The sequence below is a fragment of the Glycine soja genome, chromosome 11 (assembly GCF_004193775.1).
Source record: "Glycine soja cultivar W05 chromosome 11, ASM419377v2, whole genome shotgun sequence".
NCBI lineage: Eukaryota > Viridiplantae > Streptophyta > Magnoliopsida > Fabales > Fabaceae > Glycine > Glycine soja.
The window spans coordinates 10,748,080-10,891,165 of NC_041012.1; the positions used below are offsets into that span (position 1 = coordinate 10,748,080).

General features: G+C 31.4%; 16 protein-coding genes and 1 pseudogene across 26 annotated transcripts in view; 8 read left to right on the top strand and 9 right to left on the bottom strand.

Moving 5' to 3' along the window:
• The window catches only part of LOC114376702 (heat shock cognate 70 kDa protein 2-like), a 2,804-nt gene extending 355 nt beyond the window's left edge, over positions 1 to 2,449 (bottom strand). The window contains exons 1-2 of the mRNA XM_028334940.1: positions 2,117 to 2,449; positions 1 to 1,543 (exon numbers count right to left, since the gene is read on the bottom strand). The exon at positions 1 to 1,543 is cut by the window's left edge and continues 355 nt beyond it. Coding sequence (XP_028190741.1) covers positions 1 to 1,543; positions 2,117 to 2,330 — 1,757 coding nt within the window. The 5' untranslated portion in view covers positions 2,331 to 2,449. The remainder of the gene's footprint in view (positions 1,544 to 2,116) is intronic.
• A 3,615-nt stretch (positions 2,450 to 6,064) lies between these two features.
• Positions 6,065 to 11,362, top strand: LOC114376623 (inner membrane protein PPF-1, chloroplastic-like). Its single transcript, XM_028334827.1, has 11 exons — positions 6,065 to 6,496; positions 7,057 to 7,167; positions 7,455 to 7,529; positions 7,652 to 7,712; positions 8,072 to 8,145; positions 8,251 to 8,355; positions 8,611 to 8,718; positions 8,796 to 8,896; positions 9,352 to 9,501; positions 9,569 to 9,695; positions 10,999 to 11,362. Exons 1-11 carry the CDS (start codon positions 6,164 to 6,166, stop codon positions 11,104 to 11,106), a joined length of 1,353 nt encoding a protein of 450 aa, XP_028190628.1. The 5' UTR covers positions 6,065 to 6,163; the 3' UTR covers positions 11,107 to 11,362.
• A 987-nt stretch (positions 11,363 to 12,349) lies between these two features.
• On the bottom strand, positions 12,350 to 13,122 carry LOC114373647 (CLAVATA3/ESR (CLE)-related protein 46). The gene is made up of 3 exons (XM_028331155.1): positions 12,952 to 13,122; positions 12,743 to 12,810; positions 12,350 to 12,647 (listed from the first exon to the last, which is right to left on the bottom strand). Exons 1-3 carry the CDS (start codon positions 13,058 to 13,060, stop codon positions 12,570 to 12,572), a joined length of 255 nt encoding a protein of 84 aa, XP_028186956.1. The 5' UTR covers positions 13,061 to 13,122; the 3' UTR covers positions 12,350 to 12,569.
• Positions 13,123 to 23,248: 10,126 nt separating this feature from the next.
• LOC114374569 (osmotin-like protein) lies at positions 23,249 to 24,400 on the top strand. The gene has a single exon (XM_028332229.1). It carries the CDS (start codon positions 23,327 to 23,329, stop codon positions 24,071 to 24,073), a length of 747 nt encoding a protein of 248 aa, XP_028188030.1. The 5' UTR covers positions 23,249 to 23,326; the 3' UTR covers positions 24,074 to 24,400.
• A 9,649-nt stretch (positions 24,401 to 34,049) lies between these two features.
• LOC114375825 (ubiquitin-conjugating enzyme E2 7-like) lies at positions 34,050 to 40,232 on the top strand. Its single transcript, XM_028333687.1, has 6 exons — positions 34,050 to 34,283; positions 34,418 to 34,520; positions 35,013 to 35,110; positions 35,199 to 35,299; positions 38,249 to 38,326; positions 39,848 to 40,232. Exons 1-6 carry the CDS (start codon positions 34,241 to 34,243, stop codon positions 39,923 to 39,925), a joined length of 501 nt encoding a protein of 166 aa, XP_028189488.1. The 5' UTR covers positions 34,050 to 34,240; the 3' UTR covers positions 39,926 to 40,232.
• Positions 40,233 to 40,738: 506 nt separating this feature from the next.
• Positions 40,739 to 41,478, bottom strand: LOC114377151 (annotated as a pseudogene).
• A 4,300-nt stretch (positions 41,479 to 45,778) lies between these two features.
• LOC114376764 lies at positions 45,779 to 51,160 on the top strand. 2 transcript variants are annotated; one of them, XM_028335027.1, is made up of 7 exons: positions 45,779 to 46,138; positions 46,654 to 47,036; positions 47,587 to 47,735; positions 48,883 to 48,978; positions 49,767 to 50,023; positions 50,126 to 50,346; positions 50,546 to 51,160. In XM_028335027.1, exons 2-7 carry the CDS (start codon positions 46,659 to 46,661, stop codon positions 50,915 to 50,917), a joined length of 1,473 nt encoding a protein of 490 aa, XP_028190828.1. In that variant the 5' UTR covers positions 45,779 to 46,138; positions 46,654 to 46,658; the 3' UTR covers positions 50,918 to 51,160. The 2 variants fall into 2 exon arrangements, with proteins under 2 accessions (XP_028190828.1, XP_028190827.1); XM_028335026.1 differs by having other exon boundaries at positions 45,780 to 46,138; positions 46,649 to 47,036.
• Positions 51,161 to 53,718: 2,558 nt separating this feature from the next.
• On the top strand, positions 53,719 to 65,462 carry LOC114376112 (UDP-glucuronic acid decarboxylase 6-like). 6 transcript variants are annotated; one of them, XM_028334034.1, is made up of 13 exons: positions 53,719 to 53,870; positions 54,353 to 54,464; positions 55,289 to 55,375; positions 55,483 to 55,570; positions 55,791 to 55,882; positions 56,170 to 56,234; positions 56,319 to 56,407; positions 56,747 to 56,824; positions 56,965 to 57,058; positions 57,345 to 57,411; positions 57,505 to 57,568; positions 57,642 to 57,682; positions 57,977 to 58,611. In XM_028334034.1, the coding sequence occupies exons 2-13, from the start codon at positions 54,387 to 54,389 to the stop codon at positions 58,160 to 58,162; spliced, it is 1,029 nt and encodes a 342-aa protein (XP_028189835.1). In that variant the 5' UTR covers positions 53,719 to 53,870; positions 54,353 to 54,386; the 3' UTR covers positions 58,163 to 58,611. The 6 variants fall into 6 exon arrangements, with proteins under 6 accessions (XP_028189835.1, XP_028189838.1, XP_028189837.1 ...); XM_028334037.1 differs by lacking the exon at positions 53,719 to 53,870 and adding an exon at positions 53,895 to 53,984; XM_028334036.1 differs by lacking the exon at positions 53,719 to 53,870 and adding an exon at positions 54,145 to 54,207.
• Positions 65,463 to 66,720: 1,258 nt separating this feature from the next.
• On the top strand, positions 66,721 to 72,595 carry LOC114377647. 2 transcript variants are annotated; one of them, XM_028336261.1, is made up of 12 exons: positions 66,739 to 66,961; positions 67,045 to 67,213; positions 67,301 to 67,385; positions 68,111 to 68,307; positions 69,628 to 69,710; positions 70,797 to 70,842; positions 70,966 to 71,022; positions 71,111 to 71,165; positions 71,246 to 71,346; positions 71,459 to 71,522; positions 71,616 to 71,749; positions 72,154 to 72,595. In XM_028336261.1, the coding sequence occupies exons 2-12, from the start codon at positions 67,133 to 67,135 to the stop codon at positions 72,325 to 72,327; spliced, it is 1,077 nt and encodes a 358-aa protein (XP_028192062.1). In that variant the 5' UTR covers positions 66,739 to 66,961; positions 67,045 to 67,132; the 3' UTR covers positions 72,328 to 72,595. The 2 variants fall into 2 exon arrangements, with proteins under 2 accessions (XP_028192063.1, XP_028192062.1); XM_028336262.1 differs by lacking the exon at positions 72,154 to 72,595 and adding an exon at positions 71,867 to 72,130 and having other exon boundaries at positions 66,721 to 67,213.
• A 551-nt stretch (positions 72,596 to 73,146) lies between these two features.
• On the bottom strand, positions 73,147 to 78,008 carry LOC114377648 (THO complex subunit 4A-like). 2 transcript variants are annotated; one of them, XR_003659126.1, is made up of 6 exons: positions 77,652 to 78,008; positions 77,391 to 77,546; positions 75,329 to 75,397; positions 75,064 to 75,245; positions 73,768 to 74,374; positions 73,147 to 73,562 (listed from the first exon to the last, which is right to left on the bottom strand). XR_003659126.1 is itself a non-coding variant. In XM_028336263.1 (5 exons), exons 1-5 carry the CDS (start codon positions 77,811 to 77,813, stop codon positions 74,200 to 74,202), a joined length of 744 nt encoding a protein of 247 aa, XP_028192064.1. In that variant the 5' UTR covers positions 77,814 to 78,008; the 3' UTR covers positions 73,754 to 74,199. The 2 variants fall into 2 exon arrangements, 1 of the variants encoding a protein (XP_028192064.1); XM_028336263.1 differs by lacking the exon at positions 73,147 to 73,562 and having other exon boundaries at positions 73,754 to 74,374.
• A 7,820-nt stretch (positions 78,009 to 85,828) lies between these two features.
• LOC114373649 (probable histone H2B.1) lies at positions 85,829 to 106,892 on the bottom strand. Of its 2 annotated transcripts, none has more exons than XM_028331157.1 (2): positions 106,818 to 106,892; positions 85,829 to 86,447 (listed from the first exon to the last, which is right to left on the bottom strand). In XM_028331157.1, the coding sequence occupies exons 1-2, from the start codon at positions 106,827 to 106,829 to the stop codon at positions 86,013 to 86,015; spliced, it is 447 nt and encodes a 148-aa protein (XP_028186958.1). In that variant the 5' UTR covers positions 106,830 to 106,892; the 3' UTR covers positions 85,829 to 86,012. The 2 variants fall into 2 exon arrangements, with proteins under 2 accessions (XP_028186958.1, XP_028186959.1); XM_028331158.1 differs by lacking the exon at positions 106,818 to 106,892 and adding an exon at positions 90,271 to 90,784 and having other exon boundaries at positions 85,829 to 86,445.
• LOC114373650 (probable histone H2B.1) lies at positions 95,815 to 96,747 on the top strand. The gene has a single exon (XM_028331159.1). The coding sequence runs from the start codon at positions 96,080 to 96,082 to the stop codon at positions 96,509 to 96,511; it is 432 nt and encodes a 143-aa protein (XP_028186960.1). The 5' UTR covers positions 95,815 to 96,079; the 3' UTR covers positions 96,512 to 96,747.
• On the bottom strand, positions 106,151 to 106,908 carry LOC114373648 (probable histone H2B.1). Its single transcript, XM_028331156.1, has one exon. It carries the CDS (start codon positions 106,827 to 106,829, stop codon positions 106,383 to 106,385), a length of 447 nt encoding a protein of 148 aa, XP_028186957.1. The 5' UTR covers positions 106,830 to 106,908; the 3' UTR covers positions 106,151 to 106,382.
• A 19,353-nt stretch (positions 106,909 to 126,261) lies between these two features.
• LOC114377185 (ras-related protein RABE1c) lies at positions 126,262 to 130,414 on the top strand. Of its 2 annotated transcripts, XM_028335597.1 has the most exons (8): positions 126,262 to 126,643; positions 127,466 to 127,538; positions 127,637 to 127,737; positions 128,772 to 128,837; positions 128,956 to 129,053; positions 129,464 to 129,526; positions 129,603 to 129,695; positions 129,984 to 130,414. In XM_028335597.1, exons 1-8 carry the CDS (start codon positions 126,571 to 126,573, stop codon positions 130,059 to 130,061), a joined length of 645 nt encoding a protein of 214 aa, XP_028191398.1. In that variant the 5' UTR covers positions 126,262 to 126,570; the 3' UTR covers positions 130,062 to 130,414. The 2 variants fall into 2 exon arrangements, with proteins under 2 accessions (XP_028191398.1, XP_028191399.1); XM_028335598.1 differs by lacking the exon at positions 128,772 to 128,837 and having other exon boundaries at positions 126,276 to 126,643.
• A 1,011-nt stretch (positions 130,415 to 131,425) lies between these two features.
• On the bottom strand, positions 131,426 to 134,963 carry LOC114377133. The gene is made up of 6 exons (XM_028335539.1): positions 134,760 to 134,963; positions 134,364 to 134,462; positions 132,341 to 133,399; positions 132,190 to 132,255; positions 131,890 to 132,088; positions 131,426 to 131,791 (listed from the first exon to the last, which is right to left on the bottom strand). Exons 2-6 carry the CDS (start codon positions 134,364 to 134,366, stop codon positions 131,727 to 131,729), a joined length of 1,392 nt encoding a protein of 463 aa, XP_028191340.1. The 5' UTR covers positions 134,367 to 134,462; positions 134,760 to 134,963; the 3' UTR covers positions 131,426 to 131,726.
• Positions 134,964 to 136,065: 1,102 nt separating this feature from the next.
• On the bottom strand, positions 136,066 to 137,995 carry LOC114377157 (zinc finger protein ZAT8-like). Its single transcript, XM_028335563.1, has 2 exons — positions 137,969 to 137,995; positions 136,066 to 136,933 (listed from the first exon to the last, which is right to left on the bottom strand). The coding sequence occupies exons 1-2, from the start codon at positions 137,993 to 137,995 to the stop codon at positions 136,415 to 136,417; spliced, it is 546 nt and encodes a 181-aa protein (XP_028191364.1). The 3' UTR covers positions 136,066 to 136,414.
• Positions 137,996 to 142,980: 4,985 nt separating this feature from the next.
• LOC114374185 (protein UPSTREAM OF FLC-like) overlaps positions 142,981 to 143,086 on the bottom strand; it is a 3,824-nt gene continuing 3,718 nt past the window's right edge. The window contains exon 3 of the mRNA XM_028331797.1: positions 142,981 to 143,086. This exon is cut by the window's right edge and continues 492 nt beyond it. The gene's annotated coding sequence lies outside the window, so the exon portion shown is untranslated.

A 143,086-nucleotide genomic window follows, 5' to 3' on the forward strand; every position in this document is an offset into this window, starting at 1 on the left:
CATTGGATAGCCTGCTCAATCGCATCTTCAATTTTCTTCTTATCATCAGAAGACAGTTTGGAAGCAATCTTGTCATCCTTGATTGTGTTCCTCATGTTATAGGCATAATTTTCCAATGCATTTTTGGCCTCCACTTTCTTCTTATGCTCCTCGTCCTCAGACTTGTATTTCTCAGCTTCCTGCACCATCTTCTCAATCTCCTCCTTAGAAAGCCTGCCCTTGTCGTTGGTAATTGTAATCTTGTTCTTCTGTCCAGTGGTTTTGTCCTCCGCAGACACGTTCAATATACCGTTGGCATCAATGTCGAAGCAAACAGTGATCTGAGGAACACCTCTGGGAGCAGGAGGAATTCCAGATAACTCAAATTTGCCAAGCAAATTGTTGTCACGAGTCCTCGTTCGTTCACCTTCATAGACCTGAATCAACACACCGGGCTGGTTGTCAGAGTAGGTTGAGAACACCTGCTCCTTCTTGGTGGGAATGGTTGTGTTTCTGGGAATCAACACAGTCATGACTCCTCCTGCAGTCTCCAAACCAGTGGATAGAGGAGTAACATCCAACAAAAGAAGATCCTGCACTTTCTCATTACCCTCGCCACTGAGAATAGCAGCCTGCACTGCAGCACCATAAGCAACAGCTTCATCTGGGTTAATACTCTTGCAAAGTTCCTTTCCGTTGAAGAAGTCCTGCAACAACTGTTGAACCTTGGGAATCCTAGTAGAACCACCAACAAGAACAACATCATGGACGGTACTCTTATCCATCTTGGCATCCCGCAAACACTTCTCCACGGGCTCCATGCACTTCCTGAATAAATCCATGTTTAGCTCTTCAAAACGGGCACGGGTAATGGTTGTGTAGAAGTCAATACCCTCGTACAAGGAATCAATCTCTATGGTGGTTTGAGCAGTGGAAGAGAGAGTCCTCTTTGCCCGCTCACATGCTGTTCTCAACCTCCTCAGAGCTCTGGCATTTCCACTGATATCCTTCTTGTTCTTCCTCTTGAATTCCTGAACAAAATGGTTCACCATTCTGTTATCAAAATCTTCACCTCCCAAGTGAGTATCACCAGCAGTGGCCTTCACCTCGAAAATACCCTCCTCGATGGTGAGAAGAGAGACATCAAAAGTCCCACCACCGAGATCAAAAATGAGAACATTCTTCTCCCCAGAGCTAGTGGCCTTTTTGTCGAGCCCATAAGCAATGGCAGCCGCGGTAGGCTCGTTGATAATTCGCATCACGTTGAGCCCAGAAATGACACCAGCGTCCTTGGTGGCTTGACGTTGTGAGTCGTTGAAGTAAGCAGGCACAGTGACAACCGCATTCTTTATGGTGGATCCTAGATACGCCTCCGCAATCTCCTTCATCTTCATAAGAACCATGGAAGATATCTCTTCCGCGGAAAACTGTTTCTCCTCCCCCTTGTAGTTCACCACAATCATAGGTTTCTCAGCAGGGCCAGGAATCACCTTGAACGGCCACAATTTCATGTCACCTTGTACTGATGCATCGGAAAAACGCCTTCCAATCAAACGCTTAGCATCTGCATGCGCCAAATCAAACAAATACAATCACCAAACGATTCAATATACAATCGCATAATCAAGGAAGCTTTCGCACAGATTATTTGAGCAAGTATCCATTCAATAAATTTATCATCCAAAACATAAAACAATTCAATCAAGTATACACAGCCTACCAATCAAATGTTTAGCAACTGCATGCACCAAAAAGGATTCGCAATCTAACCGCATAACCAAGGATTCTTTTGCACAGAAAATTCAATTAAGTAAACATTTAATAAAATCCATAGACAATTGAACTAATGATAGAACTCGAGTTACAAAGAATTGAAAAGAAAATCACAGCCTAATTAACAAACGTCTACAATCCACACAAAAGCATTCACGACTCTGTTTTGATTTTTTTTTTTTTCCTGTAAATAAACACGAAAGAATCGTTACAGAATATTACTAGCTAGGGTTAGATTACAGATAATTGGAATTTTCTACAAGTGCTGATATAAATCACGTCGTGTAGAGTTATAAATTCACTGGAACAATGAAAAATTGCAGAGAATCAAGGATTTACAGTATGAGTTGAAAGTAGTACTTACCAAAAACGGTGTTGGTTGGGTTCATAGCGACCTGGTTCTTCGCCGCATCGCCGATCAACCGTTCTGTGTCGGTGAAAGCCACGTAGGATGGGGTAGTTCTGTTACCCTGATCGTTGGCTATGATTTCAACACGATCGTGTTGCCACACGCCGACGCAAGAGTACGTCGTTCCCAAATCGATTCCGATAGCAGGACCCTCGCCTTTTCCAGCCATACTCACACACACACAAACAATCTCTTTCCCCTAACGAAATTAGAATTTCGAATTTTAGAGAATTTAGGAATCAAAAAGTTACAACAATTCCTTCAACTGAATTGAGGAGAAGAGTGTGGGAAGGGGTGTGCTTTAAAGAACGTGTTTGAATTCTGGAAGGTTCGATTCATGCGCTGTGAACCGTTGGATCAGTAATTTTGGACGGTAGATATTTTTGTTCCTAATGGAATTGGACTTGGGGAAAAAGCGAAGTGTTGTGTGGGGTTTCTCCAACGTTCTCTAGGTGATTCGAGAATTTTCCGATTACGAAACCGTGCTGGCGTGGCACGCGCTTAAACTAAAGATTTTTAACCGTTGACGTGAACTGGTCGCTTTTTTTTTTTTTGGTATTGGATAGATTGTATCTGTGATTCTCCCGCGCCATTGGTTGAATTAATGACGTCGTCCGTGTGCTTTAGATAACTGGCCAATTGGATTTCACTAACTCCGTGTAAAGCGCGTTAGTTAAGTTTTATTTTTGGTGTGTTTCTTGCCCGTTCAAAAAGCATGATTTTATTATCTTTTCAAAATTCACTCATTGCAGTAAATCAGTAATCACCCTGGTTTTTACTTTTACCATTTTTTTTTTCAATTCAATCGTTCTCTAAATTATATCTTGAGCATATAAGATAGTAGCTTTAAATTTAACCTTAAAAAATAATAATAATAACAATATTTTAATTTAATATTTTAAAAGTGTAAAAACTACTAAATAAAAAATAATCTACTCTTATCTTATCAGATATATGTTCAAGATATTTTAAAAATCAATGATAAATTAATATTTTTATTTAATCTTTTAAAAGATAAAAAATATTAAATAAAAAATAATATAGTCTTATCTTATCTTACAAAATACGCAACTAAAAAAATCATCAGTTCATATTTTCAAAATTTACTCGTTACTAATCAAATTCTTTTTTTACAGTTTTTTATCCTCCTCCGATATGTTTTTTTTTCTTTAAAATATATTTAACATAAAAAATAGTAATTAAATATTTTAAAAGAAAATACTGAATAAATATCACTTGTATAAATTATAAAACTTTTTATGAAGGACTATAAATTTAAATACTTATTTACCTTATTCTCTTCATTTTCTCACATTTGATTTGCTTAAATTTTTTCTCACAAATAAAGATAAAATTCTTATTTTAATTATTTTTGCTAATTCTTTCATGTTTTTCTTGATTTAAACTAATGTGTTTCTCTCCTCTCCAATTTCGCAAAGATTTTCTTGAATTTCTACATGATTAAATGAAATTACAAATCTGATGCAGTTTTCGACATTTAAAGTATATCGTAATATCTCTCTTTGCAACTTGTTTAAATGGAATTACACATATAATCAAAGTGCATTGCAAAACATATATAGTGTGTTATGTGGTTTAAAGAAACGAGAGGGCGAGGGGAGAGAGAGAGCCCCACAATGGTGTTGAGAGAATAACAAATAACACATAGAAGGAATAACAACTAGGCTCTTTGATGTCCCATGAAAGGGCACTTGGGTCTCTCATAAATGCAAGCTTCCTATACGCCCTCTTTATTTGCTCATTTGATGCACTCTTCAACACTTTAAGTATACTTTAATAACTCTTTTTGCAACAGGTTTAAAGTTATCTTCAAAATTACTTAAAAAATTAATTAAAAGTTAAAAAATTAACTGATAACTAATAATTAGAGGTTAAGAATTAGTTTATTAAATTATAAGTATTTAATAAAAAAAATAATTATGATTTACTTAATGAAGTAATAAGAAAAATAAATAAACATATTGAGGATGAATGTGTAAGAAAAAATAATAAATTAGAAATTAGTATTTTAAAAAATATTACTTAAGTGGTATTTTGAATATGCTAGTAACTAATGAAAAATTATTAAAAAGATTATTTATCGGTTAAATAAATTTTTCAACGAGTAAAAAAAATTAATTAACTTACCCAACATAACCTAAATGGAAATACACATGAGGAGAAGTACACTAATGTAAAACATATCTAGTGTGACTAGTGGTATAAAGAAGTGAGCCAAAGAGAGAATACCCAACAATGATGTTGAAAGAATGACAAATAACATAAAAGGAACAACAACTTGATTCTTTGATGTGCCATGAAGAAATTTGGATCTATTAGAAGAAGAAAAAAAACTTTATTTTTAGGGCTCTTCTATGCTCATTGGAATCTCGTTGGAATTGGAATAAAAAATGACGATTAGGGTTTGGGATGAGAAATTAAATGTGTGTTGTGTGTTTAAGGATTATTGAATTGTTTCTTATATTATGTGTGGTGCTTACAAAGTGGATGACCTAAAAATGGTTTCGCCAAGAGTTGACCATGGAGTTAACATTACGTTTTTGCTTTGCAATGTGTTTGTTTCGAAACTAGGAAATCAGTGAGCCTTTTTAAAGCAGGGCAATCATAGGTTATGAGTGTGGGTGTGGGGGAGGGGGACGGGGGAGTCAAGGGTGAATTGGTAATTGGCTCTAGGTGGTGGAGATGAGGGACACAATGTGATGGCCTGGTGCAGAGGAACAATGGGTGAAATATTCATCTTGGTTCAAATTTTTTGAAAAGATGCACCCCCACGATTCAACAAATGGGATTGATTATCGTTGGTATGGCTTAATTGGATTATAGGGATTTCAATTCACATTTTTATTATTTCTTTTCTTTATATTTTTTAAACAATTTTAAGCTATATTTAAAGATCAAATAAATAATTAATGTCGTATTGCCGAATGAATTAAATCATATTTTTAAAATTTGAGTAACTAAAAAAATATTTTAATTTGAGGAACTAAAAAAGGCAAATCCTATATTTAAATAATTAAACACATATTTAAACCTAATATAATAAATCACAATAAAATTTTTAAAAAATATGAAGAGTTTACCAATATTTTTATGGATAAAATTTAATTTAAATTAATTCGGTATAATTGAGGACCAAATACCGCAAGAAAAAATATGTTGAACAACTAGCAGCTGCATACCTGCACTGTGACCAATCAAACTAGGGGCCTCCATTTTGACCCCCATCTTGGCATCGTCTAACTCTGTAAGATCACTAGCATATGGTAAAAATTATTTTAAAATATTTTTTAAATCTAAAATAAGGTAATAGGTGGTGCATTTGTAAAGCAGCATATCATGACATTAGATATAATTATATAATATGCAGAAAAAAAGAAGATATAATTATATAATAATGAAGTGGTGTTTCCATGAGACCACTAGGGTTTGGAATTTTCCAGTGATGAAACTAAAGTCATATTTGTTGGCTCTTTCAATAAATAAGGGGAAATCCAAATACTTATGTACCCATCCAATATTGTGGACAAAAGAGATTATGTATTTATTTATTTTTCATCCATTTTGATCTTTTGATGATTTTGTATAGCATTACCAAGTGTATTTATTTATTTATTTATCTTAGTTATGTAATTTCTTTATCATATTTCATATTAAAAAAATCAACGAAATAGGTAAAATGATATTGTGACACTAATATATCCATGTTGTGCTACATTGGAGAAAATTGCCCCTTCCCATCCCATTTGCTGAAATTAATAAATCTGCAATGACCATAGAACCCCTAATCTTGTGACGTGTCACTCTGTCGATGGCTGAAAACCGAGAGGAAAATCTGGCTCTAGTCATCGTGGCACCTTGTCCTCGCCTCGCAAAAAAAAAAAAAATGGGGATAATTCGTAAAATATTCATTCCCTCATCTCTAATCCGTTATGAGAAGCTGAACCTTCCTCTGCACAATCTCCTTCAAAAAGCTTCTCATCCATGGCGAAAACGCTCATTTCGTCTCAATCGTTCATCGGCACGCCGCTCCCCTCACTCCCTCGCCACCACCTCCCCCACCGCACCAGGCTCGTCGCCACCAAAGTCCTCGTCAGCCTCCACGAAATTCCCCCAATCCACTCCATAAGCCACAACATTGACTTCGCCGGAATCGTGACTAGAGCCGAAGGCCTTCTCTACACGCTCGCCGATGCTGCGGTTGCGGCGGACCCTGCGGTTGCTGCGGACTCTGCGGCTTCCACCACCGATGCTGCCGTACAGAAGAGCGGAGGCTGGTTCGGCTTCATCTCCGAAGCCATGGAGTTCGTTCTCAAGGTAAACTTCATACTCCTGCTTCGTAGTTGCTAACTTCCTATATATAAGTATTCTGTTGAATTTGCTAAGACTGAGCGAGTTGTGTGACGCGTCACGTGTGAGCACGAGCCTCGAAATTCATCGAACTTGTTTTCCCGAGATCGTGTAACTTGCTTTAGATTTTCTTATTAAGAAGAAAATAGGACATGAATTAAGCTTCTTCCAGAAGTGAAATTTAATTTATACATAAGCTAAAATCAGCTTTTGGAGAAACTAAACGAGTGAGTTTCTAAAATTGAACTTATGCATAAGCTTGATTTTAATTGAAGAAGCTTAGTTCATTTTACCTTATTCTTCTCGTTTAAGTGTTTATTGAAATAGGACAGAAGTTTACTAAACGCTGTTTGGATAAACTTCTATTATAGGAGAAGAAAATAGGAGCACACTTATTCCTTTTTTTTATAATAAATTTTTGAGGACTTAACATTTTCCTTAACATTTTCTAATACGAAATGTTTGCTTGATTTTATTCAGGTACATGTATTTTTTATGTTATGTTATTGTTATTGTTTTGTTTTCAGGTGTTGAAGGATGGCCTTTCTGCCGTGCATGTCCCTTATGCATATGGATTTGCTATCATATTGCTCACTGTTATAGTTAAGGCCGCAACGCTTCCCTTGACAAAGCAACAGGTTGGTACAAATTATAGCAATTTCTAGAGCCAAAGAAAGCGTGACAAATTTGCAAATTTACTGAAACCGTTAAATTATGTAATTCATTTTGTTTGTAACAGTTTTTTTCCTTCACACTGGAGTAATTGGAATATTTGTTCTTCAAAGCCTGACATTTCATACACCATCAAATCATTTTGAACTTTTGAACTTGCAATTATTTTATATATGAATTTGAGCTCTCAATTAACATAGATGCTTCACTTGATTACACAAAATGCTGATTGTAATATAATGTATGAATACAGGTTGAATCTACACTAGCTATGCAAAATCTTCAACCAAAAATTAAGGCCATTCAAGATAGATATGCTGGCAATCAGGTGAGGGATGTTGTTGGTTATTAGGCATCCAGTTTGATCTCGAGTAAATATTGATTTTGTTGTATGTTAAAACAAAAGCATTGTTCTTTCTAAACTATTCATTTTGTTGCCCTCTTTTTAAGGAAAGAATACAACTTGAGACGTCAAGGCTATATCGGCAGGCTGGAGTTAACCCATTGGCAGGTACTTTTTGTCTTTATTTTGTTGGTTTTCCAATTCTTAATCAACGGTTCTGTATAATAATACCCTGAGACATGAAGCTAATAAACACCGGTCCTGTGTAATAATTGTGAAGTTAATAGAACTTGTATGATCATTCATGATAATAACTCGATTGTGCTTGTGTACAATGACAAAAAAAATGGTTTTGAAGTAGAATTTCTCATAGCAATGGTATTTATTTAATTTTATTTTGTCCATCCATATCTCCCCGACATTTCTTTTAATTATTAGCAATATCATATTAGTTTGGATTGTACATATTCTGTTCATGTACTGACATATAGTCTCAACTTCAACTGTGCTGTCATCAATTTGTATAGGTTGTTTACCAACTCTGGCTACAATTCCAGTCTGGATTGGTCTCTACCAAGCTTTATCAAATGTGGCAAATGAGGTAATTAATGATATAAACTTTTATTATTTGAGCAGAGATTTCGATGGACAAATTACACACAGAAAATATGATTTTTGCTAATTATGTTAAATCTTTAATTTGAAGGGACTGCTAACCGAAGGTTTCCTTTGGATCCCCTCTTTGGGTGGTCCTACTACCATTGCTGCTAGACAAAGTGGAGCGGGAATTTCTTGGCTTTTTCCATTTGTGGTAAGAAAGATATCTTTTGCTTCATAGTTGAAATAATAAGTTGTAGTTGGGCTTTTTCCCCCTAATCCTGTGAGTCATTATGATCTTTCGAAGCAGTCTATTTACTCTGTACACTTTGTTGGAATGAAGTTATACATGGAATGTTCACAGTTCACTTGTTGCAGTCATGTTCCAAGAGGAAATAAATGGAAAACTTTGTAAATTGATTTTGTACTCTAAATCATTATACAGTCATAACAAACATCGGTCATGCAGGACGGGCATCCACCTTTGGGTTGGCAAGATACTGCAGCATATCTTGTTTTACCTATTCTTCTTGTCGTTTCTCAATACGTTTCAATGGAAATCATGAAACCACCTCAGGTAAACACATCAGTTCTCTTCTGTTTCTGTTTCTTTTTTGTGTTTACAAGGCTGGCCTAAATGACTTCTTTTGACAGACAGATCCTTCTCAAAAGAATCAACTTCTTATTTTAAAGTTTCTTCCACTCATGATTGGCTACTTCTCACTATCTGTCCCATCAGGACTAACAATTTACTGGTTAGTTTTTCAGAAACTATATTAATACCATCCTTTCTAGTCAATAAATTCTTATTTTTCATGATTTTGCCATAACTTGAAACATTCTTTGCTTTATTATGGGTTGCAAATCTGAAATATATTTATCTCTACACCATCTAGGCAAGTCCAATTTGGTCCGAAAACTCCAGTAATGGTATCTATACAACTCTTCTTTATTTCAGAAACCATTTCCTTGATATGCCTGCCTAATGCATGCAACAAAAACATACAAAGAACAAATGCACAAGAGCTAAAATTCTTCATTCTAATGGAAACAATAACATGTTCATCAAGTGAATGCTTTCTCCTGATTAATGTTTTAGATTTGGGAGATGGTTTTGACTTTTGACAACATTGATTGATTGTGTGCTTGGGCCTAGGGGAAATAAAAGAAACAATTTCATTGCTGCTTGATTTTCTATTTCTTTTACTAGGTTTATAAACAATGTCCTGAGCACAGCTCAACAAGTATGGTTGCGCAAATTGGGAGGTGCAAAGCCTGTTGTGAATGAAAATGCTGGTGGGATTATTACTGCTGGACGCGCTAAAAGATCAGATTTGCAGCCAGTAAGGAATGGTGAAAGGTCAGTTTCTTCTAGTACAAGTTGCAGAGTTTCAACTCCTTTTGGATAACAAATTGGTGATCTACAGGTTTAAGCAGTTAAAAGAAGAGGACAAGAAGAAAAAGGTAAGCAAGGCACTGCCAGTGGAAGAAGTTCAGCCCCTGGCTTCTGTGTCTGCTTCTGATGATGGCTCGGATACAGAAAGTGACAATAAGGTAAGTATTAACTTGTGGAGTTTCTTGCTTAAAATTTATGTGATATGGCTGTCTTTTTGAGAGGAAAGAAGAATTAAGGAAAAACAAAAATCTCCACATTAACATTATTTGATATTGCACAGAAATTTTTTTTTATAAATTCAATGTATACATTTCAAAGAACAATGCCTGACTATCCTTAATTTCCAATCACTTCTAAGATGAAACATCAAGTTAATTTGCCTGCTTGCATGAAAAAATAGTTGTCCAGCCATAGATTGAAAGTTCAAAATTTTCTTTCCCTATTGTAATTTTGTGTTACACATGATCATTGTTTAGCCTCATCACATACTGATTCTTGAGAATGTATATATAATAATAAAGTGACAACCAATGACGTTAACTTCAGAAAGTAAAGTTAGTTATTTGATGGGCCTTCACCCAACTTTCTATCAGGTAAAGGTTAGTTAAGGGTCTTGGGCTAATTTGAAATGGGCAAGGATCAAAACAAATTTAGATGCAATTGTAGGATGAGAATGTGGAAGTTCAGCAACATATAAGTGTCAAACACTCATATACCTAATGCTAATGCCCTTGAGCTTTTGGGTTTTACATGGTGTTTAGTCTGCTTAAATGATTCTTAGCCCATTGTCAAAGATCTTCCCAGGGTTTTTCAGCTCCCCTCACTATCAGCACCGTATCCCTTGCTCCATATTATAGCCTTGCTACCATGACATAATGTGAGTGGAGATTAAATCATAAATGAATTCAAACCTAGAGAAATGCTAGCAAGTAGCAACACACTATTTAGATCTCACCCTCTAATGTTGATTACAATTTATTGAAAATCACAAATTTTCGTGGGTATCACTTGTTATTTAATTACTCTCCTAAGTTGGCAGTTTTCAATAAATTTTAACCAATATTAGAATTATGTGTTAGAAAGTATATTGCTAGCATTTTTCTTTAAACCAAATATTTTAACCGCTGAAAACCGATTGCGTGGATAGATATGTCTGCCTTTTAAAGAGAAGCTCGACCTTCAAATTATATTTCCTATAGCTCACAAGTTGAAAGGAGGTATCTTTTTGTCTTGTTTTACTGCTAACAAAGTGGAAGGAAACTAGTGCAGAACTATTTGAAGCAATGCTCTCTCTGTTATTTGAACCCTTCTCTTCTAACCACCTGTCCGATCCCCTTCCTTATTTCCGTCCCATACAGCAAAAGAAAATTGCTGTGACTTTGTTATATTTTATTGTTTTAAGATCTTTGGGATTTTCATTCTTGTAGATAAAATTCCTAATGCTAAGTTACCTTGTTACAGGGACAGGAAGATGCAGAAGAAGCATATGCTTCTAAAGTTGGCGAAGAGGTTCAAAATTATTCTAGGGAAAGAAGAAGCAAGCGTTCGAAGCGGAAGCGTGCTGTATAAAGGACCGCATACAATTAGTTTATAGTGAGTTTTGTATATCTCAAGAGATTATAGCATTTTTGGGTTGGCTATTAATTAAATATATGTAATTTAATTCACTAAAATATCTTTGTTACGTTTAATTTCCACATGTTAGCTAAAGCAATTTGTCTTGTGACGTGTTTAATTTTATTAAGATTTATCCCCCCTTGAAACTAGGAGTATAAAAAACTTATACTCCTTCTGATCCAAAATAATACAGTAAGTAGTTCTTTTAGCTTCTTTTTTTCACTATAATAATAGTCTCTTTTTTTTATACCTTTTTTAAGTTATTTTTCTAACTATCTCTAGACATGATTAAGAAGATAAATTAATAAATCCATTGAAAAGATACACAAGTCATAAAAATAAGTTGGTGGATAGTAGGATAATTTATGATAAGATTAGTTATAAAATTAAGGGTATTTTTTTTTCTAAATTTACAGCAATGATTATTTTTAATCAATGTGACTTAACCTTAAAGGTCTATTATTTTGGAAAGGAGGGAATATTAGACAGACACAACAGGTTCCTAACAGCACAGTACTATGAAAATGACATTGAATGGAATTTGAATTCGCTGGTAATAGTTGTCTTTAATGTTGAAATTTGGCTTGATGTTAAAATTTGGACTGGGTCGATTCACATTGGGGTTCATGGCATTTTGTTATTTGAACTAATCAATTTTAATCGGTTTAGATTGAATTCTTCCTAGCTTGGTCTTTGTGAAGGATGAAAAATATTAAATTGACTGGGATAAAGTCGTAAATTCTAAAGGTTAATCAAATATAAGAAAACATAAAAAGATTATGGTATCGGGTGTGTCCCCAAAATGAAATTCGAGACTCATACCGAGCGAGACTCATACCGGAACCAATATGAAGTTTCCGGTTTGAATTGGTTCAGATTCATTGGATTATCGAATTGATCTGTGGTTATTCCTAGTTAAAACCCAGTTGAGGGGCGATGGTGTTTCATTATTATAAAATAGACTAAATTAATATCAAACTGATCATATAAAATTAGAGCCACTAGATAAATGAGTGCTCCAAAATCAGAGCTTAGCTGCAAAATTAGGGAAAATATTTTAGTTGAAGCCGAAGGCAAGGCCTAATGTGTTCTTTACACGGCCTGTTTGTCAACATGTATTGCTTAGTTTAATTGAGGAAGTATTAAACAAACTTTTTTTTTAGGGAAGTTTTCAACAAACTTAACAAGCTGATCCTTTGAAGAAAAAAAACTAACAAGCTGATTAGTTAATAAATCGAGAATTGCTTGACTTTAGACGACGTCAATGCATGTAAAGTACGAATATTCAATTAAATACCATTTTGTACAAACACAATGCTCCTAAAAGCGGAATTGAGAGTCTACACCAATCCACTGATATCCAACAGCTATTGATTTCTCTAATGAAAGCTGATGCCGAATGAGTGTTTCCACCTCTATGGTTTAGATGGTGGGTGTTGATTCCCTATTGGATTAGGCCCTGATGGGCTTTTACGATTCTTCTTTTCTTCAACCTGTGATTTCGTTGTTCGAATCAGAATATTGTCATGTAAATTAAGTAAAATGATTGAAAATAGAAATAAGAAAAATTATTAATGTATTTACTAACCCAAGAAGGTATGACATGTCCATTTTGCTGCTTTGGGTTAGCCTCTAAGGTTCTGAGCTTGAAATGAACTGAGTGCAGAATATAGAGTTAACATAAGATACAATTAGTTGCAATAACCATTGCAGAGTCATCAGCTTGTGCTTTTTAAATAGACAGTAGGAAGTAGTTTCAGTTTCAGAGCAATTTGCAGGAGAAAGTGATCGAAGTACCTGACTGCATAGCCTGAACACTAGCAGTGACGTGATTGAGTGCAGAAGCTGCAAGCAGAAGCCATGCAAAGAGAAGATACACGAAAATTTGTCTTCTCATATGTGCCATACTTCTACCCTTCTAGTGAATGGGGTATGTCACAAGCATTTTTGCAGTTTTTATATGCTATGTCTTTTGGTATTATATAATCATGACGAAACTTGAAATTTTATGTGAGAATGTTTGTTAAAAGATGCCCGGGAATCCTATGCCATTACACTCTGTCTCTAAAAGATCGAGAATCTGTTGTTATCCTCATTATGGATTGACTTCTTACCCGTTATCATTTCTCTGTTATCATTGCTTCCATGTTAATTTCACAAGTACTTGCTATTATTTTTGTTTTGAGTGCTTCGCCGTTATGTCGGCATCCTTTTTAAATGGATTAGTTTGATAAAATTTGAGCGGTATTATAGTGTATCGAATCTACAAATAGAAGAAACTTTAGTTGGTTGAATAGGGTGTGTGAATTGTTATAAACTTTTTTATATCTATTTTTGTGAATAAAAATAATCTACAAGTCTTAAAATTCATTTTTGTTGAATTAGAGTTGAACATCTTGTTCCATAATACAAATGCTTGATGGTTTGAATTATTTCTTCTACATCTAGATCATGTATGTGTTGGTGTAAATAAGAAGTCTCACATTATAGATAAAAGTGAATATGTGAACAACATATAAGTAACAAAGACTTATAAGCTTAAAGTGTTAAGCTGGATTAATATAAGGATAAAATTTAAGTTTTAAGTTTGTTGATAAAAAAATTATTTATTATTAGCTTTTAAATAAATAAAAAGTCATGCTTAACTAAAAGATCTCACATATTATTTTTTTATTTAAGGTTAAAAAAATCCTCTCAATTTTTTATTTTAATCTTTTTTTTTGTTGGATTGATCGTAGTCTTACTTTATATTTGGATAAAGAATTTTAAAATGACAGATATTTTAAATGTCAAATAACTCAATTAAGAGTAATTAAATTTCAATCAATTATAAAATTATTTGTTTGGATTATAAAATTTTATAAATATATTCACTGAAATTCAAAATAAATTTTGTTTTTTGATTTTTTTTCTCTCTCCTCATGTCTCTCAACCCACATAGCAACATCAATCTTTGCATCTCCGATTCTCATGATGAAAACTCATGTGATAGAGAACTATCCAAAGAGAAAGAGTTTGACTTAGTAGGCTCAACAATCACTTAAGCAATAACAGATTTGAATTTGAGAAGAGACTAAATTTTCTCATGAAAGAAAAAGAGAAGAAATGAAGTTTATTTATTTTTATTTTTAATTATATTTTCGGGTCTATTTTTGGACTTGTAATGGGTTGTTATCTTTTTATTGTTACTTTTAAGTCTTTTAATTATTAGATTATTCATTGGACCCTAGGCCTAATTTATAATTATTAGTAAGAGGTCTAAATAAACTCTTTAAACAATTGGTTGTTTGTATGAAATTTAAAATTATACACAATTAAGTTAGTGTCTCTCTTAGTTCTTGTGTGAAACCTTAAGTTCTTATCAAAGAATTTTGTTATTTATGATGAATTATCCTTAACTTATCAATCTCCCAAGATTGTGTGGGCGTTGTTATCTCTATCTTCTCCTCTAATCCCTTTTTTTCCTTCTATTTTTCCCAATTTCATATACCCCAAATTGGTTCCCCTTGTTGTTATTCTGCAAATCAAGGATTCATCATCATGTCCTTGAAAATCTTCAACGATTTGAAAAGGGTTTTTTGGAGTGCTAGCGATGATGGTGGACAGGACCCTTATAGAGTATAGACACAATAGTGAATTTCATTCTCCCTCAAATGCAAACTCGTTTCTCAATCGTAGTTGTCGCTACTATCTCCACCTTGTCAGTAAAAAAAAATGATATTACAGATAAAGATGAAACGTGTCGTGTACGATAAACATAGAATAAGACATTTTTAAAATCTCAATTGTTTTGGTGGAATTTTAAATTCCTAATTTTAATGAAAATAACTCTTCAAATTCTCAAGTTAAATGTCCAAAGGAAGCAATCTAATGAATAACAATTCAAATACCCTCAAAAGATGCATTACCCTCTTTAAATACTTCAACCAAAGGCTGGAAACGTTCTTGATCGGACATGATGTTAAATACTTAAATTCATCCCTGTTGTTTGGTTGTGGCTCATTAATGGAGTTTCCTATTATCTTTTACTCTCTTCGTATTTCCAGTAAGTGATATTATTTCTCCCAGTATTTTACCCCTTATTTCCAACCGTGTGTGTGTATTCGGTTTGCAAATATACCTTTCTTGTTCACTGAACTTGACCTAAATTAAATTGACTTATGCTGATGCGCTGCTCACTTATTCCATTTGTACGTTTGTTTAAAGAAGTTGACTAGGCGCTATAGCTAGCGTGATAGACAGCCTGACTTATGTGAGACATGACGAAAATCTTTAGTTACAAAGTCAAGTGTTGTTATGATTGCTTCAATTAGAATTTAATCAAATCAATCACCGAACCACACTAATGCAAAATGTGACAAAAATGTTGTGGCAGCGACCTAAACGAACAAATGTGTTGCCCGTAAAATTAGGACGACGATCTGCTTAAGTTAAACCCACTCATTGATCTGGTTTGTCGGATAATTCAATAGAAAATATATATATTTGCACGAACTTAAGGACTTAAGTTAGTAATATTATACCAACAAATTTTGATAAATAATTAACCACGTAATCAATTATGTCTCACTAATTTGCTGTTTAATAAATTATGTAAGATTTTTCCTAATCATTTGGCTATCCATAAACCATCTTATGCCTGTAGACAGAGGTGGGGGCTGATTAATAATTATGACTCGCTTTGACCGAGCATGGTGATCGGGGATTGGTAACGCTGAAACGGTGGGGATGGAGCCATGGAGGTCATTGTTACTCTCTTTCCTTTTGTTAAAATGAGTCCATGTTTTGTTTCACATTAAAATATTAACTTTGAGTGCATAATTTATTTTATTTTATTCTATAAAAAAATATTCTAGTTAAATTTTGTCAAATTTTTGGATGTTTAATTTTATGTTAAAAAAATTAATTATAGAATCAAAATTAATTTTAAATTTTTTTATTCATAGAAATTGAACATAATAACAAAATTTATAACAGGAGCACATTCTACTTAAACAACTAAGCTAATCCTTGGTAAATTGATTTAGAGTTGAATAAATTTGTATTTTCTCAATCCTTAATTATAAGATTTTTTTTCAATTAATTTAAATATTTTAAGAAAAGTAATTATCACAATAAATTTATCAATTATTTATACTATCATTTTAAAATTATTTTTTTATTCTCTTTATATTCACTTACTTATTTCTGTTTAATGTCTGGAGAGAAAATAATTAAGTAAATCTGAGAAAAAATAATTAATACATATAGAAATTAAAAAATGATTTCATAAAAAGAAAGAGACAAATAATTTTTTTAAAATAATTTTATAATTAGGGACTAAGAAAGAGTAATTTTTGTATTGAATAAAAAATGTTATACTGAAATTTTTTTAAAGCCAAATCAAATTTAATTAAAGACAGTATTAATGGAGGAAGTACAAGTGTAGCCCTTGGCACTCTAGCACAAAAAACAATATCATGCACATCCCCCCAACCCTATACCAGAAATCAAAACATTGAGGCAGCATCATGAATTCCAAACTCGAGCATGAGAAAAACATGCGGTGAAGCCACCTCCTAATCCCAACAATTAGCACCACCAGACCCACAATATATAACCCACTCGACCAAGTTCTTGTTAAAACCCACCTAAACATTGTATCGGGTTCAATTTCGATGACCCTTATGATCATAGAGGATAAACAAAACCCTCTTCCTCCCCTTAAGTCACCACTTCCAAATCAACTCTTATCTTAAAATCAATTCCACATAATAAATTAATTCAAAATTAATTTTACCAATGATCCAAACACACTTAATCATTCGTCCCAATGCAAAAACAAAATAATACTGTAATTAATAACTTGGTCTTCAAAGTTAAACAGCTTATGAGAAGTCCAGGCAAGTCACGGTCTATGTAGAGTTTTGCTATTTACACTCCATCTTCTGCATTTTTATATTTGTATTTCCAAAAGATTCTTTAAATCTTATTTTTAAAACCCCTTATATTTGTTATTATTTAAATTCTTATTTTCACCATATATTTAGGGTTCTTCAAACCTTAATCTTTAACCTCGTCTTCACCCCTCATATTCATACAATATTATCTTTTTCATCAAAATTATACATGATACTATGTGTTTTCCTCCACTTGGAATTGCATTTGGTATGATATTGACCACTTTAATGGAGATATGTTTATGCTTATAAACCCATGTTCCATCCCTTGTTTATCTAGGACTTTGGTTATATACCCCAACAATCCTCCCACAAACAAAGGACCATGGTTAATCCTCCCCTTCAACATAAATCCTTTTTTTTTTTTTATTCATGACTCATGAGAATTCAATATTGGCTCTTAGAGCTTAATAGACACCATGGTTAACCGCTCCACCATTTCACAACCACAAGATACGAAACCTGACCTTCATATTACCAAGAAGACTTTCAATCTATGTATATGATTTCGCTCCTAAGGAGACTTTCAATAGAAAGATCTCATGCCTAACCCAAGGGTGTAACAATTTTAAAAAAGTAATAAATTTGTATGGAAAATAATGTTAAATGATTTTTTTTACCTCTTGTGTACATTTATATTATACAACACAGAACCATGTATTGCATGGGAGATTTTGTATTCAACAAAACTTGTATGTAAATTTTAAAGTATTTTTAACGTTATTTTAAAATTAGAATTTTATTTTTGATAATTTATATTAACTTCTAGAATAAAAAATTATTAATGAAATAAAATTTTAATTATAATTGAATAACAATGTCAAAAGCATAATTGCATCTATATTTTATCCTTAAGTGATGTTTAAGAATAGATATATACCCTTTAAGATAAGGTACACTGGTACAATACATGCATAATCGTTAATCATTGGACTTGGAGGTGAATAAAATAAAAATTTAAATATGTTTTTAATCTTTCAAATTTAAGTAAATTTAAATTTAAGAAAACAAAAACTAAAATAATCCAAATTTAAGAGACAAATATATTTTATTCCTAAAATAAATAACATTTATTAATTTTATTTTTGAAATTCAATGGTAATACTTGAATTCCTAAAAAAACATGGGCAACACTTAAAGGATCCATGATACAATCTAGACGAATTATTGTCCCTATTTGGAAAGCCGGAGAAAAGTGAGAATGATTTTCTTATTCAAGGCTATTATCGTTAAGAGTAATCTAATGATATATTCGGATCAAATGGAAAAGAAAAATAATAATGAAATTTTATTAAAGAAAAATAATAAAAATAGAGAAAAAAATTATTTCTAAAAAATAAATTATTTTTTCTTTTTATTTTCATTTAATTCGGATTTCAAACTTTTAACATCGTATTGTGTTTTGCAGTAATTCGGCCCAAAATAATAAGTAACAACATGTTTGACAACCCAAAAAAAACCCTTTTAACAACCACAATGTGATAACTGACCAAAAGGAAAAAATGAAAAAGAAAAAAAAAACCTTAAATAAAGCATTGTGATAAGTATTAGATGATTCTTGACCGAAAAGATCAGAAGTTCTACAAAAAGACAATACTGTTAATAGAATCCTAAAATAAATTTATTAAAAAATAATAATTAAGTTTTTAGCACATTAACTTTTTCATATTCTAATTTTTAATCCATCAAAATTTGTATAAAAACTTTTAGTTTTCCATTAATTTTTTATAAATATTTTTAGTCCCTTAATTTTTTTTCTATTTTTAATCGTTTATTTATTTTTATTATTCAAAATATATAACAAATGAGGGATTAAAAATAAATAAAGGAATGAAAATTGAGGGACTAAAATGTTGATGAAAAAATGAGACTAAAATTTGTTAAAAAAAACTTTTAAAAGACTAAAAATTAGAATCCAAAAAAGTTGAAGAAGTAAAAATTTAATTAAAAAAAAGTATATCATTATAGAGAGGTTCATTTCACAGCCCCAAATTCCTTTTAAATCTATGGGCGATAATGCATTTAATGAATAAAATTCAAATAATAAAAGGGTAAATATTTACATACCCTACATAAGATATTTGATTGCACGTTTAGGGTAAATAAAATTTTGTTTTTCAATCTAATTGTTTTGGAAAATTTAAATCGAGTTATAAATTTATAATTTTTTTGTATAAGTTAAAATTTATAATTAACTATGATGGCCGGATGTTATAAAGTTATAATAAATTCAATAAAATAAATCACAAAAACTTATAAAAGTTATATATTTATTTCCTATAATTTTTTTCAAATGTTTGGTTAATCTCAAATTATGATCTATGTATCAAAAAAATATTAAAATATAGCAATGAGTGAATTAAAACCCAGTAAAGCGAGGTAATTAAGGAAAATAGAACTAGTTAAGAAAAAGAGACTAAGGGAGGAAAATAGGGCTAAGTGAAGACTAATTGAGGACAACATGATTAATTAAGGAAAAAATAATAATTAAGAAAAGTAAAGACAGATTTAATTCAAGAAACTCGTTAATATGCACCTATACAAGAAAGAAGAGAGAAGAAAGAAAAAGATACAATTCCTTATCAAAGACAAAGGCCAAAAGAAGGAGAAGCAAACATTAGGAATCATTTCTTCCTTCTATTTCCTTTTCCTTATTTTACTAAATATTTTCCTCTTCCAGTTGCAAAGTCTTTATGACAATGAGAGGCTAAACCTCTTTTGTTGGGAACTTGACAACCAACTACTTTTGATGTAATTTTTCTTCCTATCTATTTAATAATATTACTTTTGCATTATCATTTCTTGTGCTTAATATTATTATTTATGATTTGATCACTCATTTACATGGTAAGTTGTAGGGGTAACATTTTCTAATAGAAATAAATTCATCACTAGGGATAAGTTGATATTTGTTTAGTCTATTATATATCTCTATTCCTTGATGTAATTCACTATTTAGCTATGCAATGACATTTGAAGAGAAAATAGATAAATTAAACTTTTTCATCCGAAGGAACAAAGTTAGAGTATATTAGTAAATACAGTTATAAATTTAAAATAGAGAAAAATCTTTAACATTACATCAAAAAGTAACTCTAATAGGTTAAGTTTTCAACATTCTCATATTCTGAATTTACTTCTATAATATTAATGGGTCTCTAATATTTTTGTCTTTTAATTTAAATTTTTTGTTTAATTTAATTTAATTTTTTGTCAATTTAAATTATTATTTTTCTACAACCTTTCTAAATTTTTTTCTTAATCAAATATTCATGTACAAACAAAATTCATATGGACACGATATTCAAATTTCTATTGAATGGATAATAATAAAAAAGAAATTGCTTATTTGGTAAAAAAAAGCATGACAAATATGGTTTTCGAACCTTATTTATGTTCCATTTCCTACTTCCATATATTTCTTAGTAGTATTTTATCCCATAAAATGTGACCAAGCCAAACCAATTCGTCCCCAGTTCGTGCAACGTTTCTTGGTAACAAATTTTAGAACCGTGTTATTTATTTATTTTGCGATCAAACATTGGGTTAAATTTGTTGAGATAAGAAAAGGAATGCACATGGAACTGGTCGTAATTTGGTGAGTTGGTCACTACAAAAACGTTTGTGCAAGATTGCAAGAGGATAAGAAGCTCTGTTTACGATGTCCTTGCCGGTCAACTTTTTTCTCAAAGGTAATCATAATCACAATTTTAAAAAACTACAATATTTATGATTTTCTTTTTACCAAAATAAGCTTATGGCATTTCGTTATAATCATATCAGCCAATACAATTAGTAACTTGATAAAAAATATTGGATACAAGCTAAAGATGGTACTGCGCTAACTAAAGCATGAGCTACACCATGTTTTATCTCCTTAAAAAAACCTAGATGGTAGGTTTCATTCCTAAGCAGCAAACGTTTGTATCGTTTGATTATAGTACAATATTTATGTTAAATACTACAATTCCATTTTATTTTATAAGAAAAAAAATATTTTTTGTGAATGAATAATAATTTATTCACTAGGAGAACGTAACCATACAATACAAGCAAAAATATTATTCGGCCAAGTGATTTAAGAGACACCCTTGTTCTCATGTGACTTAAGACTTAAAAAAAAACTTTACTGTAGTAATTGATGATATGGAGCTGTGTGACTTAAGACTTAAAAAAAAAAAATACTTTCACTATATTAATTGATGGTATGGAGCTATATAATGATTAGTCAGAAAAAAAAACTATATAATTGATTATACTAAAATAATGAAAAAGAACGACTACTATATATTTAGAGGGTAAAATAGTATTTTTCTAGTAATAATTCGTTTTTTAAATTCTTTTTAAACCAAACAATCTCATAATTTCATGTTTATTTTTTATTAAATAAAAATCATCTACAATTTCACTTCAAATCTTATCTATTTTTCAGTCCCAGTTATTCTATTTCCTTCTCTGTCAAACAGGGCGTAGGGAAAAGTATCCATAGTCAAAAGCTTTGTCATATTAACATTAGGGATGAGGCCGCTGGCCGGAGACCCGTGCAGAGTAGAGTAGATCCGTTCAAAAACTCCACTTGAGTGTAATATTAGTTCATACGTTCAACCAAATTAATTTTTTATTGTTAATGTTTTTATACAGAATAAAAAAAATATAAAACCAACATGAGATTCTTTTTGAGCTTCTATATGTCTCCTTGTGCACAACCACAACCTCACTTTAAGAATCCTTCACTTCAAGCGGAATTTAAATTAAAATAGTATTTTTTTTCTCAAAAAAATAAACTCTTTTTTTAACTACAAAATAACTAGGTTATTCTATTTTCTCTCTTCTTTATTATTATTTTTATTTTCAAGCGGAGGCTCGAGCCCTTTGTTTAACAAGCGGAGGTTTCTAGTTTCAGCAGAAATCTTGTCCGTGGTTTCAGACCATCTTTTCAGAATTTGTTGAAACGACTAAAAGTCACAGAAAAAGCAAACCTTCCCCCCTACTATGTATCAATTTTGCCCCTTACACCATAACAAATTCACATTTCAAAACGCCACTTAAATGCACATAGAAAAGGACAATTCCGTCCTACTCAAAGGCAAGTGGTAAAAAATAAAATAAAATTCTGTGTGTACGATTTGGTAGAGCTGAAATGAAGGATAAGTTCGGTTGTGAAAAGAAAGAGCATGAGTGAAAGAGAAAAGAATAAAAATAGAAGTCATTTAGTTGAAGATAAATAAATAAAAAATAATTAAATTAAACTTGTTATGTAAGTAAAAAAAATAAAAAAAATTATTTATTATTATTATTTTTATGTACGTGACATTATTTAAAGAGATAAAATATATTTTTTCATAAGACATGAGTACATGCAATAAGAAGGGAGAGAAGGAAAGAGAGATCCATGATTTTGGTTGAGCATGAGAGAGAATTTTTTTAAATCTCCGCAAATTTTCAACCCATATGACGAGAATCGTGTAAAATTTGATATTTTATCTCGTTGTCTTTGTTTTCTCTTACATTAATTATGAAAAAAATATATACTAATCTTGAAAGAATAAAAGACTATTTTCATAAATCCTATCATTTTATTTATTTTTATTTTTTAATCAAATCACTTATATTTTCATCTTATTTCTTATTTATTTCTTTTTTCACATTTTTTTCTATTATTTCGTTTCCTCTTCCTACAACCAAAGGTAACCTAAAGAACAGGTTGCACATCTCTTACCAACCAAATCACCACTTCATGAACATTCCTCCTCTCTCTTTTATATTTATTTTTTCTCTCCTTAATTTGATTCCAATCAAATCATCCTAAATTTTTTTAAATTAGTGAGTAACTGAGTATCACACCTAACATTCATATATTACTTTAATTTAAACATTTTTTAATTTCATTTCATTTTTCTTCGCTCTACTAAACATTCCCTAACATTTTTGTAGTATTGGCTTAATTGAAAATAATAAATTTTAGTAAAATTTACCATTTTATTTAACGACTCTTCCTAGATTTAAAAATAAAATTCTTCAAAAATTATAATTTGTAATAAATTTTACATAAAATAAAAAAAATATTTAAAAAAAAATGTTGATGGCATCCCTTGAAAATATAAAACAGTCAGTAGTAATATAACAGGCCTTTCTCACTTTCGCAACTTCGTTCTTCTCACATAAATACTGCCTATAAATAAAACCCTCTCTGCAACAACATAGTTTCATTTCATTATTTCTTTCCCCCAGCCATGGCTCGCTCATTGTTCCTATGCTCACTCCTCATCTTCGCTGTCACCACCTTTTCCTCACCCACCGGTGCTCTTATCCTAACCCTCGTCAACAACTGCAACTACACCGTGTGGCCCGCCATCCAGCCAAACGCCGGCCATCCCGTCCTCGCCGGCGGCGGCCTCACCCTCCGCACCCTCACCCACCATTCCATCCCCGTCCCGGACGCCCACTGGTCCGGCCGCGTCTGGGCCCGCACCGGATGCGCCTACTCCGGCACCGCCTTTTCCTGCGCCAGCGGAGACTGCGGCGGCCGCCTCCAGTGCAACGGCGCCGGCGGCGCCCCCCCGGCTACCCTCGCCCAGTTCGAAGTCCACCACGGAAGCAACGACTACGCCTCCTACGGCGTCAGCCTCGTCGACGGTTTTAACATCCCCATGACTGTGACCCCGCACGAGGGCAAAGGCGTGTGCCCTGTCGTGGGTTGCCGCGACGATCTTCTTGCCACGTGTCCACACGTGCTGCAGCACCGTGTGCCTGCGGTTCATGGACCCGTTGTTGCTTGCAAGAGTGGGTGCGAGGCTTTTCACACGGACGAGCTCTGCTGTAGGAACCACTTCAACAACCCTAGCACGTGCAAGGGGTCTATCTACTCCTCCTTCTTCAAGCATGCGTGCCCTGCCACGTTCACTTTTGCTCATGACACCCCCTCGCTCATGCACCAGTGTTCCTCCCCGCGCGAGCTTAAGGTTATCTTTTGCCATTAATTAATAGAAGGGACCAACTACAAAGCTTTTGTGTTAAGGTTTGGGTCATTGTTTAGTGACTCGACTCTCTTGTCTTTCTAATAAGATCCTGCGTCGAGACTAAAAAGAAAGGAAAGTTGGTGAAAAGAAAAAAAGAAAAGTAGTCGTGTGTCTTTGTTGGAATGTCTTTGTAATTTCTTATTTTCTTTGGTTAAGATGCTTGTGTTTTGTGATTAGTAGCTTGAAAAAGAACAAAAAGTGTAATTTTTACTTGTGTTTAAGGACAAAGCTTCGGCTTCTTATCTTATGGAAAAAATAACAGCAAAATTAATAATGCTTGTTTTAGGAGATATTACTCAATGATTGGAGAAGAAATGATAGTTTGTGGATTGACATTTAGGAAACTGATATTTCTAATCAAACTAATATTTTTTGAAAAAAAAAATCTGCTTCTGCTTGCCCTTGCTACTAGTAGTAGCGACTGGTAGGGGAAGACTATGATGATTATCCAGTGTGAAAAGAAAGGGACCAATACACCTCAATGTTGGCTCCTATCTCGAGAATTTGATTCTTTTTATTTTGATAACCGAGTGCAGTAACCGATAAATCCAACTACTTTTTTTTACCTAGGTTTAAGGGGTTGAAAATATAAAAATAGAAAAGGTTACAAAAATAGATTTTACCGAGATTAATTTTATCGCATTGTTGCTTTACTAGTTAATGAGAAGAGGGTTGATCACTTGAACGTTTTATTAGATCATAAAGAAAGCTGGCATTTGTGTTCTTTGGACTTTGGAGTTTGAAGAGAGGTAGGGGGCATCATTAGCAGTCAGCAATCTGGTCAATGTTTTCCATGCTCGTATAATGAGCTAGTAATTAGCAACTAGGAATCGTCTAGGGCATGCTGTTGGTGCCTGCTTACGTGTTTTCAATAAAATAAATTTAATCTTGACTTACGGGGCTAATTTTAAACTGACAAATTTAATTAAAATGAGTTTAAATTGATTTTAGTCACAATTTATATCCAAGTAGAGTTAATTATAAAGTGCTGGATTTAATTGGACCATAAGATATCACCACAAGCTTATTCTCTGAGGACCGACTTAGATTCTTTCTATGTGCGCTATCAAATGGGATAAGTTACAAATTATATATTTGACTATTTTTGAAATATTGAATTTAATTGGTAATGTTTCCTATTTGGGGAAACTTGTAGCTAGGCTAACTGGCTACTTAAACTTATCCAAATAAAGATGTGGACACTGGACAGAATTGATAATGATATATTTAGGAACTTTTTTAATGCAGCTTAGCAACTTTACCGAAAGCAAAAATTGAATTCATCGCCCACGTATTTATTTATAATATTAAGTTTGGCAAGAAGTAGTAGTATTATAGAACTTTATCCATGTTTTTTTTTTTAGTACGAAGAAAAGACATAAGTGAGGAAAAAAAAAGTAAATAAAAATTTGTGAGAAATATAGCGAGAATATAAGGATATTTTTTATCCATATCAATTAAAAACACTATCAGTCAATAGATTTATAATAATTTACGTTTGTTGCGATTTGCAATTCGCATCGAGGTTTGCGGTGGAGTTCGCAGTGGGTTTCACATTGAACAATCTCAGTCCCGAGGAAAGAATTTGAAGCTTTTTCATTTTTCGGTTACGATTCATATCTGTCTTCAAGACTTGTTTTGTGCCTTTTCATTTTTAATTTTTGTACGAGTTTCTCAGATCTAAGGAAATTTTTGTATAATTTTTTTAGAAAATTGCATTTTTTGTCCTCTTAATGGTCTCCGATATTGATTTTGATCCTTGACGCATTTAATCTCTAATGTTCAATATCATAAATGTGAACTGTAAGTCTAAATCTAGACGTTGCTAAAAAAATATTAACTATTAAATATCACATCTTAATCGGACGATGATTATAACATATTACGATCTGATTAGATGCTAACTTGTTGACTAGGTAACACAAATGTAATTTTAGCTAATTTTTCTTGAGATGACGATGTTTTCGTTTGGTGGCGGTTGTAAGAGTTGAAGTTTATATTTGTATTCTAATTTTATTTTAAAAAATGCTATCGATTTTCGATTTGATGATATTTGTTTGGTGGTGGTTGTATTTTTGTATCAATGGATAAAGAAAATAAAACAAAGACAGTTAAATGTCTTAAATTACAAATGCGTCACTGTTATTTTTTAATTTTCTAAATTTATTCTAGTCCAGTATCTCCACGGTACTCCACACTCATATGTAGCCGTTAATAAAAAGAGACTCATATCTTACGCTTAATATTTCTTTTGCACCTTGGAAGACCTATTGAGGTCCCCCACCCTAGACGCGAGTAAAAAAATTATTACTATACGTAAAAAAGCGTTTTCATATAATTTTCAATATACGTAAATTAAAAATTATTAGCAAGACCTTATTAAAATACACCATATGGAAATTTCATAATTAATTATGACATGAAAACAAATTGCTTCAGGTGTAAAAATAATTGATAATTACTCGTTATGTTAGTGGTAGGAATTTGGATATTGCTTAAATACTTAAATTCGATTTTCATTATCCACATTAGGGGAAGAGAATGCCCATGCCACTCTAAATAATTTAAATAATAAAAAATAGAAATTAAATATAGTTATTAAAAAATGATAGAATAAAAAATAATATAAAAATAATGAAAAGTTAAGATAGGTTAAAAGAAATTTTTTGAAATTTAATAAGTAATTTAAGAATAAAATTATCTAATAAAATACGAGCATTAAATGAAATAATTCTTAATTAATAGTTATAGATTAAAATATCACAACCCCAACTCGCTTGGAATATTTCAGCATGCAAGAGCCCATCCATCATAAGATGAAATAGGATATAGGAGAAAGAAGACATAAATATTTTTAAAAATATATTAATTAAACCATTGTTTTATCTCTAAAATAAAATATATTGTATTTTTTTTCTTAAAATTTTGATGTAAGTTGTCAAGATATTTAAACTAAAAAAGATGGTTAAGTAATCAAATGATTGACACATAACTGATTCATGTAATAAAATTAAGATGGAATCAATAAAATATGAGAATTAAAATTAAAAAAAAAAAAGAGAAAGTATGTTAATAATCCCTTCCTCCACCCAAAAAACACATACATATTAATGATATTATCAACATATGTTTAGTCTCCATCAATTCACACAATTTGCATAAACAAGTCTTAGAGTATGTAATGTGAGAGACCTAACTCAATCCCAAAAGTTAGCTTAAGAAGTGAGGGTTGCCCCTCACTTGTATATTCTAATGTGGGATTACTTTTAGCCAATGTGGGACTTGAATTATTTTCAACACACCCCCTCACGCCAAACACTCCTTGAGCTTGATGCACAAAGCGAGGGCTAGCGGAAGCGTGGTCCGAGGATCAGAACTAACTCTGGTACCACCTTAGAGTATGTAATATGAGAGGCCTAACTCAACCCCAAAAGCTAGCTCAAGGGGTGAGGATTGTCCCTCACTTGTATATTCTAATGTAGATTACTTTTAGCAGTAGGACTTGAATTATTTTCAACAACAAGTAAGTTAGATTCTTTATTATATGTGTACAATAATATAATAGTATCCTTTAATTTTTTTAAAAATCGTTTAATGTTCTCTTAAACAATAACTCATGTATGATTTTCAATAAACTGAATTAGTGTTTACGGTGTCGTATCTAAGTAAAAGTTATAAATTATTATTTTTTTGTCTTTAATTATTGCATTTGGAAAATATTTTATTTATCTATTATTTTAAAAGATTAAGATAAAACTATTTACTATTGATTATATAATTTGAAAAAATTATATAAATCACTATTTTCTTTAATTAACAAAACTTAGTCATGAAAAATAATTAAAATAAATTAAGGATGTATTGAAAATTTTAAAAAGAATTTTAATATATTAATTAAATATTTTAATTTGTGCTTAAAATCTCAAATACTCCGTAACGGATAAAAATAGAACCAGAGGTAAAAATAGATACTCCGCACATAGAGTCGCTAGAATGGGTTCCGGCCCGTGGGCCAACCCGGTCCACTGTGTGCTAGAGGTGGGTCGGGTTCAATTTTAAAATAAAAAAATTGGTACCGGCAACTTTTCATCCAGGCCCACTTAGCTTGTAGGTTAGGTGGGCTCAACCCGTGGGTTGTGGGCCAGTCCGTCAACCCACTAAATTTAAATAATATATTATTTTATTTTATTATTATTATAAATTTATAATTGTTAATAAGCTCTTTGATGAATATGTGAGTGTAAAGTCAAGTTCATCTACTACGTCAAGTTCTCAACATCCTACTGTTGAAGAAGATTTCAGTATATAAGAAAATCAAGAGATGGATGATCCATATAATATAATGTTAGTCTTTTCTTTTGTTTAATTATTTAGTTGTTTTATGATTCAATTTATTTAATTTAATTTTTCTCTTATATTGTCATAAGAATATATCAATTATGTGAGCCAAAATGTTAATGTCAATGGCAAGTTTGAATTAGATCTCTATTTGGCTAGACACCGCTTAAGTCAAAGTTTTTTCCTAAGTTGGATATTTTGAGTTATTGGAAGGATCGCCAAGAACGTTATCCAAATCTTTGTAGATTGACATTTGAGGTGTTAAGCATTCTTATAACAACTGTTGCTAATGAATCGGCATTTAACATTGGTGCTCGTGTGCTAAACAAGTACCGCGCTAGTCTTCTTCCTTCCAATGTTTAAGCATTAATTTTAACCCAAAATTGGATAAATGGTTTTGAAGATATTGGTAATTTACATTTCTTTTTTCATAATTTTTAGTTTGTTATTGGTGTGATGTTTTATTTATTTGACTTATTAATGATATTGTTTATTATTTTTTTTTCTTTGTAGATGAAATTAATGGTGATGTTGAGAAAGAAGAGGAAGTTGTTATGGATTTCACAGTCCATGATTCTAATATTTAATTTCAATAGTTTAAAAGTTTATTTTTGATGACATTTAAATTTCAATTATCTTAATGTTAAATGTTTATTTTGAAGACTTCAATCACTTTAATATTGAATGTTTGAATTTGATTTAGTTTGGTTTCTATATTGGATTTTATTTTAAGTTGTTTGGAATAATTTTTTTTTACAAAAAAAAACAGAAAAGTGGGTCAGCCCGCATAATCCACCAACCCGTGGTGGGGCGAGCTGGGTTGGCATTTGTTAGCCCACACAAAAGTAGGCCGAGTTGGGCTAGCTCACTTTTAGCTCAACCCGTTGCGGGCCAGCTCACATGGGCCGGGCTGACCCGTTTTGACAGTTCTATCCGCACACCGCAATTTTATCGTATCATAATTAATATTTCCATATTTTAAATCGTCCATTCGATCTCTGGTTCGCACATGTTAAAAAAATATGTGTTGAAAGGCCAATCTCTTAAATAAAAAATATATAAATCAACTCAATTCAATAAAAAAATCAAATAAATCAATTTTTTTATTGAATTGGATGATATTTTGAATTTAATTTTGAAAGGGGATTCAATCTAATCCAAACCAAATTTATCCATATGTATGTATTTTTATTTATAAATTATTATTATCATTCATGTTTATATCTGTATTTCTTATATATCTGTTAAATCATCACATAACGTATATTTATTTATAAAAAAATATTTAATTAAAGATAAATTTTTACTAACTATTTGTATTAAGAATTAAAATGCACAAATATAATTGTCAAGTTGTATAGATTTATTTTGATATAGTATGTATTTAAAGAAATTATAGTATTACTTGTTATACAATAATATATAAATAAAATATTTGATATTTTAATTTATTTTTATTATAATTATATATCTTATCATGTATTTAATATTTTTTTAAAAGAAAAATAAAAGTAAGATTAAAATCAAAAACTAGTCCTTATCAAATTGTTTTAAATTATATTGGATCCAATCAAATTAATTTTTGAACATGATTAGATAATATTTTTTTTTTTAGCTAATCCAATTCAGCAACACCCACAACCACTAATGAGAAAATGATAAATAAAATATTGACTAAAAAAATACAATAGTAATTAAATTAAAATCAAATTTAAAATATTTTACTAAACGTAATCATAAACATCACAAGCATATATTAAAAAAAAACATCACAAGCATAAAATCCTATTCAAATTTCTTTTTTTTTATAAAACATATATATCTTTCATTTGAGACCATTTTTTTTAGTCGAATAAAACTCGTATGAATGTTAAAACTTTCTATACGAGTATTTAAATATAAGCAGGACTCAAACTCGAAAACTTTAGTTAAACTAAAACAATCCCTCGGTTGATTTATGTACTCGATAGTCAATTTAAATGTGTTTTACAAAAAATAAAAGTGATAATCATAAAACACAGTCACTCGATCTATCTTTAGGCAAATAAAGATCATGATCTATGTTTATAAGAAATGTAATTTTAAAAAAGTTAACATGATCTATCTTTTAGTAAATAAAGAACATGATATGTTTTTATGTTTGGTGGATTAAAAAACATAATTTTTCTCTTAGGTATTATTATTATCAATTGCCATCTTGAGTGTCGAATCAAGAAAATTTTTCAAGGGAGAGTAAATAATAATAATTCATAACTCTTATAAAAAAAGTAAAGAAAAAACAATTACTTCAAACTATAGTGGATCTGCCACTAGTTATTCTTACATAGAGTTAATTGACTCGAGTTTTTATTAAATGAGTTGGGTCAAGTTAATTATGTTCCTAATGGTGAATTATCTTTTTTTGTAAGTGTGTACAATGATGAATTAAAACTATACAAGATTTTAGCAATATATATGAAGTCTTATATTCAAGTTACATAAGATCATTCGGAAAGGATAATTTTCTTATTCTTAATAACGAAAAGATAAAAATGATTTCTTATTATTTTTATCCTTTCTTTAACATCAAGAGGATTTAAAGAAAGTAAAAATAATTATTATAATTTTCAAAATATATAAACTGAATTATTTTTCAATCTTTTATCTTCTTCATATTTATTTACAAAGATATAATAAATATTATCTATATATAAATTTCTGATCTTGCTTACTAGCCAAACAAAAAAAATACTACTTCACTTTGTCATTTTATCATTGTACTTTTGCTGATGCACAAAAAGTGAAGTAGCAAATAAAAATTGCCTCTTTAACGTTAACAAAGAAGTAAAAATTATTATTTACTACTTCATTGTACTTTTTTCTGACGCCCAGGAAGTGAAGTAGCATATAAAAATTGTTACTTTAACGTTAACAAAAAAATAACAATTCTTATTTATTATTTTATTTTAAATGTTAATATATATATATATATATATATATATATATATATATATATATATTATGTGTCTGCATAATTACATGTATATTTAACATATTTATTTTAGTCATTTTATTCTATGTTTTAAAAGTTTTGTGTGTTAGTTTTTTTTTAATAAACACATTACCCAAAATTATTTGCTTCAACTTCAATCACTTTACTTCATCTCATATGTTCTTAGTATTTTACTATTTTCCCCTTAAACTAACGGTCTCTATTGTTATTATTTCTTGTCATGGTAATTAATTTATGTGTTATTTAATTTGGTGTAAATATAAAAGTTGATGTTTTTTATGTCTCTATTTAGCATTTTTTTAAAATTCAACTTATATTTATTAAAATATTTTTGCCAAATTGAAATATACATATTTATATTTATAGTAAATGAATTAGCAAATAAGAAGTGCTATGATAACAAATAAGTAACAATTCTTATTTGCTACTTTTTTTATTATTGTCTAGGTAATAATATTTATTTGCTATTTCACTTTGTGAGCATTATAAAAAGTCACCGAAATATAAAATAAAAATTGTTACTTCTTTGTTAACATTAAAATAATAATTCTTATTTATTATTTCAATTTCAATGCATAACAAAAAATATAATGATAAGATAATAATATGAAACTGTTATTCTTAACAGTAATTTGGATGGGATATTTAAATAAGGCAAATAATTTTTTTAGTGAATTTGAAATATCTTTATCGTAATTCAGTTGTTTGAATATAAGATTTAAAAGAATTTAAATTTATGTCAATTTTAAAAGAATTTTAATTTACTAAAATTGTAGGAATTGAAATTTCACTTAATTAGTAAGAATTTCAAATTCTCTCCTATCACACAGTAGGTCCTTCATTCTCTCTCACACCCAATCTTCGATTATGAAAATCACGAGAGCGAGGCTTGACAGTGTCATCAGATACACTTTTGTGCGTGGAGGTGTTTGCGTGAACGAGGATTTGAATCCACGGTGACGAAGTGAATGTTGCGGCGACATGTATTTTAATTACGACGACAAGCACACAACATTTTGGATTGCGGCCTAACCATTTAGCTTCTGGAGGAAGACTCCGCATAGTTTGTCTTTGGGGTGTAAAAACGCATCGACGGGTTTTTTCGCGTTTGGGAATGGGTGTGAGGAAAAGGTGGGAGTGTTGGTCGACGAGGTGTTTGTCTGCGCATGGAGGTGAGAGGGTAGTGGGGTTTGGCGAGGTGCGTGAGAAATCGGGAAGAAGATCAGAACGTCATTGGTGGTGGGTGATAGGCGAGGATCACTGTGAGCATCGGAAGGTGCACCAAGGTTACTTTTTTTTTAGATGGAAACTGTTGTAACAATAGTTTATGGCAAATCGAAAAAATTACTGGCTGAGTCACGGACAATGTCGCTTTCTTTAAGACATTTCGTGGCACTGTCAAAAATTGTGCAAGCAGACTATCAACCACGACGTCCCCAAGATAAAACAGCCCAGATCACTGTATAAGATTCCCACTGCACTGAGGGAACCTTTTCTAGAATTACACCCTTTTGTATGACTTGAAAAGTCACTCTAATAACCAACCGAAAAATGTGACTTAAAAAGTCACTCTTAAAACCAACCGAAAAATATGACCTACAAAGTCACTCTTAAAGGCAACCGAAAAATATGACTTACAAAGTCACTCTTAAAGGTAACCGAAAAATATGACTTACAAAGTCACTCTTAAAGGCAACAAATATTTTAGAGCGACAGAAAGAAAGAGGGAGGAGACATTCACCGGAAATGCATCGGCTGGAATATGGGAGGGAGAAAGAAAAGTTGAAGAAATGCTTGCAAGGAAAAAAAAGAAGAAATGAACTCTCTATATATAGGGAGTGAAACACTATTCAAGTGTTTATCCTGAGCGATGTGGGACTTGAAGCTTTTTTTTTCTTTTTTTTTTTTTCAAACTTCCATTTGTTCATATAAAAAATACATATTCATATTATGCATTTTAATTTATAACTTATGATATAGAATAAATATATTAAATAATATATACACACTCATAATATGATATATTTTTTTGAGTAAATTATACTAACCTTGTCTTCTTTCCCTTTTTTTATACAAACTTTGCCTTATATTTAAGGAAATTATATATGTTTTTATTTTTATTTTTACAACATATCTAGCTTAAATATTATTATTGTTATATGAAGTTGGTTAGATAATTTTATGTGTTGAAGCATTGATGGAGATAATTTTTAAATAAATATTTAAAAATGAAAATTTGAATTTTAATAAAATTGAATTACTTTATCATAACAAAAAAATTAAAATACAAAAAATTGAATTGCTTCATTCAAATAAAATATTTACAAAATGAAAGAAATTTAAATCAAGACAATTAAAATGTTATATATTTAAATTTCTTAAAAATTTTAAAATCTTCGTCCAAACACAAGACTCAAATCAGATTCATGTCACTAATATTTTATAAAACAGACCAATTTTGAAAAAAGCATTTTAAAAGTGACCACAATGGTTAATCAGCCCAAAAAGATATATAGTATTATCTTTCACTTTTCCCCAAAGAAATTTCTTAACCTTACCCTTTTTATATATCTATTGTAACTGTGGAAAGTATTTGGGCCGGGTTGGGTTAAACAAAGGACAGAAAGAAGGGTGGTGTTTGCTACTGGTGATCTCATCTCATCTCATCAGTGCAATCAATCCGTAGCATATATTCATATTCATAGTTATAAATAATCCTCCCGAATCGAGGTGTCGGTTTTGAAAAGAGTTAACAATCTCTTCTCTTCGCTCCTGCACTTGTTGTTTCTTTGCCCTTCATGGCATCTCAGGCTAGCCTTCTCCTTCAAAAGCAGCTCAAAGGTACGCATACACGCACGCCGCCTCTCTCTCTTTCTCTTATTCTTCTGATTTGTTTTCTCGCAAAATAAAAATAAAAATTAAGGCCCTGTTTGGCGTGGATTCTCCGCGATGTTCTGATTGGCCTTTCCTCGCAGATCTTTGCAAAAACCCCGTCGACGGCTTCTCTGCCGGTTTGGTCGATGAAACCAACATTTTTGAATGGAGTGTCACCATAATTGGGCCGCCCGATACTCTCTAGTAAGCCCCCTTTTGATTAATATATCATGCTTTTGCTTTTGCCACCCTCTGACGAATTTTTTCTGTGATTCTCGATTCAAAGTTTGGATTTTTGGGTTTTGATTGATTCTGTATTTCTCTTGGGGTTGGGGTATGGGCAGGGATTCTTCTTCACTTCCTGAAGATCGTGTTTTTAATTGCTTTTTTTGGGTACTTGGACAGTTTTACTAGATTTAATTAATGAGTTTGTTCCTTGCCTACCCTAATCACGATAATTCATTGCGGTTGTTGTTGTTCTTTAATATTTAGTTGTTGTGATTCCTCTCTCAAAGCTGATGCTTTTCAAAATTACTTTTTATGCTTTTTACTATTGGGATTGATCTAGCTTGAGTTTGTTTGATTGCACCGGACGCTGTTCTATATTGTTATCGCTTTGCTTTCCTTTGGTTGGTATTAGAATTTTACTGACATCTCTCTGCTGTTTTGTTTGTCAATTGGTTGGGTTTCTCATAGCGAGGGGGGATTTTTCAATGCTATTATGAGTTTCCCATCCAATTACCCAAATAGTCCACCTTCAGTGAAGTTCACCTCAGAGATATGGCACCCCAATGGTTAGTTTTTTTTTTTTTAATTTGTGATTTTGCTTTGATAGGAACAACATGAAAGTGATCAGTGATGTTTCCTGTTCAATTTTTGCAGTATATCCTGATGGCCGGGTTTGCATATCAATTCTTCATCCTCCTGGTGAGGATCCAAATGGTTATGAGCTTGCAAGTGAGCGCTGGACACCTGTTCATACGGTACGTGAACATATAAAATTATAAATTACTCTTTACTATGGTTTGGCTTGGCTGTTGGTGACTAAGAATCAACTTAGTGGTGGAAATTTGAGATGAGTTTATCTTCAATACATCCAAATCGAGCATGCTCTTGTTTAATAATCAAGTTGAAATTTCAAACATTACAACTAAAGTGCCTAAATACTTTCCAGATGCTGGTATGATGCAAGTGCTGTACTGTTTTTTCTCCTTGTGTTTTGGCCATGTGCATGCTATGCCTATTCCTGGAGAGTTTACATATCAGTGTTCTACGGCATCATTGGTATTGCATTTAAAGACTGTTTAAGTAGTTGTAGTAAAATGGAGCTCTGCATAATATGCATCTTCCCTTCCCACTCTTCATCCTCCTACACCATTTTGAAGAAAAGAGGGAGACAAAATTAAAATCAATTTTCAAATAAAGTGCAACTTGAAGATGCTATAAGAAAGTACAGTAAGGATAATTTTTCTAAGATTTCATTCCATAAATGGAGAATCTAATGTTAAAAATTCCAATATTATACTCTTAATGTTGGAGATTAGTGTGTATAAGAATAATGGAGATACTAGGAGTATTGTGTTAGTAAACCACCCATTAAGAATGTTCATAGCAGGAAGAGGAAGAGTGGTAACAGAATATCAGAGTCATAAGGATTTATTAATAGCAGTAACTATTAGTGGGTAACTAATTGTAAGGGAATAAATGGGGGAAGAGTGAGAGTTGTATCTGTCCTGTAGACAATAATTTCTAATCAGGAGAAGGCTGGAATAAATTGGATAATCCAGGGATCCTTTTTGGTTCATGGTGCAGAGTGAGTGGAGGGACAATTGGAGTTGAATCATGGAGGCCTAGAGCAGTTCAAGAAGCCAGGCTCAAGAAGATCAAGGAGTTGTTAGAGATCCTCAGTCACTCTAATGGTTGGGATATACTATGGATGGAGCATCCTCAAGGACATTAGAAAATGAGGACCACGGGAGAAGGTCAATGGGGAGATCGTCAATTGAGCATCAAGGAGGGAGCATTGGAGATTCCTTTATTCTATGAGAATGATGCCAATAGGTGGGTGAATTGGTTGGAAGGATATTTTCAAATTAAAGGGTAACAAAGGAGAAGAATTTACATGCAACAATGGTGGCCATGGAAGCAAAATCCTTGAGTTGGTGGGAGTATTACACACCAAAGCCATCGTGGGAGAGGTTCAGAACTGTTGTCACTAGAAGGTTCCAACTTTCAATGATGCAATATCCCTCTGCGTTGCTTTGGGTTTCAACTTTCAATGAGCAGTAACTATTAGTGGAAGAATTTTGGGAGAAATTTGAGTTGTATGTGGGACCATTGAGGGGTACTGATCCAGTGTACCTCAAGGGCATTTTCTTAAATGGGTTAAGGGAGGAAGTGAAGGCAGAATTTAAAGTTGCACCTAGTAAGGACATTAGGAACAATGATTGATAAGAAACCTACAAGAAAAGGACTGAATCCAGCAACCAGAAGTGGAAATACTTACAGAAATATTCCATCCTCTAGAACAGTATTGGTGGAATTGTGATCTAAGGCGAGTTCATAAAGAGTTTCAGTCACAGGATCTACAATTGACAAAAACAGTAGCCCTAATGGATCTTTCAAAATAGGGGTGGTGGGTTTAGAAGGTTTTCAAAGGCTGAATTACAATAGAATGTGAGAAAGGGTGTGTGTTTTTGATGTGATGAAAATATGGGTGTGGACATATGTAAAAACAAATCAGGTGATGTTGGAGACAGAAGAAGATCCCAACATGACAGAATTTGAATGTGTTGATGAATATTTGGAAGGAAATAAATCCTTGCTAAGATCCTTGCGTAGTATGGTGGGTATTATCTCTAAAAGATCTTTGAAGTTATGGGGAATGGTGAAAGAAAGGAAGGTGATTGTGGAGCCTGGTGTCAGGCATAGAATCCGTTTGTAAAGGGTTGCTTCTGGAAGTACAAGGCCTACAAATTCAAAAAGATTTTTTCTTGTTTGCCTTGGGAGAAGAGTACTTGGGCTTGATTGGTAAGTGAGCTTTGGGGAGATTAGTGCTGATTTTGAAGATAATATTGAAGATTGACATTTACTGGTACATTAATGGTTTTGAAGCAGGAACCAACACCTTGTAAGTCTTCAACATCTTTCAAATTAATAATAAGGCCCTTTGAGATAAGGATCGGGGGTTCTCAGTAGAAGTATTGGAAGATTTTCCAGATAAGGACAACACCCCAAGACTCATGAGAGACGGTTTGAAGGAATTTGAGGAGATTTTCAAGGGGCCCATAAGGCTTGCCACAATACCACCCCATCAAAAGCAAGATCATGCTATATGACTCAAGGAGGGGCTGTTACAAGCTGGAATATTAGGCCACGTATCAGCCCCATAATTCTAGTTAAAATTAAGGATTGGGCTTAAATAAAATTTTGCTTTTTCTTGTTATTTCTGATCCAGTTCTATCATATTGATCCCATACACTTCCATAGAAAAGAAAATATTACCAAGCTACTAGATATTACAAGTTTAATCTGTTAAGCAGTAAGCATGAGTTCATTATTATGCTTATCATTAGTCTCTGCTGAATGTAGGTAGAGTAAAAGACTCATTAGTTGTTTGAGTTTCTCAAGTTTGGGATGGCTTGAAGAACTATGAAGTGAAAGACTAAGGTTGAGTGAAGAGCTTTTCAGCTTAACATATCAAACAGAAATAACATAAAATGTTTGTGAAGACTTCAACGTTTAATGTCATGACTAATTTGGACTGTTAAAAATTTCAAGGTTGGTTTGCCATTAATAACTTTGTTGGATGTCCTTTAGAAATGATATTGCATTTTGTCCATCACTAGCAAATTTATATACTTGTCATTTGTGAAGTTAAAAGTTTTTACATCATATGTATTAATATATTAATACGTTATGTTATCTTGCAGGTAGAGAGTATAGTATTGAGTATCATATCAATGCTTTCCAGCCCTAATGATGAATCTCCTGCAAATGTTGAAGCTGCAGTAAGTTTGATCATTTCTTATTTACAACCTACTTGTCTTTTCTACTTATTTGTATCCTAGAGAAGACAATGCAAGCATGACTGCTATTAGATGCCGCAGAACTGTCATTAACTTGATAGTATAATGGATTGTCTATTATAGTTATTTTTATCTTATGCCCTGTAAACCAGTTTCCCTTAGTTTGCTTTTGATCCTGTATATGCTCTAATTATTTTAGTAAGTATTCAACATTTAGTCAAGTTTTAATGTATGTTCTCTTAGTTTGAGCTTGATTGCTAGTTGGTGTAACTGTAAGTTAGTGAGATACTGGGTCAAAATGTTGAATATATTATGGGCTTGTATAGTACTTCTCCAATTACTAAGCAGAACAGAGCATAAGATAGAGTTTCCTTCTCCAAGTATGAATGACTTCAAAGTTCCCTGAGTTACTAAAGTTAATAACAACAACAACAACAACACAACCAAGCCTTTTCTAACTATCTCTGCCTACCTCTAGCAATAAGGTTAACTTCCATATGATCAACTCTCCTAATTGGGGCTTCTATCTGTCTTCAACACACATGTTCAAACTGCCTAAGGTGAGATTCTTCCATATTTTGTACAATAGGTGCTATTCCAATTTTTTTCTCGTAATGCCTTGATTCCTATTTTTTGTGTAGTATGTCCATTTATCCAAAGCAACATTCTTGTCTTTGTTACATTGAGTTATTCTCTTGTTGACTTTTTACCACCCAACTCTTAATTTCTTACAACATTGAAAGGCTTTCCTTAGACTGATGCGGTGCTTTTTTCGTCAAATATAACACTTAAGTTGTTTATTCATTTCATCCACCCTGCATGAAATCTTTTGTTTGCATCCCGTTTTGTTTCTCCATTCTGTTGTATAATGGACCCAAGAATCCAATTTATTTAAACTATGTAACTTGTGACAAGCATGGTCTCCAATTTCCACAAGTTACAAGTACAGTGGCCTTGTCTGAGCAACATCCTGATTTTTACACTTGCTCCATTGTTTTGTATGATGGAGCCAAGATATTTAAACTATGTAAATTGTGACGACAAGGCAAGGTCTCCAAATTTCCCAAGTTATTAACTACAGTGACTAAATATATTAAGATTTAATAAGGTACTCATGACTTATGAAGCACAGAAGCTAAAAAGCTGAGAATGTTTCTCATAGTTTAGTATGTAATTGTTATGTTTTCCACATTAATAATTATTAGTACCTGTAGGAAGATTTTTTTATGGGACATCAACTTCAAGCAATTTTTAAACTTGGTTTTGTATTTATCCATCAGGCTTTCTTGATATCCTTTCTGACTCTACAGAAACTAGCATGTATTTGTATGTTTTTCTGTAATTTTTTTTGTTCTGTGGATTTCACATTGCCATTGCTAATATTGTTGAAATGCTTTGTTTGGGGCCTACAAGAGCCTTTTTGACATTTTTGTATGTCATCCTTGATACCTAGTCTGAAAGTTCTTTTGATTTGTTCTGACCTGTATGATCTTGGTATTGCAGAAGGAGTGGAGAGATAGGAGGGATGATTTCAAGAAAAAGGTTAGCCGATGCGTAAGGAAGTCACAAGAAATGTTGTGATTCGTCGCCTATGCCTCATACTGCTGCTGCTTTTTGTGAACTGGAGGACATATAAATGTGTAATGGATTGGTTCACCTGTTACTGTTGATCCGTATAAGAATCGCATTGGAAGTGTCCACATTCTTCCTTTCTTCAGTTCCATCATGTTCTCTGCATGGCCATTTGTCATAACTTGGAAAACAAACTGTATTCTAAGTGTTTTGGCCGGTCTTTTGACTACTTTATTGGAAAATTTACTTTGTTCATTCGCATAAGTTTATATTGGATTTCTTATCTAAAAAAAGGTTTATTATTTTAGTTTTGGTACTTGTTTGCTCTTATTGCGATGGCTCGGCTGATTTTGCACTATATAGCCAGTTGTAGCTCTCAAGTTGAGTGCGGATTGAGTTATTTTTCACAACAGATAAACGTTAAATTTGTTTGAAAATTCTCCCATCTCTTGAAAAGTTTTTCCTTTTTCCTAGGGTTACCGTAGGCTGTTAGTTAACACTGATTTAATCTCATACTAGGAATTCATAGGTTTATAACTTTAGTTTCATCTAGACAGACAATTGCGACAAAGTACTTCCGTCTGTAGACTTGAAAACTCTGATTCATGAGTACCAAATAGCAACATTGCAGCATGAATCAACTAATCACTACCTAGTTAGCTAAATACTTGTGTTCAAACGTTGTGAATTGCTAAATCTTAAGGATCAAAATCTAATAGTATGATAGTAAATGAAGTAGCTGTCGGATGTAACTAAGCCTCTGAGCATAGACGTTAAGAAACAATATAAAGCATTATTTTTTACCAATGTTACCCATTGACATATCAGAAGATAAATGTTATTAAAAAATCCATGATTCCATCGCATCTACATCATATATAAAATCTCAGTTAAACTAGTTACGAGAAAGTGCCTGGCAAAAGTTGATTTATTGTAGAGTAAATACACATCTCACAGTGGTTCTTGTTTATTCCTAAACATAAGCATAAACGTAAAAGCATAATTTCCCAGTTACTGCGATGTCCACCTAAACGTATGCTTATCTGGGTGGGTTCACATGACTTCCCATTCTCACAACATTGCCGTCAATATCTCTGACATACCCAACCTTCTGCTCCCATTCCTTCAGCTCAGGCTCGCTCACCGCCACAGCTCCATTCTCCACCGCACACTGATTCATTCAATCCCATAATTAATCCATCAACACAACCAACACATGTGATATTAAAATGAACCAATAAGTCAATTAAACTAACAACATGCATAATTACCTTATAAGCAGCATCAACGTCAGAGTAAACAAAACCACCCATTCTCGACAAGATCGAGGGTTATGAACCGCACCGGTCAGATCATCGGTCTCGTACTGGTGAATGGAGTGAAAGCGATCGTTGTGTTCCCCATTTCCATCTCTCCCCATCTAAGCTCATCAAATCAAACAAACAACGCTACCTTAAATTTGTAATTTAATTTGGACATGATATGAAGATAATAAATGGAATGTTATGTTATATGTATAACCTGTGAGACTCGTCTAAGCGACGAACAGAATAGCCGAAGTGTTACGAATAAGAGCAGAAAACAGCAGGACACAGAGCAAGAACCAGAACCAAAGAAGGAAGAAAGGCCAAGGAGGGATTTCATGCATGTTGCATCTCTTTAATCCTCTCTGAAGGAAAGCACCACAAATACTCGTTGTAACATTATTATATTTATATTTGTGTATATAAAATCTTAGCCTGATCGTAAATCTCAAAAAAAATCTTAATAAAGAAACTCCTGATCTCCACTAATGTTATAAACACGAATCTTGAAAATGGACAGACGCGGAAGAAAAGGCCACTGATACTGTATCATTTTGGATTTAATATAATTTAAATTTTTTCAAAAAAAAAAAATGAACGGGCATGAAGGATTTTGTCAAATGAGAGAAGTTTATGATGGATCTAGTATTTTTATGAGTGTCACTCAACTGATTTTCTAGTTGAACTTATGACTTAGTTAAATTGGTATGAATGAATTGATGAGCTGTCAAGTTTCTGAATGAACCGGTGTTTTGTAATTGAATACTACACGAAATGGGAGAAAAAAACATGCAAGATGGAGCAGTGACAGTGATATGATGTCAATTTGAAAAAAAGTTTTTAAATAAGAGAAAAAGTGATCAATTATAATTAAATAATAATATAAAATTATTTTACACTATGTTATTATTAAACTTTTTAAATTCAATATAAAAGATAAAAAATAATTTTTTATTCACTAACACAGAATTTTTTAAAAATATTTATAATTGAATTTTTCAATGATTTACTTTAGATATTCACGCGTTTCATAATTGAATTTTTATGTAAGCTTTTTTTTTTAAAAAAAAAATCACATTATTTATATGTTTTAATTTTGATTATATATGAAAAAAATAGAGTTAAATATTCATTCCTTTTAATTTTATATGAAAAAACAATTCTCTCACTATATTACATTATGTGTGTGTGATAGTTATAAAAATATAAATTTAAGAATGATTTAAAAATTAAAAATTGTGAAATGTTCGAGTGCAATATTAAATTAATCTATATATGCTATTATATATATAATAAATAATTTTAAACAATACAAATATTTACTTGTATACTTTTTATTAATAAATAAATAAAATGTCTACTTACATTTAATGTAAATATTTATTTTAGATATTGATATTAAGACTAAGGGAGTATATCAAATTAATAAGAATTGTTCTTATTATAAAAAAACTACAAATATTTAAAGTTGTTAACTAGATTTTTGTGTTATTTAACTACACTTACACATAATTAACTATTTTTTTGTATTGATTGGCAAACTTAGAGTTCATTTAGTTTCAGATAAAAAATAATTTCACATATCATAATAATGTTTTAATATAAAAATTATAATTTTGTAAGGAAATATAAAAAATGATAATTAAAATTATTGAAATACACATTTTAATCACATTTAATGATATACAAATCTTTTAAAAAAATCTAAAACAAACAAGAAATGATATGTTTTTATTGTTTGCCTTTTCACATAAAAAGGAATTTTTTGTAATAATAAAAACATAATTGATATTGATTATTCAATAATAAAATCGATTTACTTTTGTAAAAAAAAAAAAGGTATATATCGATGAACTTTTGTTTAACTTGGTAAAGAAAAGGATATCAAAACTACTCATTGCACGAATATTTTGAACTTTCACTTCATAGTACCGAAAAGGTAAGTGGTCGGCTTTAGATCTTTATAATAGTTTTCCCATAAGGTCATTTAAAATATGAGTTGTCATCTATGATACCCAACTAAATTTATATTATTACTAGTTTAAGTTTATTGTGAGATTTTAAAAGACTGGAATATCTATATATATATATATATATAAAAGAATAGGCTGTTAAATTTATAAAATTGGACCAATTAAAAATTGATACGTTTGATATTGGATGTTTTTTTGCCATTTTGCTTTCTTTCTCATTTTTTTCTGTTTCTCATTTTCTTTTTTTTCACTTTCTGATTTTTTTATAAAAAAAACGTGCATAAGCACGGGAACAACCTATTCTTTTATATATGCACGGGAACAGCCTATTCTTTTGATATATTTTTTAATTCCTTTGAAAATAATTTATTTTTATTAGTCCTTTAAATTTTTAAAAAGTTATTTTAAGTTTTTCTAATTCTTTATGCTGGTATCACAATTTATTTGAAATAATTTCTCATTATTATAAATACTTTTTTATAATTTAATCTATATATTATATATATAAAAAAGTAATATATATATATATATATATATATATATATATATATATATATATATAATTATATAAAAGAGTAGGTTAGTAAAAACACCTGTGTTTAATAGAGTATATAAGTACAGTTTGCTAAGACTTTCTAATATCAAGAGATGATTTTCTTATCCAAACCAAAAAACAAAATATAATAATATATACAACAGTTTTAATAGTATAATTTTTTTATATGAAATTTAATTCAAAATTTTGATTTATTTAAATTTTTTTATCATCAATCAATCATAATTTTTTTCAATATAACTTATAAAATAATTATTATAAAAAATAATAAATTTATCATACATGATAATTTTTTGATTAAATTATAATATAATTTGTGTACATATTATTCATTTATTAAATTATAGATGGTGAAGATAAAATTATTAAAGTTTATAAGTCGTTTTCATTCATTTTAAAAGAGTATATAAATGTATAAAAAGATATAATTTGCTAAGACCTTCTAATACCACATGACCTTCTAATATTATAGGATGATCTTCTTATCCAAAATGAAATATAATAATAGATACAACCGTTTTAGTAGTTTAAGAAATTTATATGAAAGTAAATTAAAAAATTTGATTTCTGTAAATTTTTTTTATCATTAATCAATCATAAACTTCTTTCAATATAACTCATTAAATAATTATTATAAAATAATAAATTTATCATATATAATAATTTTGTGATTAAATAACAATATAATTTATGCACATATTATTCATTTATTAAACTATAGTTGGAGAAGGTAAATTTTTTTAAGTTTATAAGTCATTTTCATTCATTTTTAAAAATAAATAAATTGTTGACACAATTATATGACTCTAGTTATCCTAGATTGTTGACACGTCGCTCAAACATATGGCAAAATGAGAATTTTGGAAACTGGAAAAGAAAGAGGATAAATACATGGTACAGGAGTACTCGGTACGCATAGTAGTCACATGTTATGTGAAGAAAAGTAGAACGAGAGATGTTCATTTTTTTAGTAAGAGAGAGAATCCAACTCCTTTTATTGATCAAAAAATAGTTTGAAAAACAATTCAAATGACTTTGTATATTTTTTCTTACAATTTCTATACTTTTAATCTTAGTACAATTTCAATACTAAAACAAAAAAAGAATAGTGGAGCAATCCGTGCATATGCACGAGAAACTAACTAGTGCTTATATTCAAAATAAACTTTTAGGATGTAAATATGTCACAAAAATTCTTATCCCACATAATTTATCATTATACATTACATATTGTTTAACTTTAGAGAACACCAAAAAGAGAAGTAGAGGACTCCAGCTTAAAGTTATCATCAATGTCTCTCCTTAATCTTATTTAACCATGAACATGAGGTGAGTCATTCAGCTCACCTCTATTTATACACAACATCCTTCGACAATACCATCCATGCGTTGTATTTTTATTGGTTTCTTTTTATCACATCATTGTACAACTTGAGTTTTGTCCCCTTTGTACATAGTATCGGGCACATGGTTATGTGCATTTGACATGTTGAGTCCGAGTGTTTCTTTGATCTTATCATTACATTTTTAGGGTGCGACTCTTTATCAACAATATACTAGTTTTGATCGTTTCATCTTCTTAGCTGTAGAGTGACTCAACTATCATTTTTACTACCCAATGTCAATGAGAGAAGTCGGTCAACTGAGTATTACCAATATGTTCATCTGAGATGGTGTATAACCCTCCAAGTATTGAATTTAATGACATAAATACTCAAGATTAAGTTATTCTTTCCCGGGAGTAGGTATCCTCGAAATGTCCATCCCAAGCGATATACATATATTAAATTATTTTTTTTTATTTGTACTAAAAAATTTATAACAATTCATATATCTTAGGTTACAAAATAAAGTAATTTCATATTGTTTTTGGTACATAACAAAACTCCTTAATTTATATATATATATATATATATTTAAAATATTGAAAAGTTTATTATAAATTTAAGCTCATGTTGAATTAAGTGGATTAAATCCCATTATCCTCTCTTTATACTTTATTCTAATTAATTCGATTTAAATGCATCATATCGTCAATCACGAGAGTCTGGCGTTTTGCGTGTCTGCTGTCTAAAGATGGAGTTAGACTGTTGAATAACAGATGGAGGGACAATGACGTCTGAATCAACGCATCTCCACCGTCCACGTCTCAGAATCAGGTTCAGTTCCGGTCCCTCTTGCAAACCAACGATCTGCCACTGTGATGTAACTCGGAAAGTTAACGAAGAACCATTCGGTGGAAATCGGCGACGAACGAAGATCATCATCAACAACCTCACACCCTCATCAATTCAATTCAATTCTTCGCCCTATAAAATCAAAATCCGTTACATCACTTTTCACATCCATTCCTAACCTCCCCAACCTGACACTTACACGTTTCTTTCAGGTCAACTTTTGAACCTCAACGTTTTAAACATCTCGGATCGAATTTGACAGTTATACATGCTACAATTGCTTCTGCTCTATACCTTGTTTGGATTATCGTCACCGTAGTTATATATTCACACATCGCGTTGTTTCTTATTTTAATTTCATACTCTAGTGTTTTTTGACTTTACAAATTACAATGCTAATCCGTATTATTTCAATTTAGTTTATTGGTTTTGTTCTTTAAGACATGTATGTTTCACATTTTCTTATTTAAATATTTTGTTTTTTGGTGATAAGCTTGACATTTTAATTTTAACAAGTTTTGCGGTGTTTTTTAGTGTATTGGATTTATGCAGATGTAGATGTAGGCTATGCTGCTTGTAATAAAACCGTGCAATAATTTCTTGTGATGAGGACATGTTATAGTGTGGCAGATGGATTTCACTCTGAAGACTTTTTGTTTCATATTAGTGGTTGCATCTGAAATGAAACTGAAAGTACTTTTTTTTTTTTGGCTATTTGCTAGAGAAGCTGACATGCCTTCAGTTTACATGGGAGATAGGATGGATAATTCTAACTCGAGCTTGAGTTCTAATTCTAAAGAAAGCAGTGTTGTTGTTAATGGGAAAGAAACGTACAAAAAACTTCTGGTTGCATCACGGCCTAAAGGCTTTGCACAGAGAAATTATGAACACCTTGTGTCATTAACCCATGGTGACTTTGGAAGCAGTGCTGTGGGACGTGTCACGTTTTTTCTACTAAAACTTGCTGCATTAGAAACCGTGAGGAGATTCTCCAGGAGTAAATGTCCGTGTGTATGGCGAGGCCTACAGGGTCTCCAAATCCTTGTCTATCCACCATTCAAATGGATTCAGAGGTGGGCACCCTTCAGGGGTTTGGTGAAAAGCATGCAGGTTTGTGATTCTTGATTTCTGAAGGATTCATTAAAATTATATTTGAATATCATTTTAAAGCAGCAGAATATGATAGCCCCGGGAAATCATTAACTATAAATGTGAATTATCTTGGAATTTGGAAAATTATTTTGAAGTTTTAGAAATCATTCACATCATCTGTATCTGTGTGCTTCTGGGAGATCATTGTTTGGGATTTGAGAGGGCTTTTTATGGGTGGCTTCTATGTATCATGTACGTTTTGGAAAGTTTCTCAAATATTAATTCTTCTTCCCCATTTTTAAAAGATTAGTATTGCCTTTGTAAAGACCATGGATACTGATTTTTTTAAAGCTATTCATGCTTTTAGTATTTTGTCATCATTAGCAATCATAAGATGTACTGTTTCATATTTCCCCAGTCCCTCTTACTATTGAGGTTAAGGAGGACCAAAATCAAATTAAGGAATTCTCTCTTTTCTGTTTGTTTTTCCCCCCATACCCCTTTTTCTCATATCCCTTGTTTAGCTATATTTGTGAAGTAGATAGCTAATAAATTGCTCTATTACCAGGTACTATCAAGACCTCTATTAGTCCTTTCTATTGCAACCGTCTTTACTGATCAACCACAATGTAGTGATGGAACCTCAGATTGTGTTGCTTCGCATGATTCTGAAGCATCCGCCGAACTATCTCCAGCAGAGGCTAATTTGAATACAAGGTATATGATTTGAAGCTTCATGCTAAGGCCTAAGGTTTATCTGTGGTATTTAACCCTGTTATTCTCTGACTATATATACTAGCCTTTATTAACTAAGAATGACAACATCTATGTTCTTAAGAACTGTGATGTTTATTGAGTTATCATTAACCTTCCGCCCATAATTGCCAAAGGGTTATTTTTTCTAATGTAGGGTACTAGAAAAAAGCTTAGCAGCTTAGTGCTTTGTTTCAAACTTGGTGCATTTTGCAGGATTAAGAATCTAACTGAGCCTGCTTGTTCCATATATCATATGGAAAACTAAATTGCCAAAATCTTGCAAACTTTCTCCTACCTAGATTTTTCTGATAACTTAAAAACCATGCAGTCTGATGTAGTTGTGGCTTTCATCTGCACAACTCTGGTTAGATAAAATTGCGAGAACACACACAAACTGAAAGGCCTTATAAAATAAGATTATTTTTCTTGTTATTTACATATGATGTTTGGTGCCACCCTTTCTTAGAGGTGTTTCCTAAACTTGGTTGCATAAAATTATTGTGTCTTGTATTACTCTTGTTTCAACATGAATGATTTTCAAAGTGCACTGACTGTGGTTCTAGTAATATGTAGGGGAAGTGTCTAGTCAGAGAACTATTTTTATGTGAGATTGAGGAGTGGAAGCATTAACCTTACAACCATGCATGGATGGTTAAGATAAAAGGTTACTTAAATTCACATAGGCACTTAAATAATGTTACATGACTTTTGTATTTTAATCTTTACCTTTTCATGATAAGATCTAATAACCAATCCTTTCACTAATAAAAATATGCTTCTCATTTGATACTTCTTTGTGGCTTTTTATGTTCAATGATCTCTGATATAAATCTCAAAAAGTAATGTAGCATATTGATGAATCTTCGAAGCAATGTGAAGGACTGATCCCAAATCAACTTTAATCTTTCAATGTTTTAATGTCATACATATGATGAATCTCCAAAGCAACAACTTCATTCAGTAACTAAGTTTTCTGGTGAATAAAGTGCTATTTATATTCTACATGTTTTGCAGGATAAATTTGAAATTATTGTTTGGAGCTTTTCATATCTGGAATTTTCTTATGCAAGCTTCTTTAGTCTTACAAATATTTTCTTGTCTTTTGCAGTCATTGTGAGATAGATCCTGAAGTTTTAGAATATGAAAACTGGTTGACTCTACTCAATCAAGAGCTGGAAAATCAAGGGATTAGTTTGCCAGAAAGGTATTAGACAGTTTCTGTTATGTGCATAAATGCACCATTCTGAAAAAATATGATTCTCTCAGAATTTCATTGCAAAACTAGGCTATTTGATATTCCTACAATTACAGTTGTTCTGTAATTTACATTGATATCTACCCCTTTCTCCTGTATAATTCAGTTGTTGAAAAAAAAAGAAGGGGCATAAGAAATAATTTATTTATCAGCAATTCCACAATTGTGTTTGGTCTCTTTTCCCAGAGTTGAACACATTAAGAGGAATGCTAGCAGCACACTCTTTACTATTGATTAAAATTTCTTGAAACTGCAAAACCATAAGAGGTACATTATAAGATGTGAGACCCACAATTTTTGTGATTTAAATAATTTTCAATCAATAAGATAGAATGTGTTCAAAAGAGTGTATTCCTAGTATTTGTCATTAAATAATCCCTATTAAGTGAATAACATTCACTAAATAATTAATGGTATAGTAATAGATATCAATGTAAATTTTATAATTATGCAATAGTTATGGAATAGATATCGATGTAAATTCCACACCAACTTCTGAATTTTATATTGTTATGCAATAGTTAACAGTATAGTAAATTGATAATCCAGCTACTAATAATGATTGCTAAATTAATGCCAATAGTTTATCTATTCTCATTTTGAACTTGGATTATCGCATTTCTTAGGGAAAGTTTTGAAATCCTGGCCAGAGCAGCTTTATTAGATAGCAATAGCATATTGCATATTTCTTGGTTTCTCCTGTTGCAGCGGACCATGATTTAGTAGTGTTTATGCAGAATCAATGATGATGAGCTCCACAGATTTTACACAGCTTCTAATAATGACTCTTCATGCTTCCTTACCTCAATCAAGAAGACAATAAGTTGGCGGGACAGTTACAGATTTCTTTCAGGGGAAGAGCTGGAAACGTGGTCAAATATGGTTTTTTGGCATGGATCTGATTTTTCGCACAGACCTTGCCTCATTGTAAGGCTTGGGATAGCCTGTCGCTCTTTGGCATCTGAAGATAGACTTCAATTTGCTCAGGCAGTTAGTATGTTTTTTCTTTTTCTTGCCATCAGTTCATAATTAACCAGTTTCTTAGCTTATGGGTTTCTTGCTTTAGTTTAATGGTAATCAATGGTCTATACTTCAGTATCACAGGTAGAATACGGAGTCTTGCACTTGGTTGATGCAAGCAACCCTCAAATTACAGTATTGGTGGATTGTGAAGGGTTATCTCCATTGAGAATTCCTATGAAAATGTTGAGATCTTGTTCCTCCCTTCTGCTAGAACACTTTCCTAATCGTCTTGGTTGTTTGTTTATCATCCGACTTCCAGCAATTGTTCGTGTTATTGCCCAGACTTTTATTCAGGTAAATTTTCCCTTCCATTTATTTAGCATAAAATAACAAAGAGTTGTTCGATTAAATGCAATTTCACATATCCTTAGAGTGCCTCTAATCCAGATACAGTTTCTTGGCCTAAAATGAAGTTTTTCTTATTTCTCAAACCAATATCACTGTAAAATTTTTGCCTTTTCTTAATGAACTAATCCAAGACTTTGAATCATAGGTTTTAAAGCCATCTACTAGGAAGAAGTTGAAGTTAGGAGGAGAGGTATATCGGAAGGTACTTTATGACAATTTTCCGACCCTACCATCATATCTTGGAGGCAGCTGCTCTTGCATGAGATGTTCTAAAATTGGCAACTGGGATATTCTGCAACCTCATGCAACTGGGACCAGCCGGATTGATAGAGAGGAGGATATCAGTGACAATAGGGGTTTGCCATCACTGCATCAATCTAATGAATTAGATGGCCACCAAACCAGCAATTCTGACCAGCTGTTGAGAAAGGCTGTCATAAGTATTCTCGTATTTTGGGTTTTCATAGCTCTTGGTGCTGGAATTTACGATCCTAGTAGTCTTCATTTACCCCCATAACCTAAGATTGGGAAAATTAGTTTTGTTTCCCTAGTTGAATAAATTTTTAGAGGACACCTCTAGTTTGAGTTGTGTTTTTGAATTAGGAGCTAGTGTGGTGTTATCCAAAGTTCAGAACAGTAAAGGTGCACTGTTTCAGATTCTTTAAATATATAGATCTCCGGTTATGGCTTGAACAAATGCATTGTAAAATCGTTTTTGGTTTTATAAATTATATCAAATATTCCATTTTACCGCAGAAAATTGCTTCTACTGTATTGTTTGATCCTCCAAATTGAATGTTACAATGAAGAATGCAGCCCTGCTGGTGTGACCTTGCATTGACAGCACTCACATCAAAATATAACCAAGTTTGCTAAGTAAAATGTAGCATAAGAATTAAGTTATTCTTTCGAGGATACAATTAATTGAGTTTTTAGTGTGTGTTTGCTAAATATAATTTTTATTTTTAGTGTGTGTTTGATTGAGTTTAAATTGAGAAAAAAGATGAAGAAATTTTCAAAAATAAGGTGGATCTTACAAACACAGTTGCCCTTTCATTCTAAGCAACATCACAAACTGCATGTGCAAATATGGATTACAATGACTAAGTGAATGTTTGGTGGAATGAGAAAAAAAGAAATGGAAGTGAATAAAGATAGAAATGTTGAATTAAAGTAGAGAATAAAAATTGTGAGTGGCATAAAATTTTACTATGTATTTCATTCATTTTTTATTATTATCTTATTTTGCATCTATCAAATGGAGCATAAAACGTAGTAGTATCATTTTTAATGACATCTTTATTACTATTTGATTTTTACATCCTTGCTATAAATAACATTAACTAGAAGTATCATTTTAATTATTACATCTTTATTACTATTATTTAAATAATCACATATTTATTACATTCTTGTTATAAATAAGTGAGAAATATACTTTTTACATGGGACTTTTATCAGAAGGGTGTAAAAAAAATTTGATTTTTTCATTTGGACATCGATTTTAAATTATTATTAAAGATGGAGTAAATCATAATAAATGACACGACTTTTGAGTGAGAAGTCATAACACCTTTATTTCTTTAATTGAAGTTGTAAAATTTATGACTTCAGTTTAATTTTTTTTTATTTACAATTTCAAAGTCGTATATGTTTTTAGTTTTTGTTTTTTTAACTTTCAAAATTGAAGTTCTAAGTTTAGTTTTTTCTCACTTTGAAGTTGTATTTTTTATCTTTAAAGTTTTTTTGTTTTAGGATTTTTTTACTTGTATTTTCTTTTCTGTTTTGTTTTTAATTTTTCTAAAAAATTGTAAATAATTTTATTTATTTAATTATTAAATAAATATTTTAATTTTACTTGTTACTGGTTTTATTTAATATCTTGTATATATTTTTTTATATGATTTTATTTGGTATCTTATATATTTCTTAATATTATTTTATTTAAAATATTGTTTTATTTAATATATTTTATATATTTAAAATTTATATCATTTTTTAATAATGCTATTGAATTTGATTTGTTTTGTAAATGAAATAAAAAAACTAACATAATGATATTTAATATTTTTTGAATATTTGTTCTATTTTAAATACTTAAATATTAAAAAATTAAAATTTTAAAACAAATATTAAAATATTTTGTTACTAATATTAACTTATAACTTATGAAATAATATTATTTATTTTGTATAAAATAATTTACTATTAACAACATCTAATAATTTAATAATAAAAATAATTGTTAAACTAAAAATAACATAATACACTAATATAAAGTGAACAATACAAATTAAAGATAAGCATAAAAAGTAAAAATTATATTAACTGTTTACTTGTTTGGATGAATCGTTAGTACAATTATGTTAAATATATAAAATTATCTAAATTTTAAATTTACAAAATATTTTAGATAAAACATTATTAAAAAATTATATAAAATATTTAAAATAAAACAATATTAAAAAAATATAACATATTAAATAAAATCATATAAAAAATATATACAAGATATTAAATAAAACTAATAATTAGTAAAATTAAATTTTTTTATTTAATAATTAAATAAATAAAATTATTTATAATTTTAAAACAGTTGAAAACAAAATAAAAAAGAAAATACAAGCAAATAAAAAATCCTAAAATAAAAACTTTAATCATAAAAAATTTAAAGAAATGAAAAATTGTAAAAAAAAAACTAAACTTAGAAAAAGTCTTTAAGTAAAAAAAATGTACAAATTTTAAATCATAAATAAACTAAAGTCGTAAAAATTTTAATACTATAAAATATTATAACTTTTAACTCAGACACACCTATCGTTAGAAAAATTAAAAATTTTTTATACCCTTTTTGATAAAAGTTTCTTTCTATTTATAATACTTAAGTTTGAAATGATATTTATTCTTTTTTTAAAACATAATTTATAATATTTCTTATATTAATTATTTTTAAAATAGAAATAATTCTCATTAAGAATAGAAAAAAATTTATGACCAAATAGAAAAAAATAATATTAATAACAAGAATAATTTAAAAGAAATTTATAAATTTAAGAAAAAGTTATTATTATTAATTAAGTTAATCACTTGTTTTAATACTAATAAGTTAGATAATTAAATCTTATATATATAATAAAACAATAAGAAATGCCATAATATAAATTAAAAACAAATAAATATATTCATTTATTAATTTTTTTTAATGCGTTACGCCACGTCATCTCTGACCGTGTGTAAAAAACTTATGACTTGTGACTTTCTTATCCGATAGTTCTGACAACTCCAGAAACAGTAACATAATAACGAGACACAGACAGAGCTCATTAATTTATGTCTTAAAAACACAATTAATCAACCTCAGCCACTGCATTTACGTTTTCTCATTAATCCTTTCACTTTGCTTGCTACTACTCTAATATCTATATCCCTGTATACAATTTTTCCCCCCTCTCTCTCTGTCTAACAAACAGGTATTTAACTATTCAGTAGAAATTTGATTTTTTCAAAGTTTGGTATGATGCCACCCTTTTGTTTTGGTGTCGTCGCCGTTGCTTAAGACCTTTCATTATGCTCTTCAACTTTCCGTGAGTTTGAAGGATCCCAAAATTCATTTTTTTTTTATTATTAAAATTATTGGTTCTTTTTGGTATGGAATTAAGTAATTTAAAAAATAAAATTTAATTTAGCGTTTGGTGGGGAATTTCAAAGTACTGGATCCTCTTTCTTCTATAAATTGTTTTCTGATCGTAGGTCGTTTGGATCAGATCCGTGATTTGTGGTTTTAGATTTGTGTGTCTTTGCGATAAGGTCCACTATTATTTCTCACACTCTCTCTTTCTCTTCTGAATGTTATTGAAGTGTCTGATATTTATTACTTGATTTGATTTTATGAAATTTTGTAACTAGCCTAATGTATGTGTAAGAAATTTTGACCCTTTGAGAATTGGTTCAGGATTTGAGCTTCAGTGGGTTTTTTTTTTTTTACAATGGCAACGAATTCTTCTAATGGAGCAACAAAGCAACCTCCCATGCCATCTCCCTTGCGTTTTTCCAAGTTCTTTCAGGTGAACTCTCTCGCGTAGCATTCTCATGCTTTTCTTTCATTCTAATTGTTGCTTGGATCCTGGTATGCGGGTTTCATTTTAGTTCACTTTTGTTGTTGTCATGTTTCTCACTTTTGTTATAAGTTGATTTCTATTGATAACGGCATAATGTCATTTGATTATGACATGTTAAAGTATACAACTGAGTTTATTTGCTGATGAGTGACTTACCTGTGCTTGTCAGATTCCCCTTTTGCTTTTATGAATGGATCTTTATTTTAATGTGCCTGAGTTGATGGTGATATTTTATTTATATGGCCAATTGTGGTCTAGAAACAATTTATGAAATCAATATACCTTTTTTGTAGGTGTAAAATGTTATAGGAATTCAGTAAATTTAATGTTTGCAGGGAACATGAGTAGTACCGAAATTCAGATCTCTCTAAATTTCAACTTGTGTGCTGGTTAGATCTTGAAGCTGTTAGCATTTTAGTTTTTATTCAATGCTCACTCTTGTCAAAATATATGTTATGGTTGCATTCTTATGTTTTGCTTTTCAGCTCTTGTTTCCAGTTGGTCAATAAAAAAAAAATTCCCTTTTCACTGCTTCATTTCACTTTATATATTCTCTTGCACAACATAGTTCAGGTCATATGGGATTATGTGCATAAAACATGCTGACAAAAAAAAGGTTCATAAAACATCATATTACATCTCATTATCGTGAGAACACTGATTATCTGAACAATGCTCTTGTCAGGATGTCTTACTTTACATGATCATTTTTTTCCCTTTCCTTACGTGAATTCTTGGTTTTACAATGTTCCTTTCATCTCTGACAAAAGTCCAATATGAGAATTCTGGTTACTGGAGGAGCTGGATTTATTGGCTCTCACCTAGTTGACAAATTGATGGAAAATGAAAAAAATGAGGTTAGCTTGGTTGATATCTTTTTGTTCTTAGTTTTGAAATTTATTAGTTATTCAACAAGTACGATATAACTTTGGAACAATATGTGATAGTATGCTGGTCTAATCAGGTCATTGTTGCTGACAACTACTTCACTGGATCTAAAGACAACCTTAAAAGATGGATTGGCCATCCAAGATTTGAGCTAATTCGTCATGGTATAATTTTACTATTCTCTTCATTGCAATCATTCACAGTTTGGGATTAATTTGATGGTTTATTCTCAATTGTTCTAAATCAGTTACCAATGTAGAGCAGCCAGCTGCATCATGCTGTTCAACATAACATGAATGATTCTATCAGGTGCAGAGTTTCTCTGCGTTTTTAGATGTGTTTTAATTTAATTAAAATGCATGTACTTTTCTTTTCCCTGAACAGATGTCACAGAGCAATTGTTGATTGAGGTTGATCAAATCTATCATCTTGCATGCCCTGCTTCTCCAATCTTCTACAAATACAACCCTGTAAAGGTGGGGGTTCTTAGATTCTACTTTTATATTTCTGTCATTTACCATGATCCTGTCAGCTGTCTACATGATTTATTTCTTGCACAGGAGTAGTTTTAGTTCCTCCCACTGCCCCCCCTCCCCCTTCTATTGTAGATTTAAAAATTGAATTTCATATATATTGTTATGATGTTTCCAATTGTTAGTATGTCCAGTAATTCAGATTGTGTTTATGACCTACTCATTGGTCGATTCTCTCTATCTAGTGAATTTCGAGAAATTATCTAACAGTTAAAGTAAAACCTTTACAGACAATAAAGACAAATGTGATTGGAACACTGAACATGCTTGGGCTTGCTAAGCGTGTGGGAGCAAGGTTATCTCTTTTTCTAAATACAAAAGTGGATGATCTACATCATTGCCATCCGTGTATTTTACAAGTAGTAATTTTGATTGACAGGATTTTGCTTACATCTACTTCAGAAGTATATGGGGACCCTCTTGTGCATCCACAACCAGAAAGCTATTGGGGCAATGTAAACCCCATTGGTACATACACATCTCATTCTCAATCCAAACTTGTGTATCAATGGCATCATAATGGGGACAATGCTAATTTAGCTGAGCTCATCATAATGTTTACCTCAATGTTTAATTTTCACACTTCAAAGTGATTTGTCATTTTGATCATGCATTTGTTAAAGAACATAATCTGAAAGCTGCAAAGATATGATCTTTTTGAATTATATTTTGATAAGATCCATGGCGATCATATATTTCCAAACCTATAGGAATTTGGAATGACCATCGACTTTAATATATACCATATCATTATCTCTTGGAATGTTGCTTTATCAATAGCCTAAACATAAAAATATGTATGAACAGGAGTTCGGAGTTGTTATGATGAGGGCAAGCGTGTTGCAGAAACTTTGATGTTTGATTATCATAGGCAGCATGGAATCGGTAATTCCTTATCTTTATTTTTTCCTTTTCTCCTTGGCAACATCTCATTGATTGAGGGCACAAACAGTACACGTTTTGCACTGCTGTTAACTAATAAGCAATAACTCAATGTGATGCTTATTTTCATATTTTTCTCTCAGAAATACGCATTGCGAGAATCTTCAACACATATGGACCACGCATGAATATTGATGATGGGCGTGTTGTCAGTAACTTCATTGCTCAAGCAATTCGGTAAATCCTTTAACTTAATAATGTTATAGGCAAGATGGATATGCTGATAAATAGTTTTTTAAGACTTTATATTATCTCAACTCTCAAGAAACATTGATGCACACCAAACAAATAACTGTTTGAGTGCAGTACTGCAGTAATAAGTAATTATGTGCTTGTTGAGCCTGCTGCTTATTTGCTAGGTTGATTCAAATACCTTGATTTAGTTGACCACTCATAATTTATTTTTTTACCATTTCAAGTTGCACTCTCTATCTGTTGCTTCTCATATAATTTTTTGTTATAGTGGTGAACCCTTGACTGTCCAAGTTCCAGGAACTCAAACTCGCAGTTTCTGCTATGTCTCTGACATGGTATATATGATACATGTTTCTTATTTGTGATTTATTATCTTGATTCAAGTACTAGGCGTGATTGACTAAGATTATACATTTGAAATCTATTAGGTTGATGGACTTATACGTCTAATGGAAGGGGAAAACACTGGTCCAATCAACATTGGGAACCCAGGTTATATTACAATACATTTGAGTGCTGACTTTTCTGCCAAATATTAATATGTGTTGATACTTCATTCTTCCAGGTGAATTTACAATGATTGAACTTGCCGAGAATGTGAAAGAGGTTAGTTGTAACTTGCAAACCATTTCAATTCTTGGAGAATCCCCACTTCTCTCTTCTGTGTTAGTCTGGTTATATTTTAACTATAAGCTTTGACCAACAAGTTTGAAAAAAGGAACTCTTTGATAGTGAATTGTGGACATGTTTCCATGAGAGGGATTGTGTATGTGCTTTGCAACATGCAATTAACAAAGTGATGTGGGGAAAAAATGTTTTTTTGTTTACCTTGTGGTTTAATGATGGAGCTTTTCGTGAAAAACTTTGAAGTTAGCTAATGCTTTATGTATGGTTGTGCAGCTTATCAATCCAAAAGTGCAGATAAATATGGTTGAGAACACTCCTGACGATCCTCGTCAGAGAAAACCAGACATTACAAAAGCAAAGGAATTGCTGAGATGGGAACCAAAGGTCAAGTTGTATGATGGCCTTCCTCTCATGGAAGAGGATTTCCGTCAGAGGCTTGGAGTTCCCAAGAGCAACTAAGCTCCTTTTACTCCTTCATTTCTTATCATATAATCATAATGAATATTTTGATAGTAACGGGGATGTGGATGAACCTGTTAAGTGTTAAGAGATGTTTTATATTGAAAATTATGGAGAGGAAGGTTAAACTTGCAGCCGGCAAAGCCAACTTGAACTTGCTCTTCAAATTGATACAATAAGATTGCTTCTCCACCCAACTTCTATTGGAAATGCTGTTGTTGAGATGAGTTGAAATTATTTTTTATTGAAATTTAGGTGTTACAAGTTCTCTTTCGACTTTCTTTACCCATTGTATGTCAGGGTAGGTGTGTCTTAATGTGTTCTCTGTACCGAAATACAATTCAGATTGTGTTTGGTGGGTTCATATTTGGATTTGAGGAGGTTTGAATCTCCTTAAGAAATAAAGTTACGATGTTCTGATATGAATGTGAAATAGGTTCTACTTGAAATGTTTCTCAATTCTTATTTGTTGAGATCTACTCTTCCAGTCGTTATATTCTACTAGGGAAACGGAGATCCGTGTCTCTTTAAATTTTTTGAATAATAAAAAAATAAAAGTTAAATAAAAAAAATGATAGAATAAAAACAAACTAATAATATAAAAGCAGTTAATGTAAGTTAAAAAAAATTAAAATTTAAGAAATAGTTTAAAAAAGATTAACTATTGTTACTACTTTAAGGAATATCCTTAAGAATAAGGATAAAATGGTTTAAAAAATGTAGAGACAAAAATACTGATATAAAGTTGTATCTTCTTTGTATATTGGTATAGATGATTCACCTTGTGATCTCCATGTTTGTTTACGTGTACATAATTTACGTGATAATAAATCAAATTAAAGATAAATTGAAATTAAAGGTTATTTAATTTTATTTGCTTCTAATTTAAATTTGTCTTAAAATTTTAATTCTAACATGTAATATTAATAGAGATGGTGTGCATTAATTCACATAATTTCTATCTCAAAGAAGAAAATATATTTTGGTCCCTTTAAAATTTTAAAAGTTCATTTTTAGTTCTTCTAGATTTTTTGTCTTTTAGTATCTTTATTTTTAAAATGTCTGTTTTTTATCCCTCTAAATTTAAAATATGCTCTAAATAGAACTTAAAAAGATAAACGACCTCTTGACCAAGATAGTTTAAAAGCGAAAACTAAGGTTGGGTTTGTTATACAATATGATATAGGACAAAGAGAGCAACGCAAGATAAATACTTGAATTATAGGATAAATTTTTATCATGTGTATTATTGGATTAACAATGGACAACACAAGCATATCAATATAAAATTTACTAAAATATATTTTTTAATATTAATTATCTTAAAATAATTTGCATTAATATTATTATATTGTATGAGGATTCAAAATACATAATACATAAACTAATTAGTAGATCATGTAAATCTGAACTACATTATAAGATAAGGTTGTTGTAACTAGTAAATAATGTGAATTTTAAATATATGACATAATAAGAGTTGTTGCAACTAACAGAGCATATGAATTCAAAATACATTATATGATAAGATTGTTGCAACTGATAGATAATGAGTGAGAGATAAGAGAGGTGAGGATAAGTGCTTTTTGAATAATTTTTACCTAAAGCAACTAAAAAGAAATTGAGTTTTGGATTTGTCCTCGAATAATTAATTTGTTTTGTCCTATGAACTTACTACGTGACTATGTGATAGGATTTAACTTATGTTAAAATAAAAATGTGATATAAATCTAGTCATTAAATATGTATTTAGCTCTGCATGAAGGGGTAAGTATAAGATATCATTCAAAGTGACACTTCCTATGTCATATGTGACAAGAATCACCCATTCTAATAATTTTTTTTTTTTATCAAATTATTCATGTAATTAGTTTTCATGTTTAACCCATTTTATTAAAAAATTCAAGAAAAACAAACGTTTCAAAACTAAAGAGATTAAAAATGAATAAATTGTTTTAGAGGGAATACAAATAAACCTTTTAAATTTTAAAAAATTTAAAAACATATTTATCCTTTTTAAATATATAAATTATATTTTTTACATTTATAATGAATAACTTAAATTACACTATGATTTAGTTCAGTAGAGCATTGTTCCCTCTTAAAATAAAATGATTTGTTTATGTCTAAAATAAATTGTCAATTCTAAAAAAATATCAATTAGATTTAAAGGGTAAAAGATTAGATTAAAGTAGTGGAGATAATGAAGTCATCTAAATCAATTTGCAGGTATTCTTTAAGGATAGAATTAATCCAAACTCGTCCACAACAGAAATTGAGTGAGAGCAACAAACTGATAATATTAAATATCTTTGATGAAGCGAAAAACAAACAACTTCCATGATTTGATTTAGTTAGCAACTTCCATGATTTGATTTAGTTAGATGTCTTTGTCTTTGTCTTTGTCCAACAAAAACTCCACGTGAGCCCATGCAAACAAGCAGACGTGTGAATCACATCACATTTATTTATTATAATTTTAAGAAACAATTCCAAAACATTATGCTATAAATAATAGTGCATTACACATTTACACTCCCCTTGCTTATTAATTACTCATTCCCAGTCTCCGATTTTGCTTAACGTTCAATTCTCCAACCGTACGTATTTGCTTCCGTAGATATACGCTTTGGTTTCCCTTTGCATGTTCTGTTTGGTGTGATTTTGATTTCGATCGCTCTTGTCGTTGCATAGGTGCTTTCATTTTACGTTCTTCAACATTCCGTGAGTTTTAAGACTTCTTTTTTGTTTTTCTGATACATGTTTTCATTTTTTTTCATTTTTCTAAATTTGGCATTTGATTGAAGAATCTTCTGTTTTTGGATCTATATAATTTGGTTTATGATCATGGTGTATTTGAATCAGAAGAGTGGATAGGTTTTTGGTTTGGAATTTGGATTGGGTTGGTTTTGTTCTCATTCTCTGTCTCTCCCCAATTGGCCCTTTTATTTGATAGATTTGATGGCACTTGATCTGGTTTATGAAAATTTTGTTATGCTGTTCCGAACCGTGCTGAGAGCAAATTGGTTAACCTCTTCGAAATTGGTGCAGGAATTGAACTTCAGAGGTCCTTGCAATGGCAACGAATTCTTCTGATGTACTGTCGCCGAAGCAACCTCCCTTGCCATCTCCCTTGCGTTTCTCCAAATTCTATCAGGTGTACTATCACTTTATTATCATTATTATTATTAACAATCTTCTTGCCACATTGTTGTTCTCGTCTGTTATTTGGATCGCACAATTAAAATTTATTGTTAATTGGCTTGATATTGTTTATACAATGGAGATCTTTTCGATTTTTCTATCCTGTGTACCAGATGCATAGGACAAGAATATGGATTATATATGTTTTACACCATATTAAATATGATCAAAATAGATATGATGGATGAACTTTGTTGTTGTGCTTAAGTTTGTTCTTAAGCTCTGCAAATCAGTATCATTTACTATTTACACAGATTGCAATCACAAATCAAACTGTGAGAGCTTACTCTGCAAAATATGACCAACAGGCCAGAGTTATATCCAGGGAGGGAGGGGAGTGATAACAGAAAAAAGGGTTCAAAGTTATCCCTCTTTCTTTCTTTTTTTTTAATGGGGGGTATACTAATACTGATCAGTGAAACTAAGTTTTTTTTTTTTCTTTCATTTATCTATTATTCTATTTTCTTGTATACCTATGGTTCAGAAGTATGTGTATGAAAACATGCATCCTACAACTGTTGATTGAAATTTGTTGTGTGATTATAAACAGGGATTTTGTCTGAAAGAATCCCTTAGTCTGCATAACTTAATTTTTCTTGATGCCTTGTTTAACCAACATTTCTTTCATTCTTGACCATAGTCTAACATGAGAATCTTGATTACGGGAGGAGCTGGATTCATTGGTTCTCACCTAGTTGATAGATTGATGGAAAATGAAAAAAATGAGGTCAGCTAATTAGTTTATTGTGTTTTTGAGTAGTTTTGTTTTTCTTTTCAGCGATTCTATTCTGCTTACAAAACATAACTTCTAATCAGGTCATTGTTGCTGACAACTACTTCACTGGATCAAAGGACAACCTCAAAAAATGGATTGGTCATCCAAGATTTGAGCTTATCCGTCATGGTATACTCCATTTTGTTTACTATTCAACTTCTCAACCATCTAAAAATTAAATTATTGTGCATATGATAGACTGAAGATTAGATTATATTTTGTCTCATTTGGTAGCATGTGTGAACACTAGTGTCTAAGGTTGGAAACTGATTTATGTTAAAAGTTAAAAGACTGCAAAAGATCATTCTATCAGCAGAAGCTTTACAGTTGTTACACCACAAATTTAAGTATTTGATATTTCAGGTTCAGTTGTTTCTTAATCAACTGCAATGTTGATCAACTGGTTGTATGATATTCTCTGGAATCATGAACAGTGATACCTTAGTGTATATAGTTTATCATGTTCAGAATGTCTTTAAATGTCTAAAAGTTAATGATACGGATACACATTATCATTATGATCCCTTTGTAGATGTCACTGAACCTTTGACGATTGAGGTTGATCAGATCTACCATCTTGCATGCCCCGCATCTCCTATTTTCTACAAATATAATCCTGTGAAGGTATAGTTTTGAGTCTTGTTTTGTCTATATTTCATTATCTTTTGATTAGCATGCAAACATATTTTTCTCAGCTGATAAAGGTTTTGCTTTTAACATTCATTGCATAGTCATTGTCCAATTTATATTGCAGTATATAGAATTCATGCATTCTGTGGCTTTCAGCAATCTGCAGTATATTAATTCTACTTCTGTCATGTGTTATTGCTTGAAAGTTCTGTTTTTCAGCTGATCCTTGAGACACTATCTAATATGTTAGGAAAATAATTTTTACAGACAATAAAGACAAATGTGATTGGCACACTGAACATGCTTGGGCTTGCAAAACGAGTTGGGGCAAGGTTGGAAAATTGTCTTTGGAAAATGATAATTTCAGCTTCTATCATCATTTGGTCTTTATTCTTTTTCTTTTTGGTAGAGTCTTAGTTCTTATTTTATTGGCAGGATTTTACTCACATCAACATCTGAGGTATATGGGGATCCTCTTGTGCATCCCCAACCTGAAGGCTATTGGGGCAATGTGAACCCTATTGGTACATGCTTTTCTCTTTGTCTCAATCTGTATCTTTCTTAAATTAAATTATATCTTCTGCTATGATTGTGAAAAATATCTGTGCAGTATAAACCATAGAGACCTACTTTCTTATTTAATTTTTGTATTATAAGGTAGCTTATTGTTTGAATTTCTTTTTCATGACAAACTATAATTGGTTATGAACTTAAGAAGCTAAAAGCATTGAAGTAAGCATGTGTGTGAGAGACCTTTCTTTTGCCACATAAGTATTAGCTCCTTAATGCAAGGTTAACTTTTTTGAAGCAAAGAATTTTTTCAATACAATATTTATGTAGATGTATTATGGTCTAAGCACTTGATTATATATCTTTAACAGGAGTTCGTAGTTGCTATGATGAGGGGAAACGTGTGGCTGAAACTTTGATGTTTGATTATCATAGGCAGCATGGAATAGGTAATTTCTGCTCTTCTTTTCTTCATAGTTGTTGTTGATTGTTGTTGTTTTCTTCATAGTTGTCTTTTGTTCCTTGTTATAGCTGGTAGAAAATTTTCTTTTGTAAGTTAACTGAGTTTTTTATATTTCTTTCAACATAGAAATACGTGTTGCAAGAATCTTTAACACATATGGGCCACGCATGAATATTGATGATGGACGTGTTGTCAGCAACTTCATTGCTCAAGCGATTCGGTAATTAAAACATTTTTCAGTTTGTAGTTTATATGTTGTACTCTAGTGTTATTTCTATGTGCCTTGTTTGATCTGTTAATGATGGTTTTTGATTGCTGCATTCAGGTCTTTAGTTGAATGCGTGATGCATGCAATGGGGCATGCTTTTCACTTGCATCAATTATTGATTTAATTATTTCAGTACCTTGATTTGGTTGACTAACTGTGACTTCTTTTTCTGTCTTCTCCCCATTTCTAAATTGATGTTTTATTGCTTTATCTGTTATCCGTCATTTCGCTCAATCTTTGGTGTGTTTCAGTGGTGAACCCTTGACAGTCCAGTCTCCAGGAACACAAACTCGCAGTTTCTGCTATGTCTCTGATCTGGTATATATCTCATTTGCATCTTTGTTTCATTGAGTTACTGTTAGTATTTGGTAAGCTGATTATGTTTTATTGTGATAGGTTGATGGACTTATCCGTCTCATGGAAGGATCCGACACTGGGCCAATCAACCTTGGAAATCCAGGTTAGATTTATATTGCAAGGCCTGCTTTTGAGTATCTTAACTTTTTTCCAATTGTGAAAACATCTTTAATTTCTTTGCCTTTATCAGGTGAATTTACAATGCTTGAACTTGCTGAGACAGTGAAGGAGGTTAGTTCAAGCTTTTATCCTTTTCAATAGCTTTCACTTCTCAAGTTTGGTTCATACTTAATTAAGCTTGTGAGTTGTAAAGTGTGATTTGAAACTTAGCTACCAATCCGGGAGGGAGCTATTTTTATAGGGAAGACTGCATGTGTGCACAACACAGGCGTCTATATGATTTAATTACAACACATTTTAACTCATTTTAATTCCTATGCATATATTCTTTTAACTTATTTTAATCCCTACACGTGAAATTTTTAATTCGTTTTAGTTCCTACAATTTTGTTAAGAAATGTATGTGTAGAGACTAAAGTGAGTAGTTTTTAGGTGTAAAAATTAAACGTAAAGATTATGAAGGTATAGAAATTAAATGAATAATTAAACTCGCCTATATTAATGAATTTCTCGGAAAATAGTTTCTAATTCATACTCTTGTGGTCGATTTGCAGCTAATTAATCCAGATGTGGAGATAAAGGTAGTGGAGAACACTCCTGATGATCCGCGACAGAGAAAACCAATTATAACAAAAGCAATGGAATTGCTTGGCTGGGAACCAAAGGTTAAGCTGCGAGATGGCCTTCCTCTTATGGAAGAGGATTTCCGTTTGAGGCTTGACAAAAACAATTAACTTATTTTTCTTCCTTGTATATCTAGTCAAAATATTTCGATAATAAGTGGTATTGGATTATTCTATAAGTTTTCATATTTATGATACTTAGGAAGTAGGGATACCTGTAATTTCGTTTCCTCGATCGTACTCTTGTTTCACAAAAAAACACTGCAGCAATCATGTCTGTGCAAATTTTGCCAGTGAAATTATTATTGAGTTAAAATTTTCTTATAGTAAAAAGAAAAGTCCCTCCTTTATGGTTCTCTTTTCAAACATACGTGAATGCATTCTTTAATATTCGTGATTTGATAATCAAGATTCTGTTACACTAAATCATTAGTTCTTTACTTCTTCTTTTTTTCAACTGCACTTGTCAGTCGTAATTGATTAAAAATTAAAAATCAAACTGGGTTGTTATACGTCGGCGGTATTAAGTTTAGACTTTTGATGTTATTAATTAATAATCATGCTTACTATTTCGGTATTATTAAACATGTTATTTGTAGGCGGTGATCATGGACGGAAAAATAAAAGAGTATTCATACAACTTAAATATTAAGGTTTGACCAGCGTTTAATTAATGGACCACGGTGAAAAGAGAAAGTTGGACGGGGGCTTCTAATGAGACTTGAACAAACATTTTCATATTAACAAAGTCCAACCAACACTTGTTAAAAGTGCAAAACCTTCTGATAAATTTTATCATATTGATAATTAGCGCTGTATTTTCATGCCATAATAAATTTGCTAATTTCCTCTGTATCATATTATAATACATATAGAATCTTTTTTATACTCTAGCATTGTCAATAGTTTCTCTCAATCATATTGAATTATTCTCGTTTTATCATTATATACTTTATCTTCTTAATTGATTATCTTACAATCTCTCTAATTAAAATTTTAAACTGTCAATAATTAATTATCTCTATAAACCCAAAATATAATTTTTATATTTATAGATATTTCTTAGCTTAACTTATACGTATTAGCTTGTATTTTTCTTTTTATGTGTAAAATATTCACCAATTTTATTGTTGATGACTAATAAAATCTCTTTTAGTGAATATTTTTCATGACTCAAATTTAAAATTTAATGGAATCGAATTTAGTTTGACACCAACTAACAACACATTAGTTATATATTTTTTTTTCTTTGTTCTTTTCACTCCTCTAAAATAAAAACAAAATGTTAGTCTAATTTAATTAAATTGAGTTGGGTCTTACTATTAATGTTCTTTGAGCATTAGATACGGTATAAAAAAACAGATATTTTGTATTGAAATATACATCTTTTCGTTATTATGGAAATTTACATTAGTTATAGTAATAACAGTGTATTAATTACATTTTTTTATTCAGAAAAAAGTGGTCTAAGGACGCTTATTTAACATTTGTGAATTGAGATTTATTTCAATCTAGCGATTTAATTATATTTAAAGGAAAGAAAAGAGAGAGATTGGTCGTGGTGAATCCACGCGGCTCGAGCAGAAACAAAAGCGGTAATGTGGTGTATGGCGGTGCTAATGTCCACGAGTCCCATTCACCATGTCACTAATTCCACGCCACCTCAGATTGTTTCATTATCCGAACCGCACCGCGCCCCCGCATCCACCATTCCTTTTCCAAACACATTTTTGTTTCTGCCGCAAAGTGTTTGCGTGTGACTCTATCCAACGGCCACGCTTCCATCATTTCTTTCAACCCGCTTGTTTTCCACGCTCTTCATTTTCAAAACAAAGATCGAAGAAAAGCGGTTTATTAACACTCCTAAACCAACCTCTCTCCGTTAAATTTAAATCTTAGTTTAATTTGATTTATTTTCCCTTGCGTTGCTAGATAAATGCCGATGCCGCGTCTGGATCGGGATTAGGGCCCTAGGGTTTTTGTTCGCTCCATCCGGTTCTGCTTCGGATTTCGATCGGAAATGTCCGAACCTCATTCACCGCCCCGTACCTCCGCGTATCTCGACGCGCTCTCTCAGGCGATCCACAAGAAACTTCAGCGGGTTCGTTTTTTCTTCCATTTTTTTCTTAGCAACGAGTGGAACGAGCTATTGATTTAGTTCTTGTTGCGTGTGATGAATGCGGTGCAGGCATTGGCTAATTCCTCGCAGAGGCGCAATTTGTTGCAGGAGCTGTTTGCGGACATAGCTTTAGAAGTCGATGAGCGAGCCAAAGGTGAGTGAGTTTGCAATTAAAATCATTGCGTTATTCAATCTGATTATTTTCGCCGTGATGCTACTTTGAGTCTTGTGATTTATTATAGAGTACGGCGATTCACATGGCAACTTGTGCTTTTAGCATGTTATTGGAGTTAAAATGTTTGTGGTCACGATCTATATATATAGAATAAAACTTAGAAACAGTTTAGTATGCGCTTTTGGTAGTTCTTCAGCACGAATTGGAGTTTCATCTCGGTAATTTGCGTAATAATGGTTTGCATTAAAGATCAACATATATTACTGAAGTAAAACTCTAATTCTGATAGAAGTTTAGCATCACAAGCACCGATGGAACTGTATCTAAATCTTGTCTTTATATATACTTCTTTTGGTATGAAGTGAAGTTTTAATCCGAGGTTAAAGTAGCATATATGTGGCTAAGAAAGTAGGATTATTATGTGTTGCTAACATAATTAGCTGCTCTGTTATGTTATGGTGATCTCTGAATGCTGGATATGCTTGATCACGTGTGATCGGGAACTTTATTGAACAAATGAGTGTGATACAGGAGGATGGAATTCACAAGAATCACAACTAAAATGTGGATATTTGAATTGAATCTAATAACGTATCAGGAACTTCTTTTTTTGTTTCCTAGAAGGGGGAGGATGTATGTGTATTATCCTTTATTTGTTAAACAAGAGTTATAAAGTGCATGTTTTCTATTTTTTACAATAACAGATGTAATTGTCAACAAGGAAGAAGATGGCATTTCTCCCGCAGAGGATATTAATGATGGTCCGTTATGCTTCTATGATGTGCTTGCTGATTATTTTGTGCGAGTGTCTGAGAGTGGAAAACCTATCCTTGACTTGATTGTTCAACTTTGGAGCCAATCATTTGCTTCACATATTTTTGCCCTACTGTTTCACAAATGGGTATGTGAGCTTGTGTCTACATTTGTCTTGTTGCTTTCTTGATGACGTTTTTCATGTGTGATTGTATGGTCTTTAGTCACTGGTTTTGAATTTTAACATTCACAATTTAAAAAGAACGATTTACTCAAGTTGCTTTACCAGTTTGGATTCTATTAAAAAGGTAAGTATTTGAAGTGCATAGATATCATTGTTTCTTTCACGATCACCATGCCCTTAATAATTAATGCAAATGGAAGCCAAGTCAGACATTCTTTTAAACTGGTTTCGCAATGATTTTTGGTTCTCATGGTCATCTAAAGTAGAGATTTGTCCATACATGAAGCACAAAGCCTGCTTCTTCTCGAATTGTCAAATACACTTCCCACAATGACGCTGACATTGCTCACCAGGTGTCCAATTGGAAATTATTTTTTATTGGCTTAGACACATGCCAAACATGGTGTGCACGCTCAACCAACACTCCAATATGACTTGACACTTTAAGGATATGTCTCGTATAAAAAAAAAGTGAAAATTATTGTCTTAAAAATTTAAAACATGAAGAATATTAAGAAATTTATCCGTCACACTTCCTTTGGGAACATTGCTTTCTCTATTCACATTGTTCTTCATTATTCATCCCCATTCCTTGTTCCTCCCTTTCTCTTTCCTGTTTGTCTATTCTCTTCTCCTAGACACTTCCTTGTTTTTCGCTCCTTTCTATTCATCTTTTGGTTCCAGAACCGATAATGCTTTCTATGTTGACAGCCCAAGGTTCCAGAACATTGCACATAGTGTTCCAGTTCAAGAACACCTCTGCAGTAGCCCTAGGTTCTTCACTCCTAACATCAACAGTTCCACAACCTCCGAGGTTTTTCCCTTTCTCCAATTTTCATTCCATGTTGTTTGTGGGCTGCTAGCAATTTTCCATAAAAGAAGAAACATCCCAGTCACCCCAAAATCAATGAGAATTTTTTTTACAGAGAGGAACTAAAAAGAACATTTTTGAAATTAAGGGACTAATAAAAGCAAATTTAAATTTCGGGATCAAAACAAAATTGACCCAAATTTGAGGAACAAAAAAACATATTTAAGCTTATTTAATTTCATTTCTGTTATTTCTCTTCTGCTTTTTAATGATTACGGAGGGTTTCCTCTGTTGTAAAGAGTCAATCTCCGTATTTCCTAAGCAAGCCTAGGTTCCTCTAAATTTCTAATGAGTTTGATGAATTACTTGCATATATCTTCCATGGATCGTAATTGTGGTATATAGTTTGTCAGTAAAACATTTTCCATGTAGCTTCCTACTGTGTTTCACAATAACTTCATAACTTTTTGCAGTTATTTGAAGTTCATCTTGATAATCCAGAAGTGCTTCTCCGGTATTCATCTGCTCTGGTTCAAGGTGCCACAAATGTTTTCTGGTATGAATACAGGCTGTTGAAAAGAAAACTTTACTTAATTGTCCATAATTAGCAAAAGCCAAGCTTGGATTTGGATTGACTGGTGTTTACTAGTTACCTGTGAAGCTCAGACACAGTGGTTAAAGGAGGTGTCGGGGTCGGGGTGTCCAACACATTTCCAACACTGACGCGCAGTGGACATGTGGCAAATTTTGTGGTGTCCAATTTTTTTTTAAGCTTGGACACAGCGGCAACACGGCCCAGACACATCTTTTTCTTTATCAAAAATTTAAAATAAAAATCAACCTAAAGATTAAATTATAACAATAATCAAATTTCCTTTTTAAAAGTTAACCTATTGTGGTAAACCTTTCACTTAAAAACTTTCTGCCTTCTGTTTTCTTAGATTTTTTTTTTTTTTTTTTTTTTTTTTTTTTGCCGACCCCACCTAGTGGGATAAGGCGTTGTTGTTGTTGTTGTTTTCTTAGATTTTTTTTGTGAAGAGATGAAGTTCTTGAATTTTGGAATATGATGACTTAGTACCTTTTTTGTGAGGCTTATTTTCATATGAAAATTATAAAGCTTAACAACTTATTGTAAGATCAATATATAAATCTTAATTAGCAATTTAAACTTTTGTCATCTTGATTATATATATATATATATAATGTGTTCCTGTGTCTTATGTTTTTTACTTTAGTTGTTCCAAGTGTTTGTGTCGGAGTTCGTGCTTCATAGCTAGTTACAATTATATTGACTTTCATTACCAATTTACCATGACTGGACAAAATATATGAACTTCCTTTCATGCTCTATTCTTCTTCTCATTGGAAAGAAGAATAGTTGTGGGTTCTCTTCATTATTTTTCTTTTAAAATTATTTTATTAATATTTTTCGCTTTACCTGATTTTTAATATGCCAATTCCATAGCAATCCATTCAGGCCTATCCCCTCCATAAAAAAAGCATAACAGAAAGTAATGGCAAATGTTATTAAGATTGTCTCCATGGGCTAGAACATCTGCTATAGTACAGTGGACATGGTACCATACTCATAAATTCAATCTGGGATGATATTGCAATAATATTTTTTTGATACCATGTACAGGATTGACATTCAAACAAATACAAGGCGATTCCAGTCTCTATTCCGTGTAAGAGTCCTAGAAGGAATCTAATGTTTATTTGCACTGATATGGATAATCTAACTAATGTAGTGATTATTGCTTCCTTCTCCCAATTATTTTCCATATTCGTTGTGTTTCCCTCAAGTTCAGTACCTTTTGGAAGATGTTGGATTAGACCACACTCGATTGAATAAAATTCCTTTCCAGGTCAGATTAACCCTATAAGTTATAGTTTTTGGTATTATGGTTTCTGGTAATGTCATTCTAAAATTATTTACCTTCATGGTATTATCAGGCTCAGCGGGATATGTATCTTTTGCTCTCAAGGTTCATTCTATTTTACAACAAAGGTAGACAGACTATTGGGGGAGTGGACTAAGCCATGAATGATGATGATCTAGCATTTTAAAATATTATATTTTCTTTGCAGCTGACAAAATAGATAGCTTCCTGAAGCAATGTCCCGCTTTCCCAACTGCTTTCTTAATTGGCGGTCCAGCAGATATATTTGTTACCGAACTCACTGATCAGGTACATTTGAATTACCTCTTCATAATTAAGAGCCGTATCCTCTTTTTCTATGAAGAGTTGAAGATGTAAACCCTTAATGTATGGTTTTGAATTTTTTGTTGTCACGTATCAGCTTCAAAAGCTAAAGGTTGAACCAGTGCTGCTTCATTACCTTTCAGAAATTAAGATCCTTCAGGGTATTATATCAACCATACAGGTGCAATATTTGGACAGGGACTATTCGTATCTCATCCTGACTTAGCTATGTCATTCTTTTGTTTATGGCACAGGTATGGAATTGAGAATGACTACTAGTACGAGACTGAAAACTTGTTTGTATAGCTTTACTTCACCTGGTGGTCCAATGTATCCCACTAGAGCCGTTCGTCATGCAGCTTGGGAAGCATTAGATTTACTTTTTCCGGTTAGTGTTTTTTTCTTCTTATTATTATTATTATTTCGTACTTGAGCCACAAACAAGAAAGTGCCCCTCGTTAACTAAAGTATTTCAACTTAAAAGCTTACAAGGATTGTTGAATAGGTAGCAATATATGATTAAAGTATGGTGGAAAATTGCTGAAGCTATCAATAGATCGAGAAAAATGCAGTTCTTTAATAAAGGGATTTAGTGGAATCGGCACACGGATGCTGCTATTTTTTTCTGCTTCTTTTGGTTATTCAACTGATTTCCTAAAGGGCAAATTGTTCACGTTTATGCCACACAATTCGTCTTTTATTTCGAGTCATTCAGAGCGAGCTACATGCATACACAAGCAATGTTCCTCTATTTTATATAAGTGATGATGTTATTGTTATACCATGATACAGGTGGGACGTTATCCTCGGCATCTTATTAGTTTGTTCTTCAGGTTGCTTTATCCGTGGTATTGGCCTTCCTCTTGTTGGAACTTTGTGATTTCTTGCATTCAGGCAGTTTTTTACTCCGTGCTGGGGTTTATATTTTCTACGTGGGATAAGATTGCCAAGCCAAAATCACAATAGATTCTTATATCTGTACAGAACTTGCATCATATCTTCCCAGCCGTCGTGAATTCTTAGCGCCTCGTCCTTTTTATTTTTCCTTTTTTTTTCAATAGTGAATATTTGTGTACAAACAAGCTTGCTTGCTAAGGCTTTGTATATTTTTTGACTATGGCAACAGTAAGTTTATTTAGAAGCACTCGTTTTGTTCGAGTATGAGCTATAGCAGACTGCAACATATTATAAGTTGAGCAAGATGAAAGAAATGAAAATATTAATATTACGAGTACTTTTGTGTACAAACAAAACTTAATTATAATTCCTACAAATAAGGTTTTCTGTTGTCTATTAATCCAAATGTGATGACTGATCGTTTTTTATTTTCTTCTCAAATTTCAAAAATGAGATCAAGGGGAAACGATGTATTAAAAACTGAACTGAACCTATTTGTAGAAACTAACTAAGCATGTAAACCAGTCTTTTTTTATCTCGATATCTTCAATTTTACACTACCATCTAATTTTGTACTTGCCTCTTTATTAGGACAGCAGCAGCACTTACCAGCAGAAGACGTAGATTTATTGAATCATTCATTTGCCACAGAACAGTTTCTAAAAGTTTAAAACACGCAAGGGTCATCACAATCCAAACACTAGTCAGTTATAGGTCAGCTGTCGAACCACCATTCAATCCAGTTATACTTCAACCTACGTTAAACAGAACAAGCTGAGCATATTGTATTACGTGATGGATTAATGCCCAGTTGCCCCAGTGACATAATATTCTTAGGCTCTCGGACTGCTACCCTAAAAAACTCATACTGAAGGAAAAAAACGTTGCTAGATTCAAAGGAAGTTAACAATACCATTTTCTTTCCCACAGCTAGGGAGGCATGTGTATCATGTTTCACCAACGCCTGTTAACTAGAACAGACACTGACTTATAGCAAGCACTTCTATCAGCTGTCCCTCTTGGTTCCAACAAGTAAAAATATGGCATCAAAGAATGGACCAGCTTTAACCCGCAAGGACATTTCTCACAGATTCAGTACAAGGAAAACTGGGTTACAGCGGGTGTAAAATACACGACACAGCACAGACAACTGGACCTGAATGAGCATGACCAGCAAATGTAAAATAAATACTAACTCCTATAGCATCCTTAGCCAGGAGTGCAATCTTCATCTGTAGACGTGTATCTTGACCAGTGCAATCGGCCGCTGAAGTCAAATAGAACAGATGATAGATTCCATCTCACTAGATAATAAGCCAAAATTACCAGAAAGTCAGGAAGATGTTCACACCCAAAACAAGTACCAACATCTCATGATAACAAAACCTTAATAGACTATATCAAACAAGTATAGCACAGGGCAAGGTCATATAATATAATAAAAACAAAAGAGATCACATGACTCTTTTCTGGGGATGAGGGTGTTAAAAGAAGAGGCAGGGAATCTACCTTTATTTGAAGATTCCACTGTGTTGGGTATATGGTTTAACCAAAACAACAAAGCAGCTGTGGGTGAATTCTGTAGCCTCCCACATTTGGCAGCCAAACATTTCTTTGTACATTGATAGATGAAATCATGGTTCCCACTTCCATAATCCACTCGTTAAAACAAATTAATGCCAGTGAAGGCAAGCTTGACTGCATATTACATGCTGACTTCTGTTTCGTAATCCATATTTCATACCCAAGGAAAATCAAAAATAGACAACAGAAGCCCAAACTCCATATGGCAAGTCTAAATGTTTTCACTCAGGAAATCCATTCTCTTTCCCTAAAAAGTAGGCCAGCGTGAAAGATACATAAACACATGGTGTTCCAGCACCAAGTCCCTAATAAACATCATAGATGTAATAGCAAGAAAATAAAATATGGCCAATTCCTTCAGTTCAATTGCATTGCCTCTGCATGATACTTCTCCAAATCCGCATCAAGATCATCAGCAGATACCTTTTCACCGCGACCTGCTCCGCCACGACCTCTTCCCCGTCCCCGATCCCTTCGAACGCCCTGCCCTCTTCCTCCTGGCCTTCTTAATGCCCCACCTCTTCCTTGTCCACTGAGCCAGATCAACAACACACAGTCATCTTTAATGCACAAAAAGACAGCCAACTAAACCATCACAACCAAATAAATATTTCTGATAAAACAATAAACGCCATCTCACGACATAGTTATTGATTCAAATTAAAATGCCAAACAAAAAATCCAAAAGTGAAAATAGAACAAACATCTTGCATAGGAAAAAAGAAATGCAGCCTTCTTGCATCCATAAAGAATCATAGTGATTAAAATTAACACTAGCATAGCAATTCACTCATTCGGGGTCACTTTTACAAAAGTAAAATGAAAGGACATACAGTTATCTCAACAGCGAGCATATGGTAGGGCATCAATCAGTTAAGATACCTCCAATATGTAAAAGGATCAATAAGTAATTGACTCAAAATTCAAAGTATCCAAAAGCTTTCAGCAATTTTAAAGAATGAAAATTGCTAGCAACAGGGACACTAGTAACAGTCATAAACTAATTGCAAACACCATAAAGCAAGACTTGTAAGTTTTCTAGCGAGAGTTAAAATGAATTCAATTTCAAATCATAGAGCAATATATATGCATCCAAAATCACCAGTCAAATCTAGGGGGGGAAAATCTAAACCATAGAATGTAACAAAGGTTCACAACTCCAAAAACCAAATTAAATAAGAACAGATGATCAAAGAACAGAGCCAATAAGCAAGTGCATACCTTCGAGGAACTCCATCAAAATTTCCAATAGCCCCGTTACGAGCAGGAGCCACACCAGGTGTGGAAATGTTGGTTCCCACAATCTCAATCTTCATTGGTTTCCCATCCAACTGAACATTGTTGTATCTCTTTACAGCAGCTACAGCATCAGCTCGTCGTGAAAATACTACTTCTGCTGTACCCTATGAAAAAAAGTTTTTCTGAACTACTGCAGGACAGAACAAATTGACCAGAAAGAACAGATTATGCCAACAGGATAAGATACCTTTGATCTGCCACTCCTGTCATAATGAACCGCATGCCGTTTCAGGTCACCAACTTCAGCAAACAATTCCTGCATAGTAAGAAAATTGGATATCAAACTTTGACCGTAAAACTATAAGTATAACACATTTTTTCTTATTTTGGAATAATATATTATTGCAATTAAACATTTGCTTTCTTTCTCAATAAAACACTGAACCAGGAAAATTAGATTTTGGGGTAGAATATAGGCAGACCAAGGTAGCCAAAGGCACCAAAAGGCACACCTAAGGGACTGTTAGTTAGTATTGCAAGGACAGGGAAGGGAGGACATTTTTTTTTATTTTTAAACTTAAGAGAGTTATATAACTAAATAAAAGATTAGGACTTCAAATTTATATTAATCTATCATTTTGAAAAATTATCAAACAAGAGAATATTTATTAGAAATAAAATATTTTTCCTAATTGAGATGTTTGGAAACAAATGTTTGTTTTGGAAAAATAAACTGAAGCTCTCTAGGAAATTGGCAAATAAGCAATTATTTTTTAAAAAAATAAGTTGAACAAAACAAATGGTAGATATGTGCTTAATTAAATTGTTTACTCGAACACATCAAAGAACATAATTATTGACTTCTTTTCCAAACTGAGTAACAATTGTTGTGTCTTCATGAAGCCCCGAGCAAAGGAAAAGTAATAAGAAGCATAAAGAGCAACCATTTTGAAGATGCAGGCTAAGGTGGGAGAGTGGATTAGGTTTTCCACCATGAGAAAGTTATTGAACACTGTTCGATATATCAGGATTTTTTCTTTTTATTCTTTTAGCTTATTCTCTTTCCAGCCTAATTTCAGAGGCTGCTGGGGTAAAGAGAAAGGTTGTATAGTTGGAGCTGCGGTGCTGCAATTTGCAGCAGTCACTGTGTCATTGATCGTAACAAGAGTGGAAGAGATGCAGCCAGAGGGTGGTCTCCTGTGGTGCTCGGAACGTATGCAAGAGGGAATGTTTGTAGAGGCACTGCAGCAACAATCTGGCCAGAGAGGAGCATAGGGAAAAAGGAAGGAGGAAAGAAGGAAATAGGAAAAAACAACGGGTGGCACCGCTGCCAAAAATCGCTCCCAATGGCGGACGGCAAATCGCTGCAGTGAAAGAGGAGAGTTGATCCTTATATTCTTGCAAATTTTACTGGTCTCCGTTTCATTCTATCTTTTCTTGATTGATTATTCTCCATACGTTGGTCCTGATATTCACTGGTTATGGAAACATGGTTGCTTGCGAGCGGCTTGGAGTGAAGGGGGCACACCTGACCAAATTGTGCCTCACTCAAGCACTTTTATGGTTCTGTTTTTTATTTCATCTCTGTTTGTTACCGTGATGTACAAATGAAAATAATGTTGCTGGTTTGAGATTGTCTATCCTGTGTTGTGCCTGTGTGAAAATAGGGGGAACAAGATGGAGGAAGAAGTAGTTGACGGGGGAGCATCACGGCAGCATGATGATGAGAAGCAGGACAAAAATCGGGAAAGAGAGGGGTAGAACAGGAGAAAGAAAAAAATGGAAAAGGAAAAAATCCTGGTCAATGATTTAAAATTAATACATCTAGCGGTGTTAAATAACTTTCCCGTGGTGGGAGTCCTAATCCCCTCTCCCACCGTAGCCTGCGTCCCAGTTTGAAATTGATACGGGAACAACACTAAACGTGTGTTTGTTTTCATTTGAAAACGCTAATATGGTGAGCTACAAGGAGTAGCTTCTGAAAGACACAGTGAAAATCTGCAGAACCAAACATACACTAAATCACAAAGACATTAGCACAAACATACACTTCACTGTTCACATAACAGTAAACCGTACGCATCCCTCACCTAATTTGTTCAAGTACCTTCTTCCTTTATAAATTTTTTTTTTAAAGGGGCCTCTCCCAAACTTCGCAAACACTAGCAACAAACAACACAGAACAAGGATTCCTTACAAACTCCCAAATATCACGGCCATGTCTCACTAAAATTCAACGCGAAAATTCAAGGTCATGCCAAATAAAAAATATAGGCAAAGTACAAGAAAAACAAAGAGATAATCATTACCTTAATATCGTCACTGGAAACACCATAATCCAAGTTTGAAATGTAAAGCTTAGTCCCAGTTTCTATGGAAGCCGCACGACCACCTTGAGCAGGGTACCCCGCCGCAGCCACTTGCTGATCTGCATATAAATCGTGCTGCCACGTCGCCTCCGGCGCCTAAAACCGATAATTAACCAAATCCAACGCAAAATTAGGGTTTCAAATCGAATACCGAACGCAGCGAAATTAAAAACTAAAATAATCGAAGAAAGTAAAAGGTACCTTAGCGGTGGCATAAGGAGCGGCGCGGTTGGCGGCACGGTTGGGGAACCGGCGAGAAGGTCCGGAACCGGAGGGTCGGATCCGGCCACGGGAACTTCCGGATCCAGATTTTTTGTTGTTCTTGATTATGTCGTCGAGCGACATATCCATAGCTGCAGACATGTTTGCAGATTCAAAATTAGGGTTTCGCGCAACCACGAAAGGATCTGATGAGATTGAAAGGGGAAGCTTAGGGTTTCGTCGAGAGAGTGAGGGATGGGAGAAGGGTGGGTGGAGGTATGATAATTAAATATGCAGTGTTTAGAGTTTGAGGTATTGAGATTGGGTCTTTAGAATTTTTAAACTTTCTCTCCATCTGATCTTGAGGCAGATAAGGTAAAGGTAATATCAAACTAACCAGATAAGGTCATTTTTCCTTATTTACACTATTTCTTTCTAAATAATTATCCATATATATTAGTTTTTAATTTAATTCTTTAACTATATTATCCTTTAAGAAGTCATGTTTTCAGATCCGACTTTTCATTTTTGTTTTTTTAATGTTATTTTATTATATTCAAAAATGTTATAATTAAATTAAATGAAAATAATTAATAGTCTTAAAATAAATAAAAAAAAAGGGATTAAAAAATAGATTCATTAAAAATACACTGGGTATATAATTACCACAACTCAGTTATATTAAATGAAAAAAATTAAAACACTCAGATAACAAAAAATACTATCAATTAGATAAACAAATATAATAGAACATAATAAAACGAAAATAACAGAACGTACTAGTAACAACAATTGAAACACAAAAATGATGAAACTAATCATAGTTTGAAAGATGTTGTGTAGCAAATATGTCTTTTTTCATTTAAAACATTCTAGCGAGTTGTTCATCATGCGCAACATCTACATCAGATATTGCAACATGTTGATCGATTATTGGAGCTGGTTGGGTTGCTAGTTTGCTAAAAATAACTAAAATTTTTATTAAACAAAAATGTTTTCAGTAGTTGAATTATGCTAACATCTTTAACATGTCTTCATCATTTTTTCAATTCTGTTATTTTATATTAAATTAATTTTTCTAAATATTTTGTATGACCTGACTGTCGAAAGAACAATTGTCTGACCACATGTAACTCGTGAATTTCATAAGAGAGAACCCTTAGATGTGCAACTTGCTTGATGATATCTTTGAGTGTTTTGATGTTGCATCCCGAAGGAATTTTAAATCTTATTAGGTTTGTTCCGGTGAAAGAGTAACCTAAAAAATCGTCTTGTTGTGGTATCTTCCACTTGCCGTTGTAATACAACATTGTATCATCATAAGTATGAGTGATGGTGAATCGAAGTAGGTTAAGTATACCATCAAATGTTCTATTGATGGTACATACTAATTCTATAGGACCAGCAAACAGGTATTGTTCATTGCACATTGACATTGTGCAAACATCATCATCAATTTTCAATTGCAGAGAATGAAAAAAAGATTGTTGACATGTATCTATGGATGACTATCGGTAATAGATTTCATACACAAATTGGTCATTGGTTAGCCAAAAGGTGTTGTGCATTCTATTCTTTAGTGTCTCAAAAGAACACTCACTAGGAACTCGCATTGGTATTGGAGTAGGACATTGAAAATAAACATCAATTTGGTTGTGTTTGATTGATCCATCTGAAAAAATGAATGCTCATTTCGAGTTAGCAATGATTTGAGTGTTTGTTTCTTTCAATAATGTCATAATATTGAGATTGAATTTCGTTTGTGAAGGTATGTTGTGTGGAAGTGTGTGGTTATATTAAGGGTATTTGGTATTATTTATAGTTGTTTGAATATTTGCCCCATTAATATGTATTGGATTCTCATAAGGTTAGAATTGTCTTTTTGATAGAGGTTTGTCTCTAATCCAATGTTGATTGAGACATGTCATTATTCCAATTTCACTTTTATCAATATAGTGCATAGTATTATCAATTTTTACTGTGATTTTATCCTGCTACCTAGTGTACTAATGCATTATTATTTTCAGACTTTAAATTTAAATTTTGATTTATCAATTCAATGTTAGTTTTTTCAATGAAACATCTATTATTTTTTTCAAAGACTTGGGTAAATTATAAAGTGTTGTCAATTTTGAATGTTATTTTACTTTGTTACATGGTGCACCAGACATCCAGTATTACTTTCAAACTTTAAATTTAAATTGTGAATTGTCAATTTTCTGTAAATAATAAACTTGATTAATTTGCACAGACTTATTAATTTCAAGTGTTTGCGTTTTAGGGAGTTGTATAAACTGAAACAAATGATTTTTTTCATTGCGTAAAGTAAGTGTTACAAACAACAATGAAACGAAATAGGCAATGCAAACTCATAATGACATAATGTTAAAGCACTGAATATCCACATAACACACCAAGGGAAAATCTCAAAGTAGAAAAAACTAACACGCGGATCATCCCCAGATTACCAATCTCATTTGATTCTTGGTTCGTGGGAATTAGACATGTTACATCCTTTCGGCCCAAAAAAGGAGTCATTATCACTACCATGGTCTTTGACCCAGCAATCTACACTGCACTCGTATTCATCTATTGGGTTTTCAAGATTGGGGTTTGAATCATGTTGGTTGTTTGGTGGGTTATTGTTGTTACAAATTGTGGCAAATAACTCCACAAATGGTAGTGTTGGGTTATTGTAAAAAATGTTGAACATTTGTCCAACATCATGATCATGTCCCAGAATAAAACATGTGTACATATGTGATTGTCCTGGCTCAAATATGGGGCATCGAAAGTGGAGATGTTGGTGTGGTTCAATGTTTATTTTTTGTTGAAAAAGTTCAACCAATTGTGTAAGGGTTATGAACTTGTTGACCATGAAAGTTTTTGCATTGTTACTAATGAAAGTGGTGCCTTCATTAATGTTGCAGATTTGGTTGTTGCAATAAACACAAACGTATGTAGTTGGGTGAGACATAATGGTAGGGGTTAAGATGAATATTTGAAAGTTATTCGAATGTCTTTGGCTAGTAATGGTATTTATAGAATTTGTCAGTTGCGTGCAAGTGTTCACTGTGCAGTCACATGCAATGGTAAATGGCCTCGAGATGCGATAAAGGTTAGTGCGGTAAGCAGAAATAATAAAAAAAAACAACTTTAATCGTTTGCACATGTTTTTGTATGTTGCGTGTAAGTGTTTACTGTGCGGTCACATGCACTGGCAATTGGCATGCAAGCCTGACTAGCACAAGGCCTCAAGATGGGATAAGGATCAATATGGTAACAAAAGATTTTTAAATTCAAAATTATTGGAATTGTTCATAAATTATAAATACGAGGTTTTAAGGGTCGAAAACATAATTGTTTGGATGTTTAGGTAATAATTTGATGTCCTTCGAGAAAATTATGAAATAAATTTGACACATATATTTTTAATGTATTGGAAATAAATTTGATAAATTGCATAACATGATCACTTAAATATAGTTTTAAGGGTCACAAATATTATTTTTTATTTTTTACTATTAATTTGAGGTCTTTCTTGATGAAAGTGTTATACGATATATTTTTTGACGTGAAAACTATGAAATAAATTTACCACAGATATTTTTAATGTAATAGAGATCAATTTCATAAATTGCATAACATGGTCACTTAAACATATTTTTAAGGGTTGAAACATAGTTTTTTTTTATTTTATACTATTAATTTGAGGTTTTTCTTGATGAAACTATTACACGATATTTTTTTATTCTTTGACGTGGAAATTATGAAATAAATTTGTCACAGATATCTTTAATGTATTAGAAATAAATTTTATATATGACATAACATGACCACTAAAACATATTTTTAAAGGTTGAAAACATAATTTGTTTTTATTTGTTACTATTAATTTGAGGTTCTTCTTAATGAAACTATTACACGATATTTTTTTCATTCTTTGATGTGAAAACTATGAAATAATTTTGTCACAGATATTTTTAATGTATTGGGGATAAATTTTATAAATTACATAACATGACCACTTAAACATATTTTTAAGGGTAAAAAACATGGTTTTTTTAATTATTTTTAACTATTAATTTGAGATCTTTTTTTATGAAATTGTTACACGATATATATATTTTTGGATTCTTTGACTTGAAAATATGAAATAAATTTGTCACAAATATTTTTAATGTATAAATAAATTTTATAAATTGCATTACATGGTCACTTAAACATGGCACGACTACTTTAACGTAATTTTGAAAACTACACCAGAAGGATACTTAAACATAATTGATCTCATCATCACAATATTTTATACTTTAATGACCAAGACAATGATCAGTCCCACACAGGGTGGTGGACGACGATTACCTCGCGAATTTCTTCTCTCTTGTATCACTGGTTCTCCCTCATGATGATGATGTTGTTGTTCTGTCTCAAGATTTTGCTACAACTAAAGAACTGTGTCCTTGTTCTCCAAATGAATATGATGCATCAAATTGTTGTAAAAAAGCTAAATTTGATGTCACATAATTTGGTGTAATTAAATCAACACCAAATAAATTGGTCATCCATTTAGGGTTAGTTGTCTTAACTGACTCGCGAGTCTGACCAAAAGTTTGATGAACAAGTGATGGAGTACAGAACGTTGACTCAGGACATGGAACTGGGAAATGTATTTCTTTAACAGTTGTCCTTACAACATGAGGGGTAATTGTTGTGCGAGGATCATTTAGTTGTTGTACAACAGACAAGAACAAAATAGTATTTTGCCTATATCATTACATATACTCTGGTGTATATGTCACTAGTTCTTCAACCCATTGTCCAGTTAAAACATCAATGTGTTTGTTTTTTTAGATATTAATCCACCCTGCATGATATTTCGTCCAAATCACTGTAATGATTTCCTCGAATGTCAATTTGGTGAAGTCGATTAAGATTCAAGGGATCAATAGGGATGTCTTGATGTAGTCTAAATTGTAGCTTGACCCAGTTTGTTTGATTTCATTCCATGATGGGAAAACAAATAATTACAATACATGCATACCAAATGTCCTTGTCTCTGTATGCATGCCTTGGTAGGTGTTCTTTAAATCCTTTATATGGGACCCAAGAAAACAGAAATATATGTTAATAATGTAACATTAGTAAATGTTAATATGTACATATTGATGATGTAGTTGATGATAGTAATATACATGATGGCTCTCCATATGATCTATACCTGACCAATTCACCATGAAGTGTGCCCCTAAGTTCTAATCTACCTTCACTCCATCTAAAATGTAAATGAAACAAAATCACTACTCATTATAATGTTATAATGCGCATCATTGAAATTAAAAATTGTGATTTCATTATTTGTAATAACCTTTTAGCGAGCGGATAAGTTGTTTCGGGTCGTGAGACTCTTGGTGCAATAAAAGACATGCAATACCAAGCTCACGACTGCAATAGTAAGGCACAACCACCCATAACTCTATAACCTCCAATAATGTTGGACACAATTCTATGTATAGGTTTGCTAAACAAGCAGAACCTCAACTATATTTTTTATGTTGTAAGAATCACGTAATAGGTTCAAATACATTACATGAACTTTATTTCCAGATTTATCAAGTATTAAAGCACCACCAATCATGTACATTATGTAAGCTCTACACATGTATTGTAGTTGGTGTATTGTTGGTTCTTTAGGTAATAATGCGCACAAGATGTTAAGCAACCATGTCAGCTTCAATGTGGTTTCCTTACATGCGTTATCTGAAAGGACTTCGCCTTGTAACTCATCGTATAACTCATCTCAATGTAGGAAGTTAGGTCCTGTCACAGCACGACCATCAATCCTAATGCCTAGATGTAGTGCAACATCTTCAAGTGTGATGGTGCACTCACCCCATGGCTGGTGAAAAGAGTGTATTTCAGGCCTCTATCGTTCAACCAATGTAGTGATTACTGTAGAATCAATTATGCACTGTTTGATTAGGACAATATCTTGAAACCCACTAGACAATAATAATGATATAATTTATGGTTATCGTTCAAGTATTGTATAGTAATACGAAGTGATTAAGTCATTATTTGTGGTACATGAATGGTGAACATGTTGATGATGCAATAAAAGTATATGAGGCATCAATTTAAAGTTGGATATTGGTGTTGTTTAGTACAATAGAAGGTTTATTTTACTTCTAATTGAGTTATAGTTGACTTTCTATATATGTGTTACCTTGAACCTAATGATAATGTCATTTCATTTTTGAATTCAGAATGAACCATTATATTCCTATTTGTTGATGAAGTACCATGTGCGGACAACAGTTATTGTTTGTGCTACATTAAAATCACTTATTTAATTTCTACTTGCAAAAATCTAATGTCTATGATCTTGAAACTTCTATTTATCACTAATTATCTATTGTTTTATGTTCATTTCTTTCACTATATATTTAAAACAGAGTACTTATCTTTCAAGAAGAAAAAAACAGAGTACTTATTTATTTTTCATGTTTAGTTGAATTATTTACTTTCTATTTTGGCGCAAGCTAGCATGGTCAAAATGGCGTGAAGTGGTTTATGGTGGACAAACTTACAATATCCTGTAGATTTAACTTCTATTTACTTAAACAAACTTATTCCATTTCCTTAAATAGTTGTTCACTAATACAAGTTGAATTGATTCAAAATTATAAGTACTACCGTAAGAAGCAGATACTTTTGTTAAGGAATAACCAACGAAGTTTTCTTGTCTCTTGACAAGTAGTTAAGGTTAATAGCTATTATTACTAGAACCATCCAATTGTGCTTTGCACAGACAATCACAGTAAAAAGTAAAAAATAAGAAAAAGAGAGGGCTCTTGCACCATAATGGTGTGATTTTTAAAAAAATTATGAAAATGAGTAAATTGTACTTTAAAATATAATTTATTATAAAAAATGGTGATTTAAAGTACGATTTTGTGTTTGAGAAAATTGTTACATTGAATCTGAAATCGTATATGCATATATCATTTCAGTTGTTTAATTTGTTTTTTATTATTAAAAGTTGAAATTGTATCTTAAAATATGATTTCAACATGTGTTTAATTATTTTAGAAATCATAATTTAACATACAATTTCATTAGAAAAAAACTAAAATTATATTTTAACATATGATTTCAATTCTTAGAGAAAAAAATATCTTAAATAAATAAAAAGCAAAATTGTGTTTTAATATACAATTTTTTATTGTGAAATCATATATTAAAGTATGATTTACCTATTTTTGTATTATTTTAAAAAATATACAAATTACGGTAATGATTTAAAAATTCTACTCATTTTCGTGATTAACCCAAAAGACAGCAAGGTGAGAGACTGCATGTGAAGTAAAATAATAATAATAATAATAATTTACATTCCATGAATGAAGGCCGGACATATTTGATATATATAGAAATTAGAGCAAAATACACTCATAAATCTGGAATTGTTTTAAATTGTATATAATACCATTTTTTTTCTATTTCTACACTACTCCCCTTGAGCTCTTCCGGTTTTTAAATTTCTTGGCTCTTCTCGTCACATTATTTCAAATTTATATTGCACCTAAAAGTATGGAATCATATGAAATTTTTTTATCTATAAGAATTAAAGATAAATATCAATAAGTCTACGACAATTTATATATTTTATTCCATCAATCAACTATAAAAAAAATTATTACTTTTTTATATATATTTTCAAAACTTTACATAGGAAAACCGAAAATTTCAATTTAACTATTTATAAAATACACAACTAAAAGCACGTTACATACTTTTGAAATACATAACAACAAGAATGCAACATATAGCACAGATTTCTCATTAAAAAAAAATGGTATTTTAAATTAAAAAGTTTATGTGCTTCTTTCAGCAGTATCTTGACCATAGTGAGTGATTGAACCAACCTTGCGTTCAATTGAACTTAAATACTTCGAAAGTAGAATTCAGTTGAGCGTGCAAAGCAGGTTTCAGGTCATACAAACACAAACACAAAGTCATTAACATTTGCCTAAGTAAACGACAAGAGACACTGGCTCCTACGGCTACCATGACTTTCGCAAGGTTAATCACACGCGTTTCTTTAATTTTTTTCTTCAGTAATAAAATAAATAAAAACTGGAAAAGAAAGAAGAAAAATTATTACTCAAGCAACATATGATAGGGATAATATACGTCTCTGTATTAGCAACTAATTCCATACAAAGAAGGATCAACAAATCCCATATTCTTCACTTACAAATTGCTTTCACCAAAAAGAAAAAATAAACCAACACTTCAACATAAAACATATTCCTAACAGAGACACCTAGATCGAAGCGAAGGGGCATAATAGTCAGTTCAAGAGCTAGTGAACTTGGTGACAGCCTTGGTACCCTCAGAGACGGCGTGCTTGGCCAATTCACCGGGCAGCACAAGCCTGACCGCGGTCTGAATTTCCCTTGAAGTGATGGTGGGCTTCTTGTTGTAACGGGCAAGTCTAGAAGATTCCTGGGCAAGCTTCTCGAAGATGTCGTTGATGAAGCTGTTCATGATTCCCATGGCCTTGCTTGAGATACCAATGTCAGGGTGGACCTGCTTCAGAACCTTGAAGATGTAGATCTTGTATGTCTCCACGCTCTTCTTGTTTCTCTTCTTCTTCTTCCCTTCTCCGCCGGCGCCTCCCTCCTTCGGAAGCTTCTTTCCGGCCTTTGGCTTCTTCTCCGCCGGAGCCTTGTCTCCCACCGTCGACTTCTTCTCCTCCGCGGGCTTCTTCTCCGCTGGCTTCTTCTCTGCCTTTGGTGCCATCACGATCACTCAATTTGGTTCTTTGAAAGGAATAAGGGTTTCGAATTGGGAATTGGGAATTGGAATTTGCTAAAGCCAAGAGCTGTGATTGAGAAGTGGTTGCACCCGATGATTGATATATAAAAGGGTTTTCGCCTTCTCATTCGCTGGGGGAGTTTCGCGCGGATCGATGACGTGGGTCTCTTTTGTATGTTGAATTACGTTTCTCAAAATAAGACGGGAATAGACAGCCCAGATTTATCATTGACACAAAGGGTTGCGGATTGATGAGTTGGCTCTTTAAGGACCCTACAGATAGACGGCTGAGATGCTTCATGCTTATTCTCTTTTTTCTCAAAACTGAATTTCTCCCGGTGGAATTTAATTGCTTTTCACTTTGGTTTTCACTGCGCGCCTAATTGCTCTTTTTTCTTTTTCTTTTTTTTTTTATCTCGCGCGGGTTTTAGTTTTTCTTTTTGCCCACCCTTTTTTACCAGAACGATGGGTTTTATTTTTTAATAAACTTTTGTCGAAACCTTGAGGTAAACATTCTCAATACAAGTTATTCCCCGCACAACGATGACTTTCAAAACAAGTGTAAAATTACTCATTTTTATAAAATCTTAATGATCGGAGACTAAAAATGAATTTTATTTACAGTAAAAAGGTTTTATCAATGGCTTAAGTGTGTAATATATATAATAAATTTATTTACAGTACAAAGGTTTTATCGGAGTACTTTTATTGTAAAAATACAAAAAGGAGAAGAAGTTACTTATAATATGTGGTTTAGAATTTATTCAGAAAAAAAAGGTGGTTTATAATTTAAATTAATTAACTGTTGGAGCTAAACTATTCAATTTTAATTTTTAGTGAAGGATTAGTCTCATAACTAATTTAAAGAATAAAAAATTGTAAAAATACCTAAAATTCTATCCAAAATCAAAAGTTCTAATTACATAGTTATAAAAAATATTGAATTTTACTCAAAATTTGTAGTTCCTCCTTTTCACTCTGTATCTAGAGAGCATGTCGTTTCGCCTATCCTTGTAGGAGACTGGGAATGGGATGGCTTAGAAGAAATGTATGTGAAAACGGCTTGTGTTTCTCCCCTAGCCTGCAGAAGACACTTAATTGTCAGATATCAATTTAAAGTTGATAGTTATGCGAATAATCAGTGCATTAGCGAATGGCGGCAAAAATATCAAATTGGGTTCTTTTTATAAATTTTTTTTATCAAAATGAGTCTGTTTTGTAATTATTTACTTTATGAGTCACTTTTTTTACTATAATGCGTCTATCCAAAGAACGTTCCACTATAAGCTGACACGTGACATGACGTGACGAGGTGACAGAGGAGGTGGGATAGGGGGAGGAAATGGTGGTCTGCCAGGCACGATCACTAGTGGTGGCGAGCCGGACACTTCCTTCTTCCCTATAAGATCTCTCTTCCTCCGTTTTATTTGCGCTACGAAATCATTAAAATGAATTAACATCAACAAATTACTCAAAATAAATTAAATTACTGTCATAACAAATTATTACTTCACACACTCATGATGCAAAATAATCCGCATTTATTTTTAACGTCTATGTAATTTTTGCCTATTAAAAAAATATACCAACAACATCAATAATTATGAGCTTAACTAATAATAATAATAATGTGGTGGACATAAAAACTACTACAATAAATAATTGTTGTCATCAACAAACAAATATAACATATATAAACATAACATAACTTTAACCAAAAATTAAATTATTAAGTTACAAAAAATTACTATTTATCACAAAAAAATATAAACAAAATTAGTATTTCATTTTATAGTCCGTGTCAATTTGTTTATACACCTACAAAATATAATCATTATTATCATCAATAGAATAAATATTAAATAATGCTATAATATATCAAACATAAAAAATATTTACTAGTTTTGAGTAAAATTTCTGACAGTAATTTAATTTATTTTGAGTAATTTGTTGATGTTAATTTATTTTAACGATTTTGTAGCGCGAATGAAACGGAGGACAAGGGGTTTCATAGGAAAAAAGAAAGTGTCAGGCTGACCAACACTAGTGGCCCCGCTTGACAACTAGTGGTCGTGCCTGGCAGACCACCACTTCCTCCCCCTGTCCCACCTTCCCTGTCATCTAGTCACGTCATGTCACGTGTCAGCTTCTCATGGAACGCGCTCCTCGAATAGATGTGTTGTAGTAAAAAAAAGACTCAAAGAATAAATAATTACAAAACAGACCTATTTTGATATAAAAAAAATTGTAAAAAAAACCCAATTTGAAATTTTTGCGACGAATGGCCGTGCTTTTTGTTTTCACTCGCCTAGATTTCTGTGTGCGTCATCATTCATTAACTAAGTTGTTTGTTGCGGGTCTTCTTCAGCTTCTTTCATTTCTCCTTTTTTTTTAATATCAATAATAATTGCACTTTGCAGCTTTTGAGTTTTGATAATTCACCTTAAATGTTCAATTTTAACTGTTAGTTTTTTCATTTTGTTTTGCAATGCAGGCCTTTCCTATGATACCAATGAACCGGTTCTCAGAGATGCCTCTGAACAACATGGTGAAATCATTGAAGGTAAAATCAAAGATCTTTTTTCTCTTATTTTGGGTCCCAAATTGATTATATATCACTGATTTAAAAATATACGGATTTATTGGCTAAAAACCTTGCTTCTATAATTCTATTTCACCCAACATCATTATATGTGGACCTTCTTCCTTGTCATCTCACAGATACTCAATGACATACCCATTCAGACGGTGGGTTATGCACTTAAATTAATAAAATTGATTCATTTGTTTTTTTATAATTTATTATAATAATTTAAATCATAATTATTTTTTATAAACTAATTTTTTCCGTAAGTTTTACTATAACTAAATTTATTATAACCAGCTTTATTACAATCAAATTTATTAAAAATAAATAAACAAAATATAATTTATTAATATTATAAATATTACTAAATAAATAAATATAAAATAATGAAACAAATAACAATATATGTAAAAATAATAATAATTTTAACACTTATTATTCCAACAGTTAAAATTTCAATACTAATAACATTTAAAGTAAAATCAAATTACTCTTTTCAATTCAATTGATTTTAATCAAATTTATAAATTTACACCCGTGATCAAACTTAAATATAAATATTTTTAATCAATTCAATTCAATTTTAATTTAAATATATAAATAATTCAACTCAAATTATTTGAATTCATTTAAATTAATTATGATTTTCATGTCATAAACCCAAGTACTTGATAAAACCTGAACACCAAATTCCCTAGAAAACGGACCTAGCTAATTATACCATTGAATCACATCATAATTATATATACTCAACATTTATCTTCATAACAATTACAATATCACATTAGGCAACCATACTTAAAATTGTTTTGATTTAATATTTAGCCAATTTACAGAATAATTAACGGTTTACATCCAAATTAAAAAACGGGGGAAAATCTTTTAAAGGTCATCGTCGTATACTGAACATTGAACACAAAGAAGATGGGCATACAAATAAACATTTTTAAAAAGGAATATCGACCTCGAACGAAGTTAGAGAGACAATCACGAGTACATAAAATAGTCAAAACAGCCATTCCATGTATCAAATTACCCCTATACGATCGATTCTACCATTTCCATACACAGAGGATGAACCTAATCCCAATACTTCAATTACAAATAATAATAAAAAAGTTAACTGTTCAAATCTAAGCATAGGTCGCTAGATCTAACAGAAACACATGAAGAAAAACAAGAGCCAGGCAAAGATATTTTGTTCAAGAGCTAGTGAACTTGGTGACGGCCTTGGTACCCTCAGAAACGGCGTGCTTGGCCAATTCACCGGGCAGCACAAGCCTGACCGCGGTCTGAATTTCCCTTGAAGTGATGGTGGGCTTCTTGTTGTAGCGGGCAAGTCTAGAAGATTCCTGGGCAAGCTTCTCGAAGATGTCGTTGATGAAGCTGTTCATGATTCCCATGGCCTTGCTTGAGATACCAATGTCAGGGTGAACCTGCTTCAGAACCTTGAAGATGTAGATCTTGTATGTCTCCACGCTCTTCTTGTTTCTCTTCTTCTTCTTCCCTTCGCCGCCGGCGCCTCCCTCCTTCGGAAGCTTCTTTCCGGCCTTTGGCTTCTTCTCCGCCGGAGCCTTGTCTCCCACCGTGGACTTCTTCTCCTCTGCGGGCTTCTTCTCCGCTGGCTTCTTCTCTGCCTTTGGTGCCATCAGGATTTGGTGCTTCTAACGGAGTGAGAGTTTTGAATTGGGAGAATAAAGAGTGGGTGAAATTGTGAAAGACAGATGGATGCAACGATGATTAATATAGGAAAAGGTTTTCGTGTTCTTATTGGCTAAGGGGTTCTCGCGCGGATCCTTGACGTGGGTCTAGCATTGAGTAGACTGAGATGCGGATTGATCTGGCGCTTGATGGACGGCTGAGATGCTTTTTCCTCAAGACTGGAATTTGGAGCCTCTCTTCTTTTCACTTTTCAATGCGCGCCCAAATGGATATCTCCCTCGGCTTCCTCAGGCGCGGTTCAGTCAATGCTATGCAAATTTTGTTTTTATAAGTTTTTTTTTTTTCTTACTTTCTCTTCAACAAAACAAACAAAAATAGATTATCAATAGGTTTTTTTTTTTCATTTCCATCCTTTCCAAACGGACCGTAATGTTGCAATCTTTCTTGTTTTAAGTATATAACATTAATGCAATGCAATAATTCATTCATTCTTATTAATTTATTGGATTTTATCCACTAAATTAATAAGAATAAATGAATACAAATGTCATTTAAATTCATGAAAATGTAATATGTGTCACTTTAATTTCGTCATAAAAACCTTTGATTAAAGTTAATGTTCATTTTTTGTGAAATTATCTATGTATGTGATAATTGATGATATACATGACACTATGATGCATATGTAACAGCTAACGGCATGCAAGTAATAGTCCATTTGGAGATCAAAATGGCATAATTGAACTATTGTTTGTCATCCACATGTGTGTGATTAATTATTACGTGTTTTAAATTATCATGTGTAATTCATGTATGTACTTTCAACTCACACATAAGTGGATAACATGTCACGTAGTAATCAATATTAGCTTTAACAAAAAAAAAAATTAACCGTAAGACTAAAATAACAAATAAAAATACATTTTGAATGACTTCAATGACATTTTTGTACTTTTAAAAACTTAAGTGTAAGTGAATTACACTTATTAATGGGACTAAAGTGAGAAATCACCCTTAATTTATTTTATTGCATTTGTCACTTGTGTTTTGGTAGATACTAGTTGAGTGACCGTAAGATACACGAACTAATTGTATGTAAAATTGTCAATTGCAGATCGAGGTTCAGCAAAATGAAATAAAACACAAAGGGCTCCTAAATTAAAATTGCAAAATAAATCATTTATAACTATATAAAAATAAAAATGTCAAATGTTTCAAAATTTAAGATTAAATTAACTAATTAAATAAAATTTGTTCTAGTGCACATTATCTTAACAAAATAACTGACCAAGAGATCAAATGTAGCATTTCAATAATATAAATTAATGACAAATAAATAATAAATAAGAAACAAATAATAATTTCCTTACAAATTGATTTTAGACATCAATTTCATTCATATAAAAATATTTTTATTTAAATTATTATTATTATTATTATAAATTATTAAAAAATCACCATATTAGTTGAATCACTGCAAAATCAATCAATATCTAAGTGATTCCTGCTGGTTTGTTTGATCTCTAAATGAGATAGCTTTAATTACTTTGATAATCCTTTTCTAAGATATATAAGAATTGTTATATATTTTCTTTAAATCATGTAACATGCTCTGATTTTTAAAAAGATGCAAGCTTTCATTTTCTCTTAATTCCTGGTCGTTTGTTAGAACTCCGAATGAGATAGCTTCAACTACTTTGATAAAAAAAAATCTAAGATATATAAGAATATTGCTATATATTTTTTTCTAAATTATGTAAAGTGATGGGGATTAGGAAAATTTTTGACAAAATCGTTGTAATTTTTCTTGTTTAAGATGAATTAGTTGAGTAGATTTACTATCATCACTTTTTTTAGACACTTCAATTAAGACCTTAACCAATTAAACATATTTACTATTAAAATTAGGGGTGGACATGGATTATATTTTTTAAAATTTAATCCAAGTTCAAACTGTATCCATTTAAATGGATATGGATCTTAATATATGATTTGGATTTATTTTAAATTGATTTGGAACCGGTTTTAAACCATAAAAATCAGTTTAGTTTTAAAACCAAATTTTAAATTTGATTTATGGTTTACAACTAGTTTTAGAATCGAATCTGAACCCAAAAACAAAAACAAAAATTGGTGAATAGCCCAAAAAAACCTTTAAAACCAGTTTATGGTTTGAATTTGAAATAATAGTGCGTCTAAAATTGTTATAAAGTTAATTTTTTCATAATTTTTTTTCACTTTGCAATGTTGGGTGGGAACGAATTGAATTATCAAAAAAGGCTTAGGGTCCATTTGATACACAGTGAGACAAATTTGAGCTCCAAGACAAATTTGTATATTCTTCTTTCTTTGATGAACATTGGACATCACAATAAAAATAAAGTAAAATTTACAAGAATATCATTTTTAAAATTAATTATCTAAAGCCTAAAATTCCTCATCTTCTTACTTCCTTCACCCATCTCAAATTGTTTCAGTGAAGTTTTTTTTTTTTGTGGTACATTCAAAAATTTTAAGCAAAGAAACAAAAACTTTACTTTTCTTGCATCAAGAAGCCGAAAAAATTAGCAACATATTACTTCTGACACAACAAGAAGCCAAAAAAATCCCAATTCTTTATTAAAATCGACTTCAAACCATAAATCAATTCCAAACCACAAATAAAGTTTTTTCACATCAACCTCTGCGTAAGTAGTAGTTTTACCTTGGCCTTGACAACAACATCTTCAAATCAACATCGGCTAGAGCTTTTGCAACTTGGTCTCAATTAGACTATCTTCAGTCATATTTAGTATATGCATCATCAACTTGACCTCAGTTAGAGTATCTTTGATTTAGGCTCAACCAAGAACGTTCGTTTTAAATATTTTTCCATGTCAATTTGTTGAGATGAGCATGGACTGAATTTTTAAAAATCTAATCAAAATATCCAATTCATATCTAATTAAATGCACTGGATTTAAAATCACAGAAAATGAATTTAAAGTGACTTGGATTGGTGTGGTTTGTTGATAAGAATAAAAAAAGAGGGGTTGAATTGATTCTTTGAAAGATTATTTCTCAATTGATAATATTTGATAAGAGTATATTAAAAATTAATGGAACATTCATTAACCAACTTAAAAGAGTTATAGTGATTTATGCAATCCATATTTGATCCAAGTCACAAGTATTAAATGGAAAATATGGGCAACCAATATACAACACAATTATATATAGGTCTAAGACTTCACCAAAAACAAAAATACATAGTTAAAGAGATCAAGGCACAAATGTTTTATACAAAGGTTTATCATGTACATAGTTTGATGGACAATGGACAATATAAAAAAACAATACTATTAAATTTACTAAAATATCATTTTTAAATATTAATTATTTTAAAATAATTTATATTATTATTATATTAAAGCATTAAAAAACTTACACCATTTTCATAACCCTTCACCCATTTACTGCACTATATTTTGAAATGGGTGAATTCTAAAATATCACAAGTGTGTCTCTCCATGCATGGTTGGGAGTGGTAGTTCAAAGGAAGAGAACCTTTTTTTTTTGGAAGTGTGTAGACCTTTCTTACATTGTAAATTGGTATGTTAACTCCAAAAAACAACAAATCTCTCCGGCACAACAACGAACATCACAAATAACTCTTCCACGCATACAAGATGCTTTGTTTTCTTATTATTTATTAGCAAATGTAAATCTTTATTGTGGGGAGGATTCAAAAGAAATTAACCATGTAAAGGAGGAAACCACCGTAGAAGTGTGAGAAGGAAGACAACTACAAAGATGCTATAGAGAACAAATGGGAGAACATGTGAAAGAGAGATAAATATAAAAAATAATTTTGACTTTTCATTATTTTATTGTGCAATGGACACAAAATTATTGTTAACTAAATGGTCTGAATAACTTAAGAAAGAGGTGGATTTAGTTACTATGAAAATTGTTTATACCCAACCGTGAATCCTAAAGGAATGTATGTGTGTATATTGGTGTAACTTTGATAACTATTACACTATTTTATAACTTTTAACTTGATAATATTTTCTTCAAATTCATCTTTGGATTGAAAGTTCATTTCACATATATCACATATATAAAAATTTATATTAATTTAAATTTATTTGTTACCTCTTTCATATAAATTAAAATCGACGTAATATAAATCTTTCAAAAGATACTGAAATATGAATCATTTGATTGCCTTTTTATTATTGTTTAATTTTGACACAAATAATCTTAGTAATAGGTAGATATACTTTGAGTTAAGAAGAAAGACAATACTTATTACTATAGTAGAGTTGTTCTAGTATTATAGTAGCATTATCCTAACCCTACGTTCATCGCATACAACATATTGAATCTACTTAAAGCTATTTGTTCTAGGAAACATTTATTTTATATTCATCTCTAAGATTTTCTTCATAGACAAAATAAGCTCACGTTTTCTTAGAAGTAGATAGATTTTGCCCAAAAAAACTTTTCATTTTAGTTTAGCTCTGTAAATTTTAGAACTCGTGTTAATCTCTTATTTTACAAAGTTATTCATTTGAATCCTTTATATTTTTCATGATCATTTTGCATAAATAAATCAAATGAATGGTTTGTAAAATTAAGAACTAATTCAAGATTTTTAAAATCTTGACAAATAATTTTATTTGTTCATACAATTTAATGGACTAATCACTAATGGGAAACATTAAGAACATCGTGCCACAGAGCTTGAGTTATCGACTAAAGTTGTAGGAATTCTTACATTTGTTAATAACGTGACATCTACAACTCAAACTTCACAAATGCACAATTATTCATGAATATCAGTTAGATATTTACTAAAAAAATATAAAAATAGATTAAAAATACTTTAACTGTCATTTTTATTGATTCACTATAGTAATATATTTTTAACATTCTTCATTAAAGGAATTATTAATATTGTCTTAATTTAAATTACTAAACATATTTTAAAGTTTCGTTTGATTTCGAAGGTAAGCCGCGCATGTAAGTCACTAATGAATGGGAGGGAGATACTCATTTGGGCGCGCAACCAAAACTGAGAAGTGAAAAAGGGAGATTCCAGTTTTGAGGAAAAAGACAAAAATATCTCAGCCGTTCATCTACATGGTCCTTAGATCGCCACTCATCAATCCGCATCTCAGTCTACAAAAATGCAAGATCCACGTCACCGATCCGCGCGAAACGCCCCTAGCCAATAAGAACACGTAAACCTTTTCTATATTAATCACCGCTGCAGCCACTTCTCATTCACAACTTCGCCCACTCTTCATTCTATCAATTCCAATCACCAATTCAAAACCCTTCTTCCCTTGGAACAAATTGAGAGATCGTGATGGCACCAAAGGCGGAGAAGAAGCCCGCAGAGGAGAAGAAGTCCACGGTGGGAGACAAGGCTCCGGCGGAGAAGAAGCCAAAGGCCGGAAAGAAGCTTCCGAAGGAGGGAGGCGCCGGCGGAGAAGGGAAGAAGAAGAAGAGGAACAAGAAGAGCGTGGAGACATACAAGATCTACATCTTCAAGGTTCTGAAGCAGGTTCACCCTGACATTGGTATCTCAAGCAAGGCCATGGGAATCATGAACAGCTTCATCAACGACATCTTCGAGAAGCTTGCCCAGGAATCTTCTAGACTTGCCCGCTACAACAAGAAACCCACCATCACTTCGAGGGAAATTCAGACCGCGGTCAGGCTTGTGCTGCCCGGTGAATTGGCTAAGCACGCCGTCTCTGAGGGTACCAAGGCCGTCACCAAGTTTACTAGCTCTTAAACTGTTGTTTATGGGCTTGTTGCACGCCCAAGTCTGTTCTATGTATCTGGACACCTATGTTCAGATTTTAATCAATTGTAGGGGTGGTGATATAGTATAGTGTAGCATATTGTTGGTACGGTACATTGAATTGCTGTTGAGAATTAATACATTTGAGATTCTCTAACTTATTCGCTTATGCAATTTTTATAGATGTTGATTACTTGAGTTATGATAATCTATCAACTTGTTTTTCATTGTAGTCTTAGTATGTTCCGTTAAAAAAAAATACTTGAGTTCTGCTATCTGGTACAAAAATAACATGCTGGCTTTTTGATGATTCACTAGCCGGTAACCAATGTAGACGCACTGGTTGCATTTGTTGACGATTTACATTTATAATTATTTCTCTTAAATAAATAAGATAGCATATTAGATAACATGAATGATGGGTATCTAAATTAAATTAAAAGATAAAATAATAATTAAAACTTAAATATGTATATCATACAATTATTTTCCTTTTATTATATGTTATTGAATTTTGGCATTTGTTTCATATAACAAAGTAAATGTCATGCTTGACCGCTAACAACCCATGCACCAAGCAACAAATGAATAAGGTATTTCTAGTAGCAAAATTGCGCGAGCAAATCGAGTTCATTTGTTGTCTTTGTTGTTTAATTAATAATATTGATCCATATTTAATTAATAAATAAATACTTTAGGAGTCTGACTGCCACAATTTGCTATGTAACACATCCTTTTTGTTTACATCGTATAGATTTATTTTGAATCATATTCATTGGAATATCAAGAGGAAAGAAGACTTATTTTAATGGTAATTGTGATAATAATATAACGTGTGAGTTGAGGATCTCTCAAAAAGATTTTTTTTTTCCCTGAAATTTGTTGAGGACAAACATAGATAGCGAGTTAGGAAGCATTCAATCGTGACCCAGAATAGTTAGAGTAGCTGGAAACATCAAAAAAGGGGGAAAGGAAGAAATTTTTTTAAAACAAGATCTCCCAAAATCAACGCCTAAGGGAAGAAGATTTGAACTTGCCATATCTAAATAACAGCTCCGTGTGTGCCCCCGGCCTCCTTGCATGTAGAAGTTTGAAATCTGAAACGTTGCTTGAAACACTACAACAACCATGAGATTACGAGAGGGGAGGTGCTAGAGCTCATGAGTGTGGATGAGGAAGATGAAAGGGAGTTATTAAAAAAAATTAATTTAAGAGAAAAGAACAAATGTTTTTTTTACAGGTGGGATTAGGTTTTGAATTTTGAAAGAGAAGAGTGAGGGACCTCATCTTTTTGCCAACCTCTCCTTTCTTCTTCGGGGATCAGATTTAGGATGAGGACAAAAGATTCAAATAATATAGATTTATCTCAAAAATTGTATACGTCAAAATTTGAAAAGGTGTTAGAGGAATCATGCTTATCAAATAATTTGGGTTTTAGTGTTGATGAATTATGTATTAAGGGTTGAGGGATTAAATAATTTGGTTTAAGGTTTAACATAATAATCTACTTAGGTCAATAATTTAATATTCACATACTACAAAAACGAAAATAAATAAAAAGCTTATCAAATAATACTAAATAATAGACATTGTTCAATCATATTGCATATATAATTCATATAAAACTTAAAAAAATGTAACAATCTTCATACATTCGGCGTGCACTGCTTTCGTCTCGATCGAACATATACATTCCTTTGCATAGTCACACCCCTGATGATCCTAAGGCACTCCTCGATCACAGTGTATGCTTCAGTTCCTTCAGTAACTACCCTCAGGTTGATCAAGTGTTCCAACCTTTCTACTATTGCTTGAGAAGCCTCCTACGACATTGATAACAAGATAAAAAGTAAACATTTGATGCATGACACATAAAATGACTAACATTGAGAACTCAAAATATATTATCCCAGTGCATGTCGAGGCATGTCTACATCAGTAGGTGTAGAAGGAGGTGGTTCTGCCATAGTCAATGCGTCGACCGGCTACTGAGGAGGAACTGGTTCAATAAGTGTATCATTGTGCACCACAGGTGGATGTCTAGGAGGATCCCCAACCTATGTCGGACACATGAAAGGATGAGATATCATATAGAACCACTCCATGTAGTCTGCTGCACATTGTCTAGGAGCAACACAACTCTGACCTACCGGTGCAAGGTATTCAAAGAAGTACATCTATCTATCATCAATCTCCTCTATAGATAAAAATGGGACAGTAGAGGTTGGAGGAATGGTTTGCACATAACCAAACTGTTGCACAACCCTTTCTAGTCAATGTATGACAATAGATATACCCCATCAGATTTGTCCACAAAATAATGAGATCAACTCAAATTCTTTGAATATACGGTGGTCACTATAAGGGATCCAACACACAACATCGGACATCAATCTATTCAACTGCTTACAATACGTCGACATTGGTAATCCCTTCCCAGACTTCCAATAGCAAGTACGTGGTTTCCTCTCATGATAATCTTTAGTAGCAATACAAAAAGCAATAGTAGGAAAATATTCGTAGATCGAACACTGCACATATTTGAAAAACAAAAAAATCGAAACAATACTCAATATAAACTACAAAACTAAAAATTAAATTTAAAATAAATTATAAATATCTATAAAAGTGTGATATATCCTGCAAGTTGTCTGGCGCTACTCTTTGACGCATCATTCAAATTGTCACATATATACACCAATGCAGCAGCTCCCTATGCATAGCTTCCATTCTGCGTCAAGTGACAAAATGCGTCCAAGAATACCACATGCATGCGTGTGGTACTCTTGTTATCAAAAAGTGTGCAACCTAGTAGATGAATATGCTCAAGCTGCCACAGTTCACTGTGCTGCGTCACATTTGCTGTGATATATGTCTCGCAGCCAGGATAGCCGAACATATGCCTCAAGGCATTGAAATGTCTCATGTCTTGCTTCTTGTGAACTGACTTTAAGCAACTTCACTAACAAGTCCACGACTTGGTCTACATGAAGAGCATCAAAGGTATGGAAGACACCTGTAATGGGCAGATGTAGCAACGATGCCACATCATTGACGGTGATAGTGACCTCTCCTACTGGAAGATGGAAACTACTAGTTTCCTTATGTCACATCTCCGCCAAAATAGATATAAGTCCCTTGTCATTAGTGTCTAAAGAACATGCTATCTGAAAACTTAATCTTGTGGCAGCCACTATGTCTTCAGTCTCTAGAGCAGACCTTCCAAATTTCTCTACCTTCCTTCCATGGGAGGACAACTTCAACTTAGGACGTTCCTGAAAATAAATATTTAAACCATTTCAACTTAAATAAAAAATAGTTATGAAAATGTTATATACTTAAAAAAATACATCTATATTCCAAATTGTGACCGTCACATGATGAACATAGTTCGTCAAAATTGATGTATCGTGAGACCCACTTGGAAAATCCTAGGCATCAACAACTACATCATCAGTAATTGACTCCTAAGGCTGCTCATGGATCTCTTCAACTGCATGATTCACATGCTCAACATCCTCAGCAACAGGTGCATCTACCTATGGTCTACATGCATATGTTGTTGTCCTTAACTGTTGAAGGGCTTCATCCGCATTACCACTAACTTCTATCACTAAGACTCCTCCTATAACCTTGTTTAAAGCCCGACGCAATCATCTGGTTCTAACCTTAATATGCACATTTAAACAGTAATAACAATTAATGTCATTGTTCAAATAATGATTCAATAAATTACTATCTAATAATTCATAAATAAAAACTTTATTATTTTTTAAATAACTTTTTTATTATTTTTATATATTCATAAATGAATACAAATCTTTTTTCAAATTTATACACTTCACATCACTAATTCCAGTAAACTTAAATTAATGACCAAAATCTAATTACAATTTTTTTTATTAAATAACTATTTCATTTTTTTACAAATTAGTATTTCAATATCTTTAAATATTTTTAAACAAATGAAGAAATTTTAAATTTATACTTCCAAACAATATTTATATAAATATTTAATATATGGGTTAACAATATATATATATATATATATATATATAACTATATCAATAAAAAAATTGTAATTTAAAAATTTATACATTTTTTTGTTAAACTAAATTGTCATATATATACTAATAAAAATTTGAAATTTATGATATTTAACAAATTTATAAAAAAACTTTTTTAAATAGCAAATATAATTAAATTACTTATATTTTAATAATAAATAAATAACAATACTATTTATAATTTCATATTACATAAAAAATTCTTAAATTATTTATTAAAAGCCAACTTAAAAGTAAATATAATTAATTAAATAAGAACACATAAAAAATATACAACAATATTTATTTATTAAAAAATTATTTTTACAACAAAAATATTAATTTATTTTTAATCAAAAAAATGATTCATTTATTATTTTATAAAATATTAAATTAAAAAATAAAAAATTATACCTAAAATATTATACAATTGTAAATCCATATTAATTATACAAATTTTCAATCCACTGTCAAATGCGAAACAACAAGAGGGGCGGAGACGAACGACTTACGGTGGAGACGATGACGAAGTTGACGTCGACGGCAAGGGCACTCACTGGCGGTGTGGCACGAACGGAGGGACGAACAGCGGCCTCTTGACAGTGCGAGGAAGCAAAACGCTGAAGTGCAGAAGAAGAAAAGAAACAGTAGCGGAACACGTGAGGAAGAGGGAGAGCGAGAGAGACAGTTTTTAAAATTTTAAGTAAAGAACATTTTGGTTACTTCACTTAAAGTTAGGTGTATCATTAATTTTAGTGGACGCACAAAGAAAAACCCAAAGTATGGAACAAATCTAAAGATACCAATTTCAACCCATAACAAAATATCCCAAACTATCTATCAACCATCTTCACTGCGTCACCGGATCGACCTCAATTCGACGCGTCCAAGTCGGTTTGGCATTCCAGCTCTCTCCTTTGACGCCCTACGTTTAGGTCCCTCTCTCCTAACATCCAATTTTGTTATTGCAATCTAATTGTTGATTTGGTTTCGAGGAAAAGTTGGTTAGATATTATTTCGCATTGCAATTTTCCTTTGAGCTTTTCATTTCACTTGTAGCTGAAAGCGTATTCTTGGCCTGAAATAGTGTTTGTTCCTATGTTTAAGGAGTGTGTGTGTGTGCGTGTACCATTACAATACATTGAACTTTGGCATTAACTATATACTTTATTTCCTCTTGGTGCAGACGTTGGGAATAAGACATGCGTTTCCTGCCTTTAATCTTTGACAACAATTGTTTTCATTTCATCCTTCTAACCATTTTGACCACATTGGTTCATTTTACTGCTCTATTGAATACTGAATAGAGTTGGCTTCTTTAGTCTTGGGCTTCAAATAGGAGCATTAGTTTACAAGAGTCTGAACCTCAAGCTGAAAATACTGAAGTCCTAAAGATGAACTGATTCATTGCATTTACTATCATTTGAATTCAGTCATGAAAAACTTGATGAATTAACCATACTTACAAACTGTGAAATTTGATTTTTTGACCGATAAATTTATTTTGGCTGCTGGAATACACTTGCAGATCAGATTAGAAGTAACTTAACCCATTGTACGACCAACAAACTACTCCAAGTCCAAGAAGGAAATTAAATGTCCTCTGTTTCACTCTTAAGTTGTCACTGATGGGGAGTGGGATGGCTCAGAAGAATTGTATGTGAAAATGGTTTGTCCTTCTAATTCTCCACTACCCTAGTGTGTGGAAAACACTTTATTGTGTTTCGGGTATGAATTGAAAGTTCACAGTTATGCGTATCATCAGTGCATTAGTGTGTCGCAGCACTCTTCTTTTCCCTTTACCTCAATTTCTATGCACACGCCACCATTCAACAATTAAGTTGTTTGTTGCAGGTGTTCTCCAACTTCTTTAATTTTTTTAATTACTAACTATAATTGCAGTTTTTGAGTTTTGTTATTTAATCTAGCTATTTTCCATTTTAACTGTTTCGTTTTTGGAATAAAGGGCTTTCCTATGACGCCAATGAACTGATTCTCATAGATGCCTTTAGGCAACACAGTGAAATCATTGAAGGTGAAATCAAAGATCTTTTTCTTGTATTTTGGCTTTCCTAATTTGTTATATATATAAGTATGTTGCAACCATGGTTGTCAAACTCTAGAGTTAACTCATAAACTCTTACGAGTTTAAGAATCTACTTGGTCCACGCAGGCTAACTCGCATTCAAACTCATTTTTTAGCAGACTCAGACTAGACTCGATAGACTTGGACTAAACTCGTGCTAACTCGCGAGTCTAGACCGAGTCAAACGAGTTTGCTTGGAAAAAAGATTAACATGAAACTACGTCGTTTGGTGCATTTTTCTTAGGTCAATTTGGGTGTTTAGGGTTGTCATTTTTTCTTTGTTTGCGTGACCCTGAAACGAACCCACCTTGATCCTTTTTGCTTCATCTGTTCTCTCTCTATCTCCCAATCTCTCCCAATTCACGATTTGGTTCTTCAATTATTCAGGAAGTCACAATTTCTTTCAGACCCAGAACATCACGACTCGCTAATCTTCTCTCATATCGTGATTTGTTTGAAGGTGAAGGTAATGTTTGCTTCACTTCAAGGCACGGCTTGCTTGCTTCACTTTACTCCCAATTGTGATTTGCTTCCAAGTGAAGGCTCGAGCGCGCATCTGTTGGAACCATGTAAGCTTCTTTAGTCTCTGACTTGGTGTAGTTTGTTTTATTATGCATTTATGTGCTTTAAAATATTGTTAAAATGTTGAATTGGTATGATATTTATAGGTAATTTACTACTATTTTTGTTTGAAGTAGACTCTTACAAGTCTACAGAGCTTCCATGAGTCTACGTAGATTCTCGGTTTTGACAACCATGGTTGCAACCAATTCTTTATTTTTCCTTTTGCAGCTAAAGTAATGTGATCACGTGACTGGGAAATCAAGAGGGTATGGATTTGTTCGCTTCATTTCTGAAACTACTGCCACCACAACTCAAAGAAATGAATGGCCAGATTTTTATTTTTTATTTTCCCAATTTTTTTAATATGACCTCACTTGTATATCATTGTCTTAAAATTATGTGGGTTTTTTGGCTGAAAATTTTGCTTTTATTTCATCTAACATTGTTATATTTGCATCTTGTTCCTTATTGTTTCAGATACTGGACGGCAGACGCATTCAAGTGAGTTATGCACACAAAGGGTAGCCACCAAGTGTGGCAACAATTCATAAGAGTTCACATTTGCAATATATTAAATTTCTAACCTTGATTCTAGAAGTCCATATTCTTAGTTTTTAGTCGTTCAACAAATTTTCTACTTAGTGGCCTTCTAGATATTCTCATTTTGTGGATAGTTCAAATTGATGTTCCTTGTCCTTGAAAGACTAAAATACGATCATTGACCATTCATCTTTAATTTGGGGCTCAGCTATTTCCCTGTTTGTTTCTTGTGATTTTTTGCCGTTAATTGTTACTGGCAGCAGAATGATGATGGCTGTAGCAGTTTGAAACTTGTGCATTGTCTCCCATTCTATTTTCAGGCTGTGTTTTGATTGGTTGATTTATGTGGAATGGAAGGGAGTGAAATGTAGTGAGATTAAATTTCATTGTTTGGATATGGGTAAAAAAATGATGGAACATACATATATCATCAATTACCATTGTTTTTTCTCAATTTTCTTCCCTTCCACATTGGGTAGAATGAGATGGAACAAAGAGTCTGAAATTTTATAAAATTATTTGTCTGTGCTTACCCTCTAATTACTCTCATTCAATGCCTCTCATGACATAAAATGAAGCAGCCACTTGACTTAGAGAGCTGAGAGCTCCAATGCTCCATCACTATTTCAATGTTTGTGATCCGCTGCACCTCCCAAGGTAATTTTCCCCCTTCCTCTTATTCTTTGTAATTCACGAGCATTGTTGCCTGCTGTCACTTGTTCAGCCATATTTTCTTTATCCTCTAATTAGAACGAAAGAAAGAGTAAGACTTTAGGATATCGCTGGGTTTGACAATTCTTCATTTGATGCTACCTTATATGTGCCACAATGTGGGCATTCCTCAAATGTAAGCAAAATTTAATTGGACAGCATTTTATGTTTGGCAAATTCACACTTTGAAAGTATTTGGTGTAGTTACCGATCTTTGGACATATACAAGTCGAGCTTGATATTTAGGGCAGACAACAACCCTTTTTTAATGAGATTTTCTTAGAGACACATTATGTTCATGTTACAAGCATTTTCTGGTTTTCTGCAACTAACGTTTCTGATTTGGATTTTTTGTATATACAACAGTAGATCAAGTTTTGAACATCTTAGGTTATACTTTGTGCCTTTATATAGTTCTGATCAAAGGGATTAAAAGGAAATTCTTACAATGATTAAATCCGATTTGTGGTATGAATGCGGGAGAAAGTGAAGTGTGCTGTTAAATGTTGTTACCTTTTGTTAGTTTGATTGGTACTGTTAGATGTTTTAAGTGACTGTGTTCTTTCTAAAAATGGATTGGCGCTTGTGTATGTTTTAATGCAATTACACCCTCTAATGCAGCACTAATCGGTCCAAATCTCTTCACATTACACCCTTTAATGCAGAGATTCCTTGGCAATGCCCTCTCAAACTGACTTGCAACCTATTAGCAGGCGTATCTAGCTGTGAAAAAAGGGGTAGACTACGTGTACATACTGATTTAGACTAAATTTTAGTCTATAGTGACTAGTCTCTGTAAAATTAAAATCTTTTGGTAAATCTCTGTTTTACAAAAGTCATTCATTTTAATCCTTACATTTTCACTGTCATTTTGCATCCAAAAGAAATAAAGTGAATGCTGGTTTGTAAAGTTAAGAACTAATGAAAGATTTTTAAAATCTGAAGAATTAAAATGTCTCGTTCATACAATTTCAAGGACTAATGGAATCCATTAAAAATACCATGCCAAAAATTAAAAGCTTGAGGCGTCAATAAAAGTAGTTGTATTAATTCACATCGATTAATAAAGTAAAGGTTGTTTATTTGAGTCCAAATTGAGAGATGAGACCCAATAGTTCATGAATAAATTATTATAGTGACTCCAGAATCCAGATATAATTTTGAAATCTGAACCTGTCAAAGCTTGAAAGAGTAGAATGGGCTACGTGCTCAAAATTCTGTGAAAAACAAATATAATTACTTGAATGTTACCATCAACAAACAAGATACAATATTTCAGGCCTTGATTACACAGCCATCGAAAATTCCTACTAAAAATTGCTTTTTGTTTTCTAAATTCTCTTGGAAAGATTTTATAAAATAGTAAAACAATTTATTGCAATCAACAAACCTATCAATCGCCTATTAAAAAAATCAACCTATCCATCAAATGTAAGAAAACAAGAAAATACACGGAATATCCGGTTCAGTTTTCAAAACGATCGATCAAGAGGTCTCCTAGAATCAACAAATCTTGGCAATATAGCATGCAACACTGCGCCTTCATTGTTAGACACACGCCTTCAACAAACATCAACTATAGTTAATCGATTAGGGAAAATGATTCCTATACGATAAATGTTACAGTTTTCAAAAGATTTGCACACTATTAATAACTAACTGGAAAGTACAAGCAAACAAATATCCGAAAAAACAATTATTAACGAATGGCCGATTGGAGATTCTTGAAAGTATAATACTAAACAATACTGCGTTCCTATATAATCAATACATCTTGCCACTTCAATACACAAAAGGATCAACCCAAGACCATTCTTTCAATTACAAATCCTATCAAACAAAAAAAAGTCTACTACTGATTAAAATCTCAAATTGGGACAGAAAAGAGTCTTAGAAAAGCGATAAGATAGCTAATTCAAGAGCTAGTGAACTTGGTGACAGCCTTGGTACCCTCAGAAACGGCGTGCTTGGCCAATTCACCGGGCAGCACAAGCCTGACCGCGGTCTGAATTTCCCTTGAAGTGATGGTGGGCTTCTTGTTGTAGCGGGCAAGTCTAGAAGATTCCTGGGCAAGCTTCTCGAAGATGTCGTTGATGAAGCTGTTCATGATTCCCATGGCCTTGCTTGAGATACCAATGTCAGGGTGAACCTGCTTCAGAACCTTGAAGATGTAGATCTTGTATGTCTCCACGCTCTTCTTGGTTCTCTTCTTCTTCTTACCTTCTCCGCCGGCGCCTCCCTCCTTCGGAAGCTTCTTTCCGGCCTTTGGCTTCTTCTCCGCCGGAGCCTTGTCTCCCACCGTCGATTTCTTCTCCTCCACAGGCTTCTTCTCTGCTGGCTTCTTCTCTGCCTTTGGTGCCATCACGATTTGGTGCTTCGAACGGAGTTAGGGTTTTGAATTGGAAAATGGAATTTGGTAAAGCAAAAGAGGGATTGAAGTTGTGAATGAGAAGGGCTTGCAGCAATGGTTAATATAGAGAAAGGTTTTCGTGTTCTTATTGGCTAGGGGGGGTTTGGCGCGGATCGATGACGTGGGTCTTCTTTATCTGTCAAATTTGATTTTTGGAAGTAAATGAAAATAGACGGTTACGATCTATTACGATTGAGTTGAGTGAGGTGCGGATTGATGAGCTGGCGATCAAGGACCCTGTAGATGGACGGTTGAGATGGTTTTTGTCTTTTTCCTCAAAATTGGAATCCCTCTCCTTTTGCTTTTGAGATTTCATTGCGCGCCCAAATAGACATCACTCCCTCCCTCCGCTTTCATCAAGCGGTTTACCTTTGGCTAAAATCTTTAGATATTTCGCAAAATAATGTTCTTAAATATTATACCATAGTTGTAAAATTCAAGATTCGGTGGTTGGACCGATTTTATTATTGGATGAGTTAAGTAATTGATCACTTTTATGATGTCGTTTTGATGTCTCATTATTATTAATTGTTATTTTAAATTTTTTTAGTATAAATAAATTTTTCTTACAAAAATAATATTAGTTATATACTTATAATATATATATATATATATATATATAATTTTGAATTTTTAATATATATTGGATCAAATCAGACCAATTACTCACTCATCGGTTAGATCATTAACCCATTACCTCGATCAAGTTAATGATTAGCCTAGATTTCACAACTATGATCTATAGTACTAATTTGATTGATTGAAATAAAAAGAAAAAATATAATTATTGTTACTATTTAGATGTGTTTGAAAATTGGGATTAAGAAAATATTAATAATTTTTAAAATTTTGCATAAAAAAATTCAAAGTAAAGAGGATTTTATGAGGAAAAAAAAATTGTCAACAGTATTTTTTTTTTAACAGCAATATCTTCTTTTTGTGATATCTAATAAAATATTTTATTGATTGATTGATTGATTAACAAGATACAATTTTTTAGATCCAATTTGGATTATAATCAAAAGTATTAGTTTTTTGTTTATAAAGATTTTCTTATTAATTTGGTAAAACATTTTTGGTGATTTTCAACAATAACTCTAATAGACAATAGTCTGATTTACCTAATGATTTACCTAATAGATTTGTATGTGTAATTTGATTTCAAATTAATTAAATAATTTGTAGTAACTAAACCTCTCAAAATGAATTAGACAAATTTAGGAGGCTATCCCCCCCCCCCTTCCAAATTGTATTTTTTTATTATTTCTTAAATGATTTTCTCGCACTTTCTAATGAGATTAAGAGGGAGATAAAACAACAGCAAAATTATATTTTATTTTTACAAGGATCAAATTAATACAAAAAAAATTATGAGAACAAAATTAATATTTTTCAAATTTTATAGGAACTTCAAACATATTTTACCCTTTTTTTGTTATTTTATATAAAATAATTTTAAACAATTTGTTCTAGTGTTGATTTTTTCTAGGATTTGAGATGGTCTGACCAGAACATTCAAGTGTGTTTTGTCTATTTGCCAAGTCAATTAAATCTTTTATCCTCTACTTTGGCCACTAATTAGGAGTGGAGATAGGTCAGGCTATTCAGCAAAGGTCTATGGCCTATCCTAAAATAGATTCAGGTTAGACCAATCATTTTAAAAAAATAGGTTATGTCAAGACTTCTAGTTAAACATAGACATGCTCCAAAACATTCAAAAAGTCTTTTAGGTCTAATAGGGTGATCTATTTAAAAAATCACAAATAATTATTCATAGTTAGTATTAATAATATATTAAATTTATTAAAATCTCACATTTTTTATCTTTTAAAGTGTTAATCATGTTGATCTACGTAAAAAATCAAGTTAAAGTTTATAATTAAGTTTATTGAAAAATAAATTTGTTTTATTCAAATGTCTTGTTGTAAAATATATTTTAAAATAAGATCATGAATGTTATATTAAAACTAAAAAACATGTATATATCATATAAATAAGTTAGATTTGATTCTTATAAAGCCTCATATCCATATTTTTAGTTAAATTATCACAAATTTGGAGATTATATAGCTTGGTGTTATCAATCTCTAACATGTGACATAAATAATCCAGTGTAGTGAATTTCATATTTACTTGTTGGAAAAATTACATTTATCTACATTTATTTATTTCATTTTACTTGGGAGATAAAACCATTTATTCTTTGTTTTTCCTTAATGTAATGTTGCTAAATCTTGTTCTTTATTAGTTTATATGTTGAATTGTGACCGAGAAGTTCTTTTATATTATTACAATTGTTGATTTTTAAAATTATTTTAACAATGGTATGTATTTGTTGTTAATAACTTTTAACTTCTAGGTTTTCTTTTTTATCTTGAGATTGATGAGTTCTCCGGAGTCAATACATACATTTATGGAATCAGTTCAAAATCATATTTTACTTGCTCTAAAATAACTATCCCAAAAGCTAATTTGTGTTATGGATTGGTCATTTCATAATTACATTTAGCACTTTTCTGGAAAGACTATTTCAGATACAATTCCCATTATTTTCCTTTCGGAAAGGGTGGTCCATAAATCAAAATGCTTCACAAAAAAGGGGAGAAAGCCACTTACCTCACCGGAGTTGTGTAGTTGTGTCCCTTGTGGAAGAGAACTGCAGCATACGACAAATAGATAAATGGAGAGGAAGCTCTTGAAGTTTCAATGCGAGGAAGCTCGTGGTAGTCCAACAACCCTAGTCCCAATTTATGGTTCAATGACCCTGATGACTAAGTAGGTTTTAGTAACCCTAAACACAAAAACATAAATAATTGTATAACATTTGAAATTTAAGTAAAATATATAATTATATGAACGTCGAGTGAAACATGAGTGACAAACACCTACAATACAATCGATACAAGTTTAGTCTTTAGGGAACATTCATTTACTTACTTTAAAAATAACTAAAATTTCTATTGTGCATGAGACATGTCTTCTTCCATTTGAGTTATATGTTTGATAAAAATAGCTAAAATTTCTATTGGTCAGAATTGCTTCCAATAGTTGGATTCTGCTAACACCTTTAGCATGTCTTCACTATTTTTTAACTTTGTTATTTCATATTCGATTAATTTTTCTAAATATTTAGCATGACCTAGCTGTCGAAAGAACAATCGTCTGACCACCTGTGATTCGTGAATTCCACAAAGGGAAAACCCCTAGAGGTGCAACTTGCTTGATGACATCCTTGAGTTTATCGATGCTGCATCTCGAAGGAATGTTAAATCTTACTGGGTTTGTTACAGTGAATGAGTAACCTAAAAACTCACCTTGGCGTGTTATGTTCTACTTCTCATTGTAATACAAGACTGCATCATGAGTAGGAGTAATGGTGAATTGAAGTAGGTTGAGTATACTATCTGGTGTTCTATTTATGATACATAATAATTCTATGGGACTAACACATGAGTATTGCTTGTTGCACATTAACACTATGTAAACATCATTATCATTTTCAATTACAGAGATTGAAAAAAATTATTATTGGCCTGCATCTATGAATGACTGTCGGTAATACATTTCATCCACAAGTTGGTCATTGGTTGGCTAAAAAGTGTTGTGCATTCTACTTTTAAGTGTCTCAAAAGAACAATCATTAGGAACTCACATTGGTATTGAAGTAAGACTTCGAAAATAAACACGAGTTTAATTGTGAATGATCGATCCATTTAGAAAATGAAGGCTAATCTCGAGTTAACAATGGTCCGACTGCTTGTTTCTCCCAAGAATGTCATAGCATTGAAATTGAATTTGGTCTGTGAAAGTGTGTTGTGCGGAATTGTGTGATTATATTGAAGGCGCTCTGTGTTATTTATAGTTGTTTGAACAAATAATGCTTGAGCTACTATAGTCCACTGTACTGCACATTAAAATAGTCATAAAAATTAATGTCATTCTTCAAATAATATTTCACTTTCATAAATATATTTTTACCAATTTATTATTTAATTTTTAAAAAACTTTTATATATTCTTAAATCAATATACAACTTTTTTAAAATAACTATTTCAAATTTATTGAATTCGAAAAACCAATAAGAAAAATGTTATAAATAATTAATTTGCATAAACCAATAAATAAAATTATTGAATTAAAAAATTATTACAAACCAACTGAAAATAACAATTTTAATTAATTAATTAAATACATATTAAGAACATACAACAATATTTTTTTATTAAATAAATTTTATAACAACTAAATAATTTAATTATTAATTATTTAATTTAAATTAATAAAATTAATATAGATTAGTAATCCGTATAAAACATACAAATTGACAATCCGTATAACTTATACAAATCTCCTTCGACATACAACAATGACAATGGCAGTACAAAAAAAAAAAACAAAAAATGCAAGGACCAACTTATGGCAATGAAGGAGAAAACGAGGACAACCACGACTGAATGATAGGCGACACCAACGACCGGAGAAAAACAGAAGGAAAAAAATGGCATAGTAACACTATAGGGAACTCACATAGAAGAAGGACTATGTGAGGAAAGGTTGGATTTTTAAAATTAATGTGAATGACATTTTTGTCACTTCACATTAATTACTAGGTGTACTAACAATTGTGGAGGGTGCCCAAAGTAATACCCATAACAAAGTTGCACCAGACCTCTCAAAGAAGTTGTGCTCCCATTTGATATTTCACTTTTATCATGATCGTTTTTAATGAAAAAACTTTAGTTGGATTTTGCAATTGTGTTATATAGTTCTCAAGCCCAGGAAAATAAAGTTAATCAACCTAGGAAAATGTTTTTTTTTTTACAGAAACTGAATTAGCTCATCTCAATAAATTGTGGAGAATACACTTAGGAATATAATGGTAAACCTTCGGATTAGCTTGAACTAACCCAGGAAAATGTTAGGTCAGGTTGAATCCTTATTATTTTTTGTTTATTTTTAGTAGATAAATTATAATCCAAATCAAGATCTCAATACCCATTAAAATCAAGACGAAAATTCCCATCCTTTGAATTGAAGTGTTTCAAGTTCAACTTTGAACTCTTGGTAGAATTATCTACTCCCACACAAAACATATAAAAAACGGGAACATTACCATTACCCTTTTCTTATTCAAGTTTCCATTGCCTTTTCATACCTAGTAACAGCAGATACAATAGAGCATATTTCATCATAGACAGTTCATATCTCCGCATTAAATTCCTTGAATATAGTACGGGATTATACAGTGTACGATGTAAATACGAAGACAAACATATGATAACGAAATTAAATGGCACGTATTATCGCAACACGTTATTATCGAAGAAGAGGATACGGGCATAAGATAGAACATACCATATCTCGCAAATTAATCACATTTATTCTGGGTAGCTTTCTAAATGCCAGAACAGAACAAACTCAAACAAGAAAAGTTTAGAAAGAACAAATCAGCAAAAATGAGGATAACATTGCAAAAAGCTGTAGAATAGGACACATGTATAAAAAAAAAAAGCTTAATTAAAATCTATAGTAAGAAACCATATATATAAGTCCACAACTTAGTATTGTTTCACGTACGGAGCTGCATATGTAGATGAAATTAACATTTTCAAAATCACAACAACAACCTCGTTTTTTCTTCGGAAAATTAAATGTATATAGAGGAGCAAGGACCATCTCTGTCATCTCGTTCCAAAAGGGTGTCACTGCCAAAGGATCTTCAGTTGCCCAAATGATCAAACAAGTCATATCCAAAGACTTGCAATTTGTCATTGGTTGATCACGACTTGTATGTTGTCACCATCCTCGTCTTCACCCTCGTTAATCTCGCTCTTGCATGCCTCAATTGCCATCCGAATTAGCATCTTGAAATTGAATTGCAATAGAACACACCTAGGTAGGTAATTATAGGGTATGAATAGATGCTTGCTCAAAGAGAGAACAAGGGAATGAACGTTTTCTAAATTATAAAGGGGATGGGAAGGTACTTTTCCTTTTGGGTATGAAGGGCGTGGGTGGGGACATATTCAGAGGATCTTCCAAGCATATGCTTAGAGCATTAACTTGCTGGCCCATTCTTTTTCACATATGCTTTTAGCATCTTTTCTATGAATAATTAATATAATTGTTTTCTTGAACGTGGATGTGCCTAAAGATTTTAGTTTGCTATTTTTTTTCTACTTAGAAAAAAATATATAATAAAATGGTCTTTGTCTTGGATTTCACTCTATGAAATGATTACTTTTTTATGCGATTTGAGATGTCATTCGTTCATTACTGAATTTGCTACTTAAATCGCAACTTCAAAAACAGAAAGATGACAAAATGAAAAAGGCGAAAAATGGGTCCTCTAGTTTTCCTTGATAAATACGAAAGGCTATTGCTGGGGTCATGGACTCATGGGTAGCAATTGAATGGTGTCCAATGGCACGTGGTACACACTAGCTAGTTTCATTAATTGAACATTAGTGTTTGGCAAAATTAATAGACAACTTAATTGATTGTTTGCTAAAATTATGATGAATATAAAATAACATTACCTTTAAAAAACATTAAAAAATAGCGATAATATAGTTAAGATAAAAATGAAAAATATAGGAATTTTTCAGTTCAAATGTAAAAATACTGCAAAAAATTATAATCTATAAAAATAATTTTTTTTATTAAATAAGTCTAGTTTAATCAAATAATTTTTTGAGTTAGTTAAATATACCAAAAGCTAGTTTAACAAAGCATTGGGAAGCACACTTTTAAGTCAATTATGAAGAATCTGTTGATCGCATATTGAAAGCGCAAATGAAGTTTAAGTATTCGGCCACACATTCCTGCTTTGGATTTTGATTTGAGTTTACCAATTAATAAACATTTTTTTACAAGCAATTAATTAAATAATAAACATTATGAATTCACCAATTGCACTTTAGTAGCTTTTGCTGGTACTTAGTAGCGAATTGTGACTCCAATTTAAATAAAATGAACACGAATCCGTCAATTAATAAAGGATTGTTCATAGCTCATAAGTCATAACTCATAAGCAATTGATGCCATTTAGAATGAGCGTGATTGAATTCTTGCTCAATTGCAGACATTATCCAAAGATTGCAAAAGTCCAGCCAAAAATAATTTCTGTTGTAGTAAATTTTCAGTAATATAAAAATGATATCTTTGCAGCATGCAAATCACTTGTTTGTTGGGAAATTTTAATTTTAAAAAATAACACTAGTTGGTGGGGAATCTAAGCTTGAAGAGGCTGATGAAGCTATGCATAGTTTTAAACCTGCAAAATTATGTTATATCTGGTGAAGATCAGTAGAGAAGTATTCGTACTGATGTGAAATATAAATAATAAAAATCTTTTATTTTTTAGTATTAAATATAAATAAATTTCAATTATTTATCTCTTTCTTAATGAAATTATATATACAATATTTTTCATTTAATAAAATTAAAGATTTTTTATGTTTGATATTAAATTTCAATGTTATATAATTTAAGAAAAATATTTATTTTTAATTAAAAATAACATGATTTAATAAAATTAATTAATTTTTCAATAAATATAAAATATGTATTTTTTTTCTTAAGACCGAATGAAATATTCTCACATTAACCCGACTTTAAAATTTATCTTTGAAAAAATAACTTTGTGTACAGTAAAATTAGAAGACAATAAAATTTAAATATTCTCTTACATATTTTTATTTTTTACATACTCCATTATTTAACGTTTTTATTCCCAAATAACCCGTTGTTTCTTAAAAAAGAAAGTTGTTGGCTCTTGGCAGACTAAGCTATCAGTTTTGGCATTAATAGCTGTGGCCCAACGGATGGCGTACAGTTGGACATTGAGTGCGAGTATACGTGGCTTTGAATATATGTGGTATTGAATTTCACTTGAAAGGAAAGAAAGTAAATGAAGAGAATCAAAGTTAAAATTTAAATTGAAGAAAAAGAAAATAAAAGAATTTATTTTGGAATTTTTTAAATTTATTTTCTTTAATTAAATAAAAAATATTAATACTTTATAAACTTTTCGAAATCTGTTGTTTGATAAACAAATCAGAGAATATTTCTTGACAAAATAGTATTGCAATTTATTTAAATTTAAATACCTGGGAGGAGGACTTATTAAAGGTGTTTTGTTTAATTTTTTAATAAAAATTAATCATTAATTAAAGGTGTATTGCAATTAATCATAAAAAAAACAATGATTGATGATGTAGAATTCAACTTCTATGATAGTGAAAGGATAATATTTTAAGTTTAATTTTTCTGTGGTATCAATGTAAAAAAAATCAAACTGTTAATCAACAAAAAATATGATAAATAAAACTATTTTATGATAATTATTTTTAAAACTAAAAAACTTATAATTTATAACAATTTCTAATTAAATAATAATATAAACTTCTTTATTCAACCTATTTACTTTTATGTTTTTGTCAGTAATATGCATAAGTACATTTTTTACCCAAGAAAAACGGTACTATTGCATATATAAAAAAAAAATGTATAAGAACAATTAACACCGTACATATAGATATAATTGTAATACATCATTCTTTCTCTCTTATACTACTTTGGTGTTCACTTGTACCAAACACATCACACATGCTTTGTTGAATACGTACAGAAGGGTCGCAATTTTTAGTTATTTATTTATGTCTACATGAAGTGGACAGAAATAATTAATATGTATTGCCCCTGTCAAGCAAATAGTTATGTCATGTGAAGGTTTTATGATCGAGAGGCGGAATAAGTTTATTCTTATTCAATCCAAAATTTTGTTAACATAATCTTATTTGAATTTCAACTCAATCTAATTAAGACTTCATAATATATGAAATAAAACCAAATCAATGCAATATGTTAGCGTATTAAACACTATGTATATCTGAATTATAAAATTAAAGGCATTTAAAATAATTATAATCAAGATATATTTTATTTTATAATATATATTTCAAGATAGAAAATATCATATTATATCAAATATTATTAATTAAGTCAAAATCACTTTATTTTATTATTAATATATAATTTTTCAAAACTATATATATACACATCATATTAAAAATATTCGGATTAGATTGAGATCATAAGATAACCTAAAATATAAACCGGACTTGTTTCTAAAATTAGACCTAATTTTAAAGCTCAAACTCATCAAATTTAACCTTGAGATTGAAGCAAGTTATTAAGATGCGACAAATTATGATTTTTTTTTACTGCATCATGAACATCCCTAATGTCAAATGAAAAAAAAAATGGAAAAATGACTTTCATAAATAGGAATTTCCTGAATGTTAATAATTTAATTAATGTCAACTTAAATATACAATTCAGGTTAATTTAGACATCTCAATCAGATTTAATTATTCAAAATATATTCTATCAAATTTTAAATCAAATGAATATTTAACCGATCGCCAATAATATTGTTCTTAGATTTACGTGAAGAAGAAAAAACAATTTAAGGGAATAAGAATACTCAAAGTTTATTTGCTAAGAAAAACAATTTATAAGAAATTGTTATCACATACATTAAACTATTAAAGAGACTCTGGTGGTTCTATCAAGGAATTATATAATTTATATAAAATAAATGCGTTTCAGATTAGTTGTAATGTTACGTTCTTAACTATTATTGACATAATAATATAGAACTTTTCACCGTGCTTTTGCTTTTGTGTTTTTATGCACTTCTCCTATGGTTATGGAAAACATTATTCGAGCATAAAAATAATAATAACATCATTTTTTTTTTGTTTCGTTTCGTGAGGAGAAGAACTTCTTGCTTTTGCTCCATTATGGAGACCAAGTCATGTTTTCCTTAAAAATGAAAGGAGCATTGATTAGTTATTGTTTCAGCCAGAATGTTTAGAAGTTTTGTCCTCGTTACCCATGTCAAGGATGCATCGGTCTTTATCGTGTGGTTCGAAACTTGTATTAAAATTAAACTTCATTTTCATACTAACTAATCTGACTCTTTATAAAGAGGTGACATTCTTTGTCTTTAACCATACGCTAGAAATTATAAATATAATGTTAGAAGAATAAACACTATATATAGTAGAACGAATATTACTACATTGATTTATTTATTAGGACAAAACTACAATAATTAACTATGCCAGACAGGCCTAGGCAATTACTGGAGTCAGCCAAGTGATGGATTTTGAGATAATATGAATGAAATCTTAAATTTAAACATCAATGTGATTATTGTACATAAAAAAAAAGCTAGGGGCATAAGAAAACATAAAAACAACAATGTGATAATTTTGATTTCCATCTAGAATATACCACATGTAATATAGAATATATATTTAAAGGTTTGTTTATATATTAAATTAAATTTTGTATAACTCCAATTGGAATATCTATCTTATAAAATCGTTTTTAAGTTGATAAAGAACAAGCTTGAATCATATAAGAATGTGGATTCAATTCGTGTCATCAATACGACATCTTTCTTGGTGAATATACAATAACACATCTCTACAAACACTCACCTAAATTTTTATTTATAAAAAAAAAAATCATTTTTCCAAAAATGATAAATATGCACCAATAGTGATAATTTCTTAATATATTTAATTATTTTATAATTCTCAATAATGACTAGTTACATCTTAATAATTATGTGGTACGAGATTTTTTTTTATATGTCAATATGTACAACTATGAGCCCACATATATTTCTTTTAAAAAAAGTTGATAAGGCTTTGCTGTCCAATGAAGAAATAATACCACAGAGATTTCTTAATAAATATTGATTTCAATTATGTTCTTTTTTGTCTTTTAAATTCCACTTCGCTTAAAATTTTGACTTTATTATCTCAACATTTTTTTTTAAAAATTAACTGTTACATTTAAGTCTATTTACATATTTACATAAAATTCTCAATTTTTTCAAAGAACTAGCGATTTAAGATGGATATGAGATTTAAAATGATTAAAATATTTAGATGTAAAAAAATGAAAAATTTAAAATATTTTAAGGACATAAGATTAAGGTTTTTAATAAATGATTTTGGAATGCTTTGTTTTTTAGTTTAATTTATATACATTTTCATCGTAAAACATTTTAACATAGACGTCTGATAGAAATTCGTTCTCTCACCATATCATATTAATGGAAATGATGGCGTGGTAAAAAAATAATTCTAACGATTCATATAAATTAATTCTTATCAAGACACTTTGCAGTAAAAGAGATAAATAAATCCAGTTCTTATTTTTTTGTGAAATATGAAGTTTTGAGTCTAGTGCGGTTTAAAATGATTCAACGGAGACTTCTTCTAAGAAAATATTGAAACAAAATATATTAAATATATTATAGGCATAGCAGTTAATATATATATATATATATATATATATATATATATAACACTTGATTATAATAATTAAAAGATAATTTTGATTATAAATGTTGATAGACTGATAATTGTAAAATTTGAATTAATTTGGTAGTCAATTTTGGCTAAAAAAAATTGTAATTTTTTTATTTTACGGTTGTTTTTTAATGAAATAATAAAGAAATAAATATTTTTATAATTTTTTATGAGCAGAAGTTAAAAGAATAAGATTTCAAATATTTTAACGAAAAATTGATTCAAAAATTGAAAATAAAACTTTAAAGGAAAATTGGAAGAATTGAACAGTTCACTTAAGGTGCAATCCAGGTTTAGTATGCATCCTCGCTGAGCGGGAAAACTCAGGTTTAACACGAGGAAGCCCAAAGGCTCATTTAGTGCGAAAGCCCAGGTTAGCTTAAGTAAACTACCTTGGACCTATAAAAGAAATAGGAAGCAAAGTCAAAAAAGGCTAAACCCCCTTAGTTACTCACAAACCTAATAAGCCAAAAAATGTATTATATGTTTCATATCTATCAATACAAATAGGTTTTTTCTTTCCTATTATCCTTTCTTAGTTTAACTTTATGTATCATTCATTCTTACGCCATCTCTAAGGGTTAGATACTTGACAGAGGGTAACCTTTAGTAGAAATACAAGAAAGGTCTTATATGTATCAATTATAGGAATTAGTCGTTCGATAGATGATAATTTCTAATAGAACTCAAAGGAAAATATAGAATGAAAACTTCATGCATTTTATCTATTCAGTCTTTGCAAAGACATTTGAGACATAAATATGTAAGATAAGCTTGTCATCGCGAGACATCATAACAAGTATTCTAACAGACGTGAGTAGAAAAAATTAACTTAATTGATAAAGAAAAATCTAAAATAACAATACATCTTTCGCATAAGGGATGTTAGGTCTCAACATTATCACATTCTAAATTTATCTTTTATCATCGTCTTTATCTTTTATTTTTCTTATCTTTTCCATTAAAATTTATTATCTATTTTATCTTCTATTTTTTTTATCTTTTATTTAAAATTCCTTATCTTTTATTTAAGTGGATTCGACACTTGTACTTTCGAATACTTTATTACTTGAGATAATTTGGTGCACTTACAAATAAGTTAACAAACACCAAAGTTACGCATTAATTATAATAACCTAACTTAGATTAGAACTAAGCCTAGTCATTTGAGTTATTTAGGAAATTTTAAAGTGGAAAACTCATCATCTCACCGATAATAGAAATTAACCATAATAAATTGACCCAAATAAAAAATTAAAACTTATAATTTTGATCCCTTATAATTTTAAATTTGTAATTTTAATCTTTTTACTTGACTTTGAGATGACATATTAATACTAACATGAAACTTATATAAATTGTTAACATGACACTTATGTAAAAAAATATTAAATAAAGTAAAAAATAAAAAATTTCTTAATATGAATTAAACTCATGATCATTTATTCAAATACAAAGAAATAAACACTAATATACTTGTTTTATTTAGTTAACTATATTTATATTATTTTCTATGTTTCATTAAAACATATTTCATATATCATTTTAAATATTTTTATTTTGAATAATTTACATATTTTTATTTTTATTTATAATTCATAATTAAATTTCATAAATTAATATGTAAATTAATTACATAATATTTTTTTGTAAATTGATTTTAATATACAAATTATCTTTACTCTGATTATTTACATAAAATTGTTCACAGACAAAGCAATAAAATATTTACTTTATTTAGTTAACTATATTAATATTATTTCTCATGTATCATGTATCATTAGTCAAGAGTTATTATTTTTTTTTAAATTATCAAAATTTATAAATTAAAATATATTTAATATATAAATTTTTATTTTTATTTTATATCATTTTATATGTTTTTATTTTATGAAATTTAATTATAAATTGGTAAAATAAAAAATATGTAAACTATTCAAAATAAAAACATATAAAATAAAATTAAAATTTATATATTAAATATATTTTAATTTATAAATTATGATAATTTGAAAACATAAATTAATAACTCTTGAGTAATGATATATAAAATATAATATTAACATAATTAACTAAAAAAAATAAGTGTGCTGGTAATTTATTATCTTGTCTATAAATAAATGGTCATGAGTTCAATTCCTTTAAAAACATTTTTTATTTTTTCACTTCATTTAATTTTTTTTCCACATAAGTGTTATGTTAACCGCCTAAAAAATAGAGATTAAATGTTTTGATTTAGAAATAAGAAAACCAAATTTGAATTTGCTGCAACTAAAAATATGTGAATTGGATTTAATTAAAATCAAGTTTAAATCCTCTTAATTAGGCTTAACTGAACTTGATATGGCTTAATTTGTTAACTCATAATATTATATTTTTGCCTTGCTAATAATCATTCGATTAAAATAAATAATGAGTCCATTTCTTCACTAATTTCCTTTTTATTTATTTATTTATCTAAGTTACATATACTTTTTAATTTTATTTTTTTATTATTTATTTATTTTGTTTTTTTTTTCATTTCTAATCCAAATAAAACATAAATGATAATAAAATTTATTTTAAAAAAATTTATGGAAAAAAATAAAATCAAATTTAGAGATACTTAAGTGGATAAAAATATATTTGAGTGTAAAATCAAGGTAACTCTTGTTGCCTGATTACCACCCTTAAGATTCATTTTGGAGAGAGAAAGATGAATAAGAAGAGAAAAATAAGAGAAAGAAAACAAAAATAATATGACAAGTTGTTTCTCGAAAAAAGAAGAGATAAATATAAAAAAAGAGTTAAAATGAGATAAAAAAATTGAGGTAGATATATGTTTATATTTTTTTAGGAGATGTATGTTTATAATTAGAGTTAGAGATTTAATTGTATTTTTATTCTTTCCTTCTTTCTCAAATTTATGAATTTTTGTTCCTTAATTTTTCTTTTATTTTATGAATTTTTTCACTCTACTAATTTAATTTTCTAAATTTAGACTTATCATTTCCGGTTACATTAGTAATGATGTGATAATATAATAGGTTAATATCAATTGTGATGTGACTTTTATATATTATATAGCATTTTGATATGATACAAAAGAAAATTAATTATATCTTTGATTTTTTTTATTAGTCTTTTTTTAAATTTCTTTCATCTATTTCAGTTTTACAAATGTGAGACAACTATTAACTACTTCGAAATAAGTAATAAAAAAAATGGTGTCATTCTGATACTTTATAATATATCTTATTTGTCTGAAATGTATTATGTGATACTGATGTATTTAAAAATAAAATAAAATTTATTTTGATAAAAAAAATTAATCAACTTCGTATGACAAATTCCCTAATTTGGTGAGGGGAATTGATAAGGTGCATTTGGTTGACTTTTCTTATGTGGACAACCTTGTTTGAAATGATACGAACTCGGGAACTTTCCTTCAGACAAGCTTATGGTTTTTACAACTCCCCAGGTAACCATATTAGTTTGAGTAAGTTAATTTGGTTTAGATGCATCCCTCATTCTAAATCTTTCATCTTATGGCGTCTTTTTCACAACAAGCTTCCTACTGACAATAACCTTTGGTGTAGAGGATGCTTGGTTGTTTCCATGTGCAACCTGTGTGGTTATTCTTAAGAAACCATTGATCACCTCTTTTTGAATTGTGTTTTTGCTAAAAGGCTTTGGAGTTGGCTGAGTAATGTTAGCAAATCTATTGACTGCTATTCATTTGTTAATATCATTTCTCTTTGCAATAGCAGTTGGGCTCTTCAAGTCAATGATATTATCTTGTCTTCAATTATAATCATTGTTTGGGCTATTTGGAATTCTTAGAATCAGTTGCAATTTCATAATTCCAACTGAAGCTTTGAATCTGTTATCATTTCTGTTCGTGCTAACGTTAAAATTTCAAGGATTATCTCTAAAAATTGCATGTCTTCTAGCATGAGCGACTGAGCATCTTGAAGTTATTTTCAGTTGATGGAATACTCCCAAGCATCCTATCATCAAGGAAGTTGGTTGGCATCCTCCTCTTCCTCTATGGACAAAATGTAACACTGATGGTGCTTCTAAAGGCTCCTTTGGTCTCTCAGCTTGTGCGGGCATCTTTCGCAATAACAATGTTGATTTTTTGGTGGCTTGCTTCTCACTATGGTATCCAAAATGCTCTTTTTGAGGAATTGGTAGGAGCTATTCTTGCAATTGAAAACGTTGTTTTGAAAGGGTGGAATCACCTTTGGTTGGAGTGTGATTCAGTTCTTGTTGTTTATGCTTTCAAGAATGAAACTATCGTCCCTTGGAAGCTTAAAAATAGGTGGAGACATTGTATAGCTTTGGCTAAAAATATGAATTTTTTGGTAGGTCACATTTACTGTGGGGGCAATACATGTGTAGATTTATCAGCTTCTGAGGGAGTAAATACTCAAGATTTTTATGGTGGGACTCCCCTCCTAGTTTCATTGGAGCAGAGTTCAGTAGAAATAGAATTGGTTTCCCTAACTATAGGTTCTCTTAAGTTTTGTTCCATGGGTTTGGTTCATGTCCCCATGTGTTTTTTATTTGGCTTTTCTTTGGTCTTTTATATATTGCCAGCTTGCAGTTCAGGTTTCTTAGTGGCAGTCGTGCTGACCTAGTTAGGATCATTGCCACTATGGAGCTTTGCTTGCTGTTTTTGGTAACAAAAAAAATTACTTTGATCATCTTATGTTTTGATGATTTTGCTCTAGTATTTTATGTTGATGTACTTTTTCTTTTTCTTTATTATTGAATTCCTCGTGATTTTTCTTACTGGGTAATTTGATCGTTGATCATCCATGATGATTTTGATACAAGATTCCATATAAAATGGATTTTGATATTATATATCTTTATTAAGAATAATTTTGAACTCATAAATTCTTTTATAATCTAGGCTAAATGATTTTTGAGTATTATGCGATCTTAAGTTTTGGGATAGGAATTCCAAGCATTATGAGGGTGAGATGTCCTTAAAAAGGTTGAATATTTGGTGAGTGGTAAATCTACAACATACGTAGATTTATGGAGCATCTGTACATGTTTTAATGCATTAACTGACTAAAATGTTGTGAAAGAATAACTCACGCATTTATGTTTTTCTTGTGATTCATATCTTGAATGGTTTGAATAAAATATGATTACACGTGAAATGATTCATATTCTGCGGTCTTAACGGTGAGGTATTCCAAGATTCAACAAATGAGATAGATATCTTGATTGTACAATTGATTATTCTAGTGGGAAATCTCAATCATTTGAGTTGGGATTGAATGAATCTCTTAGTAATTAATTAAGGTGAACTAATATAAATTCATTCGAGCAATCTTTTATAAACATAAACTCTATGATTCTTGTGTATTTATCTACTTTTTTTTATTTAATTTATTTTTCTTGAATTGAATTAATCATATGGTGGAGTGTGGGTGATTTGGCTAGGGGGATGATACAAGTTCGGTGAGTTGCGGTGTAGGGTTCAAGGGTTATGGTTATTGTTTGGAACCAAGGATTCAATTTTGATGGGGAAAATGGTTGTAGCAGGAAAGGTTACATGTGGAAGGCAAATAAATTGTTTTTCAAACATTTTCTTTTATCATTTTATATTCTATTTAGAATAAATTATATTAATCACCTTGAGGTTTTGTGGTTTTACACAAGCATCTCTTTTTTTTTTTTAACCATTACAATAACATCTTAATAGGGAATAAGAAAGTTTAAGTTAGAGATAAATTATTTTTGAAACATTTCCTTTTATTATTTTATATTTTATTTAGAGTAAATTACATTAATTACCCTTAAGGTTTTATGATTTTACACAAACACTTCTTATTTTTTTTAACCATTACAATAATCTCCTTAATAGAGAATGATAATGTAATATATAAAGGGATGTGATGTAGTATTTTCAAACATTAAGAGTCTTCTAGTGTAAGATATAAGGAAGTCTCATTGTAATATTTTCAAACATAAAGGAAAGTTGATGTAAGAATAAAAAAAAGTAATGTTATATGTAATTAAAAAAAATGCAAGAGAATGCAAGCGTAATTTGTTATTTTATTTATGTTTTTTTAAAACATTTTCACACTCCACATTTCCAAGTAATAAAACACATCATAACGTCAGATTATCATTTTCATAACTTATTTGATGGGCAGGTAATACTCACGTTTGCATAATTAAAAAAATAAGAAAAATCTATCTTGAGAGATTATAATAATAAGAGGATCAAAGTGCAATTAAACCTTTTGTGTCACTCCATAAGCTACACTAACGCATAGGAATCACATTTATGTTAGTTCATCATGCTATTATCAATTTAACAAAAAAGTTAACTATTAATACAAATTTATAAAATTAAATCAATAAAGAAACTAAATTTATATAAAAAAAAATCAAAAATTAAAATTCACAAAATAAAAAAGAACACTTAATTATATTTTTAGTTTTTGAAATCAGAATGCCTATTTTTTTAATCCTCCAAATAAATAATAATAATTTTTAAAAATTGATTTTTTTAAATTTCTGTCAGAATTTGAGAACTAAAAAAAATACAAATTTTCATTTAAAGACTATAAAAAAGACATCCTAATTGTACTAACTAAAAACATTAAGAGAAAAAAGCAGCCTTAAACTTACCACCCCCAATATTTCGGCTAATTTACAAATCTATTTTTTTAAAAAATATTTATCATTCTAGGCCGGTCAAAAAACTACTTACCAATATGAAGATTTTTGCCACGTTGAACACTTGTAAGTTGTAACGCCAGTAAAAAATGCTCCTTTAAGTGGCGCAAGAATGTCTAATGTCATCTATTAAGGTTTCTTGTCAAACTTGGTGGTGTCACCTTGATTTGCTCCACACATGAGACCTTATAGTTTCATCATTCTTACTTTTTAATCTCTATAATTTTTAAATTACAAGGATTAAAAAAGAATTAAAATGTAAATTATAAAGATTAAAAATAATATTTTTAAACTACAAAGACTAAAAAAAAATTAAAATGTAAAAGGATTAAAAAACTACTTTCAAACTATAAAGAATAAAAAGGTAAGAATCATGAAACTATAGGAACCAAATAAATAATTTAACCTAAAAATAACAACATATACAAATAGGAAATTAAAAAAATAAAAAATCTTTACCGTGCTTTCCACTTTCATCTAATCAATTTTGTCCATTTATTTCACTTCTACATGATGTGTCACCAACTAACATAAGTTACCCAATTGTAACTTCTCATCACTTTAAATTACCAATTGTAACTTCTCATCACTTTAAATTGAAAAACTGCACTCATATTTTTTATTCACATTATCTATAAACATAATTGCACTTCTTCTCAAAGCTATCATTCAATTATGGTTGTTTCTAGTTTTCTTCTCTACCGAATCATATTTATGTTTTTTTTTTGTTTCTATTATTTTAATCTTGTTCCATTTTATATTCTTTCTACAATTTTGATCAAAGAAGCTTTCTTCTATGACAATAATTTTGATAAATAACACATTTTTTCTCCTATGATCCTTCTTCTATGGTCCTCCTCCTCATCATTTTATGTATTTTTTAATTTTTTGATTTCAACTCATTTTTACACATCTTTCTATTCTTATTTCCATTTCCATTGTTCGTTACCAAATACTGCTTTAATTAATTTAACAAGTCTTTCATGAAATATGTTGTTAGAAACTGTGATTGTCAACAGAAAGACAATTTATGAAAAAAGAGAGGAAGAATATTTTTTTTCAAAATCAAAATTATTATGTTTTTCCTATAATAAATCAATTATTTTTATTTTTAGTTGTGTTATTCAATTTATTTTTAATTTTTCATATAAAAAATGTCATTTATTGAACATAATTCAGAAATTATAACTAAAAATTATTATAATATATTAATTTTTGACATAATAACATAATAAAAATGCAGAGAAATATATACATGTAGTAATTAAGAAAATAAAAACAATTATGAAGCCTTAAACTTATCATCCCCATATTCCTTATAGCAGTGGAGAGAGGGGCACTCACTCACACCCACAATAGTCGGGGACAGCTTCAAAGTGCAAGGTTGCAAGCACCTCCACCTTCTTACTGTTGTTCTCTTCTCCTCATTCATATTTTCCATTTTTATTTTTCTAATAAAACAAAACAACATAAGCACCGTTCTTTTCTCTCTGAAATTCCCATATTCATCACTTCTGAGCTCTGGACGAGATCCCTCTCTCTCCCATTCCAGATCTCGCCATCAGATTCACCCTTTCATTTTAAGCAAAGTCATAACTTGAAGAAGGTTCATGGCTGCTCCACCGGCAAGGGCTCGTGCCGATTACGATTATCTCATAAAGCTTCTCTTGATCGGTGACAGCGGTAAAGTTTTTTTTTTTCTCTCTCTCTCAATTAATTTGTTGGCAAAAAAAAATGTTTTTAAGATAAAAACAAGGGGAAAAAATTGTGATTTAAGAATGGGGCTATTTTTCTGTGTAATTGATAAATGATGGATTTCACTAGGGGTTCCCTTCTTGTAATTTCACCATTTTTATTTATTTATCTATCACGAATCGTTGAGTTTGGAGTTCGTGACAAATGCACATCTAGTTTTTTTTTTGAAATGGGGTTTGTTCTAAATCGTGAGAGGTTTGATCTTTTCATGATCTGGTTTGAGTCTGCGTTTGAATCATTGCTTCTGTTGTTGTGACGCTAATTTTGGTGTCAAGAGGTTGAATTGCAAATTGGTGCTGATCTGTGTGGTTATCGTTTAAAATTAACCTTCTCTTTGGATCCATTAATCATTTGTTTAATTCAAAGTATTTGCTTCCCAAAATACGACTTAGGCGGCCTAGTTTATTCTACCGGTTATTCTTGTGTTATCGATACCTTCAATTTCATTTTTCCCTTAAAAAATTAGAGTAAACAGTGTATGCACTGACGGTGTAAAGGATTTTTACCATCCAATTACTATCTTAAAAGTTATACCAAGTTATCAGCGATGATTTCTGATTAGTTGATTGAGTAAAACTTTTAACACTAATAGTTCATATAAATTAATCTCAAAATTATGGCATTGGTTGATGCTCCAGGAAGGATTAGAAGTATTTTAATGGGCAACATAGTAATCACAGTGGAATAACTATGTTGCTTTTGTGTGAAACCTAGCTGTAAGTTAATCTCTTATGTTTTGTCTTTTTGCAGGTGTTGGAAAAAGTTGCCTCCTCCTGCGTTTCTCCGATGGGTCTTTCACCACTAGTTTCATCACAACTATAGGGTACGTTTTTACAATTTAGAATTAGGAGTAAATCTGCAGATTTTTGTTTGCCATAAGTTTCTCTCTCTAGCTTCACAAGGCCTACCTTCCTAATGCAGCATTGATTTTAAGATAAGAACCATTGAGCTTGATGGAAAACGGATCAAGCTCCAAATTTGGGATACTGCGGGGCAGGAGCGGTTTCGGACAATTACAACTGGTAAGGTTTATGATTCTTACAGGTATTATTATATTGATTTTAGTATCATTGTATGTGATACATGGAAACTTGTTGCTTTACCAGTTGGCATCTGGTTTGTGGCACTTCCTGATGTAGGATTAAAAGATAGTGAAAAAAACAAGGGAGAAATAGTACTGAGAAAAATATAAAATTAGAGAAAAGAGTGACAGGATAGAAATGGGAAGTAACCAGTGAGAAACATCATAATTGTTACTCAGTATCTGATCTGATATGTTAGACTGTAATGTATAGGTAGTTTGCTGTTCAAGTTCGAAGATAATTCTAACTACTTAGGATATGGCAAAATTTGAAGCCCCTAAGTTATGTCCCAGCTGAAGCCTAAAATAGTCTCCTGATCCTTGTTTTTGATTGCCATTATACTACTGCAAACCTTGTAGAACTTATAGTTGAAAGAGTTTCTTGGAGGCATGGAGCAGCTTCCATGTAGATTTTTTACTCAAGTTAATTATTGAATGTTATTTATGTAAAGATACTAGAACTAGTGAGCCTATATTTAATTTACGTGAGATGAATATTATGGAGATTCCTTTAGGATATGTTTGAGAGTTGGGTTTTGGAGGTGAAGGGAGGGGAGGGCATTTTTTAAAATAAATAAATAAGAGTTATACAATGTTTATCCTGTGAAGAGGAGGTGAGGGAGAAAAAAAAGGATATTGGAGGAAGTCGTCAAGGGAGATCTTAGGCTAAATAATATTCCTGGTTTTGAATTGTGCCGAATAACGTCGTGTGATCCATGTGGTCAACCTCACACCTAGTGGGATAAAGCTTTGTTTTGTTGTTAGAGTGATATAATGTTTATCCTAATATACCTGTAGTATTAATGTATCCAGCGTTAAACTTCAGAGGTATCCATCCTTTGCCATTGTTTCATTCATGTTACCCTAGAATTCTTGTATCTTTCATTGTTTTTTTGAAAAAATGTACAAGTGAGAGTATTTGTCATTTAAGTTTTTTGTGCTACATATCTTTTCCTAAAATCTCTTTTTTGGCAGCTTACTATCGCGGTGCTATGGGCATATTGCTAGTCTATGATGTTACAGATGAAGCATCATTTAATAGTAAAGTTCCCAGCTATTGCTTAATTTTGAAATTTGCCAATCTGTTCACATTTCACAACTCTTCAAACTTTGAAGGCTTTTCCATCTGGAATATTCATCCAGCTTCTGCTAATTTCAGATATCAGGAATTGGATTCGCAATATTGAGCAACATGCTTCAGACAATGTTAACAAAATACTGGTGGGGAACAAAGCTGATATGGATGAAAGCAAAAGGGTAAACAACAAACTTTGCAATGTTCAATGAAACTCATTTTTATATTTTCCTCACATCTTTCAAACACCAATTTGATTTGAACAACAGAGTTGCAGAGATAAGATCAAAGGGGCTTAAAAAACAATCATTACTGTCATCAAATGTTCTTCCATTATTGTTATGCAAGTTTTACTGATAGTTGATTTTCATCATTGAGGATGTTAGAGAAATTGTGTTACGGACTTGCTGCGAGTGAATGAAACATATTTTTGTTGCCAGGTTGGGGAGGTTTGAAAGAGGGTTTAGTTTTGATTTGATGCCATCAATTGAAGTAGTAAACATCTGGGAGCCTCCTCTCTCTTATGTATGTATGCATGCATGTCAGGTTTGAAATGTTTCTGATTATAATATACCTTTGGCTTACTTTTAAGGCTGTGCCTACGTCCAAGGGCCAAGCACTGGCTGACGAGTATGGGATCAAATTCTTTGAAACTGTAAGTGGTGTATAGTTGAAATAATCGAAACCCCTGAACTTTTATGTCATTATGCTCATGAAAAACACTATTGCAGAGTGCAAAGACAAATCTAAACGTGGAGGAAGTTTTCTTCTCAATAGCAAGAGATATAAAACAAAGGCTGGCTGACACTGACTCCAAGGCAGAGGTATCTGAACTTCCTCTCTTAATATTTTAAGCATTATTATTATTATTATTATTATTATCATATACCCAACTTTTCTTCCTATTTGTCTCTTTATTTTTTATAGCATCATTTATCATATCTATTAATTTATCTGTCATTCTCTTCCTTCCAACCATACACCCCAAAAATGGGGTGTACTCTTAACATTTGCCAATTTCCATACTTTAATGAGTACTTAGTTTCCTCTCCCCAAAGCTCTCTTATCTGTCCCTCTCTCAAGTTGAATATCTCGTGATATTTTCATTGCAGCCTTCAACAATCAAAATCAACCAAGACCAGTCAGGAGGGGCTGGACAGGCTGCACAAAAATCGGCTTGTTGTGGTTGAGGACAAATGTTACAAATTGGAGGCAACATTCTTGTCCAAGAACAAGAAGGAAAGAAGAAATTACGTGTTTAATGATCATGATGCTGACTTGTGCTTAACCTTGTCATTCTTTATAAATTTGTGTGATAAGTAGTGTTTGACTTTTTTTAACAAGTTACATTAAATCCAAAACTAAATGTGATTGTGGTGATTGCATGTCTAACTGCCCCTCACTTTCTTTGGTTGGGGAACGTGAGATCCATTGAATGTTGATTTTTTATTTTCCTTTGACTGTATAAATGCGATGGCTTGTGCTGGATTGGTACACATTTTGAAATTTTGTTCTGAATGGGCAACATGGTGAAAAATCTAAATACACCCTACTTATTTTCTTATTTTTTTTATCTGTAAAAATTAAAGAGAAGTGTTATAGGATTTATAACAATTCATGAATCCCGTTCAATTAAGTGAGTTAGATTTTCTTGATACAATTGACATATTTAATTACTTGGCATAAAGCTGATATAAAAAAAAATAAGTTTAATTATTCATTTAGTACAATATATTTTTCTTTAGTCCTTGTACTTAAAAACATAATTGATTTATTAGTTCAGTTGATTAAAATATCATGCTAATAATTTAAAAGTCATATTCAAATATTGCATGAGTTGATGAAACTCCTGTGCTAAAACTTGAAAGCGTCTCTTTAACCAACATGTATTTAAAATTAATTTCGCATAGCGAAGAGCCTCTGGACAATGGGATACGAAGTTTTATATATAATATTAAATTTTTTAATATATATTTAATGCATATGTAAATTTACTTGATAAATTGTGACTATTAATTTTGATTTAATAATTAATTTGTTTAAATATATAAATTTTTATAAAACCTATGATTTTTATTTAAAATTTATGTATGTTAAAAAATACATTATTAGATCAAAATTAATTATAATAAAATCAAAATACAAATTACCAATCTATATACGGATTGTGTTACGAATTCGTTTACAAATTACATAAACTTACAAATTATGAATTCATAAATTTACCATAAACTTAAAAATTATAAATCCATAAGTTTACAGATTACGCAAACTTACAAATTATAATACTCTTACGGATTACAAATCCATATCAATTTTATGGAAGGATAATATTAAAATTGTTCATCTTGTGCTGGATGTACCAACAATTTGAGAGCACCAACAATTTGACTGATGCGCAAAGCAATAGCCAGCAAACGAACATTATTTGCACACCTTTCTTTCTATTGCCAACCTAAGAGGAACTATTAGATTTACTTGGATTTATCTTTGTATATTTGGAGATTAAAAAAAATTACATGACACATTGACACTTGACGATTCACGAGTTTAGTCGAGTGCCCCAAAATTAAGAAGTCTAGAAAGAAGTCTTGCTCGTTTGATTGCACAAGAACATTAGCTTTATCGATAATGTAATATAGATAATTCTGGCCACCAAAGCACCTATTAATACTATTGATTTGTACATAAGCTAACTTATAAAGCTTCGAATATTTTAAGCAAGGCATCCAAAGGAGCACATTACTGAAGGTTGCGGAGCCATATAAAAGACACAGGAAAATGGTAAAAATAGACATATCTCACTATGCACACTAGAATCTATCCCAAGTTACGTTTTCACAAAGGGTTGGGACTTATAGGTTAAGTTCTTCCTTTCCATAAATGCGTTGAAGCTCCCGTGTTGCTGCTTGAAATGATTCTGGATAAAGTTGACAGGAGATAAAAAAATTGGATAAGTGACATACCAAACAAACGTAAATGTGTTCATGTGTGCAGTGGACAGAAGGATTTCATTACCTTTCCAGTTGCGAAATGCTTTCTGATTAATTGGTGCACCAAAAACTGTTTGAATTGTATCAAACAACAAACTTTCGGGGGTACTCCTCAATTCCTGTACTATTTGATAAATAGTCTTCCCATTCTCAAAATAAATGTGATTGTTTGGATGTTTTGTTTTGCAGCCAGCATGTCTCTCAAACTCGTAAGCATTCAGAACCTGATAATGTAAACTATCAATCAGTCGTTGAGTAACTATCACAGATTTTAAGAAATACAGAAAAACCTAAATTACGGTTTGGTCAGGGTGTACACCAGTACCTTTGTATAGTTACATGACTGACACCCACAAAGATAACCAGAGCCTTTTATAATTCCTCGAAGTTCCTTCATCCATGCAGGAATATGAGTATAGCTTATTGAACAATGTTTCAAACAAAAGTAGTATTAGACAACAAAGGCCAAAATTTACCTCACGTGACACTGAGATATACTTCACAGGAACTCCATCAAGAATACCAGTAGATATCAAGCTTCTGACATTAGAAGGGAAGCTGTTTGGAGCTTCTTTCTTTGCTGTTTTGAGCTCTTGTTTATTCTTGGATACAGTTTCAGACTTAACTTTTGCTACCTGAAGTGTACTTGCAACTGCATCAGAACTTGACACATCCAACTCTTTCTCGTGGGCTGTTGTTGACACATGAACTGAAGATTGATTATATAATTGATCATACTCTGCAGCAGGCCTACCCACAGAGATAATATCCCTTTCATCTGGGAACCCACCAAAAGAAATTATATTTGTGTCCTCTTTATTATAGGATTCACTAATCGATACGATTGAGTCATCACCTTTGACAAAGGAGGCACCAAATGATCTGACATGTGCATCCCCTCTGCTGTAGGTGAGTCCCATTAAAGTGGCATCACGATCCTTGTCAAAGGCTTGCCCTATTGATGCAGACCTTGTCTCAACTTCCCTGTTATAGGCCTGATGTAGATCACCATTACTCTGCCTACCAAAATTATGTCCCTCCAGAGCCTGTACATCAACTTCCTTAACCTGATTTACTTTGACTTTTTTTATTCCACCAAAATTTACACATGCTTCAGAATCTTCAATAGAATGAGATATAGACAAACCAAAAGATGCTTCATCTCCATATTGATTGGTGACCATCTTTGATCTCACATTAGAATCATCAGCCAAAACATAAGTATTCTTTTCAGTGAAATTGACAGGCCTGGTTTCAGACCCAAATAACCGGCCAATAAATTGGTTTGGGACTGAATGAAAATTGGGATTGTTATCCCAGGGAGGAATATTTACATTTGAAAATCCAGGACTAGATTTTTCATCTGCATCTTCTACGGCTTGTTTCTTGTTTGGAAAAAAATCTACTTCAGCAGCATCAACAAACCATTGATGAGATCGTTTTGGTTCAATTTTGGTGGGATTATCAAATACTGAATCTCTGTCATTAATGTGTCCAGAACCCTTTACCATCCAAAATCCCTTGTTTTGCAAAGACTGCAGAAAAAAAACAATAAAAACTTCAACTATGGTTCACATATAACTGTGCATCTTTAAAATAGTTGTCCTTTTCTATTTCACTCACTCAAAATGACACAGGATAGCGGAGGATAGTCACATTCTAATATTCTATATAAACAAGAGGGGAGGTATTAATTAAATAGGCTTGGACAATTCTCATCTCATGAACTAACTATTGGAATTGAGTTAAGTCCAACTCACATTCAAGAGATTGTGTTACACAACCAGGTATATTGCAATTTGCTGGAAATCTCATGGACTTAACACCAAGTCTATAATAAAGCAAATAAAAAGCAAACCTACTATGACTTGGCCTACAAGTTTGAGTTTCCTAACTAATTAAGAAATTCATGCTTTCCAAGTAGCTCATTTAGAAGTTAGCTTTTGGCATAAGAACGTTTATCACGAGCTATTTTCCTAAAAGTCCTTATGCAAGTTATTTGCAAACATGGCCCTAATATACCAGTGATGTTCACATCTACTTACATGAAGGCTGTCATATACTAATTTGACTTTCCTAACGTGAGGGTCCACTTTAAAAGAAAAGGTGAAGGATCTCAACTATTGATGAGAAAATTCAGGGATTTGATTCTAAATCCGTAGTTTGTTATACATGTACATATATCTTATCATATTACCAACTGTTAATCTTTTATTTTCTAGTCGACAATTAGATTCCTCGAGTGTCAACACTACCCCCAATTCCCAAAGAAAAAAGAATTAAAAGCATGATTAGCTCCTTAATTCCAATTTCCAATGAGAAACAAACAAACACAGCACTGTCCTAGTACATTACAATCCAACGTGAACTTGATTACTTGTGAGAGGGATTCAGCCCTTACAAAGGCACAAAACGGACAACACAAAACTTAAGTGAAAAGAAAGAGAGTATTCAAGGCACAACCTAATCAATCAAGTGAAAGTTAACAATTATAAATACCATTTGCTCCAACTTTTTCAGGCGCAAATATTCCTGAAAAATTCGCAGAAAAGTTGTTGCTGACTGACTTCAAGTGATAAAAATGGTGCCTAACAACACCTGCAACAAGAGAAAAAACCCTCTCAACACTGTTCACAAACATAATTCAACCTCAACATCTAAACAACGAAGGAAAATGCAAACACAGCAAGTGACCAAAGAAAATAAAATAAATATATAAGAATGAATGAATGTTCACATTTCATAGATATTATACTTTCAAATAATGATAATTACCACACAACGTATCAATCAAAGGAATTTTCAACAAAAAAGAAATCACAGAAACTGAAAAAGAATGAAATTCAAGAAATGCCGCTATTCGAGCTCGGAAATTGGGAACAAGCGATTGATCACCTTGGCAAATGGTAATAATACTGAGTAATAGCATAGAAGCTTCTGGAAGATTTTACGATCCGTGCCCTTAGCGATAGCCGGAACCCTAACCGGACGATGTTTCCGACGCCGGTGAAAGCGTGACAGTTTTCAAAGAGAGTGCAGATTCATTCATATGATATGATAGGGTGTGTGAGGAGCACTAGATCTTTTCTAATCCAAGGAATTAAGATAGGATGAACTTATATTTGAGCACAACTCGCGGTTGGGTTACTCGATGGCGTACACGTGTATGATAGAAAATAAATCGGGACCGTTGCTCAGGTGGATTAACTTCTACGACATCTAATAGGTGAGGTGTAAGAGAGACTGCAGGGGGGACAAATTTTAAGATGTATTGGGGGAGATGGGAAATAAAGAAGAGAGTAATAGAGAAGAAATAAAATTAATTTTTAGATTATTTGATTTGAGAAAAATATATATAAATTTAAGAAAAATATTAAAATTTCTTCTCACATTGATAATAGAATTAAAAAAAAATGAAAATTTTGAATAAGTAAAAGTATTTTTTTATTACATTAAATTGATTCTTAGATATAACTTTAGAAATTTATCAAAATTTAGTCAATTTAATCTATAATAAATCTATTCACGCACACACTTTATTAATGAAATTATCATATCATCCATACTTATATAAAAAATAATTTGAAATTTTATATTACTCTAATATTGTTTATAAATTAATTAGTTTTTAACTATTTTAATTTTTTTAATTTTTTTCTGTCATTATATGTATATTTTTGGTCAATAATTATTATATATTTTTTGAATTTTGTTCTAAATGCTTGTGTATTTGGTTATCGGTAGACTCAATACCACCGAGGCCCATATGTTTTAAGATTTGGATCCTTTTTTGCATGTCTAAGCTACGGATGTCAATTTCAACTTGCAAAGGGTAATTTTGGTGGGGACTGTTCTATATGAGGTATGATAGACGGGGATTTTTTTTCCACCGGAATGGGGAAGATATAAACATTCTCCCGTGGCATGGTAGGGACGGAAATCACACCTCTTGCTTCAAAAAAATTACATAATTACCGTTAAGGTTACTTTTATATTTTTAATACCCTTAATCACTTAAAACATACATGATATACAACACTTTTTCTTTAATTTACTTTTATTAAAATTTAAAATTAATATTTTTTTAAAATTTCGAGAACTGCAGTAACCTGTGGGGACGGGTATAGGAGAAAATAATCCCGCTAGATAAGGACCGAAGAAAAGTATTCGAGTAGGAAAAAAAATGATGGGTAGACAAAGATAAGTGTGGGCAATTCTATTTTGTTTTTAATCTCACAGTTAATGGTATCTATCATAACAGATCCAACCAATAATTACTACCCTCAACTAACAGTAACTGAATCCTTCATATTGAAAGTGACTTTTCAAAACATGTTCCTGAAAAGAGCCATGATAGTATGCTTAATATGCTTTGCTTAACGGTAGTCAGCAAAATTTTCCCTGTACTTTCAAGTTAGCACCATGAATATACATAGAACCCTATAGAATCACGCGTACGTCATAAACTAAAAAGCACGGCAAAGTAAGAAACAAAAAATAAAAATAAAACAATTTCCAACAAGAATTCGCCCTAAAAACACTCAAATCGATCAAACGAACAAATTTAAAGTAGGTGTCCTTAAATTGAGGTTGAGATCATTCTCGTACGGTGCCAAGTTCAAGTCCAAGCACAAACGAAGCCTTTTAGTACCACTAGATGTTGGCACAACATGATCATGAGTTATCAAACCATCGTTTAAGGAAGCTCTATGTTTTCTCATGTGCCCTCCCAGTGCTTGTCCAATCGCAAATTCAATTCCACAAATGGGGCACTGGTGCATCTTTTGTGTCACGGTCGAACACGAAAGGTTTGAAGCCATGAGCTTTAGCTTCTTGTGGCTGGCTCGGTGCCCCCCAAGTGCTTGAAACGATTGGAATTTCCTGTTACAAGTCTTGCACTTAAAATCACCACCACTTAGAACCCTCTTTCTTGATGGGGTTTCGGTATCACTAACTTTGGTTAGTAACATTAAACAACTAGCCATGCCCACCTCACTCTCCTTATCTCTGATGGTTGTGTACAAAAAACAACAACGTTGTTTGAAAGTGCTCAATTGGTAAAATGTTCTCTAATGGGGAAGCAAAGCAATGGGAATATATGCTTGGAAATTGAGGGCACTGCACTATATATAATGTATGCCAATGTTGGTTTGGGAAGAGGGAAGTGACGCGGTTAATTAGTGCGAGAAAATTGCCATTGCCTTTTCTTTGCAAAGAAGGAAATGGACAATAGTGGGGTGTTAAGTGTGAGTATGCATCAAGACACAGGGTGATACGAGTTTTCGTGCAGGATAAATAGCTAAGAAAGAATAGATTGCGTGACCGCGTATTCATGTTTGTCTCTGTTGGAGACTCCAAGTTCCAACTGAAACTACAAGCCACCTTCAGGGGAAAGGAAATTACGACTCAAATTAAATAATTATTGATATTCGCACAGTTTTTATATTAGTACATTGTTTCCTAGAAATGCAAGATTTTAATTCCATCAATTTGTGCCTCCAATTATGCACAAATCAATTCTTTACAATAGGTATAAAGTATAAACAACATGCACTCATTTTTTATATTATTTAATTTCCTTTAAATAAATAAGAAAAACTCACTTTTTCATCGAGTGTGGAGATTTATCTAATAATAAAACCTTTTTAATTTCCTTTAAATTGTATTTTGAAGTGGGTCTAAAACATATGTTACTCAAATGTTAAAAAAAAAAGAGTTTTGGGATTGTCCTTAGAGTAATGTGTCATCCATTATTTCTGAGTTTTAGTTGTTGCTCTGCACATTTATTGTTTTATGCATAGTTAAGCTGGCAGACTGGGTTTCTGTAAAAAAAAAAAAAAAGGCTGGAAGACTGGGTCAGTATATCCTAGAGGGTATTTGACCTCTCGGATGAAGGCCTATAGTACATAATTTCGATAAGGCCATTAGGCTGGCATGCTGCTTTAGGGTCAGGGACCTGTATTTTAGGGACAATCCCAAAACTTTTTTATTTTATTTTATTTTGACATTTGAGTAAAATATGTTTTAGACCCACTACTTTAATTGATTAAATTTAAACATAAATTAATTTCTTAAAATAAACTTCAACAAAATGTAAAACAAACCCAGTTTGATTGATTGTCACCCTCCATCTAACTAGAGAAAAAGTATTAACAAAAAAAAAACTTACAAACCGATATACTAAATGAAAAGAGTTTTTATAAATGAAGTTAACTTCATGAAAATTTCAATTCATTTTATTTTCTTATTTTCTTCTTTCCTAAGTAAGTATTTATAGGAAAGCTTATTTAAACATGATTATGGTATTGTTACTTTTTTCATAAATGAACAATACTTAAAAATAAAATTTCATAAGTTGTCAACATTATAATTTCAAAGTTCACATGACACACTCTTCCAATTTTACTTCTATGGAAAGTTCAAAGAAAATATCACACTAACAAGAATCAAGGGAATTTTTCCACCAATACACCTTCTTTCTCTAATATTTTCCCAAACTACATATCTTTCTATTTTATTATTCAAAGTACATTAGTTTTCAAGTGCTTTGAGAAGTCAAGTGCTTTGAGAAGTCGGAACTGACAACCTCAACTCTTAGAAGTTGGCACTTTTTTTTAATTTATTTTTAGATTTATGTTTTAATTCAAATTATTAAAATAATAAAAACATTATATTATATAAAAATATTTTTAATTGATTTTAAAAATAATTTTTTATTTGTTTAAGAAAATAATGTTATTAAGTATAATTATTTTTCTTATATTATTTAATTTATACAAGACTTTTTTTTCAGTTAACATTTTAATTTTTAAATAAAAAATCTAAATTTTTTCTAATAATATTTTGCTTTAATAAAAAATTAAAACTTTTAATATTATTATTTTACTAAATATAATTTATTTGTTTGTCATTAGATTTTTTTAAAAAATGATAATACTTTTTGTTTAACAATTTATTTATAGAAGAATATTATATTACATTATAAATAAAATATCTAAACAAAATGACATTTGTCTAAGAAAATGGAACGTCCTCCTTGTTTGAAGTGGGGATGGAGTTTATAATAAATGTGTGATTGTGTATGTGTCTAATTCGTTAAGTATTTGATGTTTGTTGACCCAGAGTTGATCATTATTTGAGTTTGTCGGTCTTTAATCTTGAAGTACGTCTCCTCCATCAAAGATGACACTCGCAAATGTATTGTGTTTTTGAACAAATTATATTTAATAAAATAATAATATTAAAAGTTTTAATTTTTTATTAAAGCTAAAATATTATAAGAAAAAATTCAGATTTTAAAAAAATGTTAACTTAAAAAAAGTCTTATATAAATTAAATAATATAAAAAAATAATTATACTTAATAACATCATTTTCTTAAACAAATAAAAATTATTTTAATAAAAAAATTATTTTTAAAATTAATTAAAAATATTTTCATATAGTCTAATATTTTTATTATTTTAATAATTTAAATTAAAAAAATAAGAAGTCGGGGTGATCAATCCCGACTTCTCAAAATACCTAAAAACTAATGTACTTAAGCTAATAAAATAGAAACTGATGTAAATTGAAAAAATATTATTAAAAGAAGGTATATTTAAGAAAAAATTTCAGAATCAAGCACTAAACATCATCCCATATATTTTACCCAATGATTCCATTCACTTATTGTCACTAATCAGAACTCATCATCCCATAGATTTTACCCAATGATTCCATTCAGTGCCACTAATCAAAACTCAAAAGTCTACTTCCACAAATTCCACCCTTCCAATCCCCATTCCCCTGTCTCTCCTTCGCGGTGCCGGCCAAACAAACATTAATCAATCTAAACCAACATTATTCATCAATCTTAAGTATAAAACTAACAAGCAAAGATTCTTTCAGGGCGACTAAAGTGTGTTTGTAACCATGTTCAACAGAAAAATTTGATTTTCCAAAACAAAAACGCCAAGGCGACTTGAGGGTTGCTTCTCTGTTGCATTGCTTTCAACGCTTTCACTGTTTGGAATTCTGTTTAGTTGAATAGACACCAATTCACCTCATTTCCTCCATCTACATTGAGTGCTTTAAAAAGTGAGATTTTCCATTTACAACGCTTTTAACCGATTTCCAAACACACCCTAAAATCTAAAATTCAGAGTGTAGAGGCGACACCCAATGAATCAAAACACACTCATTATTTGTACCTTCCTCCCTTAACCACTTTCCCTTTATGGCTTTATCTCTTTCAAACTCAACATGTCCACATAAACCACATAATCCAATAAGCCCTCGATCACGTTGGAAAAAAAAGAATTTTGTTTGGCAGAGGCACATCAGAGATGTCCATCTTGTCTTAAATAAGTATGTTATTTACACCAAAAGTTCATTATTCAGTTAAGAAGATATCTTTCTTCTATTTTGTTTGGTTAAAATGTTTTGTTATGTTTGAGGAATTGGGAAAGTGGTGAGATTTTTTTTTTTCATGATTAAATGGGGCTAAACGCCCAGAAACAAAACGGAATTATATCCGATTCGGAGCTTACAAATCAACATGTCATCCATAAAACTTGGAGGGGAATAAAAAAGAATACAATCATATGATCAATAGACGGCAAATTTACAGAAATAGGATTTTTTTTTTAAAAAATTTGGATAGATTTTTAAAATATTAAAAATATAAGTAAGTCATACTTTAAAATACAACTTTAAAATATCACAATTTCTTTTATAAAAAAATATAAAATACTTAAAGTCATATTTTTAATCATGACTTCAGTATTTTTTTTAATTACAATTTTAAACTTATATTTTAAAATATGACTTCTTATATGAATTCGTATTTTAAAACACCACTTATTCATATCTTATAATATTTTTTAAAAAAAATACTTATTTCTATAATTTTTTTTTAAAAAATTACCCCATTTGTGTAAATTTAGCTCAATAGAATAACCAAACTTAAACTTTGCAAAAGAATTAGCAACCTTATTGTGTTCTCTCAAGACAAAGTTCCAAATTACTTTCTTAGCTTGACGCGCTAGAAGATAAAGGGAAGGAACAATTTGATTGAGATATAAAGGAATCTCATCTCCCTTTTAATATGATGTCAATTCTAGAGAAATTGTTAAGCAATTATTGCGGATAAATTGTTTTCTTTTCTTTTTGACCGAACAAAATTTTCTGCTTATTTTCTTCAAAAAGTTGATTTTAACTTTTATGTAAATTAATTTCAACTTGTAAAAAAAGTTTAATTAATTTTATTTTCATATATTTTTTATAAGTGCCAACTGGAAAAATAAATCCTAATAGGCATTTCTTTGTGTCTATTTCTCTTCAAATTTAGTGTAGCATTGAAAAACTAACTCCCACATTCTGGCAGGAAATTATCTTGTTAAGCCTATTTCACATTCTCATGTTTATATTATCTGCAATGATCTTGAAGATTATTTATTTTTGAATTTGTCTATTTCTAATGCTTGCATGATAATCTAGTTACAAGTTTATTAGTTGATGGTTATTTACCTGACACCATAATATTGGAATTTTCTTTACAGTATATGTAGAAGCATCATCCAATAATCAGGTAGCTACAAGCTTTACTCAACAATTTCGACAATTTGATGAACGAGCCTATTTATAGTTTTACTCAACAAATTTTGTCAGGACTAGTTTATTTAAAAAAGGACCAAAAGAAATAAACAATCAAAGAGTATTATTTTTATCATATATTTACTTAATTTTCTACATCTCTTTCTATTTTATTTTCTTTTTTATCATATTTTTTTCTTTTCTTTTTACCTCTATTTTCTAATCCATCCACCCACTGAAAATTACCACGCGTGCTTTAAAATTTAAACGGGCAAAGCCGAAGTAGAGTCTGCTCACTCAGTGCTTACATTTCCCATCTTTCAAAGTCAAAGGATTAACAGTGAAAAAGGCTGCGACAAATTAAACTTTATTTTATGTGCAAAACAGACAGTGTTTAACCTTTTTAATATGTGTAAAAAAAACTTTTTAATAAAACATTTTTCTTCTTCTTTTCTTTCTTTCCTTTGTAGTGTATTTGGCTGGAATTTTTTTTATCTTTTTTAATTTTACCCTATTTAGTTTACAAAACTTAAAAGAAAAAAAGAAGATCGATTAAATCTCTTATTTTCCAATTTGACTTAAATTACTTTTAAAATTAAAAGAAAGAAAAGTGACTTTTCCTTATTTTGAATTTGAAATTAACCTCTGCTTCTTAAAGGCAAAAGACAGAGCCTCTCTTCAGAGATTCTTCACGTGTACCGAGTACGCATCTCCTTTGTTACACTATGACACTCTTCTAGCTTCACTTCTTTACAGCTATTTTGTCCTGGTTCGTCATCTTCTTCTACTGTTTTTCTTCTCCATGTCTTGGTATTTTATGTTCGACTTTTAAAATCAGATTTCTATTTTTTGGTTATCCATTTTTGTTTAGCAAAACCACGTTGAGAAAGAAAAAAAAAATTGCAACATTTTCTATCTGTTCTTTTGTAAAAAGAACCATAGCAAATATGACGTGTACTTGGCTTATATACCTTTTGTGCTCTTTTTGGATTGAGGAGCATCATTATTTTTGGATAGCATGATAAGTTAAACTAAACTTTAACATGGTATATTCATAAAACTCTCATGGCATCAATTTTTAAGTCTATTAACACCTGGTTATGTAGTTTAAATTAGTTGGTTTAGATTAGTAACTAAGGATTTAGTATGGATCAAGGAACAAATGCAAGACGCGATTTGCCATGCTGTTGTTACTAGATGTGATTTCGTGGACCACGTTGCTTTTCATGCTGTTGCTATAAAGACATAGTGAACTAATCATATATACGGACGAATCATGGATGCTTTCTAACTCAACTCGTTAAAAATTATTCTGTGTACAGTTTTTGTGCCATAACTCATAAGGGTGTGAATATAATAGTAATTTTTTTGTTCTTTATTTCTCCTTACAAACCAAATAAAGGAAGGGGGTTAAAATTTTGCTCTTCAGCTCTTTTAATCAAACCAAACAGATCTTAATTTTACTCCCTTTCCGTAATTTTTTTCTCTGTTTAAATCTTCTTTCCTGAATTTTAAAGATTTTTAAAATACTACTCACGTGGTTAGATCTTTAACATTAATGAAGTATACTCAAAAGTTAAATAAATAAAAAAGCAATTACCACCGCCACAGAAGAGCCATATCAAAATGGAAACAGATACCACCCTT

Coding starts and splice junctions, on each gene's coding strand:
- LOC114376623 (XM_028334827.1), top strand. CDS start 6,164: ATGGCGAAAACGCTCATTTCGTCTCAATCGTTCATCGGCACGCCGCTC. Junction 7,168..7,454: donor TTCCCTTGACAAAGCAACAG/GTTGGTACAAAT, acceptor GTATGAATACAG/GTTGAATCTACACTAGCTAT. Junction 8,897..9,351: donor TCAGGACTAACAATTTACTG/GTTAGTTTTTCA, acceptor TTCTTTTACTAG/GTTTATAAACAATGTCCTGA.
- LOC114373647 (XM_028331155.1), bottom strand. CDS start 13,060: ATGGCACATATGAGAAGACAAATTTTCGTGTATCTTCTCTTTGCATGG. Junction 12,811..12,951: donor TGTTCAGGCTATGCAGTCAG/GTACTTCGATCA, acceptor TTCTGCACTCAG/TTCATTTCAAGCTCAGAACC. Junction 12,648..12,742: donor GACATGTCATACCTTCTTGG/GTTAGTAAATAC, acceptor ACGAAATCACAG/GTTGAAGAAAAGAAGAATCG.
- LOC114374569 (XM_028332229.1), top strand. CDS start 23,327: ATGGCTCGCTCATTGTTCCTATGCTCACTCCTCATCTTCGCTGTCACC.
- LOC114375825 (XM_028333687.1), top strand. CDS start 34,241: ATGGCATCTCAGGCTAGCCTTCTCCTTCAAAAGCAGCTCAAAG. Junction 34,521..35,012: donor GGGCCGCCCGATACTCTCTA/GTAAGCCCCCTT, acceptor GGTTTCTCATAG/CGAGGGGGGATTTTTCAATG. Junction 35,300..38,248: donor GCTGGACACCTGTTCATACG/GTACGTGAACAT, acceptor GTTATCTTGCAG/GTAGAGAGTATAGTATTGAG.
- LOC114376764 (XM_028335027.1), top strand. CDS start 46,659: ATGCCTTCAGTTTACATGGGAGATAGGATGGATAATTCTAACTCGAGC. Junction 48,979..49,766: donor GGGATTAGTTTGCCAGAAAG/GTATTAGACAGT, acceptor GTGTTTATGCAG/AATCAATGATGATGAGCTCC. Junction 50,024..50,125: donor TCAATTTGCTCAGGCAGTTA/GTATGTTTTTTC, acceptor TCTATACTTCAG/TATCACAGGTAGAATACGGA.
- LOC114376112 (XM_028334034.1), top strand. CDS start 54,387: ATGGCAACGAATTCTTCTAATGGAGCAACAAAGCAACCTCCCATGCCA. Junction 55,571..55,790: donor ATTTGAGCTAATTCGTCATG/GTATAATTTTAC, acceptor TTCCCTGAACAG/ATGTCACAGAGCAATTGTTG. Junction 56,408..56,746: donor GGGCAATGTAAACCCCATTG/GTACATACACAT, acceptor ATGTATGAACAG/GAGTTCGGAGTTGTTATGAT.
- LOC114377647 (XM_028336261.1), top strand. CDS start 67,133: ATGTCCGAACCTCATTCACCGCCCCGTACCTCCGCGTATCTCGACGCG. Junction 71,166..71,245: donor CATTCTATTTTACAACAAAG/GTAGACAGACTA, acceptor TTTTCTTTGCAG/CTGACAAAATAGATAGCTTC. Junction 71,750..72,153: donor CATTAGATTTACTTTTTCCG/GTTAGTGTTTTT, acceptor ACCATGATACAG/GTGGGACGTTATCCTCGGCA.
- LOC114377648 (XM_028336263.1), bottom strand. CDS start 77,813: ATGTCTGCAGCTATGGATATGTCGCTCGACGACATAATCAAGAACAAC. Junction 77,547..77,651: donor CTCCTTATGCCACCGCTAAG/GTACCTTTTACT, acceptor TATCGGTTTTAG/GCGCCGGAGGCGACGTGGCA. Junction 75,398..77,390: donor TTTCCAGTGACGATATTAAG/GTAATGATTATC, acceptor CTTACTATGCAG/GAATTGTTTGCTGAAGTTGG.
- LOC114373649 (XM_028331158.1), bottom strand. CDS start 90,710: ATGGCACCAAAGGCAGAGAAGAAGCCAGCGGAGAAGAAGCCCGCAGAG. Junction 86,446..90,270: donor GCCGTCACCAAGTTCACTAG/CTCTTGAACAAA, acceptor GGCACCAAAGGC/AGAGAAGAAGCCAGCGGAGA.
- LOC114373650 (XM_028331159.1), top strand. CDS start 96,080: ATGGCACCAAAGGCGGAGAAGAAGCCCGCAGAGGAGAAGAAGTCCACG.
- LOC114373648 (XM_028331156.1), bottom strand. CDS start 106,829: ATGGCACCAAAGGCAGAGAAGAAGCCAGCAGAGAAGAAGCCTGTGGAG.
- LOC114377185 (XM_028335597.1), top strand. CDS start 126,571: ATGGCTGCTCCACCGGCAAGGGCTCGTGCCGATTACGATTATCTCATA. Junction 126,644..127,465: donor TCTCTTGATCGGTGACAGCG/GTAAAGTTTTTT, acceptor GTCTTTTTGCAG/GTGTTGGAAAAAGTTGCCTC. Junction 129,527..129,602: donor GGATCAAATTCTTTGAAACT/GTAAGTGGTGTA, acceptor ACACTATTGCAG/AGTGCAAAGACAAATCTAAA.
- LOC114377133 (XM_028335539.1), bottom strand. Junction 132,256..132,340: donor ATATCTCAGTGTCACGTGAG/GTAAATTTTGGC, acceptor GCATGGATGAAG/GAACTTCGAGGAATTATAAA. Junction 131,792..131,889: donor AGCATTTCGCAACTGGAAAG/GTAATGAAATCC, acceptor AACTTTATCCAG/AATCATTTCAAGCAGCAACA.
- LOC114377157 (XM_028335563.1), bottom strand. CDS start 137,995: ATGGAGGGTGACAATCAATCAAACTGG. Junction 136,934..137,968: donor GTGACAATCAATCAAACTGG/GTTTGTTTTACA, acceptor CTTCCCCATTAG/AGAACATTTTACCAATTGAG.